The sequence below is a fragment of the Psittacula echo genome (assembly GCF_963264785.1).
Source record: "Psittacula echo genome assembly, chromosome: 5".
NCBI classification, from domain to species: domain Eukaryota; kingdom Metazoa; phylum Chordata; class Aves; order Psittaciformes; family Psittacidae; genus Psittacula; species Psittacula echo.
The window spans coordinates 24,430,928-24,533,390 of NC_137739.1; the positions used below are offsets into that span (position 1 = coordinate 24,430,928).

The 102,463-nt window shown below is 40.2% G+C and overlaps 1 protein-coding gene across 1 annotated transcript; it reads right to left on the minus strand.

The window, feature by feature from the left end:
- Positions 1 to 55,454: 55,454 nt before the first annotated feature.
- CCDC34 (coiled-coil domain containing 34) lies at positions 55,455 to 102,237 on the minus strand (the record flags this gene model as incomplete). Its single annotated transcript, XM_080618047.1, has 7 exons — positions 55,455 to 55,547; positions 80,238 to 80,353; positions 81,939 to 82,080; positions 83,760 to 83,918; positions 94,687 to 94,794; positions 97,618 to 97,750; positions 102,044 to 102,237. The coding sequence occupies 7 exons, from the start codon at positions 102,235 to 102,237 to the stop codon at positions 55,455 to 55,457; spliced, it is 945 nt and encodes a 314-aa protein (XP_080474173.1).
- Positions 102,238 to 102,463: the final 226 nt, after the last annotated feature.

Below are 102,463 nucleotides of genomic sequence, written 5' to 3' on the forward strand. Positions count from 1 at the left end.
ATGTGAAGTCATGCGCAAACCAAATCTGACCCCTGCTACACCACTGTGGGGCACTACATGCAGTATAACTGAAGAACGGTCAGACTACCCATATTAATCTGATGCACAAACAAAACACAGGTTTCTGGTCTCAAATCTGCTGCTCAACTTCTAGGATCCAGCTACAATCTACATCACAACTTTCAATCCTAAACATCTTTGCAGATTACCATAGTCGTACTGCGAAAGAGAATATTTCTGTAACTGTCTGCAAAGCAGATCTCCTGCTGAGTTTACTGATTCCTAGTCAGGCTAAGTAATGGGGGAAGCCTCACATGGGTTTATTTCCCCTTCCTCTCCAAATCCACACTGAAGAATGTGATTGCAAAGCTTTCAGACAGGTCTAGCTCATGCCCTGCCTGCAATACTGACATGTGCAGGTCACCCAGCATGGTTACCCCAGGCATGGCTACCAGGCCCAATGGTCTCTACCATTTAACAGCAGCAAGAAAGATTAGTTGGTTTTAGGTGTTTGCAAGACAATTCTGAAGAAGCTTGGGGCTACATCCAGAGGGTTCTAATGAACATAATTTCACTTAGCCAGTAGTCCAGGAACCAGAATGCCTTGTTACCCTTGTGCCGTTCATGATACATCAACTACCCAGCCTGTGGGTCAGACACTGCATCTAGAGGGCTCACAGCACAGGTGGAGAAACAAAAAAAACATGTATCCATTCTGCTATTTGCACATGCTTGTTCTCTCTTGCCTTAGCTTTCTTCTCCTGTCATTGCATTTTGTAGCAAAGGAAGTTGGATCCAACCCCATGGCACTGTTTCCATGTGCAATTTTTTAAATATATTTTTATATATCAGATTTCCAGGTAGTTTTTAAAGCTTGTGGAAAGCAAGTAGTGTTTTGGGCATATCAGTACATTCACACCTCCATGGCTTACCTCAGCACAGCTCTGCTTTAGCCACTGCTGAGCTACCTGCAACATGTGCCAACTTGTTTTGGCTGGGTGGACAGTAAACCTGAGTGCAGAGAGATTTCTGAGCGCTTGCTGTGGGAAGAAAACTGGACTAGCTGCTCAGCTTTGCAAGTTGAAATACATTGTTACATATAAGTCCTGCATTATCTAAAATGTTATTTGTATATATATGTACATCATGTATGTACAGCAGGCACTAGCTGCTCCTTATTGCTCTTCAGGTATGTAAAAAGACATTTGGCAATTAAGCTCACACTTCTTTGGTACTTTCAGGTTCATTTGCTTTATTCATTTTTACTGTAGGTTGGAAAAGTAGTTATAGTCATTAAAATAATGATCACTTTGTGACTGATTCTTCCTTACTCCAAAATATCATCAGCTTCTAAGTTACTTTTACAAGAGCACATGCTGCTTCTTAAAATTCACACTTCTGTAATTTCACAGCAAATTAAATGCAGCCTTTCATCACAAATGCAAATATATTACTTCTGTGTGCTGGTTTTGGCTGGAAAATATGTATTTATTCTGCACTGTGTTTTTCTCTGAAACAAATCAGAGAAAGTGCTTTGCAATCTTGTCTCACATTCTCCCTAAGGCAAATGAGATTTTATTCTACCTACATATTCATAAAGCTAACTATCACCTCAGGGCAAGTCCGTATTTGAAAGATTCATGCTGGAAATATCAAATCACTTTTAGCAAAAGCTAACATAAAAAATATATTTATACACACATTTTAAACTGTCAGCAAAAATCCCCCCACCCTGTTATGCCAGTCCAGTAGCACAGAAGAGACCAAAACACAGAAAGAGCACAAAAATCGCCTTTAAAAAACAAATATAAACAAAAGGCCACCGCACGTATAAACAAAAAGGAAAATAAATCACAACTGCTCATACAAAACCTATTTTTCTATGCAACATCTGATTAAAGTCTAGCAAAAGAAATTATTAAAGCCAGGGAACTAACTACATCAGCTATAGAAAATAGCCTTAGTATCAGACTTTAACTATAGCACAGACATAGCAGCTATATGGAATGTTTCTGACTGAAACCATTCTCATTACTGGACACAGGATGAGATTTAAGAGAAGGGAGTGAGGGCATTTTACAGCCACCCTTTCTGCCCTGGTGCTCGTGCGGTGAGGACCAAGGCGTGGGCAGGATGGTGGTACCACTCCTCCTGGAGGAACAGGGAGAAGAGAGGGTGTCTCCCAGTCTCCTTCAACATTTCCTGCAGGACGGTGCTGGGGAACAGAAAACACACAAGTTGTTGTTTTCTCTGGCTACTTATAAGGATCTTCAACAGAGCCATGGTAATTCAGTGGCCACAAGGCTGCTCCGCATTTTGTCAAGGGCATCTGGTCAGTCAAGGGGTTAGGAGCTGCTTTTGGGATCTTTGGTAGGATATGAGCTGATTTAGTTAGCAGAATTAAGTTAAATGTTTCATGTATTTTGAATGGCTTTTTTTTAATATGTGTCTGTGGCCAGTAACTTCAAAGCAGGCAGAGGATTTTCTTTGTTGCTGTGCCACGATACATGTCTTTTTGCCATTTGCTCAAGCAAAATAAGGCAGGAGGTCTAACATGTGGATAGCAGAGCGTGGTTTCTCTATCATCCTTTCTTTCCAAGCAGTCGTTCAGATCAATAACTACTCGTGTTGGCAATAATCAAGCTATGCATCTCTTTCAAGTTATTTCTGGAAGCATTAAAAGCAGCAAAGAACACAGAGCAGCAGACATGGAGAAGACACAGCAATTCTCAGAGCATGTCATACTCAGTTTCTGAAATCTTGGACAGCTGTTTCTCTTTAATCAAACTGGAATGTCACTAGGAAAATGTGCCATATAATGCCCTTGAAAGGAAGCGGGTGAGGAGCAGGCTGCTGCAGCAAGCTCTGCAGTAGCATACCTCTGAAACGCTGCTTGTGATGGAGGAGCTGGTTTAACTCTCAGTTTTCATCCATTGCCATTATTTCCATCATTATTAATTTAAAAAGCTTAATTTAATTGGTTTCTCATAATGAGTAGCTACCAAAGCTAAAGGAACCATCAGTGTCAGAGGGCAAAACATTGTCTCTTCTAATGTGCTTTACTCACCTCCAGAGCTAAGCATTTACTTCTGACTTTTTTTTTCCAGTCAGGTTAATTCTTCTTGAGTAAGAAGCTGCAGCAGAGGCGTAACCTCTGGGGGACTTCAGAGTCTGCTTCTGGCTACACGCGCTGTGGGAAAAGTTCCTTTCCCACTCTGTGGGATTTAACCAGCCTAGCAGATTTCCACTTGGTTATTTGAATTTCTTTCCCTGGACTCAGTGTTCGCAGCCTCATAGCAGCAGCAATACAAACATAAGCTGCAGCACAAAGCCATCTTCTTTGTATGGGAACAAGGTGAAGGCCAAAAGCTAATGTTCAGGATTATGCCTGTGGTTAAACTGGGACCTTGGGTATTGGGTGTTCAAGTCACTTTTCTGGGAATTTTCTGGGAATTCAGATGAACTTTGTGGAAACATAATGAGATCAACGTCTTGTGGGAGATAGGCCATTAAGGTCCAGGGAGAATAAGTATGGCTGGTGAAGTTACAGCCTTACCCTAGCCAGAGGAAGACAGTTAAGTCGTCTTCCATTTCTGGATTCAACCTGCAACCTAATACAAGCCAAGCTGAGTTAAATTCTCCTAAGTGAAGTTTAACCATCAAACCCTGCCATAGCTGGAAGCCTTGCACCAGCCCTGCCTTACCCCAGCCCTCAGCCTGCTCACCATCCCTGCCCTGGTGTACAGGGTGGAGGGCACACAGCTGGGAAGCACAGCAGCCAAGGGGATGCCAAGATTCATGGGAATTTAATCTCCACCACATGAGTAAGGTAAACCAACATGATAAGAAAAACAGAGCACATTGCTGCAGCCCAGACAGATGTTTGGTGTCAGATGCATCACACTCTGTACAGCCCAGCCACATGTGCTGGAAAAGCACTTTGCAGATGATTTATCACATTACTGTGCCAATAGAGCTGAAAAGCCCCCTGAAATTTTTCCATTTAATACTAATGTGATCCTCCCTGACATTTTCTACATTACTGTTCAAAGCAGTTCTTGGAGCGGGGGGCAACTTTCACTGTCCCCTGGCTTGCCAGCAGTGCTACCCACCAAGGAGAAGAAACACGTTAGGCACTAACAGTCTCTCATTAAAAGGTGGGGAGCTCTGCATCCACCTCTGCATTGCTCTGCTCTTTGTGACTTTCAACCGTGCAGAGCTTGGGTCCCCAATGCAGGGCATAATGCGACAGTGGAGGGAGCCCAGAAGGAGCAGATGCCCAAGTTAGGAAGAGACAGGGTCATAGCACTGTAATATTTAAGCAAATTAGTACCAACAGCTCTTCACATGATCACTTGCTGAACAGGGAAGCCTGGGGAGAGGCTGCGGCTCCCAACAGCTTCTTGGGCAGCAGGAGCGCTTCCTCAATCCACAGGGAAACCAGGGCTGCCTACCAAGGACAAACCTCTAGTACCTACTGCAGAAATTAATAACAAGTGCTGTTTATGACCTCATGGCAAAACACTTAAAAATAGCTTAAGAATGAAAAGTGTGTAGCCACTAAGAAATATACTACATAGGTAATGCTATAACTACACGGGTACTATTATGACATAGAATCCCAGACTGGTTTGGGTTGGAAGGGACCTTAAAGCTCATCCAGTTCCCCCCCTGCCACGGACAGGGACACCTCCCACTAGACCAGGTTGCTCCAAGCCCTGTCCAACTTGGCCTTGAACACTGCTAGGGATGGGGCAGCCACAGCTTCTCTGGGCAACCTGTGCCAGCACCTCAGCACCCTCACAGGGAAGAATTTCTTCCTAATATCTAATCTAAACTTCCCCTCTGTCAGCTTAAAGCCATTACCCCTCGTCCTACCCTTACATGCCCTTGTAAAAAGCCCTCTCCATATTTCTTGAAGGCCCCCTTTAAGTATTGGAAGGCTGCTGTAAGTTCTCCTCTATAAACATTCCCTTTGAAACCCAATGCTAGGTACCCCAGGAATAATCTTCTACGTTATGGATGTACATTGCCCTCATCAGACTATCCACTTTTAACATTATTCATGCTGGCAAAGTGAGCTATAAATTCAAACAGCCTGGGACTTAACACAGCAGTCCTGGTTGAGGGGTTGGAAACATGACTTTATGCAGTGCAGTTAGAAATGCCAGAGGGCTGCAGCTCAGCACCCGGAGTGGCACAGCCCCACGTGCATGAAGTCGCAGGAGACACGCACCGGGGACAGGCTGTGAGGTGTCATCCAGAGCTGGATGCACTAGAGACCTTCAGCATCTCACTCCAGAGCTTTAGTTAACAACCGCCTCACCTCTGTCTATCCAGGAGGTGAGCCTACTGAGACTCAGCACACAGCCATCCCACTCTGACTTCAGAGGTCCCAAGGCCCAGTTCAGCTCCCAGCATGCTTGCACCCCTGGCAGCACATCCCACCTGACTCATCTGAGCTGAGCAGAGCAGTACCAGCACGATCTCAGGGACAAAAACCAGAGGACGCTTCCCCAGCAGTTCAGGTGCTGCACCAGACACCCATGCAGATGTTCCAAGCACCATCCATACCTGCTGCTGCCTGCCCACCAAGGATAAGAAACCCATGTTAGGCACTAACAGTCTCTCATTAAAAGACGGGGGAGCTCTGCATACACCTCTGCATTGCTCTGCTCTTGATGACTTTCAATCGTGCAAAGCTCAGATCTCCACTGCAGGGCACATAAAATCCAGGAGCTGCTGAAGACAGTGGTGACATGATGTGTACACTGTCTTACATAGTATAGAAATTAGATTTCCAAGTCGTGGACCCAACTTGAAAAAATAACCATAGTGCAGGCTAAGGATTAGTAAGCACTGCCACAGCCTTCTCTGACATTTGTTACCTTCTACAGGAGGCTTTGCCAGGGTTATGGACTAATCGGTCTGATCTGCAGCCCAGATTGCCTGGAAGTTAAACAGCACGTAGGGCAAGCTTGGCTCTACAACTGCCTCTCTTTGTCAGATCAAATGTCCCATCTGAGTAAACACATTTCCATTCTTTTTTTTACTCAGAGGTTTATTTGTCCAGAATAAAGTGAAGAATCAATAATCCTTGAAAGAGTCCTTTTTCCTTTTTTCCATTTTTGTTTGGTCCACATGGCCTATAAATCTGAAAGTGTTTTGGACAGAGGCATAGCTCCAGTCAGCTTTATGTGGCCAAGGAGCCATATTCTACGCTTTGCAGCTAGCGATTTTGGCAGTATTTTTAGGCTCTTTTTTAGGAAAGGAAAGATGGGATGAGCTCAGATTTTCTGCTGCCATGATCAACCATCCTCACTCATAAGCACATCCCTCACTTCTCCTTGTAGAAGGGGAAAAATGGTCTTTTGAGAAGGGCTGTTGAGCATACAAGCGGCATGAGCTCATGGGGTCCTTTCCTTCACAGGGCAAGATTCAGAAAAATTGAAAAAAAAAAGAATAAAAAAACAGACAAGAAAAAAGTGAAGCAGCGAGGCCTCCTCTCGCCACTCGTGGTCCCCTGAGCACCCCTGCCCACAAAAGCAAGACCCAAGGACACTGACCCAAGGACTTGTGCAAGGGCCACCAACCTGCTCAGCTAAGGGCAAGGGAAACACCATAAACCACAAACGTGTGCAAGAGATGGCTATCACAGTGGTAAGCACAGACATCAAACCAGGAATGAGAAATACCATATTCAAAACCCAACACTGCTGCAACTGCCCCATTAATGTGAATATATTGTTGATCTGAGTGTGGAGGAGCTTGGGTGAATCCAGTTCATTTCTGGGTCAAAATAACCTTTGGCATCAGGGTACCAGCACAGAGTGAAGCTGGCTAGATATGCAGAGAAGGGCTAATTAAAATTTGCTTAGATTTCACTAATTCCAGTGATCACCACTGCAGGGAACACAAGTGTATGGCATATTCAAGGACAGGGCAGCTGTAGCAGCTCTGTTTCTGTCTGAGCAATAGGCATATCTGCGAGAGGACACCCCTCCCACCAGGAGGCCAATGTTACAGAGTGTCGTGGTTTAAGGCCAGGCCGTAAATCAGAACCACGCAGTCTACTGCCCCCCCCCACCTTTCTTCCCTCCGCTCCTGGAGGGACGGGGAGGAGAATCAAAAGAATGCAACTCCCACGGGTTGAGATAAGAACAGTTTAATAGCTAAGGTATAACACAAATCACTGCTGCTACCACTAATAATAATAATGATAAAGGAAATAACAAGGGAAGAGAATACAACACCTCACCGACTGTTACCTCGCCCCCACCCCGCAGTGATCCAGCCCTTCCGGGTAACTCTCCATTACATCCTGGGCATGACGTGCTGTGGTATGGAATACCTCTTTGGCTAGTTTGGGTCAGGTGTCCTGTCCCTGCTTCCTCCTGGGTTCTCCTCCTCCCTGGCAGAGCATGAGACTCACAAAGTCCTTGGTCAGAGTAAACGTTACTGAGCAATAACTGAAAACATCGGCTTTATCAGTATTATTCCCAGGCCAAAAGTCAAAACCACAGCACTGCACCAGCTACTAAGAAGGAGAAAAAGTGACTGCTGCTGCTGAACCCAGGACACAGAGCCCTCAGCTCCAGGAACAGGGCCTCAGAAGGGTTAAAGCCAAAGGGTGGTTTGCCCTTTGGCCAGCCAATGCTCAGAGCTCACATCCTCCCTCTCGGGCTGCAGGGAGCAGAGACAGCAGTCCAAGCAAAAACAAAGCAACCTCCAGGGGTGCCGACATCTGAAAGCTTTGCACTATGCCTCCACCAAGCCATGCGCTGCACAGGGCTGTTAGGATCAAACAAGGCAGAGACTTCTGGTTTCACTATTGCACCCAGCCCAGCAGATCAGGGCTGATAGCACAACAAGACTTCAAACAAGGCTTCGGATCTGCTGCTTGAACACATTAACTGTGGTGCTTGATTTCAACTGAGTAATGGTGTTGAACGGCACTTGGCTGGTTAAACATGACTCCCCCAGTAGATATGTATACGTTTTCCAAGTAACACTGTGTCAACACAAGCTCTCATTTTCCTCTGAGCCCCACACCCTATCAATACACACAAAAGCACACAAGCACACAAGGCAATATTGACTGATAGAGTTTGAGAACATGAGTTTTCAACAGGAAAGTCAACAGGAATTACTTTTTGGACACTTGTATTATTTGAGTTGTGCAGAATGAACATGCTGTTATAACTCATGTTTGAAAACTTAATGTTCACCTGCAATCTATAAGCATGGAATCAGCTCCATCAGAGCATCCTTTGAAAACCATTTTTGCTTCCAATGAAATAGCCTTCAACAGCAGAAAATCTCATTTGGATCAAGGTGGAAAATGCCTTTGGAAACCAATCAGGGGAAAGCAGAAAAATATGTTTTTCTTTAAGTGAGGATCTTTTTTTGCTCTGGAATCACTAATAATATTGTCTTCATCCACATTTTTGTGTGTGCTGTAAGTGTTCATAATGTCAGGCTCAAAGAAATATGGCAAAGTAGCAATAAAAGATTTAGAGGAAAAAAAACCACCAAACAAATTTTTTTTGGATCTGATTAGATCTATACAACTCTTAGTACTTTTATCAACTTCACTCCGCTATTTAAATCAAAAGAAGGATAATCGATGCTTTTAATTAATATCTCTGGTAATTCTTGTATTTAATCCCATAGATTATTGCATTTCCTAAAATAAAATACAAAATATCTTTTTGTATTTTCTCACCAAACCGAAAAAATTATTTGAAGAAGTGTAAAACCAACGATTTGCCCAGATCAGGAAGGAAAGCAGATCTCTTAGCACACTTGAGAACTAACATAAATAATAGGAATACTATTAGTCCCTTTTCTATAGCTACTTCAAGTGTATCCCTCATGAGCAACGAACTGTTAAATAGCAACCCCCTGGGTAGTTGGTTATATATATATATATATAGGGGACACCTAAGGAGATGACGGAAATGCTAAATAACTTGTACCTAAACTTAAATAACAAAACAGCCACATCTTACAAAAGACACATGCTAATGCTTCCATCAGTTTCCTTCTGGGCCGTCACCAAATGATGATGGACCCAGAAAATTCTTTCTGGAAAAGCAGTATTTCCAGAGACAACATCCAGAGTCATTTAACTTACAAATTACTTCTTTTACCTGTGCCTATATTCACATAGCATGTGCAGCACAGCTTGATCTCTTTTCCAAGAGGGCAGCCTCTGCATCACCCAAAGATACACTTTAGAGCTTACTTTAGAGCTCAGGGTACCTTTCTGTTTGGAAGGAAGGCTTACTTTAAGTGTTGTAAATATCAAGGTAATGTTATCAAAGACAACTGAAAAAGTCTTGGTCAAGACCAGTGTCTTCCTGCCACAGAGAAATCAAAGACAGGGCCAACTTGGGCATGGCAGAGGGCAACTGGAGAGAACAGACACAACAGCATCAGCCCTGAGGTGAATATTTCCAGAGTATTTTAAGGGGTGTGCTTTACATGGCAAAAAATTATAAAGAAAAATATTATCAAAAAAAAAAAATTAAGCACTGCTTAGTTTCATTTTTAAAGATGCTCATGGTAATGTAATTTCCAGATATTTAAACTCTGGGGCAACTCAGGCTGAAAATATGTTGGGCAGGACTCTGTCCTTGATGCCAGTTTTTAATTTCCAGGCTACTGGCCTATACTAAGAGTAGACTGGGCACTTGATGCCTAAGTATGAAAACAAGCTAAAATATGGAACAAGAAAAAGCCCCCAGCAACAAGCAGAATGATCAGATGGTGATCCTAGGATGTAGGAACAATGGAGCTAACAGCTTAGAGGTCCCCTTCTCTAATGAACCCATAGATAACTGCTTGTCTTAAGGAAACACTGAATTATTACAGACTTTTTGACACAGAAGTGGCTGTTTGGCCGTGCTGCACCTGCCCTGCAGTTCCTCAGCGCTGGGACATCAGAAGGTTTCTGCAAGCTGGAGAAGCCACTTCAGCAAACAGGCACGCTGGGGTCAGCACTGGGGTGGTATCTGAGCCCTTGTTGGGGTTTTGGTTAGGAAAGTTATAAAAGCTTCTTCATTATATATAAATCTGCTCTGAATTTGGAAAGCAGGATGTATCAAGCACATTTCCATCCCACCTCACCTCTTTATGAGAGGATTATTCCATGACAAACATAGAAATATGCTGCAGCATATTTGGTGCCCTCTAAAGGATGTTTTCACATTATAAATCAGCAATAATCACCTTAGTCTCTCTGACCCACAAATATGCTTGGCCATATTATGACAGCATTGTTTAAAAACCAAGAACAACAGAAAAAAAAAAACCCACCACTTGCATAAAACCTCACTGCGCAAGAGGTTCACGCACTCACGCCCCACATTTGCCTTTCTCCCCATCTCTCCCTCGTGGTTGCAGCATGCTGCATGTCCCCTCTCTGCTACAGCTTCCAACAAACACAACTGTGTCAACAGGCAGCTGATGAAGGTAGACAGTCAGACACGAGTTTGTCAGTAAGAGCATCATGAGGTCCATTACTTTATATAAAAGTAAGTATAGCCAAAGATTTTGACAAAGGTTTAGCTCTTTGCTGTGTGCTGTTGTGACCAGAGACAAGGATGCCCACTTAATACTGCACCCCTACACCATAACTGGACACATGTACAAATTGAAATTGAACTACATACACCAATTCTGTAACAACTGTAGAAAACAAACAGAACCAATAATTTTCCCTGTTTTCTGCCACTGGAGGGCATTCACTGCCCTTATAAACTTCCCTACTGCAGTTTGCAAGCAGCAGAGCCATTGCAGAAAGGAACACGTGGGTCTGTGTTGTTCTGTCTTAGCCCATGCAATGCACGTTCTCCAGCATTTCCCCAGTAGGAGCTCCCAAGGAAATTGGGACTATTCTGCATCAGCGGGTATGAGCATGCATTTCATCTGCATCTCACTGGAGTCAGGAGGCTTCTTCAACAGCTTAAAAACAGACACAGGCTCAAGAGGCACGGTGCCATGCGGTTGGAGAGCAGTGTTCGGCCTCTGTCCTTGGAGGAGATGGGGTCAGTCTCTTGGCACTTGTGTTTCCAAAGCTCTAGCTCAGCAGCTGCACAACCTTATCACTCATACATGGCATTATTTCACTTGGATTTAACCCAAGTCAACAGTACGGTTGAACATCTCCCATCATACGTTTGATTAAGTGGGAGCAAAGAAGAGCATTTTCTCCACCTGAGAAAGCTCAGATAAGCCTCTGCACAGCTGACATCACCAAGGTGGATGAGTGTCAGTGTTCCCACATTTAAGGGAGCAGCAGAAACCCGGTTTCTCTCCAAGTTACTCAGGCCAGTGTCACCTCTCTGAGGAGTTCTTTATCATAAGATAATTTCTTCAGGCTCAAAGCAGAGAAGGTGGTCCTTTAACATACCAGGATTACATTCTGTGTAACAGAAGCACTAGGCTTCAGCACTGCCGAAAATTGAGACTTTCCCTACACCAAGGTTCTTGCCAGGAGCAAAGTAAGCTTACCAGTTACATCATGAGTTTCAGGGCAAAGCTTTCACTTTCTAAGGTTCATGAAAGGCTTCTAGTGTCCAGGGTGAAATTTTGGTAAGGGTAAAACAATTGGGGTGGGGGTGATCCAACTATAAATAAACTTAGTGGTTTCCACCCAGTGCATATGCAGAAGGAAGACACCTGTGTATCAGTTCAAGATATAAAACTGGTGTGTTGGCATCTTGGGCAGGCCTGGAGTTTCTGCAGGTAGGCATGAGAGTGAGGACATGTGAAATGACCAGTACAGTTTCTCATCACTGCACTGGGTTTCATGTATTTATTAGCAGCCTGTCTCTCTCATTACACTGATCACTGCAGATGCTTAACATATATTGTTCTGCCATGGCTCTGCTCACCCTAGGAGGCCATAAAACTTAAAGCAAGTCACTCTCAGCATTGCTGCACCCTTCCCACAACTGCCCCAGCTACAGACACATGCACTGATGAGGATTACAGGGAGAGCTAAGTATCCTTTCAATTAATTGCCCAAAGGGTGTGTGAATAGTGTGAGCTTTTGACTGGGCAGGGGATATTTCATGAGCATTTGTTGAAACAGTCTCCTGCTCAGTGTTCCCTTACTCTTTGTATTCAATGATCACTGGAAAATCATGCTGGCATCAAGTGACAGAGGAAGGGATGGTTTTTCATTATTGTGTTTTCTTTAAATGGACTTTTCTTCTTGATAAATTCCATAATGTTTTCTTATAAAATAAGTAAACAAGCAAACAGACCCCCAACTAGTTGGGGCTTTAACAGGTTCACAAATCATAATAATTCGTTTTTTCAACCAAAGAATAAATTCAAAAAAACGTACTTGGACTCAAGTTCAAACTTTTTCCCTTAACTGCAGATCAACACATAGAAGTGTAGAAGACAGCCTTTCATCAACAGTCAGACGAAGAAAGAACAAACAATCCATGTTATCCTCAGATTTTGGGTGTAGATGAGGAGGCTCATGAATGTGGAACTCCAAACGTTACATTAGACTAGAAAGTCTCCAAAAAACCTAAGGGCTGCAGCTTGCAAAGCACTGAACTAACCTGGAAAGCAAGGAAAGAAAGACATTGTGGCTTGTGTTTTCTCTTACTTTTCTGCCCCATTCCCAGACTTGAATGACTGCAAACTGTGAACTGTATATGAGTTAATCATGTTCAATTCAGCCTGGAGAAGCTGTGTGGAGACCTCATAGCAGCCTTCCAGTATCTGAAGGGCCACACAAGCAGGCTGGGGAGGGACCCTTCATTAGGAACTGTAGTGATAAGACAAGACATAATGGGTTCAAACTAAAACAGGGGCAATTCAGGTTAGATATAAGGAAGAAGTTCTTTACTGTGAGGGTGGTGGGACACTAGAACAGGCTGCCCAGAGAAGTGATAAATGCTCCATCCCTGGCAGTGTTCAAGGCCAGGTGGGACAGAGCCTTGGGTGACATGGTCTACTGTGAGGTGTCCCTGCCCATGGCAGGGGGGTTACAACTGGATGATCTTAAGGTCCTTTCCAACCCTAACTATTCTATGATTCTATGTTACTTATTTCCTGGAAAGACTTTGTTCAGCTCTGTTTGTTTGGCTAAACATAGTTTTAAACAATTGCCATAATAAAGTAGAATTCCAATGAAGTTAGTTGTAATGACCTTGTTCTCCATAATCCATCAAAACTCTCTTGGGACTTAGAATGTAAAATACAGACAATAGAACTATATCTTTCCATCACTAAGATCATATTTGAGAAGTCATGGCAGCCCAGTGAAGTTCCCACTGACTAGAAAAGGGGAAACACAACCCCATTTTTGAAAAAGGGAAAAAAAGAAGACCCAGGGAGCTACAGGTCAGCCAGTCTCACATCTCTGCCTGGCAAAATCACAGGGCAGATCCTCCTGGAAACTATGCTAAAGGCACATGGACAGTAAGGGGGTGACTGGTGACAACCAGCGTGGCTTCGCTAAGGGCAAGTCTTTCCTGACAAATTCGGTGGCCTTCTGTGGCAGGGTTACAGCATTGGTGGATAAGGCAAGAGCAACTGATGTCATCTACCTGGACTTGTGCAAGGCTTCGGACACTGTCCAACAGGGCATCCTTGTCTCTATTGTCTCTAACTGGAGAGGCGTGGATTTCACAAATGGACCACCCAGTGGATAAATAGCTGGCTGGATGGCTGCACACTGACAGTTGTGATCAACAGCTCAATGACCAACTGGAGATGAGTAACAAGTGGTGTCTCTCAGGGGTTGGCACTGGGACCGATCCTGTTCAACATTATTGTCAGCGACTTGGACACTGGAATTGATGCGCCCTCAGTCAGTCTGCCAATGACACCAAGCTGCATGGTTCGGTCAACATGCTAGAGGGAAGGGATGGCATCCAAAGGGACCTGATAGCAGCCTTCCAGTACATAAAGAGGGCCTTTAGGAAAGCTGGAAGGAGACTTTTTACAAAGGCATGAAGGGACAGGACAACGAGGAATGTTTTTAAACTGGAAGAGGGGAGATCTAGATGCAATATCGGGAAGAAGTGCTTTACTGTGAGGGTGGTGAGGCACTGGCACAGATTGCCCAGAGAAGCTGTGGCTGCCCCATCCTTGGTAGTGTTTAAGGCTAGGTTGGACAGGACTTGGAGCAACCTGGTCTAGTGGGAGATGTCCCTGCCTGTGGCAGGGGGTTGGAATTGGATGAGCTTTAAGGTCTTTTCCAACCCAAACCAGTCTGGGATTTTATGATATTTATACTGATGGCGCATGGTGAAGAAAGTTTCTCTAGCAGTTGCCTAGAACATTAACTCTAAATACTTCAGTGCATCCAAGGAAGAGCAAAGGCTTGCATTTTGTTTGTCCCTGATAAAAGCATAGCAAGCTTACTCCATCCTCCTGCCTTTTAAATGTCATTGTATGTAGTACCATGTAAGAACATTTCAGATGTTTTATAGCCCTGAAAGACAACTGTCAATGCTACTATACCCTCAGCAGACCTTAATGTTAAAACATTAAACATGCCTCAAAGCAGTTAGAAATACCTTTGAAGTATTTCTTTCCAAACACTGTCCTAGAAACTGGCATGCTGAATGGAACACAGTTCACTTAAATACAGGAACTTGATCAAATATAAAAACTTGACTAAGCAATCTGAACAAAACATTGAAAATCTTCAACTGAGATGTACTGGTTAGTTACCAGCACTTCTTAAACTCCTTCTGACTTGGAGAAATTCACTCCTTCTGACTTGGAGAAGTACATGCTACTCCAGAGGTGCAGATCTGGTTACACTTGAAAGGCAATGTTCACACTTACCTCTAAACCAAAGGAACTATCAATCCTCACACAGACAAATAAAACCCTAAACATTAGTTCAGTGCTTAAAGAAAGATCAAGAGAACAAAAGTTCAACTTATTCTGATGAAATCTTTATTACAGGCTTCTTGGGCAGGTTTTTCCAAGAGCTAAAGCTTAAATATATAATTTTACTCATTTTCATGTAATATAAGGAGAACTTTTGATTAAGAAAAAATTTTCAGTACCTTTTATTCAGTCCCCAAGTTCTTCTTCTGCTTCAGATCCCAAGTATGTGGAACTCTACAAAAGCATCGTATTTGCAGATGTCAACTAAACAGTCAAAGTTCAAGAGGCCATCTAAAACATAAGCCAGACCAGCAGTGTTGACAATCGACACAGTGACAAGTAAGGGACAAACACCTAAGATAAGGGATAAGATACTTGTGCTCTCAGTCCTTCATGTGGAGGAGGCTAAACACATTGTCAAGACCTCATGCTATTCATTCCTGACACAGGGCACCATTTTGCAGACCTCAAACTCCCATGTACACTGGGGCAGATGAAGAGATAAATATGTCACCAGAAATCCTCCCTTAAACTTCAATAAGTTTTCACTGCATCTTCTGAGGTGTCTGGCTTGTCAAATGTCATTGCTTTTGTGATTGCTGTAAACCCTTTACAAACCTTGACATAACTGCAAGAACATCTCTATCCAAAACTCAGAGCTGCTCTGTCAAATGTAACATAAATTAAGAGAGTTTTACTGGCACTATGCATTAGCTCCAGGATAAAAAGCAGCAGCATTTAAAAAAACAGAAGAAAATTAGATTGATGGTATGTTAATCTGAGTGGTAGGATAACGAGAAGCTTTGATGAAAGAGTAGTAACATGAAAGAAGTTCTCAAGATTTTTGCCTGACACGTCCTCTCCAAAACAGCCACTACAGAGCATTAATGCTTTCTAAAGGGTATCACGTCAGTGCTGACTACTTCAGAAAAATCCTGGAAAATAGACTACCCAAATCCGTGTTCTCACCTCACTCAGGTCACAAGGATGAGAATTATCAAACAAAGCTTATAGAAGTCAGAAGAAAGTATCTCCCAAATACCCAAATGCTGAATTTCAACTGTGATTCCCAGTCTTGATTTGCTTCCAGGCACTGATCCAGCAGCCGGAGTGAAAATTGGCAGTCTACAGAGCAATCTACTCTGCACCACGTGTTATAGTGCCCAAGAGGACTCTACAGTTAGCCAAAATAAACAGAGTACTGGACATCCCCATTATCCAAAATAAGTGATCAAGAGCCATAGGCCATGGAGCTGTCATGTTTGCTTCATCCTGCCTGGGGACTGCCTGACTTGAGACAGTTATCCTAGTAGGCAGCAAATTAAGTTGAATCTCCCCATCCAGGTGCCTCAGTGCAGCAGGCCAGAACTGGTAATGCAGAGGTGAGGGATAACCACATCCCCAAATATGAAGGGGAAGGGGGGAAGGTAGAGGGAAAGCTATAAAAATACCACTATTGAAGAACTGAGATTAGTGATGGAGATACTGCTACTCTGCTGATTTATCATGACAGCAACTTGGTATGCATTTCACTGCTTTCACTAACAACAACAAAAAAGTCTCAATTTGCTCACAAAAACACATCTTACCAAAAGTATAGGTCAGAAAACAGTAAATCTTGTATTTCCTCAGATATTTAGGCAGCCAAACAGTCTCATTTTCAACTTCTGTCCTCTCTAGCTCACCACTAACATATGCAAAACAAAACTGATCTTCAGACACATTCCTCTTCTTCTCATGTTTAGCTTTTCCTTGGGAAAAGTACCCCATAGTGTTTTCAATGCCTGCCCCTTGACCATCATCACACGCCTTTGGCAAACGAGGTGGTGACAACTGAAAGCGCAGTTTTAAATTCCCTTGTGCTGTCTTCTGTTATCAAACAACGTTGCCATGTCTCAGAGGGACTTGCAACCCGGCTATTTGGAGCTCAAAGGTTAATGAGGGAAACCAGAATCTGACAACTATATTACAGACCATCCCAGCGCTTGCATCTCCATCCCTGCTGTGGCTGCCTTTCCGTGAGACTGCTGTAGGCAAGTTACAGGGCCTCTCTTTTGATTTAAGGCTATTCTGAAACCATACTGAGGAAAAAGGTGCTAAAGTTCTTGTTGAATATACTCACCTGGATACCTTTTACACCCGAGATTCAGAGTCTGCTTTTTGCATTAATATGCGTGTAAAATCAAATGCATAATTTTTGAGTGTATGAATTCCTATGGCGGAAAAAAAAAAATACAAAATGGTGCAAATCACTTGGAGACTCATTTTTATCATTAATTTCTGTCCTACCATGTGGAGATCATATTTCAGGGTCTATACCTCCCACTTGGAAGACTAATAAAGAGCAGTAGAAAGGCAAGATGACCAATACAGTCCATGACAGAGCCTTCAGCCAAGTTTCTCAGACCACATTACAATGAAAGTTCACAATGAAAGAGGGGAGAAATTTGAGTTTGTATCCCAGACATGCACTTCGTTTGCTCAGCTGAAGATTATCCATTTTCTGTCTGTCCTACAGTTTCCTCTCCACAAGCCTTGTTGTCTACGTTCTCAGAAGGTACAAAATGACATTGCCTACAGGGCACATTCAGATCTGTGTGCAACAACAATCCAACCCTGCCATTTCAATTAATTTTGGGAACTCAACTTCCTACCAGTCCTTCAAGCAATAAGGTATAGCAAACCTAGAAAAAGATAGTAGAGACACAACATCTACATGGTTAAGTCATAGATCCTCAGATTGCTACCATAGTCTTGCATGACTCCAATTAACTTACATTCAAAAAGAAAGAAAAGCAGTTGCTAGTTTGAGCAGTTCTCTGTAGCTCTTGGATTAGTTAATACCACCTTAATAAATCACTGGTTAAGAGGTAGTGAATATCCCTTGAATAAGGTGACAGTAGCCTGCGAGAACTCAGAAAAAAGGAGAGAAAGGTACATAAGAATTTGGTATTGTAATAAAGATCACTTAAGGGTTCACTACAGTTTCACTAGGGGCAGCACTGCACTGGAAAACAGTGGACTGTTTCTTAGTCCTGCTGCAGATACCCTGTGTAATCCCAGGTCAGCCAGATAACCTCTTCACACTTCACATCCACACCACAAATTGCTATTTTGAGGCCTTTCTGAGAGAACCAATAAACCACATTTCACACATTGCTCAACCTCCTCCCTCATCTTACAACAGCCTACATTAAAAGCCAACTTGGTTACATGATAACTAAAAACACTTCTGAAGGCTCTGAACAGCCTGGAAAATCCTTTAATACACAAACTTTCTTGATTCATTGAAGCCAACAAGCCTTTAATGCTGACATTAAATAGGCAGAGTCTTTCTCTGTTATCTGTAAGAGGAATAGCCAAGCTCTCTGAGTGTCTTTGTGGATGAAAACAAAAAGCAGTCACAAGTTTTGGTTCAGATTCACAGAGTAGCACAAACCTGATCAACTAAGAAACGCATGGAGCAACTACTTAAAATTCTTAGATTTATAGATACGGCTAAGCAAAGTACACTTACTTCCTGATGAAAGGAAAGCTTCAATTTCCCTGGCTGCAAAGCTGGGAGTTAGCAAACAGGCACATGACTTCCCTACGATCTGTTAGGTAGAGGCCAGCACACATGACGAGTGTTAAACACCCAGGTGCCCAGGGAACTGTGATTGATACCTGCAGCTGTGAGAAGAAAATTAAGTTTAATTAGAAGCAAGTGGGCCTGGGTACACTGAAGAGATGAGAAGGTAGACCTTTATGTTTTATTTTATTCCAGGTTAGAGCACCTTCTGTTAAGAGATGCTCCTCCTATTTCATCTAGTGGGATGACTCAGTTGTGACTCCAGCTACCCACAACAATATTGTTCATGTGCTTTCCAGTAGTGTGCATAATCCAAAGCTAAATTTAGCAAACACTTACTAATCTAATTTAACCTCATATATAATCCTATTGACATCAGTATGTGAGTAAAGTTGAGCAACCACGAGGGTCCAAGATCAAAGTTAGAGTTGCCTGAACTGCACAGCCCAAGCCGAAGCAGTGATCACCAAGGCCGTTTCTTCATTAAAGGAGGATCTGGATGGAAGAAAGAGAAAAGTTCATAAATGTGATTTCTGCTTAGAACATATTGCTTTCTGGCTGAAATATTAATTGTCCAATATCTTCCCTTTTGCATATGTAAGTGAAGTTACATACAGAATTCAGGATAACCTTGTTGTAGAAACAGACAGATCAATGTCACTCACTAAGCCTTCCAAGTAAAATCACATGCAGATTTTAGTTTGTGTGCATTTCCTTAAGCCACTCAAAGGGAAAAATATTATGGGGTAAACGGAAACTTAAAAATATGAGGCCAGCTGTATGATCCCCAGAAATGATCAACTCAAATGAACTGGCCATGTCACAGATTAACACTCAAGAGGTCCTTAGTCATACTGCTGAAGGAGATGAAATGGAATACACAGTAGGGCTGGAAGACACCTAGAGAAAAATGAGAAAGGAGCTATATTCTGGAAGACTGTGGGTCAAGAAGCAGATGAAGACACACTGTGCATCACAACAACAGATGCTTTTCTGGAATCACTTACAGCTTTAGGCAAACATCTGCAGAAGTCAAGACACTAGAATCCACCCAGACTTAAAGCTTGACCATGTCTAGTTTGTTTGCCCAGCAGTAGAGAGGGAGAACTGTTCAGAAAGGATGTTCAACAGCAAGTTTTGAGCAAGCAAAATCCTTCACAAATTTTCAAGAATAATTTTACCACAGAAGTCAAAACATTTTGTCCTGAAAAGTCAGGATATTTCATACTGAAAATGTTTTGAATGGATTTAAATTACAAAGTGGAAAGAGACTTTTTTAAAGAGATAAAATAATACTGATAATGGAATATCTAATAGGTTAAATAGACATTTCATTAGTGAGAACTGAGGCTAAAGCATGAGATTGGGATTTCCAGGACCTAAGCATAGAACCAAACAGCAACCTGGGCTTCAGGACTTGGAGTCATCATCTTGTGGAGACATCCCAGTCACTTTTCCAAGGTGTCCTCATCTTTCCTCCAGCTACCAAGAGACTGTCCTGGGGAACACTGACAACCCTGCACAGAGCCAGGCAGTCCCTCCACTGTGCTCTGGAGGCCATGCAGGTTGGAGCACTAGCAGCATGGTGGCTGCTTTCGAGATGCTGGCAGAGGATTCAGTCCCACAGGGAAGTGGCAGAACTAGCTGTGTCAATGCCATGTGCTGCTGCTGCAACAGAAAACAGGCCAGAGACACTTAATTTGAAAAGACAGACTAATACTATTCATGCCAACTTTAGCGTAGGTCTTGCTGCTGATGTCGATACTGAGCGCTGCAAGAATGAAGACAGTCACAGCTCCTGGGGGGCTTTGTTTCTGCATTGCTGGTAGAGGAGGAGCACACCCCAGTGTGCTTTCTGGCATGTCACAGTGCCAGGGAAGTTCACTCTTTAAACTGATGTCTCCCTGCTGAACATCAGGAGAACTTAACCACACTGTATGTAATTGGGTGCCATCCATGTACAGAACCCAGTTCTGTTAAGATCAGACCAGGCTATGGCTGGAGGGACAGTAGGCTGAGGGAGGACAGAAGTACTGTCTGAAGTCAGAAATCCTGTGCTATAAGTGTAGGACAAGCTGGAGCAAGAACCATCAGGAAGCAGGACCTGGGCAGCCCTCCACAGTGAGGGTTCAAATCACCACTCAATAGCCTCAAGCAGCTGGTGAGGTTCTAGTCAGTCAGTGACAGGCAGTCAGACAGGCTCACAGGCCAGCCTTTGTGTTTAGGCAGAGTGGCTGTGGTCAGGCAGCTAGTTCTATCTGCTTGCCTTGCTGTGACCAAATGGGGCCTGACCCTTAGTCACAGATAGCAGCAGCACCGACATACCACCCCGAGAGTGCAGAGGCTTAAGGGAAAAACAAGCGGTCAGAAACCAAGCACACGTGTGTGAGGCTGGCCCCTCTGAAGGAATCAGCGGGCAAGGGATGGAAGAATGCCTTGTCCCAAGCCCTGAAAGAGCGAGAGGTATGCTCCATGCTCCCTGGATGCAAAAGCCAAAGGAGATACCTGAACACCACATGGGTGCTGATAAGTACATCTCTCAGCTTTGAGGTGTGTGTCACCAGAACACCCCACAGGGGGAATAGGCAACTGCTAACAGGAAAAAGGGGATTTCAGAAACTGGCATAATAACTGATAAACGAGTGAAAAGCTGTTGCAAGCGAGGAGTATAGAATGATAAAAGAGGAAAGGGAATCATTTATAGCATAGGCATGTCTGCAAAGCACAGAATAAAAGCAAGCATATCAGCTTTATGGAACTGCAGAGAGCACTGGAAGTGACTGTTTGGGCAAAAATTCACACAGGGACTTCTACAGGGTGGATCTTAGCAAAGCACACCTACCTCCAGGGCTACATGGTCTCAAGGCATTCCCCAAATTTCCTTTACACAGTAAATCAAGAAAGATACCTGCAATTAAATCCTCTTGAAGAAGGGCAAGGGGGAAAACTCTACTCCCTTTCTTTTCTTGTGTAGAAGGTACACTTCCAAGTAATGTGAACTTCAGTCCTTTAGACTGAGTAGTAGTACACCAAGCTCCTGAGTGCTGCACAAAGGACAGGCACATTTCAGTTGTGGAGAGTTTTGGCTCACATTCAAGTGTAGTTGCTTGACTTCCTAACCCCAATTTAACTTGCTCCTTGTTCTTGAGGTAAAACAAGAGGAAAGATGGAAAAGACTCTTTGAAGAAACCAGTGGAGCAACAGGGCACAAGTACTGACGGAACATAAAAGGCCACCAGAGAAACAGTTGAAGTAGCCAACAGGGAGGTCCAAATGTGTAGACAACAGAGAGCATGGACAAAGTAAACAGAAGAGACACTATGCACAGCTCATAAGAAAGAATCAACAGAATTTACAATGTTGTTTACTTCATTCATTTAAAATATGTTCTGTTGTTTTCATGCTACATCAGCCAGTCTTTGCCAAACCTCTGCTTCCCATGGCGCTGTCTGCTAGTTGGGTCAGTTTATTACTCACTCAGATATCTGGGTTACCCATAGCCAGTGGAGAGATCTGGAAATGGTCATTTTTGCATGTAGAGAAGAAATGCAAAAGCTGCTGTTGATTAGTTCACATTCTGACTGCACTTTTTTATACCCAGCTTGATATGTTGAGCGTTCTCAGCATGATTCATTCAGTAAAATAGCAATTTAATGTACAAGGGCACGTTGGAGCAGGCAGAAGCATTTCAGGGAAACACAGATTTAACCAGAGGATTTAAATATCAACATAGAGAAAATCATCTGGCTTTGTCTGGATGAGGAATACTTTTACAGGCCAGGCTTCCCAAAAGGCAAAAAAAGGAGGTAGGCATCCAAATCACATCAATTTTTTTCAAACCTTATTTTAAAATCTTATCCTGGAATTTGACTCTCAGATTAGACTAATGGATCAGATCCAAACATGCATAATGGAGCGTAGCCTCAATGTGGAATCATGGAAAAACAGGGAAAGAGAATACCTCATGATCTGGTTTATCCACCTGCTCCAGGCAGGATGACCTATACCTATTTCACTTGTGATAGATGTATATCTAATGTGTTTTTAAAGACCTTCAAAGACAGAAACTCCCATATTTTGCTATCTGCAGTGTTAGAAAGCTTTTCCCCACTGTTTAACCTACATCCTTCTTCCTGTACTGCAAGACCAAAACATCCTATCAAATAAAACATGGGCTCTTAGGAAAGACTATTTCTGTCCTTTTTATAGCTTGATTCTATCCCCTGCATACTTGAAGATTATCCCTGCATTGCCCTAAGTTTTGTCTTCTAAAAGCTGAACCGTGTAACTCGCTGAGCTCTTACCTCTTTGGTCATATTCAAGACCTCTAATTATGCTCAGTGCTCCTCTTCAGGCTCTTTCCAACTGGTCCACATCCTCTTGAACTGCAATGCCACAGATGTCCAGCTGTCCATACTAAAAATAGCAAAAAGATTACTGTATATATCAAGAGGGCTACATTCTCGCTCATGCATTTTGGTATTCAGCATTACACTCCATCTTTTTCATAAGAGTGTGACTTTGTTGACTCATTCAACTCCCAGGAGAAAACCTTTCCCAACTTGCTGAGTTCCCTCCTTCCTTTTTATGTCCCACATATCCCGGCTGCCGCCCTCATAAAGCAATGTTTCTTTGACAGGGTCTCTTCAGATCTGAATTAGTAACTTCCAATTGACTGATCATTTAAAGAAGATTTAGCTCCTGTAGAGCTTGCTCATTTGTCAGCTTGATGCAGTTGAAAAGAACAGTTACCAATTACAGAAATGAACCTTTCAGCCTGTGCAATTTGTTTAAAAAGAACAAAACAAAAACATCGGAGCATAAGAATGACCTTAAATAGACTATATAAGGCATCAGCCAGTCCTGCTGTTTTGTAAGTATGATTGGCTTGTAAGGTTTCAGAGAAGCTCAGGTGGAGTATTTGGGAAATTAGCATGATGCTAGACACATGTAATTATCACTCTTAATTTGGCAAATCTGATTATCAGCTGTAAACACAGAAACTGATTTTTACTGCAAAAGCCTTGCAATTCAATTCTCCTGCTAATCAGTCTGCAAAGAGTTATTTTTTTCAGCATATGCTGCATTTAAGACTGACATTCACATTATCAGTAATTGTGCTTGCAGTGGGTGGCGCAAAGTATGCAAAACATAGACTCTCAGACTGGTTTGGGTTGGAAGGGACCTTAAAGCGCATCCAGTTCCAATCCCCTGCCATGTGCAGGGACACCTTCCACTAGACCAGGCTGCTTCAAGCCCCTTCCAGTCTGGCCTTGAGCACTGACAGGGATGGGGCAGCCACAGCTTCTCTGGGCAACCTGTGCCAGTGCCTCACCACCCTCACAGGGAAGAACTTTTGCCTAATCGTAGAATCATAGAATGGGTTAGGGTTGGAAAGGACCTTGAGATCATCTAGTTCCAACCCCCCTGCCATGGGCAGGGACACCTCACACTAAACCATGTCACCCAAGGCCTCAACCAACCTGGCCTTGAACACCACCAAGGATGGAGCACTCACAACCTCCCTGGGCAACCCATTCCAGTGCCTCACCACCCTCTCAGTAAAGAATTTCTTCTTTATATCTAATCTAAACTTCCCCTGTTTAAGTTTGAACCCGTTACCCCTTGTCCTGTCACTACAGTCCCTGATGAAGAGTCCCTCCCCAGCATCCTTGTAGGCCCCCTTCCGATGTCTAATCTCAGTCTCCCCTTTTCCAGTTTAAAACCACTCCCCCTTGTACTGTCCCTACATGACCTTGTACTCACCATGCTCTATGAATAGCACGGTGAGTACACCATGTGTATTCACATGCTGCTTCATAGACCACCATGCTCTATGAAGAGCATGATGCAGAGAGAGCAGCCCTTCTTAGGGGAGTGAACCTGGGACATGCTGGCTGCATGTTAGTATCGATATCCTGGCTGAATCAAAACTGCCTAATTTGTTACGACCGCCATGGGTGCTATTACAAATGCAAGTTCCCACTACCAGAACATAACAGCTGAATTTCTGTATATACATCCTAGAGTATACAGCTATATAGATATGCATTATGTTTTATACTTTCTAATGCAGTGCATTCCCAAAACCTACTCTAAAATAATATAAATGTTATAAAATCAGGCACTTGCAACCTATAAACTGCATGAAGTTTGTCTGGGAAGACTGGAGAAGGTGACCTTGTGCTCATACATAATAAAAGCAACCAGACTTTTTTTTTCCTGCAGAATCTCTCTCCATTTCATGATGGACATTTCTGGAGCTGCTGAATGCAACGTTTTTTTATTCAATTTTTACACTGCACAAGGTACAAATCATGGGTGAAAATCATTATTAATTTCCTCAAGGATATTTCTGGTGTGTAATTCACCATAAGAGCACAGACCGAGATTTTGAAGGCATTCTGACACTGAGGTCACTCCGGCACTACTGCTGCTTCTGGGCAGGGGTTGCCCTGAGTACACACAGCATCAAGCAAAGGACCAGAGAGACTCCAAATCCTCGCTGCAAGTCTTCATATTTTGTATCTGGAGTTTCCAATGTAAAAGTCATGAATAGTGCTAACTAGGACGGAGTTGGACTAGCACAGCCTTCCTGCATTACACTGAAGAAAGCCGAGCTCTGCCTGCTGAGGTGTGTGGTGCTCAGTATGCGCACGACCCCAGGACTGGTGGCACAGCAGATAGTGGTGAGAGCAGCTGCACTGGGGTCAAGGTACCAGGCACAAAGGCTTTGTACACAGCTTGGAGTGTTCCACACAGTGGAGGCTCATCAACCTTTTTCTTTTCCCTAAACGTGCATGTTCCCTCCCTATGAGAATATCCCCTCTGTATCCCAGCTTCTAGAAGCTTGCAGAAGCTGTACTTACCTTCCAGAAACCAAGGTTTGTTATCAATCTTAAAACAAGCCACATGCTCCAGCCAGTTTTGAGCCACCTCGCACATTCGTTGATCTATTGCTTCTCAGTAAATTCCAACTGACCTTGCACTGAACTGGAATTTCAACTCAGTTGTCCCTTTGATGTTCACAAGTTAAGCAGAATTTTACCAAGCACTTACAGACACTCCCAGGCCCCTGCCCAGCATCATGTGTGTGCCACTGCTGGAGTCCTTAGCAACACTCTCCAGGCAGGATTAGATAAGAAGTAAGATTTTGCCCATGTGAGTCAACCACCTCGCCCTTTTCCTTTGTTAGTGACTTTAAGACCTTGTCTCTACTTGAAAGATATGCTTATAAAACAATGCTGTATATGAGATGGAGCTTAGGGCCTTGCCCAAAATAAAGTTATAATAGGAAAAAACTTTTTTTCTTACCAATGTAACCATATTTACAAGCATGGTTAAAACATCCTAAGAATCACACCCCTGGACCAGCATAATTCAACTAATGTTTCAGAGTTGATCACACTTGCGAGCCCAAGCTGTGAAACCCAGAGAGAAATCTACATAATCATTTTTCTCATTTACATTAACAAAGGCTTGCATCCTGTAAGAGAGTTTCTTACAGAGCTTGCAAGGTCGCTACTGAGTTGATTGATGAGCTATGATCCAATAGAAAAACTTATGCCTATTCCTTCTCACTCTACCCAAGCTTTATACAATTAGGATTGAACATTTTTCAAGTCACACTTCCAAATTACAGTTACCAACTCATTCTGACTTCTTGGAGACCCATAAAAGTTTAAGATCAAAACAGTGGGGGGGAGGGTATTTTATCAGAATATTTTTCAGTAGAACTGTCAGCAGGGGGAGTTTCAACAGCGCAGCTCTTACAGTGACTGCAGCGTCTGTAAAAAATCAAGTCACATACTTCATTTTGAGCTGATTACGTCAAAATTAGAGAAGTCATTTCATGCTAGTATTCAAGCCACCCACAGTGAGAGGAATATGACTACACACTCCAATGAATCCCTAGAGTTATTCATGCTCCAGGGGTACCTATTACCTTATATGATACTTCATACAATGGCATCTTGCAGCTTCAAAAAAGGCCTGGTAAAACTGAGTCACAGGAGCCAGAGACGAATGGGAAGCCTGCAGCTAATAGAGAGCTAAACACCATCCATGGAATTTGGATGTCAGGGCTGCTGAGCCGTATTATTTTCTAATGCAACCAGTGTTTTCCTGCTGTCTTCTATTTCATATGGTTTGGGTTGGAAGGGACCTTAAAGCTCATCCAGTTCCAACTCCTGCCACGGGCAGGGACACCTTCCACTAGACCAGGTTGCTCCAAGCCCCAAACTTGGCCTTAAACATTTCCAGATATATTTGCATATGCGTCAGCATGAGTGAAACAGTGGACAACATACACTGCCCATTGTGTAGCACATTTCTACAAGCATTTTCCTGGGTTTGGTTTGCAATATATGCATTGAAAGTAAGAGTTTTCAGATGGCTTAATTAGAAATGTGGCTTTTAAAAGGAATATCCCACTTCTGGTGGCTCCATTTTTGATTCAGAAGTTATGTGCAGAGCTCTAAGTCTTGAATATTTTGTGCTTGTTGTATTTATTTTTCTTTCCTCTAAGATACAGATTTCAAGAATTTCCTGCTGTCTTATTATAGGTCATTCTGACCAGATTCATTATAGCACAGTAAATATACAAACGTCTGAGCTGGATATTTTGTTATTTATTTATTCTTTAATTTGCCACCAGGAGGTGCAACTGATCTTCTCACCAGCACCACTTCAGTCTTCATTATAATCACCAGCTATACTCCAAGCTAGAAATGGCTTTCTTTATTCTTTTACTAGTATTTGTTCTTTATTGCTATCCCTTTCTTCTTGCTGGCTATGAGGTCTCTCAAAGCCCTTACCAAATGCAATTCTCAGCCTGCTTTTGAATCAGCTTTCTCCGTGTTGCTGTTGCTGCTGGCAGAAATATTTGGTGGCGCTTATACATTGGAAAACTGCATCTGTAACACCATGGCATGACTAAGGCTGATTTCTGGAGGTGCTTTATTATCAGCTTTTAAACAGCTTGGCCAAGCTGTGCAGTCACCCTGGCTGAGAGCCAACTGCAAGTCACGCAGTGAAAGCCAAGGATCCTTCAAATGCCTGTGATCCACTTCCTAAAGGAGTGAGCAGCCAGGGAATTAAGAACAGAAGGAAGAGGAAAGAGACCCCCGTCCTCCTCACTCCATGCAGAGGCGAAAGCATTAAGGATGGGCAGGGTTCTGTCCCATTGCATGCATGTTCTAACCCAAATGTAAATTTAGCCCTTGTGAGAACCGGCAGCTGAACTGAAGCCAAATCTGACAGGAGGTATTTCTTCCATGCAGAAGCTGCCAAATATGTAAGATACAATCACAGGGTGATGGCAGGCTTTCAAGATTAGGTGGTCTCACTGGACTTCTAGTGAAGATAGCAGAATTTTTAGCAGATTTAGCTGGTTTCCACACTTTCAGCTGCAGAATCTGATAGCAACAGCTTAGATATGAATCTGGGAAGGTCCCCAACACTAACATGTTTCCAAACAATTTCTCTCTACTCTTTACACACACACAAACATGCTATCAAAGGGCAGCATAACTGTGCTGCAGTGTGACTGCAACACCACTTGTGCAAGACACTCAGCACTACTGAAACAGCTAGCTCCAGTACCCTCAGAAAATACAGTATCTGCAGTGCTAACCTGTGCCCCATCCCATCTGAGCAGCCTCACCAGTAAGCTCCACTGCCTTTTCTCCCTAGGAAAGTGTGCAGGGTTACCTGAATAGCCTCTTTGCTTTAGGAGTAAAGTAGCAGAAAGTGAGAAACAGGCCACACTTCATCCTCTCCCCATGACCAAGAGAGCACCATACCTTGCTCTGCCCAGCAGAACTGCTGTGCTTGTACTCCCTAGTAAAGAGGGGAGACCTGGAGGAGGTCTGAAGTCTCAGGGTCTTGCAAACCACATTCTGCAGCCTCTAGGGTCAGACCCTGATCTCTTCATGAGACCAGGTCTGCTACAGAGTACTCTGTTAGCCAACTCTTCCCATTTACAGCTCTCACAACCTGTTAAGCTGTTTTGAAGTGCTTATTATTACAGTATAGCAAGGTATCATTGCACTACCTTCTTTTGTTATCAGCATGATGAAAGGCATACCCATCAATAAGACACACACTAATGCCTTCAACATGAAAATGCAAATGCATATAGGGGTTTTATCGATTTCCAGTGGATCAACCTTTAACATTTATTTTAAGCTTTGACTCTTTTAGAGCCAAGTATGAATATAAACTTTTATAAGTTTCGATCATGTTCAGAAATTTGTGTGTGGTTGAAGGAAAAAAGATTAGAGAGGTCTGAAGTTTATATGTATTTATATAGAGAACACAGGATTAGCTTAAGAAGACTGCAAGGTCTTAGCTTGTTCAGCATTATTTTTACTTTAACTAATATTCTGAAAGTCAGGTGCCTGTTGTCTCTACAATTTAGGAACTGGCCAAGCAAGCCAACATCTAAAATTTCTCTTTCTTTGTTTCTCTAGAAAACATCAAATTGAAAAATCCAGGGAAGGTTCTAGTTCTAGGTCGAAATGTGCAGAAGAATTTACTTGGGTTAAAATTACACTTCTAAAGCTATATCAACAGCAATTCAGCAGTTTGCTAATGGTCGTGCACCTACCAGCCGAGTCTCAGCCTTGCAGTCAGCAATCTGGTCTTTGTTTTTGAACATGGCATAGGTTCCATGTCAAAATATCAGGGTATGCTCATAACCAACAAGAAAGTACAATTCAGAAAACACTAAGGAGAAAATCAGCTCAGTGTATCTAAACAAGTACACCTCCAATACTGTCAACTGGCTCTATGTTAAACATCCAATGGATCTAAAAACTGTCAGCCACTAATTACTTCCATCTTAGTCTCATCTACCATGTATGGTTGTCCTGTCCTTCTAACACAAGAATAACTTCCTGACACACTGAACGAATTGTTTGGTAGACAGTAAGAAAACAGAGGTGACCAAGTAAGGGAGGAAAAGATTCACACAGCTGCCTTTTAGAGAAGGCTACAGGAGGCCCTAATGTGAGGAAAGAAAGAACAGTCAGAGATACTGCTGGACATGGAGAAGAGGGAGGTGAAGTCAAGGTGAGATAGAAAATGAAAGTTCATAGTTCGGTATTCAGGAGGAGAAAGAAGAAGGGAAAATTGAGAGAGAGAACAAACGAGAAGAAAATAAATCAAACGTCACCCAGATCCTCCAGACTGTGGCAGATGTGAAAACTGTGGAGGCAGGGAGCAAAGAGAAAAGAGGGATCAAGGAGCTGTAGGGCTGTATGGTGTGCACAGCCCAGAGATACAGCAGCACAGGGGGTGCCGAGGCTTCATCTGCTTCACTTATCTGCTTCAATTGCCAAGGCCAAGGCCAAACTAGAAAACTGGAAACTGACAAAAAGCGCAACTCCTTCCCCATTAACAGACAAAAGCATTGGCACCAAATCATGCCTCTCATTATCTCTGCTGTTATTTTAGCAGTATATCTTGAGTTATCAAAAGGAGAGTATGACTGCATTGTCAAGAACAAAGGAATCTAAATTGTTATTTGCACCCTCCAGCAGATTGGAAGTACAAAATTGCAGGGTTTTGTTTGGTTTTTTGTTTGGGGTTGGTTTTGGGGGGTTTTTGTCTTCTAAATGTGACCTCTAATTGGAGGCAAAAACCCTAATTTTGTAGTGCTAAAATTATTTTCTAGTGCTGAGATTACCATCTAGTGCTCAGCTAGGAGGGGATTAAATAGGCTCTGAAAAACAGATAATTAGAAGGGTATGTTGCAGTTTGAGGTTCTGTTTCTTTTTTATCCAGGTTTTACAGCCATACTGTGAATGAGAACATCATGCTTTTGTTACCCAGTGAGCTATATTTTGAGACCGCTAAAATCAACGGGATTTTCCTCATAGACTCCAAGGTTAAATCACATAAGCACATTGGGGTATTTAATTACTATACATGAGTTGCAGAATATAGGAACACTGCAAGCGTCATTAAGTAGCACATAAATCAGTTAAATGGATGTCTCTTTTCTCCTTCTTTTTGCTTGTTTCAAGAGCATCGTGGAAGCTCCCTAGTCAAAAGGCACAGAAGCAATACAGGAAGGTGAGCGGGACACACACCACTGCCTGACTTATAGCTAGGGCAGCCATAGTAATGGAAGTGTGGAGAGAATAATGTCTAGCAAGAACTGTGATGGTCAGTGAGGAGAAATACAGCACAAACATATATTATTTTTTTTACTAGAAGAATGGAACAATGTCAAGATTCATCCTTCTAATTCTGGGGTAGATCTGCTCATTTATACAACTGCATATAATACACCAGGGACTCTTTTAGCATCCCAAAAAGAAATATGAACTTGTAACAAGAGCCAAGGCTAAGCCTCATTTCAGCATAGAAGAAATTGAACTGTAAAGTGCCTGCAGAGCCATTTTCCCTTGCCCTCTAATCCTAACACAGACCCTTGCCTGTAGCTGAGCTGAGCAAGCACACCTACCCCAAAAGGCCATATGCAACCTTGGCAGCATTTAAAATAATGGTTTACTTGCAAAAGAAACTCTTTTCCAGACCAAAACCCAAATAAAACCTTGTAAACCCAGTAGCTACGCACTCTGGGAAAAGAGCACCAGCAATATAGAATCATAGAATAGTTAGGCTTGGAATGTACCTTAAGATCATCTAGTTCCAACCCCCCTGCCATGGGCAGGGACACCTCACACTAAACCATGCCACCCGAGGCCTCAACCAACCTGGCCTTGAACACCACCAAGGATGGAGCATTCACAACCTCCCCAGGCAACCCATTCCAGTGCCTCACCACCCTCACAGTAAAGAATTTCTTCCTTAGATCCAATCTAAACTTCCCCTGTTTAAGTTTGAACCCGTTACCCCTTGTCCTGTCACTACAGTCCCTGATGAAGAGTCCATCCCCAGCATCCTTGTAGGCCCCCTTCAGATACTGGAAGGCTGCTATGAGGTCTCCACGCAGCCTTCTCTTCTCCAGGCTGAACAGCCCCAACTTTCTCAGCCTCTCTTCATACAGGAGGTGCTCCAGTCCCCTGATCATTCTTGTGGCCCTACTCTGGACTTGTTCCAACAGTTCCATGTCCTTTTTATGTTGAGGACACCAGAACTGCACACAATACTCCAAGTGAGGTCTCACAAGAGCAGAGTAGAGGGGCAGGATCACCTCCTTCGACCTGCTGGTCACGCTCCTCTTGATGCAGCCCAGGATACGGTTGGCTTTCTGGGCTGCGAGCGCACACTGAAGCCGGCTCATGTTCATTTTCTCACCCCCAAGTCCTTCTCTGCAGGGCTGCTCTGAATCTCTTCTCTGCCCAACCTGTAGCTGTGCCTGGGATTGCTGCGACCCAGGTGTAGGACCTTGCACTTGGCATGGTTAAACTTCATAAGGTTGGCATCAGCCCACCTCACAAGCGTGTCAAGGTCCCTCTGGATGGCATCCCTTCCCTCCAGCGTATCAACTGAACCACACAGCTTGGTGTCATCGGCAAACTTGCTGAGGGCGCACTCAATCCCACTGTCCATGTCACCAACAAAGATATGACAGAAGGTATAACTTGAACCACTTGTAACTGTACAGATAAAGATAGGAAACATTTAGAAAAACATTGTGCTGGAAAAAAATATCTAAGTGTTTAAAGAAATAGGTGACCACAATGATGGGTACAGTTTAAAAACCAAAATGGAATACAATAGAATACATTTGGTTCTCTTTATAATAAACAGCATGTTTCCAATCACCAGCATCAGAGTCAAACTAAACATTTCAAACCACACCATCAAAGACAATAAAATTGTAAATGCTAATGTGTCCTGCCCATCAAACTGCATTATTGCTTTATGCCTACCTTGTCAGTTGCCACACCAACTTTCTTACTTGTTAGCAGCATTTTCTACTTGTTTTAAACTTTTTAAACACTATTTTTAAAATCACTCAGCAACTCACATTTAGATAACTGCTCCGATTTCCTAAAGGATTTTGTTCCTATTAGAGTACTCAGTGAAACAGCCAGTTCTTCTGAAGTGCTTAACATCAGATAACTCTTTCTGAAATATCGTTTGAGGACATTAAATCTGAAAACTGTGTGCCTAATCAGTTTTGCTAAGGAAGAGGCAATGTATCTATTTCATGGTGTTCCCACCTTTCACAGTATCACACAGTATCACAGTATGTTAGAGACTGGAAGGGACCTCAAAAGATCATCTAGTCCAATCCCCCTGCCAGAGCAGGAACACCTAGATAAGGTTACACAGGAATGTGTCCAGGCGGGTTTTGAATGTCTCCAGAGAAGGAGACTCCTTCCTTTCTTCTCTTCTCTTCAGTATGTAGCTGGAGAGGAGCATGATGAATACCAATGGCTGGCTCTATATGCCTGTCTGATTTTCTCATTAAGAAAAATAGAGTGGAACAGCTCTTATTTTCAGGAGAAGATGAAATACAAAGCTGCTGCTGTCCAATAGGCTGGCAGTCTGTCTGCCTGCAAAAGCTATTAATTCATGCATCATTTACATGTTGCAACATTAACAATTTTTGCTGTTAGCATGCAGTTATAAATAATGCCACATGTAGAGTGAACGTGCAGAAAATTCTGATAGACAGCTAGCAAAGATTCATCTTGTTGGGTCTCATTAGTGAAGGCCATAAAAACAGTGAGTGAAAATGAGTCAGACTGAAAATATATTAGAGCCTGCCATGTTTTCAGTGTTCAATTCAATGATTTTCCACTAAAGCCAGGGAGGAGAGACTGCAGATGAGGCCTCCAGAGGTCAGTCAGAAATGATTCCTGGCTCTTCCCCAAACTCCCTGTGTGATCTTGTCTAAGTGATTTCATTCTTCCCTACTTCAGCCCTCTGCCAGGCTGGAAAATGCACCCAAAGTCTCTCTTGGCAGAGCCAAAGTACTGCACTTAGGTAGAATTAATCAGCTACACAAATTCAAAACAGGGAGTGATTAGCCAGGGTTAGACCTATTATTTTTCATAACAGATCTTGGAGGTTGTAACAGGTCACCAGCTGAGCACGAATCAGCCATGTAATCTGTTATAAATATAAACCATCTATCTACTCTGCTTCTTAAAAACAGAAAAAAAAGCAAGACCCGAATCTTCATCCCTAAATATCTTTTTGCCTTAACTTCAGTGAATTTGAAAATGGTAGAACTAACACTGAATTAATTTGACTATTGTCTCATATGAGATTTATCATAAAAAAAAAAAAGAAAAAGGCAAAGAAAACCAGTTCATTCCTAATATACATACATTTCAACTATTTTCACTCATCTTGCATATGCAGGTGACACCATTATCAGAATTGGTCACTCCACAAGTTACTGCCAAAAGTAATCTTCTTGGTTCAGGTCTGCTAATGATGTATTTGCTCTCTTTCCAGCCTAACTTCATGTGCGTGTAGAGGCACATCACATAACTGAAGCAAAAATGATTCAATAAAACACAAGAGTAGTCATGTTGCTAATGGGAACATTCAGTGGCTGTACTACTTTTCCCCCCACAGATATTACTGGTAGCCTCTATTTAGTTCAGTCCTTCATTATTAGATTGACACCAAAGCCCCACCAGGCAAGAATAAAATTTAACCAATGTGTCATTTGCTGTAGTCTCAGATACACCCTTATGCCCGGTGGCAAAGGATGTGATTCACTGCTTTTCTCATCTTCCAGTATTCCATACTGCAAGTCGATGTCTACCCAAGAAATTAACAATATCAAAGTCCACCTCTGCTTCAGCCTAAATCTGACTTAGGGGAATTGAATCCCACTAGATTTCAGAACTGGCTCACCATACAGATTTTCTAAGTAATACAATTTGACACAGTCACCCACAATCACTGAATGAAGGACAACAAGCAAATAGTGTGCCACTACACAGTAGTTTCCCAGATATTAAGTTGGCCCACACATATTTAGCTACCTTCCCATATCATGTGGAAGATGCTACAAATTATCTCTTGTTTTTTCCTCATTGTCATGGTTTAAGCCAGTTGGCAAGTCAGCCACGCTGTTTCTACTCTCCCTCCCCTCCCGGAGGGATGGGGAGGAGAATCGAAAGAATGTAACTCCCACGGGTTGAGATAAGAACGGTCCAGTAACTAAGGTATAACACAAATCACTACTGCTACCACCAGTAATAATAATGACAAGAGAAATACCAAGGGAAGAGAATACGATACCACTCACCGAAAACAAGCCCGACAGAGCAGACAATGTACTCTTCCAGGAAACTCCCAGTTATATTCCCGGGCATGACATGCTGTGGTATGGAATACCTCTTTGGCTAGTTTGGGTCAGGTGTCCTGTCCCTGCTTCCTCCCGGCTTCCCCTCCTCCCTGGCAGAGCATGAGACTCACAAAGTCCTTGGTCAGGGTAAACATTCTGACCAGCAACTGAAAACATCGGTTTTATCACTATTATCCCCAGGCCGAAAGTCAAAACCACAGCGCTGCACCAGCTACTAAGAAGGAGAAAAAGTGACTGCTGCTGCTGAACTCAGGACACTCATGCATATTGATATTTGATATTTGAAGGCTTGACTCCTAAATACATTGTTAATTCAACTTTCAATAAGAAAAAGCAATATTTTTCTATCCTAAAGGATGCAAAGCAATCACTATAAAGCAGCATCGCATGTCACGTTAAGTACAAAAGTAGCCTGGGAAATTATAAGAAAGGTCCTTTTCCACTAAGCCAATAAAGACATGTTCAGGGAAGACCAAAGTATTCAAAGCTTTTTTATACACTGAAATTCAAAAGAAAAATCACAATTAAGTAGCAATTGTAGATAATACTAAATGGCAAGAACATGAAAAGGACAGGTTAGAGAGTACTTAGGCAAGTTAAATACTTTTAACTGAGGATAAGATACACAGAAACCTGAGGAAGACTTGGGAAATCTCAGAGTCCCCTGGCAATTGTTTATCTATGGAAATCTAAGAAAGATTAATAACATACCAGAAAACTGCAGAAGGGTGAAAATGGTGATTATTCTTAAAAAGGATCAAAAAAACCACAGCAGCTGAGAATTTGCAGGCCTGACAGAATACTTCATTTACCAAAAAAAACAATGGCACATATAATTAAACAATCTATTTGCAAGCACTGAAAAGAGCTGCATGACTGGCAGTCAGCGTGAAGCTATGCTAAGAGCAAATAATACCAAACTATTCTAGTTTGGTATGGTACCAGGTCTTGTGGGTACACACAAGAGGATAATCACACAGTTGTACTGTAGTACCGCTTTTAGTATTTTCCTGTAATTACACCAACCAACCATGTCCTTCCTAGATTAAAATGTAATAGGTCAGGTACAAACTGGTAGAAAAAGAGATTACTTCTCAAAGTTTAATGTAAGTGTAAGCTAGGATTCTGCCAGGGATTGCTATATATATAAATATATATATATATTTTTACTATGACTGTATGACTAGGAGCACATAGCCAAGAGTCAGGACAGTGGAAGAATGAGGCTACTAACTGATGAATGACATGAAGATTAGGAGGGTCAACCAAAAAGTTGGAGGGCAGACTGTAAAGAAGAGGATGCTGCTCCATAAGGACAAGTGCAAGGTGCTATCAGTCCATAGGAATAAACAGTTTTACTAGTATTAACCATGGGCTGGATAAAGGGACACAGTAGTGCCATCAGCCTGAGTCAGCAGGCCATCCCCTAGGAGAGGTGAATGTCACACTGGGATGTACAATCAGTGTACAATCCGTTGGGCTCAGGTGGGAAGTGTCACTTCCAGCCTACTCAGAGCTTAATACCTAATTTCAGGGTGCTGCATTTCAGCAAACAAGAGGAGTTACTGGAACTGGACGAAAGTTAGATGAGGGGTGTAACTTGGACCACTTAGCCTGTAGATGAGAGTGTAGGAAGTGGGTAAAATACTAAATAAAGGATGCTTCAGGAAAGAAAGGAAACCTATTCTCAAGATGTGTGATGAATGAAAGTCATGGGGATTATATTTCATCACAGAAAACTCAAGAATTGAGAAAATTAAGAAAATAAAAGTCTCATATTTGGGACAGTAGAAGTCAAGAATGTATCAGACTACACTGTTCATCATTGCAGATGTCTGAGGATAAGTGGGAAAACATCTGTGAAGACTTTCATAAATATGGACTGTCTGGCCTTGCACTGAGGAAGAAATGACAGGATCTGTCAAGGTCCCATTTAGCTTTGTCTTTCTGTGACATTCAACATTAGAACAAAAAAACTCAAAACAAACCAAAGACAAAACAAGAACTCAAAACTTCTAGTTCTATGAATCTCAAGTTAGGGGTGATATAATTCACTTTCTTACACTCTGAGTTGGATAGTGCATCTCTAGGTACGCAAGGAAAGGAAAAGGAAGATACAAAAACCAACAGGACATTTCTTTGCAGAACACTGACATTTTTCTGTTGCAGTGGTAAGGCACCACAGAAAGAATAAAAAGCCTTCACATCGGCCCCCCAAATTCCTGGAGACAATCCTAACAGCTTGACTACCTCAACTCCCCTCCAAAACTATCTTCTACAGAGACAGGTCTGCCTTGCCTCAACTTCACTAGCATATTTTGGTGGCTGGCTGTAAGTTGGAGTGGGACCTGTTAAGGACATCCTAAGCCATTTCTGTGACGGGTGAGCTAAACCCATTCTTACTGGAAACTTCTTACTGGAAAGCAAGAAGCAGCAACTGGCAACCTCCTTTAGCCACCTTTTAGTACAAACACAGCTGGAAAAGGTGTTTGAAGGCATCTTTCCCTCCAGATATGAATTATTCACCAACAAGGGCATTACTGGATTCCTGAGGTCTTCACACTGAGAACAGTGTCCTGGCTGGGAAGCAGGCCTCCACTCAGACCACAAGCAGCAGAAGCAATGATTTATAATTTCTTCAGCAAACTAGCCTGGGAAAAGAAAAGGAAAGAAAGAAAAAAGAAACAAACCCAGCAACAAACCCAAGGCAGGAAAGCAGTCCTGAAAGACAGGAGACACAAGGAGTGAGCAAGACAGACAAGAACAGCAACCCAAAGGAGGGAAGACAGCAAGGTAATGCAAAGTGGAAAGTCAATGGGAAAACAAACAATGTGTTTTTACTAAAGCTGTTAATTCACTCTTCACATCTCCCACTCAAGTCATCCATCACAACATAAACTAAATAGAGCTTTGAGCAGCTGCCTGCCTGCCACTGTAAATGAGCCTTCTGTATATGAAGCACTGCTCCAACACGCTGGCATCCTAAGAGGAAAAAACCTCAGCTGCAAAAATAAACAAATCAGGTACCACGACTCTCCTCCCTACATTTTTTTCCCCAAATAATGTGTGCTACTAAGTATTAACCCCTTCTTGCTTGTTAAATAAGCTCAGTATTTTTTTGCTTAAAATACACACAACCAGTAAATAGCGTGTTCTACAGCACAGTAGAAAGCTTTACTGAGCACCAAATCCAGGCTCATGTAAAATTTTTCCTCCATATCAGAGAGGGCATAAGGCCCCAACTTCCAGTCTCAGATCTGATGAGCAAATACCCATGAACCTAAGATGCTCCAAGAAAAACATGGTTTTCAATCCATCCTGCAGTCTTCTTATGACACTATGCAGTTATGGCTTCCCATCTTTTGCTGAAGACCTTGCTTTAGTGATAAAGTGATCAGCAGTTTATGTAGCATGTGGGGCACTGGGAGACAAAGATTTGATGGATTATACACACATTATGTCTTGGTTTGGCAGCTCACTGATTCATGTGATCAAGCACTGGAATCTATCAGGGGTCTCAATTTTATGCTTGTGGCTAGAATGGAGGTGCTAAGGGATGTTGCCACTTAGAAAGCGGTGACTTGGCACTTCGGATTTTGAATGGAACATGCTGGCACAGTGGCTTTTCCAAGCCATGTGATAGAAAACAAAGAAAACCCAAATGTTTTGGGGTGCCAGTCTCAGCTTGTCATTGGGCTTCCTGTGACTTAGGAGAGTTTGGGTCTGTGCCTCGTTTACCACCTGAACAGCACGGCTCTCAAACACTGACTGCTCTGCCTGCTTATAGAAAGGGAATTGTGTCTTCTGCACGTAGATGGACAAATAAGACTTCAACTATATTGTCCAAGAGATACTGAAAGTAAAGACACCACAGAAAAAAGGACTTCCTTCTTCTTTCAAAAATCATTAAGCACTGTGCAGGAACAATATTGTTCCTTATGTATGACCACACGGCAATAACGGTGTAGGAATACATAGGTCTTCTGGACCTCTGAGCTGAGAGAGCAAGAAAGGTTGCACTGCAGCATGTCTGAGCAGTCTGAAAAGGAAAAAGCACGAGAGCTTCCCACATGTTTAACAGAGCAACAAAACAGCAGACAAACTCTAAGAAAAATATGGCAACACTGCTAGTTAGGTCATGAAGCTTGAGGAGGTGCTCTATAGTCTTCATGAGCAAGATAGCAACCTAAGTTTCCAGGTAAGAGACTATTGACTACGAGCAAGCATACCCACATTGTTTGAGTAGGCAACTACCATTCAGAATATAATGAATAAATTTTGCTTTATGACTTCAAATCATATTCGAACTAGCTGTTTGTTAGTAAGAAGGGCTAACTAATACCAAGCTCCTATTTTGTACAAACTGGACATGTCTTGTAAAATTCTTCTTCTTAAATTTAAACTCATTTAAACTTTAGGGTAGCTTTTAGGGATGTCTAGACAATACCCTGCATAAACCTAACAAATGCTGAATCAAAGTTAATTGCAGACCTTTTGCGAGAACAGACTAAATCAGTGCATAAATACCTATTCTAAGCTTTGACAACATCGCAGTGAAAAGATATGGAAATTGAAACATATGATTTAAAGAAGAACCAGAACCACAGAGGAAGAGTAAAATAAGGCTTTTGCTAGCTATGAGTATGGCTCAGACTGCCCTAGCAACACTATTTTATGCAACAAGTTAATCACATAGTCCTAAAGGGAAACGCCATCATTAGCAGTGTAGATTAGCATTGTAGATCTATGTAGTGACATGCAAATGTAAATTCTGAAGAAACATGTAGGTTGGCAAAAACAATACGAACCACCTTCCCACGCTGTTTGAGGTGTTCCTTCTTTAGCCCAGGAAATGTTACAGAACAGGCAAATTGCAGAGTTTCTCAATTTGTATGCGGCCACACATTCACCTATTTCAGAGGGTGCTGCACAAGCCATTACTTTAGAGACACATAAGATGTTTCAAAGTTGCAATACTATAGAAAGAAAAAAGAGAAGACATGGTGAGATCAAATGGCTAAAATTCTGGGAGCTGCATATTGTTAAAAGGATGAAAGCCTGACTCCACTCAAATCAGGGTTAATGAAACAGATAGTATGGCATCTAATCCCATATGTAATTAGGAGGCTACTTTTCTTACCACTGAGAATCCTGGAACAGGTTGTTAACAAAGAGCATATTGGATCTAAATTAACTTGTAAACTCCAATAACTTTCCTGAGGCTAACCTAGCACTGGGCCTTCCCATTTCTGTTATGTCACGAAGCCTTGTTTGGCTAGTCTTAGTTCCGTGGGCTTAATTAGACATAGGCTTTTCCTGCTGGGTCTTTGTTTGTTTTGCTCTTCCTGCAGGTGATTAGAGTATTTTTTTAACTGCTTCCATTATGGATTTAAAAAAATCAGCTGCAGGTGGGCTGAAGCAATCACACTGCTGAATATTTCTTAAAGCATTGCTTTTTCCAAAATACCCAGTGCACGCATCATCTACTATATAAAATTCTGTTAAAATAAGAAAGAAGTACAATCACAAACCTTTACAGGTGAGGAAAGCCTTGCTTAGTCTTTGGGTCAACTCCACATGATAATTGTAGATGCAAAAACTTGTTATTGCAGTGACTTGTGCCACTGAATAACTCAAAGTACTTTAAATATCCTTTCCCAGTTCTTTACAAATAGATGCAGCATTTGGGATGAAGAAGCTGCATATATACAAATGCTCTATTCACCTAATTAAATATTGACCTTAGGCAGGACCCAGTATCAAGCCACAAACTTGCCATTCTCACACACTCATCATTTTCGTCAGATCTTACTACATTCTTTCTAGTACATGTACTGAAGAACTTCAGGAGTGAATGTCTCCTCCTCCAGGTTGGTGTAAACTTTCTGATTGATGAAACCTGCCCAAGGCTCTGTAGTGCCTGCCCTCCATTTCCCTCTGAGTGATCCTGCATCTCAAATAGTCTGCTTTTTTTTTTGCTGAAGCTCAATGTCCCCCCATTGGAGATTGTTATCTGGCTTATAGAAGAAAACCAAATGCGTTGAGCACATGTAGACCTAAACTCCCCCAAAATCCTGTGCTGATTAGAGCAAACACATCATATACAATTTGTGCAACCAGGAGCTAGATGCATTACAACGGCCAGGTGCTAAATGGAGCCTGCTCTGTTCCCCTCTGCTCCTCATAAAGCTGAATGATGTGCTTTTTATGTCTAGCTCCTTTGTTAAATTAGTAGCAACAATGCCTATGTTTGGTTATGACAATATAACAGGGTCATTGTGATACTGTATTGTACCATGGCAAACTGAGCTTGTTCACATGGGAGTTATCATGTAGTAAGTCAAGAAAAGCTCTTAAGAACCACATGACTGAATAGGAATTAGCTGAAAAGCCATGTGGATATATGTCTTCTAATTAGAAAAATAGTCTATTCTTGGGAATCACTTCTCATGCTTTGCAAATGCAGCAAAAGCCTTGAGCCCACAGTGAGAAGGTGGCATCACCATCAAGTGAGAAACTAGGAGCGGAAAAATGACACGCACCCGCATCATGTGGTCCTATGCCTTGAAAAGCTGAAGTGGAGTGTGTCTTTCTCCTCCCATCATCCCAAGAGGGAAACAAGTATTCACAGCATAGTCTTCTGGAGAGGGTATGTGTGGCCACAAAGGACACCACCAGTTTTGCAAGCTCGGGTTTTGCAGCTCCCACTCTTAAGCTGCCAGCTCTGGTTTTGGAACCTTTTCCTCAAGAAAAAAAAAAAAAATTATTATTTCTTTTGCTCTGCGTGACCACCATTCTTTTGTAAACTTGTCTGTTACTAAAACTGCAATATTAACTAAGCTATAACAGAATTACTTTGAAACAGCCTTTCCACATTATTTATGTCACTGGAGCACTTCTGGGCCAACATGACAGGTAATGCAGAAATATCCCTCCTAAAAAACAGGGGGAGAGAGAAAGAGACATAGCTACTAAGAGCCAAGAACTTCTAAGTATCTTTTAACTAACAAGTGCTTTAGACTCATAGGAGTTTGGAACAGACAGAAACACACAAGCTCTTGGCTTACACAACAGAGAATGACTCATACGGTGTGTGCGCATGTGTGCATGTGTGTAAATGGAACAGGTACAAAGGTAGTTCCAATTTAAGTAAGTGATGGTAAGTGATGAAAACAGTATAGCTAAATTTGGAAACCACTCAAAACAGGCATATTCATTAAATGCAACTCCACTGTCCATGACAAACACTGAAGTCTCAATCTAGTTATTTTAAATGGTTTAGAAACTGATAGTTGTGTCTGAAACAACAGGGTTCACTGTACAGTTCTCAAAACATGGTGCTGTTATAGTCAGTAAATACCTACCATTTAAATTACAAAACACCCAGTCTCAACTCAGGGTGAGCTGTAAAGGGAAAGGAGAGCATTTGTGTCAACATGTGAACAATTAAGCAATCACCTTCATTTGTTTCCCATGTTACCATACTATTTGGAGAGCCCTTGTATCCAGCTATCATAAAGGAGTTGCATACTTTGCTACTGAAGAGTCTTTCTCTGGAGAAGGCCTTATCCGCTAGCCTCTGGACTCCACTTTCTGTTCCACACACAACGGAGGAAGCATCCCCAAACCCCTGCTTGTGATGCAGCCAGCTCCCCAGCTCATCTGGAGTTGCCATTCACAACATCCTTGCTCACAGCTGGCTTGACAATTACTCAGAATTAAATTAAACTGTAAAGCTTGGATAAAACATTATTATCTGATTTGCCAAATTAGTCCTTCTAAATGAGCCAATGAAGTTCCCTGCTAGCGTGAATTCTTGAAGACCCAAGAACTGCTGCTTCCCAAAACAGGCTTAGGAAAAACAGGAACTGATCTTAGTTTTTGGAAGTGAACATGCCAGGCAAGACAATGCCATCATTATTCTAAAAATGCAGTCTGTACATAGGCAGTTAACTAAGGCATTTTCTCCCAGATGAAATAGCAATGTTTACTTTGGAATCAATTTCACAAAGTGCTTGTGAATGCAGACCATGTATTGATGCCAGCTCATATCATGAATCCAGCTCTGTGTGCTCTTAGAAGAGCAGAGTATAATTTTACATTAAAGGTGTCTACATCTGGTACTGCTCATACGCTCTTTTCCCCTTTCCCATTCAAAATAAAAATAGCAACACAGTAAAAAATAGGGAAGATTTCAAGAACTGCTGTGAATTACATGAGAAGGAAAGTTTCAGTAAGTTTGGAGATTTGCCATGGAGCTTTGCACACAGATTGCAGCAAATTTGTCCTGGTGGCATAGCGATTTGCCAACAAGTTGCATGCAGCAGTTGAGAGCTTACTTTGTTTTTAGGAACAGACTTATGGCTCCTTTTGTACCAAACAAGGACAAAACTTCCTAGGGACAACCTGGAGGGTTGCCCTCCAGAGGGGTGTCAAGATCCCTGGGCTTCACAAAATTCCTCATAAGGGAGGAACTGCTTTAGAACACGCAGAGCAGAGAACTGGAGAGCTTTTTGCTAAAGTCATCTATCTATCTCCCAGTGGAGGGCAACGTTTGCCTAACAACTGTCTCAGGAGCTGCAAGAACTGCAAGGAACACAAGACCGACCATAGCTAAATCCATGAGGAGAAAGTCCATCCTAAGACAGAAACTTTAATATCAGTTTCTTGATAGTTTGCAGAAACTGTCCTCTGTCTGGGAGAATCTAAAGGGAAATAATTACGAACAAGACAAAAAAGTAAACAGTCACTCTCCCTGATACATATCCATGCGCACAGATACCTGGAAAGCATTAACGATGTTTTAGCCAAACTATTAATACAGACTTTCTACTGCATTTACAAGAGGAGGACTTTCATTTTGAAATAAAACATATTGCTTCTGCCTGCATTTCCTTTGAATTACTAGCATTTTTCTGAAGCCCACTGATGAGACAATAGCATTCCAGATCTGGGCTCATCAGTGACAACAAAAATGGAATATCTTGATCCAGTGTTAAAAAACCCCAAATGCCTATCAGTATTTTCCCCAGAACACTGTATTCTTCTATTTAGTTCTCATTTCTTCAACTACATTTAGTTCGTGAGGATATGCAGTTTAAATAACTTGACAAAATTTTCATCTAACTTTTCCTGATGTCATAAATGTTTACCTCAAATGCAAGTGCTCCTTATGCCTTCCCCAGCACACTGGTATAGCCATCCAGTGGGGCTTATTAAAATTCCCTGGGCACTTTTGCGCTTTGAGAAACTTTATGGATTGCCTCACAGTAAAGTACAAAACAAAAAAAAAAACAAACCCATGGAAAATTCATGTTCTAACACTTCTTAATAGAAGTAAAGCTACTGTAAAATTTATTTTTAAGTATGTGCTTTATATTACCAAATATAATATTGCAAAAACAAAACTTGCAGTACTTCCTACTATGGCCCTATTTTCTTCAGCTGAGTTTTTCCTGGGTTACACTATGGAGTGTGGCCAATAAAAAATTTGCCCCAACAAGCCTTAAGCTCCTTCAAACATTCTGTTTTCAAAATCAGCTAGAAAAAGATAACTTCCTTAAAAGCATCTTGAAGCACTACAGTAGTTTGTGCTGCATTGGCACAAAGACAATCGGTAACCTTTTCTTCTATTTCTGTTGTATGCCTAAGAGTGATAGTACTTTTTCTTACCAATGTTCTTACAGATACCCATTGCTGAAGAGAGTTCGAGAAACAGTACTCACACTCAGCACTGGGATCAGGGCAGTCCATTCCGGGAGCAGAGTTGTACAGCAGTTCCAGCCTACTAGAAGCCATCCATTTATCCAGTTTGCTGTTAGCAGGGAAAAAAAAATGAAAAAAGAAAACGGGGAAAAAAAAAAAAAAAGCGAAGCAATATTACTATCAATATGATAGTAGGAAAAAATATCCATAGCTTAATTATATATGCAACCTGTATTCCTTTGTACAGTCTGTTGTACTTATTAATGAGAGCACAGCTTTCAAGAACCTGAATTTGACCTATGCAGTCATAAAAAATGGCCTATCACCACTGGTTTTATTTGTATGCAGGAACAGATTGTAGCTAAAATATACTGGCATAACCTCATTGACTTCAAGGACCTGTGCTCACAGGCATGTACTAAGAATGTGACCCAATGTTTGTTTGCTTTTCAGACCACAAAAGTAGTACTGCACAGTCTAGCAATGGTATACTACCAAGTAAAGCCAACCAATTCAGACTCACTTTGCTTTAATGCACATTTTTTCATGCTTCCCACAGAACTGCTGCTTTTTTCAGGCTTTCACTAAACCAAAAATGCATCTGACTTCCAAACACCTCCTGACTTAGTCAAGTTTGCTCCCATTAGTTAACTTTTTTCTTTTGCACATACATCAACTAATGTTAAACAATGAAGACAACCAAAGCAGAGAATTTTGCTCATAGGTTATTAAATTACCATTAATCTTTCCCTTTCATTTTGAAGCTCTTCAAACAGCGATGGAGTTGGCTTAAGTCTGGGCATTACACAGTAAGAAATACACATCTGAAAGCTAGAACAGAGAACATGGCCAAAAAGATCACCAAGCTGGTGTTGCAAATGAACAGACATGCTTGCATAACATCATGGCAGACTCCTGAAAGTCAAAACTCTGTGACTTGCCAGAGCAAACAGATGATTGTACAGCATATAAGAATATATTTCTTTTGCAGAGATTTAGCTGAAGGAATATAAAATAATGAGCTCAAAGTTAAAGAACAGATGATGAATGGAAGGTAAACAACGAACAGGAAAATGTGATTAGTCATCTCTCATTTATTTCACTGGACCTGATATTTTTGTTACCTAAATCAATAGTAAAACTATCCTTAACTGAAGGCAAGAGAGCCTTGAATCCATTGTATGTGCCTGTTTATGTTGTGGCAAGCTTCTAGCTGCACCTGCCAACATATGCTTTCAAGCACTTGAGCAATTCTTACAGAATTAGCTCAGTTTGTCAGAAATGAAGAAAGAGCAGATGCAAAGACAAGGTGGTGTGATTTGAAATGTCAAAATATGGTCTAATAATATTTTAAATGTTAAAAACAAAGTTTTTAGGGCACCTACGATATTTGATACCCCATTCCTATGCTTCTGTTCATTTGTTTATGTAACACCGCTGCAAGCCGCTGAACAGGAATAGCTGCATTTTAATGATGGCGTTAATAAGCCCATAAACATAGATTGGGGAATTTAGGCTGAGAGAAAGGGAGAGGGCAGACGTTAAAGAGAGAAAAAGAAAGAGAGCTTAAAGGCCTCAAACAAGGATGAATTCTTGGCTCCACTGAAGATCATGGGGGTTTAATCAACTATTTCAACAGGATCAGTATGGTAATTGCGGCTAAAGTGCACTTGGATCTTACACAACAAATTTCAGATGAATGTCAGGTATCAGTAGTCCACATACAGCTAATGAACAGTACTTATCCTGAAATTGCCTTTGTACTTGGAAATCATTATCAAATTGCTTAGACTATCAAATTATGAACCCTGTTCCAGTACAAAAAGAAGGTAAACCATCTTCTTAATAATCTCTTGAACAATTCACTAGCTATAGCACACTGAGTAGAAAACTGACTGGAAAAAATTAATTTTCTGCTAAAATCAAATAAAATAGCTTGCTTCTTCCTCCATTAAAAGTTTCTATGATCATGCCAGAAACAAATTGCTGGGACTGAGTAGTTAACTCTTCAAATGGTTACCACAAGATCAATGATATTAAAGTAAAATGGTTAAATCTTTTATGAGTATGCCCATGTGGTTCAAGAATGAAAGCAAAAGTAATACAGGGGATATGAAAATACGGACCAAGAGTCAGGTTAGGTAGATTTAAAGGTTACAAAGTCGCTTTTAACTACAAAACACATAGATTTTGCTGTATTCATTACAGGAAGTGATCCTGTATGGGGAATGGTAACCAAAGATCTGGATATAATACTAAGTTCAACAATGTTTACCTGCTGGTCTTATGCCTTAACATCTTTTTCCCTTCAACAGTGTTAACACCTAAGGGCAATGTACTTTAAATGGTCTCCTTACAATACTCCATTCAATAACCTATCCATATAGACAGCTTTCAGATGCTATAAATCCGATCTTGTGGATAAAGAATATATATTTGTCGTGGTTTAAGCCCAGGCCATAAATCAGAACCACGAAGTCCACTTCCCCCCCCCCCCACCTTTCTTCCCTCCGCTCCTGGAGGGACGGGGAGGAGAATCAAAAGAATGCAGCTCCCACGGGTTGAGATAAGAACAGTTTAATAACTAAGGTATAACACAAATCACTACTGCTACCACTAACAGTAATAACGATAAAGGAAATAACAAGCAAGAGAATACAACCGCTCACCAACCGGTACCTCACCCCCACCCTGCCATCATCCAGCCCTTCCGGGCACTCCCAGTTACATCCCCGGGCATGACGTGCTGTGGTATGGAATACCTCTTTGGCTAGTTTGGGTCAGGCGTCCTGTCCCTGCTTCCTCCCGGCCCCTCCTCCTCCCTGGCAGAGCATGAGACTCACAAAGTCCTTGGTCAGTCTAAACATTCTGACCCCCAACAGAAAACATCGGCTTTATCGGTATTATTCCCAGGCCAAAAGTCAAAACACAGCACTGCACCCGTAGAAAAAATGACTGCTACTGCTAAACCAGGACAATATTCTATTAACTTTTCAAACAAAAGAGGAACTACTAAAATACTGAGATTTATTCCCCGCAAAGATATTTACCACCCAAAACACTGGGAAGCATTAAAATCTTTTCTTTGGCCTGTTTTCCATTCCGTTTTCCCATCTCATGAAGTCTGCCTGAATCCCATTTCTTTTTGCTTTGTGCCAAACTTCTCCACGGACTAAGCTTTCCATTGTGATAGGATTTCTGTGATGCAAGCTGTGTTGTGTGGCCATAATCTGGCATGAAAGACCTGGCTCTTCCAGTGAACCCAGGCCCTGCAGCAGCAGAAATGAAACAAGGCACTGTGAAGATATCATAACAACAGAGCTCAACATAGATTAAGAAGAAGCAAATCTAAAAGGAAAAGAAATGGCTTAAGTTTACAAATCGATGTTTTCAGAGCTAGCCCGACAAAAAGTAAGTGCCTTTTCTTCTCAACTGCAATTTATTTTCCAGTAACAAATCCCAAACTTCAGCAAAATAGTTTTAAAACCACTTTGTTTCACTTTCCACAAGACAACAGAGCAATATCCCTGAGCTCACACAAAAGGGCAATGATTTTCCCACTTGAAAATTCAGCTTGAAGGCTCCTCCAAGCACAGAACGTGTCTGACGTGAAGCTGTCAGTTTTGTTGGAGTGGATCAGCCGAGTTATCGCAGTGTTCAGAAAGCAGACAGTAAAGGAAGAGGGCAGGATGTGGCAGTGGTTATTCAGTAGGTGGTACTTTAAGAGGTTCCAGTCTGGCAAGAAGCTCTGGTCAGTCAGACTCCAGATATACTGTCCAAAGGTTCAGAAATGGGAAAACGTTGAGGTTTTTTCCTGATGCATTTCACTTGCAGAATATGAACATATGGCAGACTTCAGCTGGACTAAAATAGATAGGCAAGGAGTCCATCTGCACAGAGCTGACTACAGAACTGACCCTGCCACTACTGATTTCCTGTGGTCAGAGAATACAGCCTTGTGCCCTGCTGCAGCAGGAGGGGCAGGCTGTTGCTTGAGACTGGTAAATATTGTAGTAAAGCCTTGCGTTTAGCATTTTGACCAAATTCAAATCTGGTCAACATTACCCTGCCATCCAAAAGTATCTTCAAGGTTTAATTTGGCTGATACATTCTTCTCTGCGTGCTTTGTACACACTTCTTCCGTCAACTGCTATTTGTGTGAGAGTGGCTGCTTTCCAGAAACGGAGAAATTGATTTCTGTATGCAATTAAAAGAGAGAGAAAGAGAGAAGAGATTAAAAAAAAAATAAAAAATCCAACTGGCTTCACGGTTCATCTGACCCTGTTGTTGTTAGAAACTCAGAGAGGACACAAAACAACCCTGTGGCCTCCTGAAAACAGCTAATCAGGATGTAGACAACACTGTAGTTACCTTGCTTTAAGAGAAATCCAAAGGGTTAATTACAGACCTAGAAAAAACAAAACAAAGCAAAACAAACATGTGGAAGGCATCAAGCCTAAATTTTCAACATGAGCAACACTAATAGACCTTTTCTCTAGCCAGGCACAATCCCCGTAATTCTACAAATTAGACTGAGCCCCTGGGAAGTATGTGCCTGCAGCTGCTACGCAGATGTGTATATAGAAAATGAAGCTGATTCTTTCAAATACACTGGATGATTCTGGGGCTAATAAAATTACCACTGATCCACTGTTAACTGACAACTTTCCTTATTAAAAAGTCATATATTTCATCTTATAGCAAAACACATGCAAAGCTGAAAAATATCCTCCCATGAATGGGCAACAAATTTAATTGTTTTGACTTCAGAGTGATTATCATCTTGTAAATATTAATTTATTGTTAAATATCTCCTTTGGAAAACAAGGAAAGTTGTCCTTGGTGTTTGTTCAGGAGCAAGACCTCTTTCTCAGGAAGCTGGTTAGCATTTATTAGGACACACAAATGCACATATTCTCCTTCAATTATTTATCTAGCGTTCAAACATAAACTCAGCTTCTGCTCTTGAAAGATGAAGGAATAGCCCCAGACAACCCACAGGGTTGGCTGATGGTCAAGATCAACTAAGAACCAAGTTGAACACACTGCCTTCCTGCTTTGCTATCACGTGACTACATTCTTATCTGCTTTTCCTACATTTTCTGGCCTCCACATTAATGCATAGTGAAGCTTGGATTCTGCAACAAACATAGAAGCAGAGGTTCTCAACAGAGCTTGGAAAAACTAGGCATCCAAACTCAACTGCGCTGCAAGGCAACAAGCACCGAGGGCAAACTCCAACTTCAGAGATGGTTAGACAGCTAAACAGACCATCAGAAATCTGGCCTTGTACACTTGCTCTTTGGCATGTTTGACAACCACAGCTTTAAGATCTGGGGCCATTAGCTGCCAATATGTGACTAATAACAAATAAAAACAAAGCAGCCTTGTTCTGCAGCAATGACAGCCCTGGACTGCTGTCCAGGCAAGCCTGATCAGAAGCATATGCACTGTGTAAAAGATATTTTATCTCTTATTACCAATTCCCTAGTTCCTGTAGCCTTCCAGCTATACTCCTCTAAGAAACAGCCAGTGACAAAAGTCAACAAGTGAAGCTGTAGCTTCGTTTCTTCACTTCTTGAATGCGACATGGGATCTGATTATGGAAAGCATATATTTGACATGGAGTCCACGGGGATCCTAGGAAGACATTTAACAACCTGCTTTTTAGAGTCATATGAGCTTGACCAATTGAGAACCAATTGTACATAAGTCACAGATATTCAGACACTGAACTGACCTTTACAGAAACCCTAAGTAATAGGAGCAGTGACAGCACAGCAAACACTTCTACCGCTTTATGAGAATACCACTCATTCATACGCAGCTTCAAAATAAGCAGAGTGCAATGAATTCCCCTGCATACGGGGAAGGAGAATAAAAAATAAACAATGTGATGATCAATATAGAGGGTGAGGCAGGCGGGGACAAGAAACAGAGCAACCAGAAAGAAAAAAGGAAGGCAAGACTGAAAATGGAGGAAAACGGATGAAAGTTGAGAGGGAATGTCACTGACATGATGAGTTCACAGGCAGGCAGCAGGGGCAAAATACCTTTTACCCATTGGAAAACAAAGGAAATGGGCAGGTTGGAGAGGAAGTAGAGATATCTAACAAGAATTACTTTAGCAAGCACTTTTTCCTCCCTTTATCACCTTACTGCAGAATTGAAATTCATTTTAATCAAAAAGGCAGTTTTTATATGCTCTTCTTGGAACCTGATCAAAGTGTTGCCTCCTTAGTTGATATATTTCTTAAAGTCCTCAAACGTGCCTAAAATATTCCCCTTTGCTATAACTCTAATGACCTACAATCACGTCAAGCTCTGGTCTCCTCAGTTAGGATAAACAGTGTTGTGCCAATGTTTGGCTGATGAAAACCTCCAGAAACATACCAGGAGCTTAAAACGGAGACATTATAATTTTGTAGAGAGCACTCCTCCCCGTGAATTACTGGTTCTGTTAGCATCCCACCATGCCATCACGAGACACCACTCTGATAGTAGTGGTAGCTGTCCTAGGGCTTGTTTACAATGGAGCCTATTTGCCAAGACATCACCAAACCAACATAACTACTCCCTTTCTACTCCCCAGCTACTATAGGTCTCTCAAAGCTTTGCATTACACACCATAGAAGGCCCAGAGACCCCTGCAATCTCACATAGAAGTGAGCAGTTTAACAAGAAAGCCCATGCCCAGTATAGACGTTGCTAATGTGTCTCTTAAGTTGTTTCTACAGAGTTTCCTCAGACAATGGGGCATTTTCATCCAGTTCCAGGCCAAAGTTACATATGTGGACTAATGGGTCAGTTGCCACTTTCCGCTCTCAGAGGCTGGTGGCTGGAGAGACTTGTCCATAACAAATCTGTTTTTAAAGCTCTTTTCTGGATAAATAAGTGATCATATTTTTAAAACCGTTTTTCTGCAGCAGTTTAAAACATTACAAACTCTGACACCTGCCTTGTGGGAAATGCATTTGTGGCTGATGCCCAAAGCAGCGTTCAGGGCAGCATCATGAGATGATCCCATTCCTAGTCCCTGCCTCACAGATGACCCCCAGCACGTGGCTGATTCTGTGCATCTTGCACCGGAGATGCAGGTCGGGATGAACCTCCTGTCACATCTGTTAACACAGGCTGAAGGAAGAGGTCTGCCTGCTGGTCCCACTCCCACCCCTTGGGGACCACTCCCACTGGGGGACTTAGGCATGCCAGAACATGAGCAGCAGCTGCTACTTCTCCATGTCCCATGCAAGAAGTGAAGGGAGGAAGCTACAGCTTCACTTGTTGGCTTTTGGCACTGGCTGTTTCTTTAGAGGAGAATAACTGGAAGGCTACATGAACCAGGGAATTGGTAATAAGAGATAAAATACTTTTTAAACAGTGCATATGCTTCTGATCAGGCTTGCTTGGACAGCAGTCCAGGGCTGCCATTGCTGCAGAACAAGGCTGCTTTGTTTTTATTTGTTATTGGTCACATATTGGCAGCTAATGGCCCCAGCCAAAAGTCAGGTTTGTACTGCCTCAAGCGCTGCTCTGTAAAATCCTAAGTAAAAGCATTTGCTCTCAAAAGCTTGTGTGGGAGACGGGCAGTGGAAGGAAGGAAACAGTATCTCTGCTGTGCTATGGCAACTGACACACCAGGATGTTTGTGCAGGGTCACATAGAAAATCTGTAATAAAGCCAGAATTTGAACCTACATCTTCCGCATGCAACTACAGCACTAACACAACAGGTCCTTCCTTCCTGTCAAACATGTGTTGTCTGACTTCTATCTGTGAGCTTGAACTGAAAAACATCAGCATGAAAAACAAGCCTTAAGCAATTGCACTGAGGAAGCAACTCCATCAGCAATGGGCAGTCAAAAACTCCAGCGATGCCTGCAATCAGACACAACCTAGCTCTATTTATAAGGCTCCACAATACATGTTCTAGGAGGCATCTATTTGAGACAAGTTTGAAAGCCATCCATGATGGAAAAAGCAAAGCTGGTTTTCCTGCTGTATCATTGCGCTGAGTAGGGGTGAACACAGTGCCAAGGGATGCAAATTCAGACCTACCCCAATTGGCAGGAAGCACTGGACATAGCTCAGGATATTGGTCAACATCTCTACTGGTTCCCTGGTCAGAGCTAGTATCTTTGTTTCCATTGAGAAGCCCTAAACAAGGTCTTCAGAAATTACTTGTTCTTTCCCAGAATGCCATGAGGAAGTTTGCAGATGTAGCGTTGTCAGAGCTAATGCCTTTAGACTGACGTTGAGCTTGTACAGAGCAGGTTGCCAGTTCACAGAACAAGCACAGTAACAGAAAAGACAAAGAGCAGAAAGGGAAAAGCAAAGAAACTGATGGCAGCAGATATTGTGAAATTGATAGCCTTAACTTACTGTGTATCCCTCTCAGTAGTTATGGTAACAGAATATTGACTCTCATTTATTCAAGACTTGAATGAGAAGAAGTATGTGAGTAACAGGACAAATCCTAGTATTAGACAAACTAGCATAGCAAATTTTACTTCAGAAATTTAAGTTGAAGTGTATCTTGCACTATTTTTCCCTACTTACTTATTGCTGCTGTCTCCAAAATTCAGGACTTTCAATACACAGGTTTTTTGCTTGTTTAATTTTTCCAGAACTCTGATAAAGTACATACCATGTACTGGTATGCCCCCTGGCCTAGGAATTCAGATGCTTTAACAAAATGGCATTTCAGCACTGCTTAGTGGCTGTTGGAGGTTTCTGGACCCCACCATTCTTATTGCTCCAGCTAGAAGCCATGGCACAGCCCAGGCCACAGGTTTCTAAGCTCTTGTCTCCTGGACATCCCTGGAGATGCAGCTTCTACAGCTTGAGAAAGTTCACTGTTCAGAGTGATCTGGTGATGGAGAAACTGGCCAGATAAAGAGAACAAGGCCAGAGTCCATTAGAAATCTGCCTGACAGGTGGTGTTTCACTAAAGTTGTGCTGCTGGTTAGAAAATCCCTTCATTTCTTCCAAAATCCATCTTACTCCAGGAAGTTACCAAGCAGATGGCAGTCCACACTCTCGTTTTCTCAACAGGGATTGTGAATGAGCAACGTGATAAAAGGTGCTGATTCAATTTTTTGGCCTGCTCCATACTACAGATTTCAAAAGCTGTTTGTCATGTAAAGCAAAATCCTCAAAGATGGATGAGAAGAATGTGGACTTACTGATTCTCTTGGAAGCACTTTTGGAATTTTGGACCAAACAAGCTGCGCTGTATGAAACAGCGTGCAGAACTTCCAGCTAGGAGTTCAGATAAAACAGGGGATGACATTGTTAACAAAAATCAGAACTAATAAATGTTAAAATAGTGGAGTACTCTCTAGGGACCCACAAGATGCTACCTGGAAGGCAAACGGTGTTTCAGGACAAAAGGATCCATTTTTACACTGCTCGCAACAGTCTTTCCTAACATACCAGGTCATTCAGGAAGTTTCACGGAACCCTTCAAAACTGCCTTTTGTTCAGCTATTTTTGATGTACCTTTTCCATTAACATAATTGGGAAGTACAAGAAAATTAAGATGGTCCCCTCGGGCTATCATAGGGAATGTTCCTGCCACTTCCACCATTGCCTCAGTTCCACCTACCACAAAGCCTACCTACTTCTGCAGTGGAAGAACTGAAGTGAAGTATCAGTGACCTTGTGCCTACTACAAGCACCTAAATCAGAATATGCAAGGGTCTGCTGCTCAAGGCTATAAAGCCCAGTGGTGAAATGTTATTATCCAGAGCCTGATTTACCCCTAGGAATTCCAACATGGTTACCTGGGGGTTAGCAAGCCTAGGAAATACAGGTGGTTTTATGAAGCAAAGCAACTGGCAACAAGAAAGCGACCCAGGCAGCATTCACTGCATTCCCTCAGCTCATAAGATTTAGGCCAATATCTGATTGTACAATACGTACTCATGCTGTTCTGTACCACTCATGACTTTGAAATCAGAAGTGAGACTTCTTTGTCTTCCCAGTCCAACTTTTTCCCAATATTGTACCAGTATGCGCACAGTAACTGTTGAAACAGTAATTATTAAGAGCCACATGTTGGTGTGCTCACCAGTACAAACAGTCCTACTGAAGCAACATTCCCAGTCATGATGCAAGGCTCCAATATTTAATACGAGGACACAGCAAAACCTGTTTCTAAATCTCAAGGGTTAAAATAGGAGAAAAACTAAATACGATTTTTCAGTTACCGTGAGATACAATTGCTTCTCACAATTGGAATCAGTTAAGTGATTGGTTTAAAATCATTATTAAACCAAGTGTTCAAGAATGTGCTATAGTTATAGTAAGATTTTTATACAGTAAGTTGCATTACTACTTAGTAATTGTCCTTTTTATTGTGGGCATTAAAACAACTACATTTTAACTTTTCACAGTAGCAGAACTACTATTGGAATTGAGAAAAAGTTTGTTAAAGCACGAATTTTCAGGATTACTTGAAAAACCAGCTGGACAACTATAGATGCAGGATACAGTCTAGCTAGGAGTAATCCTTACATCCAGTAAAATTAAACCCTAAACCCAGGGATTTCACCTGAATAAGAAAGGAGATTAGTCTGTGATCCCATGTCCCTGATGTTAATTTTTCACCCCATATTGCCTGGCAGTAAACAATTAAAGGCCAATCTTGGAAGGCTGATAGGAGTTGAGAGAACTTCATGCCTAGCAAAGGTAAGGAAAGTATATGTTCACACTGGACATGAGCTTTATATAATTACCCTACCAGTTAAGATTAACTGGACAATTATCCTGGCAAACAACGGGACACTGATGACAACAAAACAAAGGCATCTCAGAGCAGCTCCTTTGTCAGCGCTGCTGCCAGCCAGAGCCCCAGCGAATTGCCTCGGCCCTGGCTGTGGTCCCAGTGCGATCAGCCCCCAAACAAGGGCTGCACAGTTACAGGGGGAGCAGCAAGGGAAACAATTTTCCTAACCTGTCACCATTTAAGAACTCAAACATTTTTCCTTACCACAAAAGGAGCTGAAAATTTGGAGGGAAAAATGTGCACAGACTAAGCTTATGCAGAAGATCAGATTGGCTGGAGAGAGCAGCTTTGCTTTCCACGCTTCTGAAACATTTCCTTCAGATTTTGACCTCCTTTATCTGAGCAATAGCAGCATTTCAACAGTGGAATAGAAAAAAGAGACAAATGTCAGAATGGAAATGTCAAAGGACCCTGTTGTGTTTTTTTAACCCCAAAATCCTCTAAGCAGGAGGCTCAGCTAGCTGAATCTTTCTTGGCAACTATTCCCCTTCAGTGAATTGACTCGTATTTTCAGAGAACTTCTGACCAGCAACAGTCCATGGTTCATATGAGACAAAAGAATAAAACAACAGAGTCATTCCCATGAGTCTATTTCTAGCACAGGGGACTCGGTTCAAGGTTGGCAGGCACCATGCTCTGCTGTAGCATTTTTATATCCTTTGCCATACTAGACCTAAACAAAGCCCGAGTCATGTAAGGTGATCACTCTGAGCACCACTTCTAATACTAGACAAACCCTTAAAGTAACCCCATCTGAGCAATTTATAGAAACGAGTCATTCCAAATGTTAACACTGAACTTGTCCTTTTTCAGCATATTTCAGACACATTTGAAGATTACTCCAAAAGGCATTGTGCCTGCTGGTCCCTTGTTAACCTGAGAATCCCAAGGCACCAGAAGTTTAAACTTAATGCATAATCTGGCTGACTATATTTAGCCCTAATGTGTTGGGTTTTTTTTTCTCCAGTACAGAGAAAAGGGAAAACTCTCTTCTGAACACAAATCAAAAGATGGTTGTGTCTATAGAACACCTCACACTAGATCTTAAAACAGCTACAATCTTAAGCACTTGAAAACCTGAAACTTTAGATTCAATACCTACACCAAAAGAAAACTTTAAAATCACCAATATTCAAGTGTTTCACACATTCTGTCTCTCCAGCAATAACTACAACCACCATCTTGAAGGAAATCAGAGCTGAGAATACCTATTAGTTATTCAAATCCCAGATTTTCCAAGATCAGCTGACCCGCACTGAGAGAACTGGTGCTGTATAATTATGACCAATGCTTATTTCAGTCTGGATAAGCTCACTGCTTTACTGAAGCTTAACTAAATCCTCCAGCAAAAATCATTGTACCTCAACCATATTACAGAAGGACAACTTCTCAGTCCAATTGGATCCCAGTCAAGAATGAAGTCTAAAACTGTCGTGGTTTAAGCCCAGGCCGTAAATCAGAACCACGCAGTCTACTTCCCCCCCCCACCTTTCTTCCCTCCGCTCCTGGAGGGATGGGGAGGAGAATTGAAAGAATGCAACTCCCACGGGTTGAGATAAGAACAGTTTAATAACTAAGGTATAACACAAATCACTACTGCTACCACTAATAGTAATAATGATAAAGGAAATAACAAGGGAAGAGAATACAACCGCTCACCAACCGGTACCTCACCCCCAACCCGCAGTGTTCTAGCCCCTCCGGGCCACTCTCAGTTCTACCTCCTGGGCATGACGTGCTGTGGTATGGAATACCTCTTTGGCTGGTTTGGGTCAGGTGTCCTGTCCCTGCTTCCTCCCGGCTTCCCCTCCTCCCTGGCAGAGCATGAGACTCACAAAGTCCTTGGTCAGTCTAAACATCGGTGTTATCAGCTCCGTTCCCAGGCCGAAAGTCAAAAACACAGTGCTGCAAAAGCTACTAAGAAGGAGAAAAACTGACTACTGCTACTGAACCCAGGACAAGAACTCAATGACTTCTATGACTTCAAGTTGCTTTTATTCATTTTATTTCATTTTGGAGACACGTAGCCAGACTCCTCATCCACTGCAAATATACACTAAACAAATAGAAGTTCCCTTCAGCTTAAGGAAACCAGTTACACAGGGACATATTCTTCCAGAAACTGAAGAAGGCTGTGAGAAGATAGGGTGGTATTTCTTTTTAATTCTTGCCTTTTTTTGTTTGATTTTTTAGTGGCGTTTTCTTAAGGTGAAGAAGAATCGTGAGGAAAGAGGAAAAAAAAATCATTCGGAAGCTGTGTGGGTTAGCAAAATACGCTGGAGAAAACAAGAGAAAGGGTCTTAGTACTTCCATACTCTTGAAGCAGGAAAGAAGCAGATAGATACTTTGTAATGAATGAGATGCTACTTTTACATCCCTGTTGTCTCTGTAGATTTGTACATACTTTTTAGCTTTGACTGATAAAACATAGTATGTTTCCTGCCACTAACAACACGGTTCTCCTCTCCCCTCCCAGCTTAACTGGGTCTGTCCAAGAGATCTGGCTCTTCACACACAATAGCTCACTTGCTGCAGAGCCCCTGCAGAAGCGTGCTGAAAGCACACAGAAAAATATTTCTTCTGCTCTCTTCCTGAATTTCTTAAACTCTAGATGACCCAGAGTAAACCCCATTTTAATGGGGCCTCAGTTAAATCCATCAACGGAGTCCTTGTTGAACTAGGCAACACTATGCAGAAATAAAAATAATTAGAAAAAGATATTCTTGTTTCTTTTTGGAGTCTTGGTTCTTACTTTCTTTTCGTTAGAAGGCAAGGAAATAGTTATGTTTCCAGTTTCAATCCTCACATCACTGTAGAGCTAACCAGGACTATTCAAATAGTGCAGCTACTGTTCATCAAATAGCAGTGAACTTGGTTTTAAGGCAGTGCCACAGGAGATGAGGTCCTGGTTCTCCACTAAACTCTCCAGTGCATGCTTCTAATTTTCACTCAATAATTCCCTCTGATGGTGACACAAGTCCAGTGAGCAACTGTTAAAACTGAGAATTGGTAAGGAACACATCAAAATCATTTTTTATGTAAAAAGTAAGAGTGCATTTCTGTATGCCACCAGAACATCAACTTCATGATATCTCATTTAAGTCTGATGCTGCAATGAAGGAAGCCAGAGATATTACAGTAGATGCATTACTTCATCTCTGTCATGCTCTTCTCTGGAGTAGAAGTTATATACTCTAGCAATTTTAAGACAAGTACATAGAAAAGATATAGAAGATGTCAGATGTCTTCAAAAACTTATGTTATTAGTATTGTAAACCCCAGACTTCACACTCTTGCAAGTACTATAACTCTACATTACCAAAATAGTGCATTCTTGAATTAAATTTTAACTTGGATTAGAGTAAGTGACAAAAGAAGTAGATTTTGCAACAAACCCGAATCTCAGCTCTTGATATTGTCTCACGTATTTAAACAAAATAAGCTACACCAAAACAGCCAAAGTAAGTTAAGAACACACCTCTCCTGTAGTATGAGCAACAAGCAGTCTAGGAGGTGTGGGAGATAGTGGAGAGAGAAATCTTTCCTATCATCTAATTCTGTAGCTTCTCATGAAGAGAACTTTCATCAACCTTTGGGCATGCTCCTGTGAGGTACAAACCAACCACAAGTGTTAGGACCACAGTACCAAACTTCTGCTGAGTGGTTTGTTTACCGTTCGAAAAACTTAAACGAACCTTGCCAGCTTCACCAGTCTTTCAGGATTCCACATCCGCAGTTCCTTACACACTGCATGTTCTTTGGATTTATGTGTATATTGCATTATTCTTTTTGACTGAAAGATCTAAGCACTCATTCCTTCAGGTCTCCCTTGCCTTCTCATACTTCTACATCAGCAGTCAGTCTTTACCAATCCACAGCTACACAAAATGCACTTCTTTCACACTCATATTTCATTCTATTTTCAAAAGCATTTTTAGGAATGAGTCAAACAAATTTTCGAAAGTATTAAGCAGCTCCTGGTTTTGAAAATCTTACCACATCATTTAGAGGGCCAGTCTATAAGCCCTGAGGCAAATTTTCAGTACTGAGACAACAGAGGAGACATACTCTTTTTAATACTACCAGGATTTGATCATGTAAACAGCCACATACATTTTGAAATGCAGTCCTTGGAATTTTTACTCTACTCCCCAGGCACCCTTTAAACAAAGGGTGCTATACAGGTCTTTACACAGAGGTTAGGAAAAGCTTCTTACAGTAAAAGCCACAGAAACAAGAAAAACACCAGTTTAAATGATGAGCCACAGCCAGGGATCAAAGGGTCAGCATTTTCACTAGAAGGGAATCCCTGTTCCACACCTTGTATTATTTATCAAACTAATTACTGGACTTTACTTCAATAAAGAGCACTGCTTCTCCACTTTTGGCTCTGTTTGCCTCTAAATTTCAAGCAATCTGGCAACTGTCAGTCTAAGAAACCTGCTAAGGACTACTATAACACTAACTGCCTCTATTTTCTTTTTGCCTCTGCCCTTCCCCAAAACCCACACCAAGTTTTGCTCTCCATTACTCATAACTTAGATACACCATATTTAGATTAAACAGTCACAGTCCTGAGAACAAGATGCTTATCTCCTTTCTACTACTTCAGTCTAAAAGCAGTCGCAGTCCTCAGCCTTTGTGAACTTCACAACTTGTTGGATTTTTCTTGAAATGTGTCTATTCTCAAAAGCCAAACCCACGGAAAAATAACTGAAACCAAATGCCATGTGATCAGGGCCAACCATAACACATGAGAGCCCTAAAATAACAGGAGAGATACTGTGGTCATGCCTGACCTTCTGAACTGTGCATATGGGTTGAAGCAAAACAGCCCATACTCACGTCTGAAATGGTGCATACTACTAGTTTATTTGTAATGCAGAAGAACCCAGTTTACAGAGCCATGACTTTAAAGCTTCAAGGATTTGCTTCAGATGCCAGAAATGACTTCATTTGCTGGAATAAACTTAAAAAATGTCACAGTTGAACTTTATTAGCTTATATGGTCAAAATCAGTTCAGCAGGCAATTTAATGGTTGCAGGAAGGTGCTTTAGCAGATTTTATGTCCTAAACATTTTTGAATATGGAGTTATTCTGGATGGCCTGAAACAAGCAGTTCAAAAACTTTAATTTAAAATATACAGGCAACACAGCTTCAACAAGAAGTTTCTTACACAGATGTTATCAGCTTGTTCAGATTTGCACCCCAGCCTTTAACTCAAGTGATAATTACACTTAGATTATCCATGCAGAAATTCAGCATGTGTAATCCCAGTGACTTAAAATGTACGTTAAGTTACTGCTAACAAAGATGAGTGGAGCCCTTCAAATACATCCATATGCAGACCATAATACTACCAGGATACTTAGTGACAAGAAATGGTAATTTTTGTGAAGATAAACATCAATAAATACATCAATACATAGATACATCAATAAACAGAAACTTCTGGCAAGCAAGCCATGGCAGTGTGGGGCTAACAGCCAGGACTACCCAAGTTACGTATACAGTCAGTCAGGTTGTTCAGTAGCTGTTACTGTTAGGAGCTAAGTTAAATCTCTGTACAAACTGTGACTGTAAACTCTACCCTCTATCCAGCCCAAATGTTTGAGATGGCCAGACACAAAAGCAAACCACAGACAGGTCACCTACACCCCCAAAAAAGCATATTTGGGTTTGCTCAGGAATTAATAGGCAATTAATGTTTCCTGGGAAATATTTTTAACAGGATGTGCAGCTGTGACACCAGGAAAGCAAAAAGCACAGGGAAAAAGGACAAATGCATCAAAGAAGATGACATCTAGGGAGGTGCTGAAGTCTTGGTAGTGAGAATAAAAAGGGAAAACCTTTCGTTATTATTCCTAGCCTGTTTTCAGGGCAACCAATTGTCCTACTTTCATTGTAAATGAACATGATTATGTTAGAGACTCCTCAATCCACAGTCATGCTTTCTTCTCTGCAGGGAAAACTTGGCCCTTGGCCTTCCAGACAGGCACCCAGTCAGAAGAGTAAACTTTCCTGCCAAATAGCACTGCTTGTGCTACTTACAGCCTTTATGCTACACACATACAATGAAATCCTGATCCCATTCTAGTTGAAAGTCCTTCTACTGCTGGCAGCAACACAGACAACATTTTCTTTTTAAGCATACCTCTACTTCATGAAAAAGTTTCATATGAATAAAGAGAAAAACATCACAAGCACTATGTAAAATAGTTTTGTCTCTCCTTCTAGATCTGGAGTATATGTATATCTGCATATCCATGCTTCTGTTTACAGGACCTGCAGCACAAGCTGCCTGGCAGAGGTGGGCAAATCAATAGGTAAAAGATACTGTGTGCAATTTGCCTTGCTCTGCATCATAGGTAGCTATCTGAAATAAAAATGCTGACAGTAAAGATGAGATCATAGAATCATAGAATAGTTTGGGTTGGAAGGAACCTTCAAAGGTCATGAGCAGGGTCATCTTCAACTGGACCAGGTTGCTCAGAACTACATACAGCCCTGGCCTTGAATGTCTCCAGGGCTGGCACGTCCACCACCTTTCTGGGCAATCTGTGCCAGTGTTTTACCACCCTCGTTGTAAAGAACTTCTTCCTCACATTCAGCCCAAATCTCCCCTCTTTTAGTTTAAAACCATCACCCCTCATCCTATCGCAACAGTCCCTGCTAAAAAGTCTTTCCTCATCTTTCTTATAGGCCCCTTTTAGGTACTGAAAGGCTGCAATAAGGTCTCCCCAGAGTCTTCTCTTCTCAAGTCTGAACAACCCCAACTCTATCAGCTTGTCCTCATAGAAGAGGTGATCCAGCCCTCTGACCATTTCTGTGGCCCATAACATATGTGGCAGCCAGACCACAAAGGAAAGGAGAACAGTCAAGTGCCTCTTAATGCATGAAGAATTCACAACTTGTACACAGATAGGGTTGAGTGACCAGAGGATGAACTGTTACAACAGTTGATTTTGGCACAGGATCATACTTCACTGTACTACGTCCTTCAGGTGAACTCCTGCCAGAAATATTGCTGGGCAGAATCCAAACTTTCATCTGACCAGAATCACTGAGCATGAGCAGAGACCACTGAAACTGAACTGTAGAGAAGGGGTTAAAATTATAAACTACGACTTCCTACAGGTCTCAGAAATCAGGATTACCATAAAGACATACCTTCTTTGTAGGACCTTATTTAAAATCCATGGAAGTTAGTAAACTGGATACTTCTAACTGTTAACAGGGATGCTTCTGTGTTTTGGTTTTGTGTTTCAGTATCACCTGTCCAGAACACTGATTTCTTTCTTCTCTGTTTGTTATAACCTCAAGAGAGACAATGAATACACAGAGCTAACAGTGACTCACAGAAGAAGGCTGCAAGATGGACTTACAAGAAGGACTTACAGCAGGCTGACCCCAGATGATGAAAGTACCAATCTACCGTTCCACTATCTTGAACTGTATCTTCTGCTGGCAGCATTCATAATGCTTTTGGTGTTAACACTGCAAAATATGTTGTTTTGCAGAAATGTGACTCTGTAACAAAAAAAAAAACCAAACAAGCAGTTATTGCAATATCGATCTTATGAAGTCAATCATTATATTAGAAAGTCCAATTATTTAATGTGATCAAGACAGAAATCCTCCAGCTGTGACATTTACCCAGTCCTATGAGATGAAGGATGATCCTGATCTTTCCAAAAACATCTCTTCATCTGCCTCCTCTTCCCTTCCATCAAACCACAGAGCTGTTCTCCAACACTTGTACAAACAGGAAGAGGAAACTGAACTGCTACTAACATCCTCATCTTCATAAATAACATAGCTCCGTTATGCTGTATCATTTGCTCCCTTTTGAGTCCTGATGAAGTACAAAGCATAACACACAACAGCTCTGCTTAACCTTAATTCTTAACATTCAGGTTTAATTCATAGCTTGAGCAAAAGGGTCTTAGTCCAGAACTTAAATTGTTATCTACACAAGATTTTAAAAGCTGTAACTTCTGATTTCAGCAAAAGATTTTGTTTCTTCTGTATACTTTGCCCTCTTTCTAAAAATAGTTTCCTGTCTCAAAAATCAGTCTGTCTTCCATCACAGAAAGAGGAAGATTTGGAAAAATTTTCCTCTGTTCATCTGATACTTTCATATGTGCTACAGGGCAAAAAATAATAGTGCCATTCTTCATAATTTTAATTATATCAGTACCCTATGAATGAAAAATTAATAATAATGCAGATCAGAGTCATACAATATACCTTATCAGCAAACAAAACATGCTACCTTTATACTTCTCCAGGATGGGGTGTCACTAAATAAGATGGGTCAGGGAAGTAAAGACAACTCAGGCTTACCCTGGTCAAGAAACACCTCCTGAAACTGGGCAACAGTTATGCTTTTTTCTAATAGATACAGCACTTCCCAGAGCAGAAACACATGATATTATGTCAACATTTGGCTTTGTTAAATGTATTTGAAGACAGCTTTGCGATTACAGAAACTATGCTGGAATAATATTGGCTCATACGCACAATAGTACCTCAGTCCTCTCCTTTCACAGGTGGTTTTCTTTTGTCCCACTAGTATGCCTGTTTTTACATGGATTGGTAGAACTGTCTGGCTGTTCAGACCCAAAGCACCCAGAATGAGGCTACTTTTCCCTGTAACATTTTAATCAGCTTGTCAAGAACAGGCCCAAGTGGGAACCTTCAATGCAGAACTGCAATAAAGAGCCCATTGCAGAGCATCTGGTTTCCCTATAATGCAAACTGACAGAACAGATTTCTGCAGTCTCTTACACAAGTTTCCCTTTTGCTGAGGTACTTGGATCTCAGAAATGCGCGTTAATTCTTTGTATATCAAATATATATATGTGCTGACAGCATAGATGTCAAAGATGAAAAACCTTCCTTTCACTCTGATAATTAATCTTCTTAGTAATAGCATGCTCTTTGATGGATTTTTGTAACTAGCTCATGACAACATTTGGAAAAGAGAGTGAGAAAAGCCCAAAGCAAGCCACAAGAAATGTTGAGGGCTGACAGCATCCCAAGAATTTGGGGAGCACAAAAAAGAGCTACATGTTCGTAGCTCCCTCTTGCTTGTTCTGCCAAGTAAACAAGCACCCAAAGAACATTTCCAAATGTTTCCATTAACCTGGGTTTTCTGAGCTTCACAACCATTGAGCTCTTCCAGGGAGGTCCACCATACAGCTACACTAGCAGAGGATGCTGCAGGGCATCATCTAACCCTAAAAATCCTGAGTGGTATTCAAGTCTCCTACCCTCTGCTACCTGAACGTGTGCACCAGAGCTAAGGCACCTAACTCCACAGCATGGCTTTCATTCCTAGAGATAGCAAGCATCCTTCCAAATGACGTCAAATGCAAGATGAGGATTTTACATTTTAAAACCAGGTTGAACTAATAACATCTATGTTAATGTATTTTGACAAGCTGGAGCCTGAACATTTGTAATCTAATGACACATGTAAAAACTTAAATGTGGAATGTGACATTTTATCTTAATCACATAGATCTAATGCCTAGAATACAGGTTCTCGTATTTCACATGTATATCATATATGTGAGATATACTTCGGAAAATACAGCCAGATTCTTTGCCAGGTATGGAACTGCTTTGCTCAACTGTTTTTAATTTTTGGAACCTCTTTAAAATGTGCAGATTAGTTCTTTTTAAAATACTTTAAATCATAAATATTCAGTATTATAAAGAACAGTAAGGTCAAACTCTTGCTTTCTGTAACAGTTCACTCTTTCCACAACATCTTACAAAATATTTTGCAAAAATCAATCATCTGACAATCTAATTAAATATCAGCTCTTTGTCTGCCTTTGTTAGATTAAAACACAGATTGAGATTTATGCAAGCAATGAAAAGGAATCTCATGCAATGTTGAAGAGTTGTGCCCTTAGTCTGAAGAAGTCTGGAAAAGTTTTGTTGAAAGCATATATAACAACATAAAAATTTATATACAATGTCTCCAAGAAGCACAGTACCTTCCTGAATAAATCAAAAGGAAACCCATAGTTGTATTAGTTATATATGTAGTTAAAACCATGCCAAACTAGTTCATATCTCATGGCTGACTGTACATTAATTGTCGTACCCCTCCGTTATATTGGTCTGGCAATACAAGGAGAAAAGATTCCCATAACCTGCCTGTGCTATCAAGACTTACTTCGAGGAGGAGAATTAAGAGATTAAAAAACAAATAATAATGGTTAGGGGGTTAAGAAGTCAACTCCATGACAGAAGGCCTGGAACACACACAATGTGCTGTGTCCTAAAGATGAAACATTTGCTTTTCAAAGCAGTTGATGAGAACAAGCTTCCAACAAGTGAACCTAGAGACACATCAGAACCTAGAGTTCAATTAGATGAAAGAAAAATCCCACTCATTTCTATCAGCATTTCCATCTAAACAGAATAGGTTTAAAATGTCTTTTGAGTCAGACTCCTTGCCATTTGCCTAATGCACTGATTAACTGATATATTCTTTATTTGCTTTGCAATCTTTTTATCATTTAAACCAAGTTGAACAATTACATATTATAAAAAACTAAGGCTAATGTTAATTTTCCTCTGGATTAAGAACTGGACAAACATTGCAGACCTTTCATTGATACAAGGATTGTTGGGTTTGACAGAATTGTTTTCAGATTGAAAAAGTACTCATTCCTTCTTAAAAAAGCAAAACTGGTGCTATGTGGTATAATTGTGTAATCCTAACCTCATGTCACAGCAGGCAATGAGAAATGCATATTCTAGATACTAAAATCCAGAAAATGTTCTCAAATGAGTGGGACTTGTGCTAACAAGTATGGTTCCAAAAACTTCCAATAACTTAGTTATGTCTCAGGTTCTTTCTCAAAGCTCGGTTTACCAAGAATCATACCATATCCAGAACATTACAGACCACCAAGACATCTAGTGAGTGAAAAATATATTGCAAATAAAATTATGTTACGTAACCTAAATAGTGTGGGGTTTATTAGATACAAGAAGCCTATGGGATCATTGCTAGAGAAGTATCATTACTCTATGATTTTTTTCCCCTGTACATTTACAATTCTGAAAGTACCCAGGAAAGGAAATGAGTGGAGAGATGCTCCATCAAAATCTACCTATGTGGGATCTCTGATATCTGACTGTATCCATGCACTGCATTTCACTCTCGGCAAAGAAAAACTCAAGTTCCACTATGAAAGGCATACCTCAGCTGGTGCTTTTGCAACTGCCAATCCCTCTTCCCCTAAAATGGCAGAGACAAATCCTTTAATCTATGTTGCTGGGTAATGTTTCAAGTTTTATCCAGTAATTTTCCTTATCTTGGGGGCTTTGCAATGCTTGGGTCCTTTATCAGGTTCCTGCTTTAGTAAAGACCTAGTACTATCAGAACTCAGAAATAACGTTTACTGTTTTTGCTGATAATGCATTATGTCCTACCCATTAGATAGACACCTGGCAGACTTATCACTGTAGACCACATTTATTTAAATTACAATTCAGAAACCGTGATGAAGCACATGGCACAGGATGTCAGAACCCTTCCTTCTTTTTAAACGAAACACAAGTTTTCCACAACTGTACTGACATAAAGAAGTATGACAAAATCCTGCAATGACTTAATTTCTGAACCAATAAAAACATCAAGCTAATTATTTCCCCTGTGAGCCTGGCAAAAACAGTTCAAGCAACCTACCATCAACAGCTTCAAATACATCACAGCTGCTTCTTGGGGCTCATAAAATAACAAGAAATCAAATTAGTTCAGAGAGCAGAACCCCTGGTGTTCTGCCAGGAAACCATGAGTACGTAGGAGAAAACTAACACCAATACACGAATCACATTTGAGAAACAGAAATGTACTCTTTCAAATTGAAGTTAAAATTATCAAATAATCATAACCAAAAGTGGACGCTTAAAAAAAAAAAAAAAAAAAAAAAGAAGTCTTGTAATAAGTTCACTATAAATTGCAAGGGTAGGTAATGACGAGAAACTTTCTGATTCCTTTAAATTGGAAATCAGGCAAGATTCTCTTATTCATGTCATCTTCTTTATCAATTCTTTTTTTCTTTTTAAATTGAAGCAAATTAATCTTCACTTTTATACACAATAAATAGCATATAATGGATATACTCCACATCTTTATTTGTTTCCTCATCTATCTTCCAGCAAGAAAAAATATTCTTTAAAAGAGGAGCAGTAGAACAGGATTTCTTTTATATTTTCCCTTCAAGAACTTGAGAAAAAATGTAAGTATTTTCCAACCACACTATTACAATTAATAATGTTTGAGACTGACTGTGTTGGTAGGGCAGGAAAAGCTTAGAGAGAACTTCTGTTTGACAGCACCTTTTGAAAACAGACCCCTCACAGTCCTTACTCCTACATTTTATGCAGTGCTCTGCCGAGATGAAGACAGACCTCTCACATTACCCATTGGCTGGCCTTTTTGGTGGATCAGACACCCGTGACCTCCTAAAGTGCTTAGGTTTAATTGTTTAGGTTTAATTGCTTACACTTGACCTGGTATTTTCAGGGGATTTTTGTATGTGAACTTTGCTTTTTGTGATGTTGTGAGAAAATTCTGGATTGAAAGAAAAGGGAATCCCATCAAGCTTGAGTTAAGACTGACCTCAGTTATCTATGAGAGTTTCGTCTTCACATTGATTAGGATTCCATCATTAGTTATGGTTACATATCAAATTACTTTTGACAAATCTCTTCTACCACAATCTGGCCAGAGGATCCTAAACCAGAGTTTCTCAGAAATTTCCAATCATTTCACTAGTTGCAGCATGTCTGGATTTTTAAAAGTATTCACACAGCTGCTGCAAAGCACTAGGAAATAGGTAGGTTAGGTAATCTAGAAGGATCAGTGAGTATCAACCCTAGTGACAGTGAACACAACGTCAAGGGTTATTTTACTGGATATTTTACTGCTACTGGTGAATATTTTTATTTTTTTTAAACTGGGTTAATTAGGTTTCATAAAAACCCTTCTGTGTTTTCACATATCACAATTTTCAATACTGCAATATCATTACTAACCTGTGCACTGAGAATTATGCATATCATATGCTAACTACCTCATAATTATCACAACTGCACAAGCTTCAGAAATCTCATACAGGTTTCTTTACAAAAATCATCTTCCAGACAATTTGCAGGGTTCAATTTTACAGAGTTAATAGGAATATTATTTTTTACTTTTCTTTGTTACATTGCTTTTCTCACAACATATAATGCTGCCAACCACCACATGCACAACCCATACTGTTCACTTATTTGTGATACAGTTGGGTCCTGCTCAACATAACGCTGGAAACCTTGTAAGGACTGAGGATGTACAGACTGCTAGCGACTGTTCCGTGCTACTAGAAACCTACTCAACCATACAGTCAAATGATATCCTTATACTTCGAAGACCTGCTTCTTAGTTTTCTCCATCTGACAGTGGAAATGAAATTAGCTATGAGTCACAGCAACAGCTAAACCCTGATGGACAGGTGCAACCTCTCCTTGTGAGGAACTGGAACCAAAACAAATAGAAATTTAGTTTAGATTGACAAGTAGTGTTGCTCACCAAAAAGCACAAAAAGTACAAGTTGATTTTCAGTAAATTACTGGGGCATTACAGATCACAAGACTAAGCTTTTTCCATTTTTATAGTGTTTTGAGGTGGTTTCTTTAAATGAAAGTGAGATTATCATTCAATGCAGGATTTTAGTGAAAAAATACAAGGCTCAGAATAAAGTTGGGACAGTGACAGTAACAACGGACACTTTATCTCAAGACACAGCTAATGCTACAAGAGCTGTGGACTGAAATGGCACAGAGAGAATAAAATTGACCAAGTAACAGAGACTCGCATGTTAGATATCCTACAAGACAGTAGTTATATACAATGGAAAGAAACACACACTTCTAGAGTTCAATTTGCCTTTCTCAAAGACTATTACTGCACCACCCGCATGCCAATATGTATTCATCGATATAAAAGAACACAGTGGGAGTAGTTTACAAGGTAGGTGTCTAAAGTTAGGTGAGGTAAAAGTGAACGCAGGTAACTTATGTTTTTCCTTTGTCCCCAATTATTTGAGAGAAATTTTAGGAAAGGTCTTTCTAATTTAAACTGATGAGCAATTTCTCAGAATTCACCCACTTTGAGACATATCAAAAGTTGATAACCTAAGGAAAAACAAAAAAACAACCCAGCACTTAAAACCACCCTTGAAAGTACACAGCACTGCAAACAATTCTTGATGTTGCAAATTAAGTTGCATTTGAAATCCATGACAGACTTTCATCTCTCCCCTCCCTTCTCCAGCAGCAGGAAGAACTTGTCTTTCCAAAACCCTGGATTCTAAACTATGCCTCAGGCTGCAGTGAGTCAAGGTTTCATATGGGATTGGTTCAGTGGTTGCTGCTTTTTTGCCTTGTGGGTTTTGTTTCTTCTTCCCCTAAAAAACTACCAAAGGGATTTGGGGTGGACTTAAAGTATAGAAAAGTTACCATGTTTTAGAACTGGTAAAAGAGGAGAAAACTTTTACTAAGAAATAACTACTCTGTACATAATACTTTTTTGTGCGGTGTGGGACATTAATTCTTTGAGCTTGGCTTGTGCTCTACTAGTAAGGTTTCATTATAGATTTTAGCTTTTTAAAAAGTTCATATTGCCAAAGTGAATTTAGCTACCTAGTGGCGTGTGCCTTTAACTCATAATCAAGAACAACAACATTGCAGCAAAGACAGAAACAAATTTAAAACAAAGTCATGGAAAATATGTAGCGCTCTCGTTTCTAGATAATATTTAATTGCATTTGTTTGAAACAGTACCTCTTACAGCAATGGATCACCAGGGCAGTTAAAGTAATACTGTGCATGCTAGCCATTATAAAAGAGACAGACAATTTAAAGTCTCCCTTATCACTCAGCTATTCTGTGTAACCGAGCCTCCTACACTCTATTTCGTATGTGTGTTTTTACCTGGCAATCAAAAGTGTTAATTTATGAAAGCTAGTAGCTTTCAGACATGCTCTGACTTTGGCAGTGAGAACTTCCTTAGCTTGTCCTAGATCTAACAAAGAGTCAGAGTCAGATATCTAACTCAGGAGTTTTAAATTGAGTTCTTTGATTTCATCACAAAACAGCATTCTTTACTCACTATATATTGTCTCAATGTTAATTAAAAAGCATGCTGTGCAATTCTACGAACTACACACAGCTAGACAAGAATTGCTTTTTGAGATCATGATTCAAAAGCTTATGACTATTCACTTTACTTCCCTTTTGTGTTAAGAAACCAAAGCAACACTAAAACCTGGCCAAATGTTTTTCATATATATAAAATACACATATTATATATATTAAGACTCCGAGAGAAGTACATTTCAAATCTTTATGCAAATAAAAATATAATTTCATACATGTTTCTACTCTTGAAAAAGTCCCAAGATAAAACAGAACAAAAATGCTTCATAGTATTAGAAGGAAGAACAAAACAAACCAAGCCCTGGATACACTTTGTAGATTGTATCATTAGCTTGTGAGGTATCTTTTGTTTACCAGTGATTTGGCCTAGAATGTCTAGATTGCAAACACTCTTTTATCTAGGCCTTAAACATAATTTACAATGGAATATGTGCAAAACTAAAAGGAAACAATAGCACAGTCAAAATGTTTATTAATCCTATTTGTCTTCCTAGATAGCCTCTTTGTTGATCCCAGAGGGAAACATGAGTTGCAGTGCACCAATGAGTCACCATCCATGTATTTGTATCCTGACAACCAGCCGTGTACAGCAAAACCTTAACTGTAACTTAGATGCTAAGGGACACAGTTGTAAAAATAATTAGAGTTGTAGCATCAGAAGAGGAGCTACATTTTACCACCTCAATCCTTTCCCCAAAATATCATTCAAATCCAAAGCATCCAAACCCAAGCTAAAACTGTTCTTATCAAGATCAAAAGTTGAAAATACTGTTCACTCAATAGTAACTTTTGAGATATAACATTTTTTTGTTACTATAAATAAAACATAATCCTATTAAAGAAGATTTTTCACAAAACTTCTGGAAAAAAAAATCAAAACACTTTATTTTCCAATAGTCAACACTTACAGGTGATTTCCATTCATTCCTCCCATGTGTATTCAGGTGAGTAACCTAGTGGCCAAATGAGAATATATTATCTGGAGATGTTTAATCCCTTCTGATATAAGAATTTTACTTTGCATATATAAATAAAAGTTCATGGATTTGAGAATCAGAGACTGAAACTCACATATCTTATTTTCTAGGCCAGCAGATCTAAATCATTATTACTTTTAAGTTATTTTATAAAAAACAAAACAGTTTCAACAGCAATGTGTTGGGTCAAATTCTGTAGCTTTATTGGCAAGGACAGCAAATTAATAGTAAATCACCATTCAAAACACTGAACTAGGCATGAAGTAGATTAATATTTTAAGTGACTATATCAAACATTTGAACTGCTTTACAAGATTATGCTTTAAAAGTATGAAAGGCTTAATGGTAAATTGCAATGACACTGTTCAGTAGTTTTAAAAGGCATACTGTTGAAACCTAGTTCCCTTACTCCTGTTCAAGCATTTTAATCCTGAAATATTATACCTCTAAAGCAGCCTTAGAAGAACCCTAACAATTTTATGTATGAACAACACACCCAGACCACCTGAAATAACAGAAAAAGTAGGGAGGTTTCTTCACAGATTTATATTGAAATCTCATGAAACGTGATCAGCACATCCTACATCTCTACATTCATGAGATTACATAAAATCTTACCAATTTTCAAAGCTGTTCAGCTTAACCAATATGGACATGAAAATAGTTCACAGTCAGTATTAAAGCATGGATTTTACATATAGATCAAGAAGAACTTTGGCCAAAAAAAACCCCAATCAAAAAAACCAAGACCCAGAAGGATTAAAAAACACCAGCAGCACCTGGATCTGAGAGTTTCTTCAAATTATTGTTCCTGTAGTTTTTTCTGTTATTAGCAGATTAAATCAGTATGAGAATACTTTCCTTGCCAGACTCACTGGGGTCACAATACCCACTTCCCGTGCACCAAGAATCTGGTACATTTAAACTGATTTAACCTCCCATTTTCCCTTCTGAGCAGTATAAGAATATGGATATGAAACCGTGCGAAGTCTGGAAAGCCATCTGAGGTTGAAGTACACACAGACTGAAGGAAACAAGGAAGTTTCATACAGTTTATGTCAGCTGCAATAGCCTGGAACATTATAAACAAGTGTTAGCCAAAAGCTTTAATGTTCAACTCTATATAAATGCAACAACTTCAGCATTTAGCTTAATAAATATCACACTGTCCAGATTCTACTGGTGAAGGTACTTCAAGTGGTTGTCATTCACACTTAGCTTGATACACCTCTGACATATAGGGTAGCACAGAAAAAAAGTGTTGGATGAGCACAATAACTCACTTGTTCCAGCTGAACACTGCATACATTTCTATCTCATGTGAAATAAATAGAGCGACATAGGTACCACATTCTGCCCATTCACAGCTGCAGCCTCAGTTGCCATCTGCCTTTCATCCTTGTTTCCCACATCCCTGGCAGGTACATATGGTATGGAAATTTTTTTTTACCAACATGTCCTTTTATACATTTGTCGCTGCCTAACTCCACACCCTATCAGCTACGCTCAACTGAACAGACATCCTAACAGAGAGAAATCACTTGTGAACAGTGGAAATAAAACCACTGATGTTAGCCTTCTACACTAGTGCATTCACTTAGCAAGAACAACACGGGAATTCCTGGGACCCATCTCCTATAACTTGATCACAATTTTGTTAGCAAAGGCTGAAGTGTGGATTTATCGGTATTTTGAAGGGCTCTTTGAACTTAGGCATGACAGTCATCTTGCTTTCCTCCTGGGTATTGATAAATATTCTACATAGCTTTCAGTGACTTTTATTTAAAGATGGAGGCACACATGTCAGAGCAAAGGGGAAATTAAAAAGCTGTCTTCTTGCCCTGATCAGCATCTTAACAAAAAGGACCTATACATTATGGGTTTCATACCTGTACAACCATATATGGTGCCATTGTATAATAAAACTTGTGGGGATTTTCTGGTTTAGTCACACTAGTTACAGAGAAAACATTCTAGCATCTATTAACATTTTGACATTTCTGGGTTACTTATTAACAACTTATTACCTTGGTTCCAAAACACACTACCTTGCATGTTGAAATGAATTACTTGTGAAAGTCAGAGACCCATCTTCCATAGAACCTATACACGAAATCACCTATTATGATATTTATTTACCTGGGCTAACCACTTATCATTGTTAGTGCTAATACTATTGAAATAATTTCAGTTGCAACTTCAGTAAAATAAATTAAAGCCTGAGTCCTCTGTAACAATTTCATTAACATATATGAAATACACTCTTGCATCTGGTCACAGCATAGCTCAATAGATTCTGGTATTAAGAACTTCAAGTATATTTCTTTTCAAATCACCCACTCTGACAGCTTTCTGTAAATTTAAATTCAAATGTGAATTAAACATTTGCAATCCCTGCTTGAGTCCCTAAGTTAAACCAAGCAAACATTTAAGTTGATATAAGAATAAGCCTTCACATTTTGCAAAAATGTACTCTCATTTAACTACAGTTTTAGAGAATTGTCTAGTAGGTCATTATAAAATGAGCTACACATGTAAAAACATGAACATAATGCTCTATATGAAATGAAGGCTATGCTAACTGAGTAGGCTTTAGGTCCTGGGCCTCAAATCCAGGAAAGCATGACTGCTTTAGCCCTGCTTTATCAGTGATCTCCCTAACACATTTCAAGTTAATCAAGTGTTTATATGCTTTACTAGATCAGGGTGCTCAGATTTTGTTCTTGTTACTGAGTTTAAACACAGCTCATGATGTTGCCTAGGGGATAGCAGTGTGGAACCCTCACCTTCTGACCACATCAATGAAGTGTGAAATCTGCCATATTTACTCATAAAAATCTCACAATGAAAATTATATCAGGACTACTGACTGTTCTTCAACCTGGTTTTCAAAATCATAAATTAAGAAATTATTTTTATAATTAAATATTTCACCTACAAGGATATTATTAGAATTTCATGCAATTATTGGGTTCGGGTGAAGACTTGGCTCCATAGACCAGTAACAGAACTCCCAACAGTGAAATTGCATTATGTTACATTAACTGGGCTACTTCTTAAGAATGTAATGCTGCCTACAAATAATAATGACCTCTTAACCATCATATGCTCTGTTAAGACCTCTTTTGGCCCACTTTACCGCTTGTAGATTTTCAACCCTGAAACATCTGTGTGAAGATCCACTGTCAATTATTGGAAAGTCATGCTACTTACAGAGCACCTACACAGTAATTTTCAAAACCAGCAAAAGCTCGTAGGAGCTCGTATGATCCTTCACAGTGAGGCTGAATGCAGCAATCTATTTATGACTGGCAGATGGAGAGGAGGAAAGATTGTGAATCCTAGAAGGATGCAACAGTCAGGACTTTGAAGCATTCTATGAAGTCTTACAACCAGAAGTTTTTCAAAAACAAGGGCACAAAATACACTGAGGTTGAGTCTTGTATTATTTTAGCAGCATGGACATTGAGACCTTAGATTATTTCTAGTAATTTGAGATTCTGCAATTTGATCTACTGTGAAATTTCATAAGCAGGGCAATCCAGGACAGAACTTATTAAAAGACTACAGAATGCTGTTTAAGCTACAACAAAGTGTTAAGATTTTATCCTTCTAACATCTGAAAAAGAATGGTGACAATTAATTATTTGCCACAACAGCATGAAAGTCTAGCTTTCTGTATCATACAAGCTTAAATTACACTACAAGGCCAGACCATTTTATTGTGTGGCTGATATCCTGTTGGAAAAAATCCAAACAATACTTCTCCTCTTAGCTCAACAAAACCATTATGTTGATTGAATCTGAGCCAATATGTGCACTCATGAGGTCTCCAGCTTAGGCAGGAGAAACCTACCTTATTTGTAATTTAGTTAGGGCAGAACTGCATTTACAGTACTATGAGTAAGCTACAGCAAGCTTCATCTTAAAGCTGCTATTTTAGGGGTTGTTAAGTCCACTCAAAGCTAGCTGTCTCCATATAGTTTTGTTCTAATTCTGCAGACAAGATAAACCTTTCCACAGAAAATTTGGTGGAGAAAAAATAACACTATCTCTGATTGGGAGAAAAAAAGAATAATGGCTTTAGATATTTATTAGTAATTTCTAAAATCTCTGAAGGAAGTACTCAGTTTGATTATTCTGGCTAAGCTATCTGAGAGAAACCTACTAGATTTCAACATTTACTGCTATATTCCCATTCCTGATCCAAATACACATTTAAGATTTCTTTAGTTATTCACTCTGAGTGCATACATGCAATCCTGAAGGGCAATTCTACTTGGGATAGCACAGGAATCCCTGCTAAATTGCCATTTGCCACTGTTTAAGCCAACAGAAATGTTGTCAGCAATGTCTTAAAGCAGAATCGTGCCACAGATTCTTTCATACTCTGTTAATATAAATGCTATCAATGCCTGTCTTCACACAACAGGCCATTTTATGTCACTACAAGTAAATAAAGGTTAAAACAAATACAAAGTCATAAACATACACTGAGATAATTACATCAACACACCTTACTGGTGGCCACACACTATTTCAAAAAACTTAATAGATAAAATACTAACATGATAGTATATGGCTTTTCAACTAAACCAGAGTCACAAAAACCTTGTAAACTATCCCCCCCAAAAAATTTACCTTACAGTAAAATGCTGTTCCTTTATCTAAACACTAATTAGCTTCAGGAAGCTTACACAATTGTCAGACTTCTGACTCTCATAGGACACCTCCACATGGCAAGGTCAGATAGAGAGATTAACAACTAATCCATTAATCCACTAGTTTCATACCAATCCTCTGCGGAGGTCCTTACAGAAAAATCCAGGCATGGAGTTCTACAGCCTGAAGATAATACACAAACTTATTCAGTAAAGCCCATGTTCTCCTACTTAGAAGAAACACAGTTTGACACTTGGCGTATTTTATGGAGTACAGACTTCCCCTAAGTGTGCATAGTAAAATTAATGTCCAATAAACGCACAGAAGAGAATAGTGCATGAGCCACTAAAATTACTTTCTGCCTTTAAAAAAACACAAAATACAACAACACAAAAAAACCCACAAAAAAACAAACAATAAAACGAACAAGCTTTAGTGAACCAAAGGCTTTATATACTTTAGAATACAGAAATAACCTGTAAACAGCATTAAGAGAACATTCTAGTAAATCATGGCAGTGGTCTTGCTAGGATTTTTTAATGCCTTTCATAAGACCTGACTTAGGTATCTTTATTTATGTATTAGAATAAATAGGAAAATAAGCTGCTAACACAGCATTAAAAATAAACAGTTTTTACTCTGTATGCCCTATGATAAATATTAGGCTGCAGCAAGGCAGGTACTCTTAACAGACATTCATCAACTAATATAATGATAACCGATGTTGTATATTACATATTCATAAATGTTTGGCACTTGATTTACACATTGTTACAGAAGTAACATGAAAAGACCCACCACGGACACTGTGAGCCTAGATATTTTGGTGACAGTAGAAATTAAATACATCAAATCAGCTTGTTCGTCCATCATATGTGCTAAACTGACGAATATACTGGTATTCTCATACTAGCTTTTGTTTATTTTGTCAGCTTAAATGACTTACCTTCAAGTATTAAAATAGGCTTCCACTTGTATTTAAATCTGTAGTACACAGAGGTCTCAATTTTAGTTATTTTTAGCCACTACTATAGTAAAATGATAGACTTAATGAAGATTAATACATTGCTCTTTTAAACACTTTTCTTTTTGCTTTGTTGAAGAGTATTTCATGACTTTACAGTGTAAAATGAAAAATTAAACTCAATTGCTTAGTGTCCTTTGCGCTGCTTCAACAACAGGTGAATGTGAAGTACTTTGTGAAAGTGTAAATATGTGAAACTTGACACTAATTCATACTATAGATTACTGACAAAAATGAACCAAATCATCTATTAGTATGAAGTACTGTAAGATGCTGCAGTCTTGTTAGCATTTAGCATTATCTAGCAAGAACAGTCATAAGCATATTGTATAAACTGATTCACTCAAAGTAAAGGTAGAAGTCACACTTTAAGTAGAAAATTGGCACAAGATAATTTAGCATTTTTCACTATTTGCCCTGAAGAAATTTACATTATTAACATTCAAAGTAGAAACAATATATTAGAATACTTACATGCCAGAATGTGGTTTAGTGGTTGGTGGTTTGTTGGGGTTTTTTTTGTAACCATTTAAATTTTATAATAGGTAATATACTTTTTAAGATTGTGTAACTTTTAAAGGATAACAACAGATTTCTTCAAGTGATACAACTATGATAACAGGGATAAAGCTTTATTTCTTTCTACTTTCTCCTTTACACATTAATCATAGCACTGCTGAGATCGGAAAGGACCTCTGGAAATTGTCTAGTCCAGCTCCCTTGTTTAAAACTGGGCTGTCTATGGCTGGGTCCTATAGAGTGTCTCCAAAGACAGGAACTCTGGGTGACCTGGTCCAGGGTTTGATCACTCTCACTTTAAAAATTTCTGCCTCATGTTTAAATGGAATTGACTGTATTTTAATTTGTGCCCATTACCTCTTCTCTTGTTACTGGGCACTATAGAGAATGGTCTGCTCTATCTCTGCACACATCAGGTATTTACAGACATTTGTAAGATCTCCTCTGAGCTTTCTCTCCACACTGAACATTCCCAACTCTCTCAGCTTCTTTTTTTTCTGTCAAATGCTCTGATCCCTTAGTCATCTTTGTGGCCCTTCACTGAGCTTGCTCTAATATGTCCATGCAGCTTTTGGGGTGCCCAGGATGGGAATAGGACGCCAGATGTGGTCCTAACCAGCGCCAAGTACAGAGGAAGGACCATTTCCCTCAACTTGCTGGCCAATGCTCGCTCTTATGCAGCCCAGGAGGCTGTTGGCCACCTTTGCCACATCCACCCTTTCTAGGGGACTGAGTTGAGGCTGACTGGCCTGTAGCTCTGTAGATGCACCTTCTTGCTGTTCTTGAAGACAGAATTAACATTTGCTTTCTTCTAGTCCTCAGGATTTTCTCCTGATCATCATGACCTCTCAAAGGTAACTTGGAGTACCCTTACAATATTTGCCACCTCCCTCAACATTCACAGGTGCACCCTATCAGATCCCAGAGATCCCTATATATCCAGCTTGTTTAGATATTTTGTAAACTTATCCTCCTCAACACCAAGGTTGCCTTCCTTGCTCCAGTTTTTCCCACTGGACTCTGGGACCTGATATTTCTGAGGTCAATCAGCAGATTGCCAGGAAAAAAGAAAAAAAGTGAAGAAGGTGTTGAGTACCTCAGCCTTTTCTGTGCCCATTTTCACCAAGTCCCTGACCATCTGGCAGTGAGCCCATATTTGTCCTAATTTCCCTTTTGCTGATTATATACCTACACATAGGCTTTGGCTTTCCTAATCCGGTTTTTGCACACTTGCACTCTGTGTCTATAGTCCACCCGGGACACCTGTTCCTGCTTCCCCCTCTTCTATGCTTCCTTTTTGTATTTAACTAGATGATCTTAAGGTCCTTTCTAACATTAACTATTCTATGATTCTGTAACTGTAGTCAGTGCTTCCCTGTTTGCCTATGCTTGACTTTCTGCTCATTGAGATGGACAATCCTGGCACTTAGAGGAAACAGTCCTTGAAAACTACCAGCTCTCCTGGATCATTCTTCTTTCCATGACCATATTTCATGGGATGCTTCCAAGTTCCTCAACAAGACAAAATCTGCTCTCCTGAAGTTCAGGGTCCTGCTACTATTTATTCCCTCCTCTTGTGATCCTGAACTCCACCATTCCATGGTCATTGCAGGCAAAGCTACACCAAACCTTCACGTCCCTGAGCAGTTCTCCGTTGTTTGCACATATCAGGTCTAGTAAAGAGCCTCCCCTTGTCAGCTCCTCTACCAGCTGTGTCAGGAACCTACCAGTGCTCTCCAGAAACTCCCTTGACTGCTTGTGGCCTGCTGTATTGCCCTTCCAGCAGATTCCAGGGCAGTTCAAGTCTTCCTGTGAGTTCAGGGCCTGCAAGAATAAGGCTTCTTCCAACTGCCTGAATAATGTCAGATACTTCTTCCTGATCAGGTGGTCTGCAATAGATGCCCACCACAACACTGTCCACCTTGGTCTCCATTTTTAATCTTGACTTGTTAGGTCTCAGCCAATCACTGGTCCTCAAGCAAAACTTGATGTGTTCCTTCTGCTCCCTGCCCTCCTTGCTAATCCAGCCTGGGCTTAAAAAGCCTGCCAGCCATCCACTGCAGCACTCCAGCGATATAAGCTATCCCACTACGTCTCTGTGATCCCGATTACATCATAGCCCTGCAACTGCAGATAGGTCTTGAATTTCTTCAGGATTAGCCAAGAATTGCTTTAAAGTCTGTTTTAATTAGCACCTTTAAAATAACCCAGTAATATTGGTGCCCCAAAGAACAATCACATAGACAAAAGAACTCATTCAACAGCAAAAGAGGAAAGGAATAAACAATCCCATGTATTTTATTGGTATGAATCTACAGTCCCATTACAATTGGCTAAATACAAATTTATTTTTGTTTGAGGGTTTGGTGGTTTTTTTCCTTTTTTCTCTTTTTTTTTTTTTTTTTTGTGGTTTGTTTTGGTTGGTTGGTTGGTTTTGGGTTTTGTTTCTTGGGGATCTTTTTGTGTGTGTATTTTTTGTTTTTACTAATACTTCTGTCTCAGTTCACTCAAGATCATAAGAACAGTTTTGTTTTCTGTATTACAACTGTTTTCCAGTCAAGGATCTAATGCAGGCTTTGTCCTTGGGCTTATAATTTACTACAGGCAAAGACACATATGACTGACAAGATACAGGTCTCTTCTTCATGGCAAGAACACTGTCTTCCTTTGGAGGAGGCACATGTACAGGTTTCCAAGGAATGGGATTACAATATGCTGGAACTGGATACAAATTCCCATCAGCACACCCTAAAATGTTTAGAAAACACATGTAACTAAAAAAGATTATTTACACCACAAGCTTCACAGTGCAAGCAGTTATGATAATCATCTGGACTAACAAATTCAACGGCACCTGCAGAGGAAGACAGCATAAGTACATCATACAATTTAAATGATTTTCATTTTTTTTTACCAATAACTGGCATATTCTTCATCTCTATTTAAAATAATAAGCAGGTCGGATGCTTAATATTCATAATGCTTAATCCTTTTTGTAAAAGCTTTAAATGTCTACAACTTAGCTACTCTACATTATTTCAAAGCATTTATAAATAAAACTTTGTGCCAACACGTTTACAAAGCTCACATATTTTTCCATCTTTGCTTAACTGTTATTCTTCATTTTATTGAGGAGAAAAAAACACTAATTTTTCATGTATACATTAATAACCTGCAATGAATAACTCAGGGCCCATAAAGCAGTATGAGAAAACATGAAATGAAACAGAAGAAACATGTTTCCCATCAGTCATTTGTCTGTAGTGGAACTTCAGTGCATATATCGTGGTTGGGTAAAACAGTCTGTAACACATTCTATTGCATGAACACAACTAAGCAGAGAACTACGTTTTCAGAAATCACTTAAACAAGTGATTGCAAGCTGTGGGGAAGTAACAAAGGTCCGAAACAAACTGTGAGGGCAAGGTATATCACGATTTATAAACATACGGAAGCAAAAGAACTTCACTTGCTTGACACATTTTTCTTAAACATTCACAGGCTGGAATTTAGATCCCAAAATATTTTGTTGACAATCTGAATAATAGCAATTATTTTAATTCTAAAAAATATAGACAAAAGAATATATATATATTTTTTAAGCATTAATTAAGCACACAAACGTAAAATGCAATTCTATTTCATACTGCTCTTCTGCTTTTGTACCATGTGGGATGACAGAAACTACTAAATAAAGTGAGACTCACAAAACACCACTACCAAGACACCCCACTATCAACAGCATTCTCTTTTAACATTTCCCTTTCAAACAAAAAAGGAATAGGGTTAGAGAAGGCAAGAAGATATGATCCAGGTGTAAAGCTAAATGGAAAGGAAATCCTAGCTAAGAATGCAGGTTGATTCCCAGCTCTTCTTTTTCAGACAGGACGTTAGTCAGTCTGTTATTAACTTTTCCAGCTCAAAAAAACCCTTCCTTTCTAAGGGGATTCAGGTGTGAGAAGATGGCGCATATCATCTGTAACACAAATACTAACTTTACCAGGATTCTAATGTAACTGATTTGCTTTACAGCAACCAGTAATTGGTTCTAGTGATTCTCATGCCAGATAAGAAAAATAAGATCAAAATCAGTTATCATTTGGTATACCACATTACTCTCTCAAACAATGTAATTTTCATCCCAAATAGCATGAAGGGCTACAAGAATGCACAAAGGGCCTCAGAGTAGAAGCTTCTCTGATTTACACCATATGAGATATTCATTCCTGTGTGCCAAAATTAGATATTGGAAGAAAATCTTAAATGGGCTTCATTTTACATTAAAAGTTTAGAGGGAAGGAACCTAAGTCATGACACGTGTAGAAGTACAAACCTGTAGTCTTCCCACATGGAAAGCCATAACTGTTTAAAACAGGGCGTGGTTTATTTCTAGCATTATGTAGCCATTCCTTAAAGATCTTCTCTGATCTAGTTTTCTTCTCCTGTAGCTCAGCTTCCCTTTCTCTTTCTTTTTCCTAAAAATAAAACAAAAATCTAAGATACTTAGAGACAAAGCCCTATACGATACACACAAAATGGTAAAATACATCTTTTGCAGATTCGCAGACTGCTAAGTATACTTCAATGTTTTCAAATACATTTTCTTGACAATAGAAAAGTTGCCTTTTTTTTTTTTCTTTAAGTCTTGGAAAAAAGGAAAAAAAAAAACCCAAAACAAACCAACTTCCACATTAATTCAGTGTTTCTCTGAGAAAAAACTCTAAGAAACCTTTTGGAAGACTACATACAGAAAGTATTCTGAACTTAATGGGCAGATGACCAGGGCCTACTGTGCTGCAGTTAGCCTAAAGAGGCTATTGCATCTGGGACAGCCACTCACTCTTTCTCTCATCTACCCATATTCATGCAGCCCTGGGTCAGCCATGACTGTGTTGCCTCCAAGCCTGCAGCAGGCTTGGGGTACCATTAATCAGAAAAAAGAGTAAAACTAATATGTTTAGGCATAGCATTTAGATTTAAACTCAGTTTAATTGATACCATGAACACAGCTTATTTAAGAACCTGCGTAATGAAGACATGTCTAAAAAGAACACACATGGTTTAAATCCGTCTGATTTTCATTTTCTTGGGTTTCAAAGTCCTTGCGCTCTGCATTTAGAGCTCAGCAGAGACACAGAATCAATTTGTTAATCAGGAAATAAACATCACCAGTACAGAATATTTAAGTGTGTTTTAATTATATAGGAAATTTCAAGATACTGAGAAACTGATATAATTAAGGCCTGAAAATCAATCTGATACAGTTGATGGTATTTTAAAGTTAATCCAAAGAAATTATTGTATGTACTTGTGAAATACTTACAAATGTGTTCTGCACTTTAAGAACAACTGCTGTAATGTCAAGAGGAATATAGAGAAGTTTTTCTCACCATAATCCTCCCCACACTTAGCTACAACAGCAGTGAAGTACTCCTATAATATTACATATTCTACTGAAAAATAAAACTGTAATGTTAATTAAATTAAAATACACCAATCAATCACCCTCACCGATAAGAGAGCTGGTCACACATTTCATAGTTTTCAGCCAAAATCATTACCAGTATGTGATATTTCAGAGGAATTGTGGATGATTCCTGCAAGCATAGCCTTGTTAGAGCATTTGTTCTAGTAAACTAGAGTACCTCAAAGGAAGCTTAAAATAAGTAAGAGGTCTTCTGAACCTCACTATGAAAATACATAGGTAATTAATTAATATGAAATAACATTAAAATTATAATTCCTAGCATTAGATTGGTACAGACAGATACAAAGAAAAATGCTTTTCATTAGAAATATGTGCAAGTGTAATAATAATAATAGAACAGTGGTGCTGGGAGAAAATCGTGCATATATGCAATTGCCTATTTTCTGTCTGGGTCACTCTGAGTTATGACAGGTCTAAGTACAGTTGCAGGTGGTTTGCAGTAGACTAATAACCAAAATGTATTACAATGCATCTTGCTTTGCAGACTGTACCTCTGTCCTTTCAGAAGTTGTAATGTGAATGGTCACATTCACATTACAACTTCTGAAAGTTTTTTTCATGTATTGACACTGCCATTTGATAAATCCTACTCAATTTCATCAACCAATACATTTAATAATTCTGTATTTAGGTAACTCATCCAAATAAATTATTAGTGATTAATACCTTCTCTTTCTTCCTCTTTTCTGCCTCTTCAGAGCTCTTCTTCTTTAACCATTCTTTATACTTTACTTCAGCCTTTTCTTGTAACTGCATCTTTTCTAGTTCCCTTGTGGCTTTTTCTGCCATTTCTTTGCTCAACTTTCGTTCCTTTTCCCTTCTTTCCTACGTGAAATACATCGAATAAACAGAACAGAAACTTTTCAGTATATTTCAATAAGAAATTCTTAAGAGGACTACCGTTCATTGTGTTACATAATTACAAATGAAATTATCACAGACCTGAGAAAAAGAAACATTGTAAAGTCTTTGGAAAACAGAATCAATCATCACCAGGTCAATCATCACCATAATTTTAAACACAGAAAACTGTCACAAAACATGATACAAAAATTACTTTCAGGACTCCTTTTGCTATGATGTTTACTACTTTGTTTGATTTAGTCAACATTTTATAAAACACTTCAGACACTTCTCAGTTTTTCTGGGAAAGAAATACAGGTTGCAGCTCTTGACAATGACGTGTTAGGTTTACTTTTCAGTGAATCCAGAGCAAACTACAGTTCCAAATGGAAGTCAGACAACTTTTCCCCTTCTAAGAGTCATTGAGATATGCAGATTGTTCAGGACACAAAAACATAAACTGATACAAAAATAACATAGTTCATGTTTTATGTTCATGTATTCTCTACGTTTATTTTATTCTTTAGTTTATTTGCATACCAACTTCTATGAATCCATCTACACATTTATCCTCTTAAATGATGAAAGGGAAAATAAGAAAACACCTTTTAGGGTAGGCAAAAAGTGGGAACTGCATGAAGTGAAATTGCTATATAATTGTGTAATTTGAAAGATACAATACACAAAGATTTCATTCACTTCTACATCTTTTCAGTGTTTTGAGGACCATTCTCTAAGCAAACAAACACATACAGATAGCCTTTTCTTAATCTGAGCAGGAGGTATTTTCACTGAAGACCAACAATAGCTCTCCCATCCCTTCCCTTTCATAACCTTTATCAGATGTCCGGGATTCTACTGAGACAGCACTATTTCTGCTCAATTTGCTTAGCTCTGAAGAACCTGCATACACACATAAAGGCAAAGATATTTACCAGACAAGCTGCACACGACTCAGAAGAGAGGCAGAAGATTTGACATCAGTTTCCACTTTATAGAAAAGAACTCTTGAATAAAAATGTTTTTCTTTTAAGGAATCTTTTTCCTTTTATGCATACTTCTCTTGAACAAAGGAGATGTATAGTTTAGCAGAACTTATGCTGTCTCAAGAATGATTCTAGCTGGCAGTATGGAAGTCAAGAGCCTAAAACTACAACTGCAAAGTATAATAAATAAATGAAAAGCAGAAAAACATACAAGAGCAGGAATATTCATCTCATTTTACCTCTTCTAAGCACAAAAGGGCAGAAAATCTAAGCTAAGGGTCTTACACAAAAAACATTAAAATAAATATAGGAGAAAACTAAAAAAAAACAAAATAAAAAAAAAATGGGCTCTTCCATAGCTAGGGGGATTGTTCAATAATGGGAAACAATTACAAGCAGAAAATAGCCTAAAAACCTTTCTGAAGACTGTAATCAAAAGGCAGGGAATCTTCTTAAATTATCTTTACTCACAATACTTCAGACAAGTTTAGCTACTATCTAGGCTGACCCAAAGTTAAATTAGGTCCTATGTAAACAATGATATGCCATGCATGCTACCATGAAAGCCACAACTATTGCTAAATGTTACTTCCAGTGAGACATCCTCAAGATGGGGAGGCTCTCTGAAGAACTGCAGACTTTGTAGCTGCCTAGAAATTATTCTGCAGACAAATCAGAAACGCTTCCTCTTTCTCTCATGCACAGAACAGCTTTTTATTCATAGTTAGTATACACCAAATTCCCAGCTGCTTTAATAACCTGTTTCATGTCAAGCTCCTGTCACCCTGGCCTTCCCAAGCTTTCCCCCATCCTCATTACTTTCCCTTACACAAGCCTATCAAAAATGCTAGGAATGTGCATATTAATATACATGTTATTCAATCATCCTTTCACTCTCTTTCCACATTATATGGGGGGAGGGAAATTATGTAATTTGTTTGTGCTTGGTGTTGTCAGATTGGGTTTTAAAAATTCTCTTTGATCCTGCATTCCAAACAGACACAATCTATTCACTACACCACAAGTAAAATTTACCTACACTTTAAAATATGATTACAGGTATTACATAAATTATTGATTTTAAAACATCCAATTACTCATTGCAAGAAAGGTTTGTTCTCCTTCCACCCCACCCCAGCACATTATAAAGGAGAAATGATACAAATCTGCCCTGCGGGTTTACTGCTCTGGGCTGTGATCCTATCAAGCCTTGGAAACTACTGAATCCTGGGCTAAGTCACTTCTTGGAAACTCCCCACCCAAAACAAACCCAGCTGTGCCACAAGCAGAGGTGGTGACTCAGTAGGTAGCATGTGTGTCACTGCGTCAGTACCAGTGCCTCATCAGCAGAACTACTAACTTTTCAAGAAAAATCAGACCTCTGTGTATGAGAACTGGCAAAGGAATTTAAAATTTGAAGAAGCATTCCACTTCCTTCCTAACAGAGGGTAGAAATATGAAATAATTGTCCAGGCAGAAAAAAGCCCAATTGCCATTGAAACAGGAACAATGGGGGGAAAATCAACAAAATATACGAGAGGCTGGAAAGGGTACGGTGCAGAGCTGCTTTCTGTTCCGCATTTTCTATGTGAGTGCCACTGAATAGAAATCTTTCCAGAAATTAATGTTGGGGTTTATATTTTTTAAGATACTTCTTATGGCAATCCTTTCTCATTTTCTGGTCTGCAGAACGTAACAACACTTTTCATAGATAACTGATGGTTCTATTTTACAGCTGTTTGCTCTGACATCTTAGCTACCACATGCTAGCATTATTTGATGCTGACTGATGGTAAAATGTAGGAAAAGTCTACATTGCTAGCAGCAGAACATAAATCCAGATTTCCCCATTTATCGTCATAATAATCCTGAGCATCAATCACAGTTAGCAGCCTCAGAAATTTCAGTTGTTCAGCCAATTTTTATTATGTTTTCAATTTAGCCATATTACACAGCTCAGTCACCAAGCCTAGCCCACAGAAATACTTCTCTAATCTGTCAAGAACTGATATGTGAAAAGAAGAGGCCAGAAAGGAGGTGAGTGAAACAACACTGAGCTGCATTTGTCTACTGCCAGGCACGTTTACAGCGATTTACTATTCCAGTTCACACAGTGCAGATCCCACTGCAGTCTAGTAACTGGAAAATTTTAAGATGGTTACACCCATGCATCTTTCTCCCAAACCATGTCCTTTCATGTGGGTACTCAATATATGTGACAAGCAGCAAGTCTTAGTGTAATTAGTCCCTGAACACTTTCAGAGGCTTCAGAAGAACAGAGACTCCATGAATTCTGCTAAAACACACAGGCATTCCTATTTCAGTCATCTGCCACTCTGACCTCCTCCTCCAGAAGCGTATCTAAAACTCATTACTTTATTCTGCTTACAGTAATCTGAAAGTAAGTCTGGATACAGTTATGAGCCAGGTACAAACTACAGTTATAATCATGACATTGGCCATGCACAACCTCACCGAAAAGTTTTGTGTAAAGACACATCAACACAGTGCTAAAACGTAAAGTACATTGTAAAGTACTCCAGGTCTAGATGTGGAAAACCCCACAATATGTAGACAAAAACTCCTTAATTAAGCCCAGTCACAAAGAGAGTTTAACTATGTAAAGACAGACTTCGGTAAACAAAGAGGAAACTTAAATTCTTAAATGCAGTTGGTTCTCAGGAGTGGGAAGTATGCTAGATTTTAAGCTTCCCTCACAAGTACTTTCTTGAAAGGGTTCAGTCTAAAGCAAGGTGAACATCCCAGAATCTCTTTCAGGTCTAAACTGTCAGCAAAAACCATAGCACATCAGACTCCACATAAAATGTAGCAGCAACCACTGCTTTGACTGAGAACATTAGCTGTTAGAATATTAACCTAGAAGAGGGAAGATCCAGATTTCATTGCCTTTCTGCCTGAGGGGATTCAAATTAACATGTCCCACTGTGCAGAGAAGATTCCATCTACTGAGCTGCAGGCTGGGAAGTTAGGATTATCCACCTCTTCTGTTGAAGAGGAACCACTCCTCACCAAATAATTAACAATCCATTGGATCAAAGAAAGAAAGCAGGAGTGAGCATGACTTTTTAATTTGAAAGTCATGGTCAAGCTGCTGAACCATCTGTGTTCTCTGTTACAATAGTGAGATAAAGTAAGCATTAATCAAAAAGGTCTTTGGAGTAACAGTTGGAATCTAAGTCTCTCTTCTGAGAAGAATCATGTGGCACACCAAGAAACGGAAGTCTGTTGCAATGTTCTCATTGTCACTCCTTATTTGACAGTGTGTTGGTCTTAGACTTTCATATTTTGTACTGATTTTTCCTTCTTATAAAGACTACCAGCCAATAGCAAAGTAAATTGTAAGAACAATGCAGAAAGTATTAGAAATTATAGAGTCAAATTAAGATTAGTATTTGAATAATCTTTTTCAATATAAAATGTTTAACTTCACTACTTGTGCTTTTATAACTTTGCTATCACCTTAATATAGATATCACATTAATATAGCATGAAGTATTATATGCCAGTTGAAGACCAATGACAAGGATGCTAACAGCATGAGTTTCAGAATTACATGGTTTTGGGGATGCAATCATTCCACTTTTGAGATAGCAATTATTGTTGCAAATATATATATTGCATATGTACTGGGTTTTGGCTGGGATGGAGACTATTTTCTTTATACCAGCTCCTGTGGTGCTATGCTTTGGATTTGTTCTGGAAATAGTGTTCTGCTGTTGTTACTGCTGAGCAGTGCTTATACAGCTTCAAGGTTTTTCTCTTTCTCATACCGCTCCACCAGCAAGCAGGCTGGGGGTGCACAAGGAGTTGGGAGGAGACATGACCAGGACAGCTCACTCCAGCTGACCCAAGAGATATCCCAGACCCAGAGCATACAAAGCTGGAGGAAAGGAAGAAAAGGAGGAGTGCTGGGAGTGGTGGCATTTGTCTTCCCAAGTAACTGTTATGGGTGATGGGAGCCCTGCTTTCCTGAAGACGGCTGAACAGGTGCCTGTCCATGGGAAGTGGGGAATGAATTCCTTATATTGCTTTGCTTGTGTGCGCAGCTTTAGCTTTACCTATTGAACTGCCTTTATCTCAGCCCAGAAGTTTTCTCACTTTTACCCTTCTGATTCTCTCCCCCATCCCACTGTGGGGGAGAGAATGAGCAGCTGTGCTGGGCTGAGCTGCCTACTGGAGCTAACCCACAATATGTAATATAAGGATCTGTAGACGAGGCCTGCAGTGGCATGGTTTAGTGGTGGACTTGGCAGTGCTGGGGTAACGGTTCGACTTGATGATCTTAAAAGTCTTTTCCAGCCTAACTGTTTCTGTATGTACACATATGAATATACACAAATTGAATACTCTAGATATTTCTAAGTTCATATTCTATCGGCATTCTAAGAATAAAGTAGCTTTGCAGAGTCAGGATTGGAAGATACCATAATAGAGCATAAGGGTGGAATGCACTGCATCAGTATTAATTTTTTAAATATTTAATCAAAAAGCTTTTGTCATCAAGTCTGACATTTAATCCTAATATTTTATCCAGCATAAATTCATACGACGTTCTGACTGTTATGACAATGTTCTAAAGCATTAAATAGTCACAGCAGTTTACAGTTCACATTTTATGCAACAACAATGCATTTCTCAAAGCCTTCAGAACCTTGATTTGAAGGCAGTTAATCAAGACTTCAGCGATTACATGTACCTTACTTAACTGTTCAATCCCATACCTGGTGACAGGAATGAAAGAGACTCCTCATCTCAAGATCAAAAGTTCACTGTCAACAACAATCAATCCTTTTCTATGGCAAAACATTACAGAGTAAATCATATATACCTGGGGTTCTTCAGATACAGTCTTGTAAACACAGCACTCTTGACAGGTGGGCAAGTCTTAAACCCAAATTACACTTACAAACTATAAAGGCAGGAGCTGGCTCCCTGTTAACATGAAGATAAACACATTTCATGTGAGACTACATAAAGGTCCATAGTCAAAACCACCCTTGGTTCTTGAGAGAAATACCAGTAAGAGGAGACTGAATAAAAGAAGAAAGGGAGTCTGGAAATCAAAGGTTCTAGCAAGATTCTAGCAAGGAGTTGTCCATACTGCACCTCATTCCTGGGAGATGAGGTTGTAAGGATAAAGTTGTCTTCCTGGAAGAAGGCTACATATGTCCTGAATTTATTAACTGAAGGACAAATGAGCAGGAAAAAAAAGCCAAACTGGCTTTAGACAGCAGCTTGCATATTTCCCAAAACAGAGGAGAAGCTTTTCACTAGCATCTCCAGAAACTTCCACTGAGTAGAACACAGTAAGTCATTAGGCAGTAGAACCAGTACCTGGTTACACTGAGAAGAAAAGAAGGAACTTGGAATCGAACCACACTGGACAAATTATGAATAGTGCTGGTCTTCTAAGGAAATACTACAAAGAAAGTGTGAATGAGTGATCAACTCTGAACATCTACAACCTCACCTAACAATCCTTTTTTTCATATTTTACACCCAGCCAGAGTTTTGTCATCACATATTCTATGATTCATCTATCAGAATTTGGAAAGAGAAAAATCCTTGGAACGAACCAGAAATGCAATTCCCAAATATAGTGAAGATATTAAGCAGTACTTCATATTTTCCTCCTTAAACTGCAATTTACCCAAGTCTGTAAACAGTCTACATATCAGCTACAGCCTGCTAAGCCAAACAGTTACAAAACTTTGTTAAGCAAGAACATATTTGACAAGACACAAGTTGCAAAGATGCCACTATGGAGAGATTTTCAAAATGTATCACACTTGTAGGTCCCCTGATCCAAGAAATTCCAAGATACAGTTTAGCAGGGTGAAGTGATGGTGGTGCTAGCGGTTGTTGGGGTTTTTTTAACTTACTCAGTGGTGGAGAACAACGACTGAAATTAACTGATCTGTTCAATATCTACAGGAAGTCAGCATTTAAACATGAAATGATAGATTTCAAGGATCTCTTTTTGTAATGATAAATTCTAGCAATTCTTTGGTTTTATTTTCAATAAAAAAAATCATTCCTCTAAGAATGGGTCCTTTCTTGCTGAGAAAAGAAAACACATAAAGCAGCACAATGAACTTACACAGAGAAACTAAGCTTTCATGAGCATTAATTCTAACCTGAAAAAATTAGACAGTAGTTAAGTTTTCAATACCTATGCAAGATTTAGTGCTATGATGTGATAGGGATTGAGGACATCAATTCCCTTCTTTTCAAACTTCATGGTTCAGCTATGAGTTTCCTACACAAGGGCTCCCAATCAAACTGGAGTCTAAATACAGCAATTAGCAACTAAGCAACTAATTAACAATCCTGAAAGATTGAGACAGATTCTAATGGCTTTGCTGTTCATACCACTCATTTGAGTGCATACCACTCAAATCAAGGCTACTTCAAAAATGAAAACAAGACACTGAACACCAGCTTTACCTGCTCAGCATTTATTGCCATGCCACCTTATTTTTATTAATAAATTTATCAGTAACTGAGAAATAGAAGTTTTAGTTATATACAAAATCATGTTGGATTTGAGTAATTTTCTTCTGGAATCAAAGGAATGTTTGGAGATATTTTAGTGTTAAAAAATTGATTTTAACAGATGAAAGACTGATATTCCAGGGACTTCTTAAAAAAATAAAGCTCCACTACATCTAAATTAAAACAAGTTCAACAGACCTGTGTTTATGCACAAATGACTCAACCTTAGGAGAGAGAAAAAATAAGACTACCTTTGTCCTCCAGAGATCTGGTGTCTTACTGAAAACTGTAAAGGCATTAGTAGAACCAGGACAGCACCTGACAGTTAATTTTATTAAACTTTCAATTCCTAATGAGCTGGAAAATTTTGTCATATTTGCATAAGCATATTTCACAGCTTAGAATGTTCTTTGATAGTTCACATTTCAAAATATTTCTTCTAGTTCATTTACAACCTCTCAAATCATGAAAGCTATTTACATAGAACATTAAATGGCAATGGTTCCTTTATTTTCAAAAAAAGCTTATGTAAAATAATTGGAAACATCAAAAAATTCACAGCATACAGCTTTAAATAGATATTAAAACAATAAAAAGAAAATTGCCAGTGAATGGGGCTCAAGCTTTGCTTCCAAACCTGACCCAAAAGCACTATGTTTAACAGTAAAAGTATCACAATTGACATTGCCATGCAATAAAATGCAAGAAAACTTGCTTGGCATACAAAAAAAACCAGCAGAATTCTTCTATGCACAAACATTCCACTTCACCAGGAAGAGCTCCAGCCACATTGCCCAAGTGACACAAAACAAAAGCAGGGACTGGGAGAATGAAGAACCACCTGTTGTAGGAGCAGATCAGGTTCAAGATCATCTAAGGAACCTGAAGGCGCATAAGGCCATGGGACCTGACAAGATGCATCTGTGGGTCCTGAAGGAACTGGTGGAGCAAGTGGCTAAGCCACTATCCCTCATATTTGAAAAGTTGTGGCAATCTGGTGAAGTTCTCACTGACTGGAAAAGGGGAAACACAACCCCATTTTTAAAAAAGAGAAAAAAAGAAGACCCAGGAAGCTACAGGTCAGCCAGTCTCACGTCTCTGCCTGGCAAAATCACAGAGCAGATCCTCCTGGAAACTATGCTAAAGGCACATGGACAGTAAGGGTGTGATTGGTGACAGCCTGTGTGGCTTCACTAAGGGCAAACAATGCCTGACAAATTTGGTGGCCTTCCAAGACAGAGTTACAGCATTGGTGGATAAGGCAAGAGCAAATGATGTCATCTACCTGGACTTGTGCAAGGCTTTGGACAGTGTCCCGCATGGTATTTTCTGCAGTCTGCACATAGGGGCTCAGAATCAGTAACTGTATATGAATGAGGTGGGTGTTTATTGCATACTACAGTGAAGAGTACTGTGAGGTTTTGCCTGAAAGAGGCATCTTTTGATGCTTCCAGGAGAACATGAAGTTTTCCCTAATATGATATGTATACAGGCTCCCCAAGAAAATCATAGCAACCACCAGCCCTCATGAATATAACCTTAAACTTCATGTGGAATCCTCATGCAATTTTAAACACCTTCTTAGTCATTGAGTTGACATGTTTATCCTTCAGCCTGTGTCCAGATCCACAAAAAACCTTGTGGAAAAAGTGGTAAGGTCTATGAAGCATATCCTAAAGACAGCTCAGCTTTTAAGCTCAGTTTGTTCTTGATTTCAATCAACAACAATTTCTGTGGTTTACAGAAAAGACTAGCCAATGAATCATACAATTTAAATGAAAATCAGATTACTTTGGGTAAAAGCTTGGGACATGGCCTAAGGATGACCTTATCCTTCCAAAATATAACATGATAAAGTCCAAACACAATTACGTTTTATCCCCATCCTCTGGGCTGACATGATTAGCATTTAAAAAAACCTCCTCCTATTCCCATTAACAACAGCGAAGAAGTTCAGTAAATCCACAAAGACAAAGGTCCAAGGAGCACCCAAACTGAAGCATAGAAACTGACAGAAGCTGAAGATGGGATATGAGAGAAAATGAGAATTTCCACTGTTCTGAACTGTGAACAATTTTAAGAGGCAGCCCAAACTCTTCCAAGCCAACAAATAGCTACAGACACCTACAATTTAATTTGCATTTTAGAAGAGGAAAACAGCATTGTTTACGCTGAATAATACATTTTCTACTACTTTTTGCTGTGTATTTGAATAAGGAAGAATCTTTTTTACATCATAACAAATGCTTAGAGCAGGACTGGCTCTGGAGTCGGTTTATGCAAATCATCCAGTCAGCATGGAGACTAAGAATAACCTAGGTTAGATCCAAACACAGGTTATTCTAGCAGAATTCTAGACTGAATCTTGAGTTCCGAAATGGTGAAGACAAATGTATAACGTTTGGATATCCAGCTCAGCTAGTGCCACTGTGATCTCAATTTTCATCTCACTTTATTCAGTGCCAGAGTACAGAACAGTAAACAACTGGCATTGCTAAGACTGTAAGTCAATGAATGCATGTGCCCATGACCTACCAGGGGTTGAACAAGCCCAGGTGTCCAGCGTGTTCCCATTTCTGTCCCTTGCTTTGTGCAACATAGAGCTGTATGGTGTCACATTGATTGTATCTTATTCTAACCCTGGACATAAGACATCGCTCTCAAGAGAACTTTAAAAAATTTTTGATCCCCCTCAGAAATGACTTTTTGGATGAAGGAATTCCCAATTGAATACTGTGGCCTACAGAGAATTTCCTGAATCTGGCCTCACACCTCAATTATCTCTCTGAACTCTAGCATACTATTTGCCTGTCCACAATGGTACTTGACTCAATCCTTCTTCTGGCTCTACTTGGTGCACAACGATATTGCAGACAATCAAGATGTACACTCTACCCAAAATGCTTCGGCACTGAACCTAGGAAGTCACAAACAGTAAGGTATACTGAAGACCAGACCCCAACTATAACTAGCAGAAGGCTACTGCACAAGATGTAGGCCAATTGTCAGTTATATGACTACCCAGAAAACAAATCTCTTTATACCTTATAGAAAGAAAAAAAAAATAGAAAAAAAGAAATCAGTCTTGGAAAAAGGTTTAACTGTGTTGGCATGGTTTTAGAATTCCCAATTGAAACAGCCATTCATTCCAACTAACAATAGGTTGTCCAAACAGTCTAAGTAAATTTTATGTAGATTTATTTAAAGCATGGTATTTCTGGAATATTTGCAGCCAAAGCAGTATTTACCTCCTCTCTTTTTTTTTGGACCCATTCCTTATGCTTCTCTTCAGCTATCCTTTTCCTCCTTTCACATTCTTGCTTTTGCTTCATCTTCTCAAGCTTTATATTCATTTCCTAATTAAAGAAAAAGTATACAACTTAAATCTGTGGTGACTGCCTACATCAATATACCAATATTGGAAACAGTGCTGCAGTTAAAAAAATGTAACCATTAGATTTAGATATTTTTCTGTCATTAAGATTTTGGAAAAAAAGATGGATGAAAGTCAACACAAATATCAGGAAACGCAAGTGTGAAATTTTTAGAATAAGAACTGGAAATACATATTTCCACTTGGAGCACTGTGTGCAGTTCTGGTGTCCTCAACATAAGAAGGAGAGGGAACTGTTGGAGCAAGTCCAGAGTAGGGTCATGAGGATAAGGGGGCTGGAGCAACTCCTGTATGAAGAGAGGCTGAAAAAGTTAGGGCTGTTCAGCCTGGAAAAGAGAAGCTGCATGGAGACCTCATAGCAGCCTTCCAGTATCTGAAGGGGGCCTACAAGGATATGGGAGAGGGGCTCTTCATCAGGGACTGTAGTGATAGGACAAGGGGTAAAGGGTTCAAACAAACAGGGGAGATTTAGGTTAGATATAAGGAAGAATTTCTTCCCCGTGAGGGTGGTGAGGCACTGGCACAAGTTGCCCAGAGAAGCTGTGGCTGCCCCATCCCTGGCAGTGTTCAAGGCCAGGCTGGACGGGGCTTGGAGCAATCTGGTGAGGTGTCCCTACCTGTGGTAAGGGATTGGAACTAGATGATCTTAAGGTCCTTTCTAACCCTAACCATTCTATGATTCTATGATTTCAGGCTTTGGAAACAATTCATTCTTCAGCTTACTTAAATGTCCTTTCAGTCAGTGGAATCTTAATTTTTTGGCAATACTTTTCTACAACAGTTAAAATTTACACACTGCTCTGTATTCAGGAAAGCACTGAAAGCTAAGTGAAATATTACTCACCTGTGATTTTTAGTACCAGAAGCTTAACCAAAAGCTTAAAGAAATTTATTGAAGATTTTAGCAAACTGTGAAACAAGAAATTTATTTTGAAGATGAGAGAAGAAATTCTGAAGTAGCTTTATAGGACACAGAGTACATACACAATCACTTATATCTCTCCAAGGAAATTAATCAATAAAGTAAAAAGATGACTAGGTCAACAGATTCTCTAACAGCAGCATCAGCACAAAGTGCTATTTTTCAATGAAAATTTAGAGACATTGAATTATTTCCAAGAAACTGATTTTATGGTCCCTAAGCTGCAGTCAGTTTCATAGAGAATTCCTTCTTTCTGAAAAAAATAGGAGCCAACACAGAAAGCTCATGGAAAACAGTCACAATATAGACAAAGTTTGAAATTATAGTTGTTGCTGTACTGAGGTAAAGTTACAGCCACTAACACCTCCTCTAAATTCTGAAATATCTGTTCTGCAGGGACCGTGGTTTCTGGAAAAGGCAATGGCACTGTAAGTACCTTAGAAGACCCATATCCACTATCAGCTTCAAATGTTCACACACATTTCCAACATTCAGGGCAGTCTCGATGCTCCTGTCAGCAAAAGACCTAGGACTTCACAGTTTCTTCTTAGGATACTTTTTATATGCAAATGTAGTAACACATTTTTATATCACAATTACATACTTTGTTCTCTTCTGGCATCTTACAAAAAGGTTGATTGATATAAGCTGTTTGAGTTGCCTATACTGCAGTTTAATATCAAATGCTTTTAAAATCTTAAAAATAAATTTTAAAACATTTACCTATTCCACTGATTTCTACATGGTTTTAAGTAATGCTTATTCTACAACTGTTCTTAATATATATTTGAGAGATTTCTTCTCAATTACATTTAGTACTGTATAAATGCTATCAAGTGATACACAAGAAAAAATTGCTTTGATTACTCATCAAGACCATGTGAGAAGTCCACACACAAACCACATGATCTACATGACACCAGAAATTACTTTGGCTCATTTATTGTATTTAAAAATTAAAATAGGGAGAGATGAATTGAATCTAAAGGGAAAGTCATTAAATGTGTGGTGAATATTAACAGATCATATCATAGTCCTCAAGTTTAACAAACTATTCTGGTGTTACGCTGACCTCTCAAAGACTGTTCCAGAACCTTCCAGCAGTGGGTGTTTTATGAACGACATAAAACAGCCGTACGTTATTCACTTTACAGATAAAGACAATCACAGAAAGGTTAGGACGCTGCTCAAGATCAAACAGTACATCAGTAACTGAAGTGACAAATTATCTAATTTTGACGTGATTGTTCTAACCACTACCCAATACTTACCGTACCATTTAATCAACTGCAACTATAAATACATTAATCAAGAAAAGATACAGCTTGCACTCAATTCTGCCCCAACCCCAGTATTCAAAACATGTGATTTGCAGGGGGCAAAATACAGAAGGAGGGAAAAATCCTGGGATAGGGAAACCTATGCTGGGAAAGGACACCAAACAGTTGCATAATTACATATTAAGTGGGTAACAACACTGTGCCTCATATTTAACCAAGTAGCTTGGCATACCTGCACCCAGCACACACCCTGTCGTGTTTTACTACCTACATGGTATGTAACCATGATGAAAATTAAGGTACCAATTATATAAATGCTTGAGTGCTTTAAAGTCAAACCATTACCTGGGAATTGGATAAGCAGAGTATTAAGCAGCATCACTTCAATGGAGCATGACATTTAGCAAAAGAGAACACACGTAGCATGAATCACATCAGCATTGTCAAACACAAACATTACGGAAGCCCAAAACACTAAAAAACAATGGACAAAACTACTTGGGTTTTCACAACTCAAAAAAATAAATTCCTGTCCTTGCTCTCTTCTATTAGACTTAACACTGAGCCAATTGCATGTATTCACCTCTGCAGCTCTAGCTTGTAAGCGGGCACGTAGCTCCTTCTCTTTTCCAATGAACCATTCTTCCCATGGTGAAAGGTTATCTTTCAAAGGTGACTCTTTTTTCTCTTCTGCTATGTCAAAGTCTTCAGCCTTCCTGAATTAAAATGAGAAATGTAACAGAATATTAGCTATATTTCATTGAAAACTTAAGCAGTGCTGCTGCCTTGCAAAATGACATTCTTTTTATGGCATATTGTAACAGCAATTCCATCATTTTTTTTTACTTGCTTAGCAATCTCCAAAAGGAATAAATGGCATACACAGTGCACCTCTGACCATCCCCCTTATCTTCTACTTCGTAAATTCTAGCTTATTAGTCATTTTTCCCCACCCTGTTCCAAACCGTGCAAGAGATTTAAGTATTACCTCTGATGAACTACACAGAAACGAACACCAGAAACATCAAAGTGTCACCTTCCTCCTCACAACCAAGGGAACCGAAGGAAAACAGACTTAACATTACCACCCTGTCCTTGGTCACAGAGAGGCTCCATGTACAAAGTGGCCTTTAGCATGAGCAAAGGATAACCGTGAATGCTTTTTCTTCTTTCATGTCCTATAGAACTGGATTAATGATATCAAACAATCTCAGTATTAAGAATCCATTCATTCTAATAGGTAAAGTTTTCCACCCTAAAAAGCTTTCACAGGAAACATACTGTCCTGGTTTAAACTCAGTCAGCCACGCAGTCTCTCTCTCACTCCCCCCGCTCCCGGAGGGATGGGGAGGAGAATCAAAACAATGTAACTCCCACAGGTTGAGACAAGAACAATCCTGTAACTAAGGTATAACACAAAACCACTACTGCTACCACCAATAATAATAATGATAAGGGAAATAAAACGGAAGAGAATACAACCGCTCACCACCCGCCAACCAATACCCAGCCTGACCGAGCAGTGATCTAACCCTTCTGGGTAACTGCCCCCAGTTTATATAGTGGGCATGATGTGCTGTGGTATGGAATACCTCTTTGGCTAGTTTGGGTCAGGTGTCCTGTCTCTGCTTCCTCCCGGCTTCCCCTCCTCCCTGGCAGAGCATGAGACTCACAAAGTCCTTGGTCAGAGTAAACATTACTGAGCAGCAAATAAAAACATTGGTGTCATCAGTGCTGTTCCCAGGCCAGAAGTCAAAAACACAGCACTGCACCAGCTACTAAGAAGGAGAAAAAATGACTGCTACTGCTGAACCCATGACATATACTTAAGAAATATGGCTTGCATACAATACTTGATGATATTATACAAGGTTCAATTAAACTTTTAATAGGATACCTTGTATAACTCCTAACTTCTGTACTCATGAATAATGCAGCAATCCTAGCCCCAGGCCAGAAATATCTTTTAAAATATTCTATACATGAACTATTTCATATATAATACAGTACACTCGGCTCAAAGTCAATGAAAACTGAGAACTTGCCAATAGATTTCTTTACAAGATTCCTTCAATATTATACAGAATTTTTTCTTTACAACTCAGCAGTGAAACTAGACTTCACTTTAGTATTTTATATGGATGTATGGGTTCTGGAAACATCTACCTACTTCACTACAGTGAGTAATTCTGTTTGCTGAATTCAAGTTACAGAATAGGCATCCAAACAAGCATATTATGTTAATGCTCCTGAAATAACTCTTTTAAGCATAAAATAATCTGGTTTTTATCAATATAGAAGTATTACATATCCACAGGGAACAGCAATGCTCTGTCACCAAATGTTTTACATCCCAGTACTCTTTATAATTCTGTGACATAAAGCATTTGAGGACAATGTCATTGGTCCTAATGTCCATTATTGTTATCCACAGGTGTGTGTGCAAACATGACTATTCACTGGCCAAGCCAGAACATACCCAGGAGAACTGACTCACAGTGAAACTAACCTGGAAAAGGGTTGTTTTCCTTTGACAGAAACTCTCTTTATACTGTGCTGCCACAGAAATGTAACACAGCGGAACCAGCAGGACACCCTGACACAAAGTGCATGGATAGACACAGCACAGTCCAAGCACTCCCAAGACCAGCATTTTCCAGTACTTCCTGCTGCACACTGGGGCTTTTATGCTACAGCATTAACAAAGACCTAAAATTTCACAGAGAGAGTTTTTAAACAGATACATACAATAAAGGATGCAACTTAAGAATTCATAAGAGCACATCTTGTTAGAAAACAGCTCTCAAAGTTTATTAAAGATAAAGATAAAAGTATTATGCATTCAAATTTAGGAAACCAACACAACTTTGTCCAGACTTGACGTTTTGGGCAGGGATACTTCCTCAATACATTCTTTCGCTGTGCATGATTTGCATTGGGGCACCTTCTACTAGAATAATGCTGACATATTAAACCAACCTGAGAAAAATATTAGTAGAGGGACTGAATTAAGAAAAATAATATTTACTGTGTTTTCTTGTATCAGTAATTATAAGGTTGAAGCTTTTGACTTCTAAAAAAAAAAAGTTAAAAAGAATCTGAGTAATGTTAAAAACTTCTTGTATGCAAAAAATAAGAATTACCAGAAAACGAAGTTAAAACAGAGGGCAACATGTAAAACATGGCAACATGGCTCAATATGAAGAAATGCTAGAAGACACATTTCTCCTCTCTGCACTACTGTGTCTAAAGCTCTCAGATGGCACTGCAGCACGGATCAGAATCCAATCCTTCAGTGCGCATCCAACTACCAGTCACACTCTCCCTGCTCACCAATTACGTATTTCAAGCTACACAGACTCCGAATTTCATGGGACCATTTTCTGAAATGCTAATATGTTCACAGCTATGACCTTCTTCAGAATAATTAACAGACTTCTTAATGTACCATATGCTCAAGTGCACATTTCTTTGTAAATAAACATCTTAAATTAGATACTTTTGGCATTAGAACTGAAGTCTGATTAACAGAACACTGTGATTATCATTTACCATATATTCACTTTAGTCATGCCATCAAACATAACCCCGATCCATAATGAAAGCATGAAAATGCCTAACACCATTTCCCAAGGCCTTGTTTTCAGCCTTTCTCTTTTGCAAATATTGCATTTCCCACATTAAATGTCTGCCTCAGGCTAATTTTTGTGTAGTTTTAAGAGGACAACAACAAAAAAGACTCTTTGAGAGACTGTGTACATATTGCGGGGGGGGGGGGGATAGTGGCTGTGTAAGAAGAAGTGGGTTTTATTATTATACTTTTGAGATCTTGGCAGTCACACATGGAAGCTGCTAAATGAACATTTAGTAGACACTTATTACAACACAGCAGCAGTATTATTTAGATGCAGTGTCTGCATGAGCAAAGTTTACATTGTGCCCACAGAGTTTAATGAGATTGTTTCAGCTCAGGACCTAACGGAGGTCGTCTTCAGTCACATCTTACTGCTGCCAGGGAATACTGCAGCAACAGGCCCTAAAATTGAGAGCTGTCTCAAGTAGCACCTCAAGCTGCAAAGACATGCAGTGGTTTGAAGCGAGTGCTACAGAACTCAAGGTACATGAACATTGCTGCTCACTGGGAAGGAGTAAAAGGAGAATTAACAAAACCTGAAACAGGAAGGACCATAAACTGGTTATTATCCTTCTCAGTCTGATGCTTCCCTGACTACATTTGGACACTTTCCTTGGACTTTGAGCATCTTTTTCAACACATGCTTGTAAGGAAAAGTTCTGTGTGGTCCATATTCCTCCACTGCCCTCCATGGAAGCTTGAGAGCCACACTGAGACCCTGCACCCCTGTGAAGTTCAGCTGTCCTTTCCTCATCCCACTTGCTAGTAACATCCACCATCAGTTACTGCACAGATCTGCAAAGTTTCCATTGTGAAGACACTATCCCAGAATAAGACAGGCACTCCCTGATCTTCCCCCTTCCATTTTAAAGGGAGAAATAAGAATTATTTATCCTCCTGTCAAGTAGAGCAGATCCCAAGGAAAGAAGACATATTAAATTTGCATATAATTAAAGGGAATGAAATTAAGCTGCGGGAAGAAGACCTGTGCAATGCATACACACAAAACTGCCTCTAGCTAGGTACACCAAGCAAAACAACTCATTAGTTTCTAAGAGCATTTAAAAGGATAACAGCAATGGTCATACTTTTCTAAGTTGCGAAGACTCTGAGTAGCAGGCTAACAGCTTATAGGTATTTTATAAGCCCATGAAAATACTTAGCTAACAGAAGGTACGTCTGGAACCTCAACTTCCTCAGATACCATAAAAACGAACGAGCTGCCTAAAGCACTTATCTATGCAAACAAATCTATATTTATGTGGAATAACCTTTCGGCCTCAAGCGGAGGGAGGCGAGTGCAGGAGTCCGGCCCCTCACACGAAGGCCGGCCCCGAGCGCCCTGCTCGAACCTGGGCCCAGACGCAGGGGTTACCTATCGCCTCGCCGAGAGGCCGCCGCCAGCTCCTCCTCCTCCTCGCCGCTCGGGGAGCTAGGGCGGGACGCGTGAGAGAGCGGGGAGCTGCCGGAGGGACTGAGGAGCTCCTCGGAGCTGGCAGAGGACGGCGGGATGAGGCGGACGGCCCTCCTCCTCCTCCTCCTGCCGTGGGTTCGGGCGCCGCTGCTCATGCCGGCGGGCGGCACCTGGGGTAAAAGGCAGCAACTAACAACGGCCAACGACCTCTTCCCGCCCGCCACCAGAGACCAGCGCTCTCCCGGCGGCCCCCGCGGCTCCCTCCTCTCCCACTCCTCCTCCAAGCGCCGCCATGGCAACCGGGACGCCCCGCAGCCAATCTTCTCTTCCGCCCGCCGCGCCTTGCGTCAGCCCGGCTGAGGGCAGCCACGGCCGCGCTTG